Source organism: Pteronotus mesoamericanus, unplaced genomic scaffold, assembly GCF_021234165.1.
Source record: "Pteronotus mesoamericanus isolate MK-2021 breed Mesoamerican mustached bat unplaced genomic scaffold, CSHL_Meso_final contig_1108, whole genome shotgun sequence".
In the NCBI taxonomy this organism is placed as follows: Eukaryota; Metazoa; Chordata; class Mammalia; order Chiroptera; family Mormoopidae; genus Pteronotus; species Pteronotus mesoamericanus.
The window spans coordinates 386,274-490,401 of NW_026555016.1; the positions used below are offsets into that span (position 1 = coordinate 386,274).

The 104,128-nt window shown below is 37.7% G+C and overlaps 1 protein-coding gene and 2 pseudogenes across 7 annotated transcripts; 2 read left to right on the forward strand and 1 right to left on the reverse strand.

Annotated features, from left to right (window-relative positions):
• Window positions 1–337: 337 nt before the first annotated feature.
• LOC129071767 (maspardin-like) lies at window positions 338–2,046 on the reverse strand (annotated as a pseudogene).
• A 5,845-nt stretch (window positions 2,047–7,891) lies between these two features.
• On the forward strand, window positions 7,892–100,600 carry RPRD2 (regulation of nuclear pre-mRNA domain containing 2). 7 transcript variants are annotated; one of them, XM_054575324.1, is made up of 12 exons: window positions 7,896–8,693; window positions 51,450–51,579; window positions 70,813–70,913; window positions 71,777–71,854; window positions 73,134–73,186; window positions 73,731–73,857; window positions 75,155–75,330; window positions 88,045–88,327; window positions 89,515–89,775; window positions 91,050–91,250; window positions 94,485–95,669; window positions 95,810–96,018. In XM_054575324.1, the coding sequence occupies exons 1-12, from the start codon at window positions 8,489–8,491 to the stop codon at window positions 95,896–95,898; spliced, it is 2,889 nt and encodes a 962-aa protein (XP_054431299.1). In that variant the 5' UTR covers window positions 7,896–8,488; the 3' UTR covers window positions 95,899–96,018. The 7 variants fall into 7 exon arrangements, with proteins under 7 accessions (XP_054431278.1, XP_054431271.1, XP_054431288.1 ...); XM_054575338.1 differs by having other exon boundaries at window positions 7,899–8,693; window positions 94,485–94,907; XM_054575303.1 differs by having other exon boundaries at window positions 7,892–8,693; window positions 89,518–89,775; window positions 94,485–100,600.
• On the forward strand, window positions 62,170–63,093 carry LOC129071666 (sodium/potassium-transporting ATPase subunit beta-3-like; annotated as a pseudogene).
• Window positions 100,601–104,128: the final 3,528 nt, after the last annotated feature.

Below are 104,128 nucleotides of genomic sequence, written 5' to 3' on the forward strand. Positions count from 1 at the left end.
TTAATGTGTCTGATATCTCAAACTCAAGATGCCCATCACTGAAATCCTGATTCCTACTCTTTTCTCACAAGGCTACTCCTCTCCCTCTTTCCTCTCCTGGTCCATCTGAGAAAATGGCCATTCCATGCTTCTGGTTCATACCTTCTTTCTCTCTCTCTCAAGTTCATTTGATTCTTTATTGGTCCTGTGGATCTTAAAGCTGCCCCTCAACTTAGGATCTCCCTGAGCTGTACAGAAAGACCTGCCACCTATAGGAACCAGGAAGGTGACACAGAGGTAGGTGGCCCCTGTCCCAACATACACACACCACCCTTTGGGGCTTATGTTCTACCAGTGAGATTTCTAGGGGTACAAACCTGTATGCTCACAGTTGATGTCTCATCATTCTCCAGTTGAATAGCATGAACCTCAAATCATTTGCAGTGTTCTTAGATTCCAGTATTTCCTTGGAAGGTCTTCTGTTTCTCTCCAGTGGGTCTCAGCCTGCCCTCTCTCTAGGGCCTGGGACTTCTCCTCCAGCCTCTGCCTGTCCACTAGCCTTCTGTACAGGTTTTAAGGACTCCCTTCTTGCCTGCACCTGTCCCCCACCTTCTTCTGTAGAACCCAGGGTGCCCTGGGCTTCTTGTCTTGATGGGCTTTTAGCTAACAGGGATTGCCACCCAACATCTTGTGACTCCAGTGACTCTTTGAGCTTTGAGTGCCCAGAAGCCTCTCCTGGGAAGTTCCTGGAAGTTGCTGAGCTCTGCAGGGGTCATAAGCCCATCTCCGTTCACATTCTAGGTCTCCAGTGCCTTGTCCACTATGAGGATCACCAGGTTGGTAGTGGGAAGGTCAAAGGGCCAAAGCTGCTGTCAACATAGATAACAGCTCCAGGCCATCCAGCTGTGCATTCTGGTCATAGTCATGGAGGGCAAGGAGGTACAGGAGAACCTGCTCCTGGCTTATGTGCTTCAGCTCCTCTTCCATCCTTTCTGGTCCCTTTAGGTAGCTCTGCAAAAGTCAGAGTTGCTCCTGGACAGGCTGGAATGGGTTGGGCAGGGGTTGCAGCTGCACTTCAAATATCAGCCTCATGGTTCCACCCTTGGGAGCAGCCTGGCCCAGGGCAGCAGCAGCAGCAGCAACACTAACATTCTCATCATCAAAAGCAAAATCCTTCCTGCAACTGGGACAGGTAACACCTTTCCTGTGGCAGCATGGTGAGGCTCAACAGGTCCATGGCCAAGTATTTGGCTTCATGGAATTGCAGCAAATGGATCTGTACATAAAGATTCACTCACCTCTGCACTTCTGCACGATTATGGGGAATTTCCCAGTTTTAAGGTGAGCCCTCTGGACATTAGGATACAGTTTGTATGTTTCTTCTTTAGCTTCATTTGAAAGTGTACTCTGGTCAAATACACCCATAGTGGTTACAGGGATGTCCCGAGTTTTATGAGGTTCCACATAAGAATTTTGACAATTCAGGGTAGGTCTTGAAGCCAGGTCACTCTGACCCAAATTTTCCAGCCTGTCCATCATGAAATCAATGGCATCAGTCATCACAGGATCCACTGGGTCAGATGAAAAGTTTCCAAGAACAATTTTTTTTTTTAGCATAAATGATGGCATCATCCAAAAGCTGTTTGCAGTCTAAGTTTGATTAAAGATAGAGATATCACTGAAGCAATCGTAGATGATGAGGGAATGGACTCTGGGAGATTTGCGAGCATTTCTGGGCCAAAAAGCCTCCCAAAGAAGCCCCCAAAAGATGAATTTTATTCCATTGTAATGGTCCAAAATTTTATGAACCCATCACAGAATTCAAGATGGCCCCAATAAACTGGATATTGCAAAGCTATAAATAGGTAACCCTATACAGTCAAAGTCTGGTGGAAAAATAAATTTGCAGTCCTACTCACTGGGGGAAGAGCTATGAGGAAACACCTTATATTTCTGAGACTTGCATCATAGAGTGACCATATCTCACTATCTTCATTCATGATAATCTTTTTTGGGAACCGTACTTCTAAACCAGTTATAATCAGGAAAGACTTTAATTTCTCCCATCATAAGCTGAAAGGAAGGTTAACCCTGCCGTGGGTGACCCACCACCCCTTTCTCTTCTCCCAAAGGCAGCTCTTCCCTCCCTCACAGGAGCAGGCAGGCTAGGGAGTGCGGCTTGGGCGGTGGCTGGGTTCTAGTGGGGGCCAGCAGCCAGGGTGCTCAGGACTGGCAGGTGCAAAAGACAGTGGAGGTATGCTAAAACTTTTAAAATATTAATTTTTCAATTGCTTCAGTTTTGCTTGAAATGTTTTTTAAATTAAATATATTGGGATGACATTGGTTAGCAACATTACGTAAGTTTCAAGTGTACAATTCCATAATACATCATCAGTATATTGTGTTGTGTGCCCACCACCACATATTTGACCCTCTTTACTCCCTTCAACCTCCCTCCACCCTTCCTTCCCACCACACTGTTGTGTTTTTGGTTTTTTGTTTATTTTTTGCTTTCTGCTTTATATTCCACATGAATGAAATCATATAGTTCTTGTTCTTTTCCATCTTTTTCCCCTTAGCATGATACTCTCAGGATCCATTCATGTCACAAATGGCAGTATTTCATCCTTTCTTACAGCTGAATAGTATTCCATTGTATATACGTACTACATCTTCTTTACCCAATTATCCATCAAAGGACACTTAGCTTGTTTCCATGTTTTGGCACCATGAATAATGCTGCAATGAACACAGGGGTACATATATCTTTACAAATAAAAGTTTTCAAATGTTTTGGGTAGATACCCAGAAAAAGGATCTCTGGGTCATGTGGTAGCTCTATTCTTAATTTTTTGAGGAAACTCCATATTGTTTTCTACAGTGGCTGTACAAATTTACATTCCCACCAGCATCGTATACATGTAAGGGTTGGTTTTCCTCCACATCTTAGCCAACACTTGTTATTTCTTGTCTTACTGATAATAATCATTCCAGTGTGAGGTGGTATCTCATTGTGGTTTTAATTTGCATTTGCCTTGTAGGTAATAAAGTTGAGCATCTTTTCATATACCTGTTGGCCATCTGTATGTGTTCTTGAGAAAAGTGTCTACCCATTTTTAAATTGGATTATTCGTTTGTATTTTATTGTAGAAATGTAACAGTGTAGAATATTTTTAAATGATTATATTGCTATTATTACATGTTTGTGTAAATTAATAATTTGCATATGTGATTTATTATTACAATTTATATCAGTAAATTACTTTCAACTTTACTCAGGAAATATATTTAGAAAGTTAAGTTAAATATTAGTAGCTTTAACATTTTAAAATATTTTGTTAATTTTAGTATTAAAAAAAGATTTCATTTATATTTTTAGAGAGAGGGGAAGGGAGGGAGAAAGAGAGGGAGAGAAACACCCCTCAGCTGCCTCCCACATGTACCCCCAACAGTGACCAAACACACAACCCAGGCAGGATGACTCCCAACCAACTGAATCACACTAGTCAGAGTGACTGATTGATTTTTAGAGAGAGAAACACTGACTTGCTTTTCCACTTACTTATGAATTAATTGGTTGATTCCTCTATGTGCCCCAAGTGGGGATTGAAACCACAATCAAAGTATGTGCCCCGACCAAGAACTGAACCTGAAACCTTTCCTTTGGTGTACGGGATGACACTTCAACCAACTGCACCACCCAGCCAGGGCACATTTTTAATTTTTAACTTAAAGATTTTAGTTATTTTTAACTCTGCATTGAATAAAAAGAGCAGGCTTCATCCTTACTCTTGTGTAAAGGATAGACATACATATAGTACATAAACATATACACAGTATATTGGTGGCATTAAAATTTCATGGGGACTGAGAGGATTACAAAAAATATCTAAAAAGAATCTTTAGGGCCAATAATAAGGGAAAAAAGTTTTTGAGAAACATTATTCTAGGTTAAAAACCTTGGTGTCATACTTGACTCATTTGTTTTTCTTATACTCTCCTTAAATCCATTAGCAATCCTTTTGGCTCTACCTTCAAAATATATCCAGGATGTGACACAGCTTCTCATTATCTTTTTTCTCACCGCTGTGGTGCAAACCGCCATCATTCCCTTGTCTGGATTACTCCAATAGCCTCCTTAACCGGTGGCTCTGAAGTCAAATTCTTAACTTTTTCTTTTCTCTTTTTTTCTTCTTTCTTTCTCTTCTCCTTCCCCTTCCCTTTTCCCTTCTTCTTCTCCAATACAAAAGTTTATTTAACGAAAGTTCTATATGAAAATGTACATGACTTGATTTTTATGTTGTAGTATAACAAGTGCTGAGGAGAGGGGACATGTGGAAGCGCTTGATTTCTCTGCTGAACACACTCATACTTGTCCCAATGCTTCTAACATAATACTATTTCCTCGTATTACCACCATTCCAATATTGTTTTCTTGCCCACTAGTTGTCATCTCTACACATTCATCTATCACAAGATTCATAAAGGGATCAAATCTTCTTGTCCATAAAGTTCTTTAACTTGGGAGGATGAGCTTTTCTCACATTGTCTACTCAGGAAGCTCAAACATACCTCCAAACAGCACAGTCTATTTCCAACATAGCAACCAATGTGATCTTTTAAAAAGATCGTCATGTAATTCTTCTGCTTAAAACTCCTGTGTTTAAGCCCTGGCTGGGTAGCTCAGTTGTTAGAGAGTCATGCTAATACTCCAAGGTTGTGGGTTCTATCTCCGGTCAGGGTACGTACAAGTCAACCAACAAATGCATTAATAAGCGGAAAAACAAATCGATGTCTCTCTCTCTCTCCCCCCTCCTCTCTCTCTAAAATCAATAAATTTAAAAACAAAACAAAAAAATTCCTTTGCTTAAAAGGGCTCCTCATCTCAGAGTTAAAAGCTAAAGTACTGTCCCCAAGAGCAAGGGATATAAAAGAATAAACAAATGGGTCTACATCAAATTAAAAAGGTTCTGCACAGCTAAAGAAAACACCAGTAAGATGAAGAGGGAACCAACTGTATGGGAAAATATACTGGCCAATAATACCTCAGACAAGGGTTTGATCTCCAAAATAAATAAAGAACTCCACACCAGGAAAACAAACAATCCAGTTAAAATATGGGCAAAGGACACTTCTGAACAGACACTTCTCTAAGGAGGACATACACAGGGCCCAGACACATATGAAAGGATGCTCAGCCTCACTAGCCATCAGAGAGATGCAAATTAAAACCACAATGAGATACCACTTCACACCACTCAGAATGGCCATCATAAACAAATCAACAAACAAGTGCTGGCAAGGTTGTGGAGAAAAGGGAACCCTAGTACACTGTTGGTGGGAATGCAGACTGGTGCAGCTGCTGTGGAAAACAGCATGGAATTTCCTCAAAAAACTATAAATGGAACTGCCTTTGACCTGGTGATTCCGCTGCTGGGACTATACCTGTAGAATCTTGAAACACCAGTTCAAAAGAACCAATGCACCCCAATGTTTATAGAAGCATTATTTACAACAGCCAAGTGCTGGAAACAACGTAAATGCCCATCACTAAAGGAGTGCATCAAAAAACTGTGGTACATTTACACAATGGAATACTATACAGCAGAAAGAAAGAAGTAACTCCTACCCTTTGCAACAGCATGGATGGAAGTGGAGAGTATTATGCTAAGTGAAATAAGCAAGGAGGTGAAATACAAATACTATATGATTTCACCTTATGTGGAACTTAATCAACAAAACAAACAAACAAATGAGCAAAATAGAACCAGAGACATGGAAATAAAGAACAAACTGACCGTGATCAGAAGGGAGGGAGGAGGGCATAACGGGGGAAAGAAGGGGAAGGGTCAAGTCAAGGAACATGTATATAAAGGACCCATGGACAAGGACAAGGGGTGGGGGCTAAATGTGGGAGAGGGGGGCTGGACAGGGCAGGAGAGAGCAATGGGGGAAAAATGGGGACAACTATAATTAAACAATAAAAAATTTTTTTAAAAAAGCTAAAGTACTACTTACAGTGGCCTGTAAGACCCTACATGAACTCTTTCCCTTCACCTCTTAGACGTCTACTGCTTATCCCCTCTTTTACTCTTTTCCAGCCACACTAGCCTCCTTGTTCTTTCTCTAATATGTCAAAACATTCCTATTTTTAGGGCCTCTGCACTTGCTGTTCCTTCTGCCAGCATGTTCTTCCCCCTTCCCCATGTCTGCTTGGTTATTCTTTTCTCAACATTCAGATTGACAATGCGAAAATTCTGAGATATCCTAAATTAAATTACAGAAGGCCAAGGGTCGGGGCGGGAAGGAAAAGACAAAAAGAGGTTAATCAGTTAATATTTGCAGTGTAAAACCAACAAAAGACTGCTCACACTTGGTGTATTTTGGAATTATTAAATTAACTTCCAGGTGGCTATTTCCAGATTATGTAAAAAGGGAGAATGGCCAGGTGCTCTTGAACCTCAGGAGCCTCCACTTCTTGTTTACACATGAGCTTTACAGATTCTGTTGTGGACTCTGCTGCACCTATCCCAGCTTCGCCTTTTCTCATCCCTTTAGTCTATAGCTCAAGTAAATTCTTTCAGAAGGATTTACTTCTTACTCCCCCTATCTGATGTATTTTCAAAAATGCTTGCAAAACTCAAGGTCCTTGGACATGTCTTTCTTACGTAGTCATGTTGGTGGTGGTTTAAACTCTGCCTCAAGACTAGTCTTCTTTTTTGTAGTAATGGCCTAATAAACGCTTTTTTAAAAAGACTTTCAGCCATGGAAGTTAAAAATTTTTAAGAGCCAAGTATCATTTTCTTCCAAAGATCTTTCTGATTTACCAAACCACCTCTCCTATGCTTATACAGGATCACCCATACGATACCCGCTACCTCCCTTACCCTTTCATACTTCTTTACATAACTTACTACTACACCCTGGTATATGCTTGCTTATGATCTGCTAACACTGAGCCACAGAGTGAAGAAGGACTTTTGTCTGTTTTGTTGTTACTCTCCAACATCTAGAACGGTTCATTCAACATGTTCAACATCTTTTTGTTGAATGAATGAATACTAGATACGAGCTAGAAAAAAGTTTCCCTGCCTCAAGGAACGTGAGTCTACTGGGGAGACATAAAATAATTAAAATATAATAATTGCACGTGTTCAGTGGGTCACGGAAGCCTCCAAATCTGTTCAGAGGTTTTGCATCACAGACGTGATAGAATGGTTAATCTACGTTGTATAATGTATTATGCAATGTGAGATTGTCATTAACTGGTGAAGGTGCGATATTTTGCCTTTTAACCTTTCCCCGTGTCGAAAATTTTACGAGGAAATTTTTGTTTCACCTCATTTACTTTCTCCACCTATAACTCAAATAGTCACGTAGCTATGAATGGTATGGTCCAAGGGAACTATAAAACACTGCTTGGTCTAGGAGTCTGCGTAGTGAATGGCTAGCTGGCGCATGCGCATCAGCGAAGACACGGCAAGATGGCTGCTAGCCACTTTGTCGTGCGTCGATTCCCCAAGGAATTAGTGCCGTGGCGGCTGCAGTCCCCAGAAAGTGACAGTGGCCGCTGACTGGTGGGCGTTTCCTGGCCCTGTTCTGTGAGCCGGGAATCCTCAAGAGTGAGACTTCGCTAGGAAGCAAAGAGGGGGGCGGAGCGGTGAAGCCCCCTCCCCCAACCTCTCCTTAGTTTGACCAACTCCCTACTCCTCCTTCCCTCCCCGTTTTTCCTCCCAGCCCGCTATTCGCGGATGTGCTGCGCACGCGCAGAAATCATCAAAGCGCCTCCTTGGCCCTAGAGGCTTGCGGGTTCCTGCGCGCGCTTCTCGTTCTTCTTCGTTGATTGGTCAGATTGCCCCGCCATCACGGCCTCCCTCTGCTTTCTAGGCTAAGAAGGAAGCGGGGGGGGCGGGGTTAAGCAGCGCGTGCGCGATACTGTTGCTGTCCCTTTGCTGCTATTGCGTTGCAAAAAAAAATCCTGACTAGGTAGCCTTAGGCCTTTTCTGTGGTAGAGGATCTAAAGGCGAGAAAGATTTCTGCAAGTGAAGGGGCAGTCGGGTAGTATTAAATTTAAGATATTAACGCCCGCCCTAATAGGAGTTTGGTGATAGAAGTGGGGGAAGGGCCTTAGCGTAGAGCCGAAGAATATAAAACCATTGGTTTGGGGATCAGGCATTTTAAAAGGCTTTACTGGACCTGTTTTCTGCGAAATTCTTCTCTGATTACTGACTGGTTTAAACACAACCCCCTGAACAATTCTGATAAACCTTCGAATCCCGCAGCACCCCACTTGCAGCGTGTGGGAGCCACCAGCGTGCTCAGCAGCTGACCCGCCCGTCCTACCTTCAGAAGAGCCTAGCGCGTGCACCATCCCCTCCCCCTGACCTCCCTCCCCACCTACGGCTTTCACGCACTCGCAGTGATTGTTTTGCTCGCTCCCGCCTCCGTCGCCGTCGCCGCCGCCGCCGCCGCCGCCAGAGGAGCAGCAGCGCTAGTGCAAACCGGGAAGATGGCGGCCGGCGGCGGCGGAGGCAGCAGTAAGGCCTCCTCCTCGTCGGCCTCTTCGTCAGGGGCTCTGGAGTCCTCTTTGGATCGAAAATTCCAGTCGGTAACCAACACCATGGAATCTATTCAAGGCCTGTCGTCTTGGTGTATAGAGAACAAGAAACACCATACTACTATCGTCTACCATTGGATGAAGTGGCTCCGGAGATGTGAGTGTTGGGGGTGCTTAGGGGAAGGGAAGCCTGGGGAAATGTAAGGAAATAATCCCCGAATCGCTTGGGGTTTTCCCATGGAGCCACTGCATTTGGTTGGGGCTGTTCATTCACATTAAAGCTTTGACCTGAGCGTTCCCAAACCCAGACTCCATTCCTAGCCAGTCTTTTCCTAAATTGCAGGAGGTTTAGCATTTCGTGGATATTTTAGCCACTGACTTGGTGTGACCTTGGGCCGTTGGCCGCATATCTGTAGATTCTTACATTATATCATTTCAGAGCCTTGTAAGGTTTTGTTGACTTACTGAACCTTTACGGAAATTGTCGCGTCCGTTTGTTTCTTAGATAGGCCTTGACGTGTTAAGGATTTCTGGTTTTCCTGAAGACAGACAAGCTCTGGTTTTAGAAGTAGTAAATTAGTCTATTTCGCTGGAATATATTGGACCACTCTATTTTCTAATGATCTAAACTTGTGATGTGTAATAAGAAGGGCTTTATCTGGATGAATGTTGAGTAACATAAGCTCCATTTAGAGCCGAGGCGACTTACCTGCGGGGTTTTCCCTGTACCTGTGTTTGCTGCAATGAAATACAGACTTCTTGATACTGACCGGAAGCAACTGTAATCAGTATCATCAATACTTTAAAAATCACTTGAAAATACCGTTTTAAGGAATTTTTGGTTTCATAGGCAATAAAACAGGAAACCAAGGAATGTGCTTTTTTTCTGCAGCTCTTTTTAGCAGAAGAAAACAGCATCCGAATATTTATTGACCAAAATGATGCCAGTTTGTAAGTTGAAGTGTCACCTAGTGAGGGGTGGGGGGTTGGAGAAATATGGTTTTTGAGTATATGTAGTACCCTTTTCCTCCTAGTTACTACTGTTTTGTCTTTATTGGGGAGTTTTTTCTTCTGCCTTACTACAGAAAAGAGGTCTAGTAAACTGTCAGGAAGCATAGATTGTTTGTAGAAGATTTCATATCTTTAGGAGGAAGTGTGGAAAAGTCACTGTTGCTGCCTCCTATTAATCCTAAATCCATCTATATTGGAACTTTAGGTCTTTGTTGCTTCCTGTCCATAGCTTGTCACCACTTCTTATTTTTATTCCATTTCTGCCATTGCTTTTGTAGTATTTTGACTTGTGTTTACCTTTTAGGGAACGGATGGATAGAACTTGCAAAATCATAGGCCCCATCTTCAAATCATTTGTATATATAAGGTTATTGTTGGGAAAGATGTTTTGTGGCTCTTTGAATGATATTTGCTGAAAGGGTTGTAGAACCAAGACAGGATTACCTATATCTACCAATAGCAGATCAAAGTTATTTTTTTCCCAAGAAGTAAAATTATTCCAGTAGAACATACAAAATCAAATATAAAAATCATCAACACGTTAAGTATCTGCTATGTGCCCAGCCCTTGTCATTTGCAGTATATCTATTTTATTATATCTTAAAATAACTCAAGATATAGATTTTTTTAGTCATTGATTTACAGTCAGGGACACTAAGGCTTAGAAACGTTAAGTTTCTTAAGTTTACACAGTAAAATGGTGGAGTTAGGTTTTGACTCTACCTTATCAGTTGGCCATGGCCACATTTAACTTTGTAAAATGTTTTCAAGATTATTTTTAATGTACTTGGCACACCAGTGGTAGCAGGCAGTGCTCATGTGAGCCTGAGGACATATTTTTCTTCCTGTTTTAAAGCATTTATACTAAATTGTGCAAATATTTTACATTTTCTACCTTTGGGCTCTGGTGCTTTAACTGTATGGTTACATCATTTGCAAGAATAACTTGGTTCTCATGTCTGCCTTGTGGGATTACAAATGACAATTACAGTAATGAAATAAACTGGAGCCTGGATTTTTCTGCCTCTGCTGTTGGTATTGTGTCTGAATTTATTTCCTTTGTTAATATCTTAAAGAGAGGGAAAAAATTATTGCTCTAGGAAGACAGTACTTCATTTGAAGTGCATGATGTATAGTTTATTTAGTGACGTGCTTTTGGCTTTGTAAAAACCTGATTTTTACCCCTTTGGTCTAGTGCAGCTTAACTTTCTAAAATGCTTCGGGGTAATTTGTAGTAGTTTTGTATTTAAGTTGACCTTTGAACAATGTGGGGGTTAGGGATACCAACTCCTGAGCACTATCCCAAACTTTTGCTGTTGACTGGAAGCCTTATAACTATCCCAAACTTTTGCTGTTGACTGGAAGCCTTACTGGTTACATAAATAGTTGATTAACATATTTTTTTGTGTTGTATATATTACATACTGTATTCTTACAATAAAGTAAGCTAGGCAAAAAGATGTTATTAAGAAAATCATAAGGAAAAGAAAATACATTTATAGTATTTATTGAAAAAATCCACATATAAGTGGACCCTCGCAGTTCATAACCATGTTAGTAACTTTAGTAACATTAGTAACTTTAAGGTACTAATTTGTTCAAGGGTCAGCTGTACATTTAGTAAACACCATCTATCTTGTAAGTAAAGACTTTTGAGAGAGATTCAGTAGAGTGGTAAAGGGCACAATAAAAATAGTTTATGCATTTGGTCTCATTTTCCATTTAATTTTATTTCTTTACAGTTAGAATTATTTTAGTTTGAGTTTGGTTTCTAAGTCAGCTTTAGGCAAACTTGTGAGGTTGATGTTTCTGGCATTTGCAGCCTTTCTGTCCATTTTCCTGATGGCCACTTTTGCTTCTCTCTCTTTTCTGGCACCCATTATTTAGTAATTTTTATTTAGACCTCAGTGTGAATTTAAGTAAATATGTTAGCTCTTCCAGAGTTATTTTATTCTTTACCTTCATAATGTGTAATAGACTTTTGTTCACTTTTTAAAGGCAATAATTTAGAGAAGACAAGTAGGCTTCTTGAAGATGTATTCAAGTGGGCGGGTCATACTGACTTTATTCAGGCTTCTCTTAATTTGTTTGGCTGAAGCATTCATTACCATCATTTTTTAAAGCGCTCTTTCTGTAGCATAAACAGATGCCATTCCTGTACTTTAAAATCCTCTAGTTGGCATCCCATTGCAACAGGGTGAAGATCTAAACAAGTTCCTCCTACACTGCTATTTCTCAGACTTCTAGTTCTGTCTCCTCATCATTTAGATCCAAGCTCAAATATTATCTCCTTGAAAGGCCTTTCCTAATGACCTTATTTCAAGTGGTCTTTTCCATTGCTTTGTATCACATCATTTTCAGTATATGAAATTACCTTATTTTTTGTTCCCATGTTTATTGTCTTTCTATTCCCACTAGGTGACAGGGCTATATGTCTTCTTTACTATTGTATCCTCAAGCATCTAGAACAGTGATTGACACACAGTAAGCAATCAGTAAATACTTGCCAACATAATTTAGTGAAATAGTTAATCAAGAACTTTAATTGTTTTAGTATCTATCAGAGGGAAATGTGTATAAGTTAGTGAAAAAAATAATAGGTATGGTTGTCAGCAGGCTCAAGATATGGCTCGTAGAGGGACCTGATGTGCAGTTTGACCAGAATATCATTTCTATACTTCATTCGTCCCTCCCATTTTTAATGTAAAATGGGAATCAGTATGGAAAACTAGAACTACATCAGATCTTAATTCCATCACTAATACCTGGGTGACTCTGTGCAAAGTACTTAAAATGGAAGCATCAATTTTTGATTTGTAAGTAGAGATAGTTATTTCTCATAGGATAGTTTAGATTTAAGAAGACAGTGCATGCATTCTAGCGTAAGTCCTTGTGTATAGAAAACATTCAGATTATTTCATGTTGGTAATGATTATGCAGAAAAAGATAATCTTAAGATCCTGGGTATTCAGAGTAAGTACAGCAGAACTTTGTTTTGGGTACAGTGGTGGAAATTATATTCCCAGTCAGGGCAGATGAATTGGATCTGCCTCTCTGTAGTGAATTACTAGCAAGTGCTCTGAGGAACTCGTAGAACAAACTGGAAAATAGCTGTGTTCATGATGTCTCTCTGTTGTCTTGAATGATTGATCTATTTTATAGGAGGTGTTATGAGAATTTAAGTGAGTATTGGAAGAAAAGGGGATATAGGGAAGTAGAATCATTAGTAGAACAGAATATCTGTTAAGATTTCCCTTGAGCTATTTTTGGTACAAACTTTAAATATGCTCAAGATTCAGAAAGTATGATATTCCCCCCCTTCTGCTCACCGCGCTTCACTAATTATCAATTCCATGGTCAATCACTTTTGTTCTATCTCTTCCTCCCCATTTGAAGCAAATTTCAGTACAACGTGGTATTTTTTTCCATAAGAGAGACTGTTCTATAAATATGGACTAGCATAAAAACCTCTTTGTGTATAGGATTAATGTATTGCAGTGGATTTGTAAAGTGCAGTTCCTCATTGGCTTTGGTTTCTTAATTTGGGTCTTGGGATCCTTAGCTGGACCATGAAGATGGTGTAAACAAAAAGTTTAACTTCCATTGTGGAAAGAAAAGCCTTTTTAAAAGAAAGGGTTTGTCCTTGCTGGTTTGGTTCAGTTGGTTGGAGCATCATCCTGTACACCAAAAAGTTGGGGGTTTGATTCCTGGTCAGGGCACATACCTAGGCTGTGGTTCGATCTATGGTAGGAGTATGTACAGAAGGCACCCAGTCGATGTTTCTCTCTCACGTTGATGTTTCTCTTTCTCCCTTCCTTTCTCTAAAATTAATAAAACACTTAAAAAAATTTTTAAAGATAAATAAGGATTTGTTAGGCCATTGCTAGCCAAAAAGAGGACAGGTCTTGGGGCATGGAGTCTAAAATGCCAGCGACATGTCCCTCTCTCAGGAGTTTGCAAGGGTTTTCATATATCAAAAAGGGGGAAGAAAGGTGTAAGCCATTTGAAAGAATTTACATAAGCTATAGGCAAAGGGATAGAAGGTGCGGGATGGGGTGGGGGGTATGTGTATATGTGTAGCAGCTCTGGGATTAAAGGCAAAGCAAAAAATAATGTCCCCTTTGTGGATTGGCTGTGGGCAGTGGAAGCTTCTGGAGTTTGAAGGGTAATCTGCGGAAATAGCCACCTGGAAATTAATCCAAAATTCCAACAAACATAGAAGGAGTTTGAGCAGTCTTTTGTTAGTTGGCCTGCAGTTGTGTCTCTTTCACTCTCTGGCCAATAATGTAATTTAGAACATCTCAATTTTATTCCTTGTCATTTTTAGCTGGACCATGAAGATGATAATAATTTTATGGCTAATATACATACAGCAAGTGCTTAGTATGTGTCAGGTGCTGTTTCAAGCATTGTGTAGACATTAATTCATTCAGTCCTCACAGCTCTTTCAGTCCTCCTCACAAATGGGGATTATTAATATCCCCATTTTACAGATGAAAAAACACTCACAGAGAGGTTGAGTAATTTGCCCATAGTTACAGAGCTAGTAAGTGGTGGAGCCAGGATTCAATCGAGGCATCCTTGATTTACAGCGTTCACTGAGCCATTGTTCTAGACAACCTGTCTAGTCATAAAATATTTTCTACAATGTAGAAGACCTTTGATAACCTGCTTATTTATTCAAGATTAGGCCACATATGTTAACTAGAATGTTGAGATTTTAAATCTTAGTGTTTTTTTGGTGTATGTTTTTGTTTCTGTGGCAAAACTGATTATCTTCTGTGGATTTGAAGCTCTGATAGGCATTTATTATGTCTTCAGTTAAAAAATGGAAAAACTAGTCAAACATGTTATTAATGCTGTCTATTAGAGAGATATCTCTGAATGTGAGGTATATTTAGGTTAAATAATAAATACTTTTTTTGTGGCAAAAATTTTGGGGTACAGCAATGGTCAATGGGGAGTGCAATCTGTTACATTTGATATTCCACAAATCTGAGGGTCTAGGACCATTTTCTGCAGCTTTAGCCTCTGAAGTGTAGCTATTCCTTTTAACTATCTTCTTCATAATCCATCTTTTGTCAGAGATATGTAGGCTAGACATGTAGAGTGTGACAGTACTGCCACAGACATAATGATTTTTAATCGCATATCATATGGATACAAATGAGTAATACAGGTGGACTAGAGATGGATTCTGAGTTACAAGATGAATTTTGCTTATAAGCCCCTAGTTTACATTCAGTTCTTTTAGCAAATATTTATTGAATACCTACTGTGTGAGGCACTGCGGATATAGCAGGTGAACAAAATGGAGAAAATGTTCTGTGCTCACAGAGCTTAAACTCTAGTAAGGGAGACAGCAGATAAGTAAAATATTAAATATATTAGGAGGTAAGAATATTAGAAGTGCTGTAGAGAAACATAAAACATGTAAGGGGGCTAGAGAGCATTACGGGTGTTTTAAATTGGGTGATAAGAAAAAGCCTCACTGAGAAGGTGACATTTGAGCAAGAAAGTGAGGTATTAAGCAATATAGATATGAAAGTGTGAGAGAAGAATGTTCTATGACAAAGAGAACAGAAAAATACAAAGATCTTGAGGTTAGAGTGTGCCTGGTAAGCTTAAGGAACAAGAAAGCTTTCCTGGCTGGAAAGGAGTAGTTAAAATGAGGCTTAGCAGATGAACTCAGAGATTAGACTTTTATAGACAATGAAAGGACAAGGATGTTGGCTTTTATCCTGAATGAGATAGGAGCCATTTGAGTACAGGAGTGATGTGAACTGATTTGTGTTTTTAAAAGGTCATTCTGGTTGCTACAGAAGCACGTATACCAGTTAGGTGGCTATTGTAGTAATCCTAGGATCAGATGCTGGTGGTTTAGAGGAGGTTGTGGCCCATGGAAGTGCTAAGTAATTTAATTCTAGATCTCTTTTGAATGTAGATCCTACTGGATTTCTAGATGGATTAAATATGGGGCACGAGAGGAGAATAATACAGAATGACTTTTTCTTGTCTGAGTGATTAGGAAGAGTTGACAATTACTGGTATGGGGAATGCTGTTTAAGTGGAACAGGTTTGGGGAGGAAGATCAGAAATTTAGTTTCGAATATATTAGATTTGGGTTGTCTACATTTAAAATAATCTTTATTGAGATATAATTTACAAATACAAACTTTGTTCATTTAAAGTGTACAAGTCAGTTGTTTTAGTATATTCACAGAGTTGTGCATCAGTCACCAGGGTATTAGTTTAGTGTGTCTTTGGAGCCACCAGGCTGGACGAGATCTATAGTCATGTACCACTTAATGGGGATACCTTCTGAGAAATGCATTGTTACGTGATTTTTGTCATTGTTTGAGTGTCATAGGGTGCACTTACACAAACGTAGATGGTATACTTACTACCCACCTAGGCTAAATGATAGAACTTCTTGCTCCTGGGTTACAAACCTGTACAGCATGTTACTGTACTGAATACTGTAGGTCACTGTAACTCAGAGGTAAGTATTTGTATATCTAAACATAGAAAAGATACAGTAAAAATATGGTATAAAAATTGTATACCTGTATAGGGCACTTAGCATGAATGGAGCTTCTAGGACCTAAAGTTGCTCTGGGTGAGTGCGTCAGTGAGTGAGTGGTAAGTGAATGTGAAGACCTGGGACATTACTGTACATGATTGTGGATTTTATAAACACTGAGCACTTAGGCTGCACTAAATTTATAAAACAACACAAGATTAAATTAAGCACAAGAGAAAATGTTGCAATCAGGAGACGCAGTAAACACCAGATGTATGAGGCTGCTGCCGGTGTAACATGGCACACTGTTTTACAGCAAACTTCTCTTTAATGGGTAGAAAGAGTACACTCTAATGATAAAAAGTATAGTAAATACATAAACCAGTACCAAATTTGTTTATTATCATTTTCAAGTATTACATATTGTACATAATTGTATGTGCTATACTTTTATACAATACAACTGGCAATGCAAGAGGTTTGTTTACACTAGCATCACCACAAAGGAGGAATGAGGAATATGTAGCACTACCATATTGTGATGGATATCTCACTAGGTGATGGGAAATTTTCAGCTCCATTAAAATCTTATGAGACCAACTGTGTGTGCAGGCTGTCGTTGACTGAAATGTCACTATGTGGCACATGACCGCACTAGGGATTAAGTGTAGACAAAGAAGTGTAGTAATAAGAGTAGATGGAGAAGAGGTCAAGAGAAGGCTCTGGGGCATAATATTTCATTTCATTTCATTTATTTACTTTTAATATTATCCTTACCTAAGGACATGCTTACCAATTTGAGAGAGGAGAAAAACATCGATGTGAGAGAAGCATCAATTGACAGCCTCATACGAGCCCTGTCCTGGGACAGGACCCGCAACCCAGGCATGTGCGTGACTGGGGATCCAACCTTCAACCTTTTGATTTATGGGCAGATGCTCCAACCAACTGAGCCACACCGGCCAGGGCACATTTTGGTATCTTAGCTACATCTTTCTGCTTACTTGGTGTGATGTGTTCTTGGCTTAGATTCTTTTTGAGGTTCGAGGTAAACTTTATCTCAGCTCCCCAAAGAAGTAATAAATCTATTTTGATCTCTTTCATATTTCTACTCTTGGTTTAGGCTTAATGGCAATTCTGGATTAGTTATGCATTAGCTCTGTTATAATTCCCAGTTGCATAATCGGTCCTCCTCTCCCTTTCCTGTGGATACTTCCTGAATCACATTTTTAAAAAAGTTCATTCCATTGTCCTGGGTTCATAGAGATGCAGGTAATAATTTCCATATTTCCTGACTATTTAAAAACATGGGACTACCTTAATTATAGCTTATAATTATTGCAATGATATATACTAAGTGAACCTTTTTACCAGCATTAGGAGACTTCAGAAGCTGTTGTTATGTTCTTCATGTAGCTGCTTTGTCTCTCAAATGCAGAAGGGTGGTACTATATGTAAGACCGTAGGTGGATTTGTAGCGAATGAGCTGAGAGACCCTAGTAAAATTTCTCAAGAACTTAGTGCCATTGTACAAACCAGCTTGACTGAGTTTATCATTTGTTTGTCAAGGAAACAAAAAATAGTTGCTGTTTTGTTTAATTGTAGGACATTGGAGAAATGCACATCTTGTAGCGACAGTAGAACTGAGTTCCTCCTTTTGGAAAAAGGCAAAAATTTCATCTGTGCTTTGGAACATAAAGTTTCTCTGGCTAAGATAAAGACAGTTTAAAAAATACCTCATTCTTCTTGTTCTTTTCTTACAGAGAAACATTAAAATAAAGGCCCTTTGATGAAAGAAATGAAACGTTTAGTATGCTGATTTTAAATTTGGGCTGTGGTCTCTACCTTTCTGTCATCTCCCTTCCATCTTCCATTTGACTCTTTAGTCAATAGTTTCACTTGGCCTTACTGGATGGTCCTTTGGTACCCACTAGCAGAGGGAGAGAATTTCTTTATTACCCTTTAGTAAAAGTTGCAGTGTTCGAGGGGAAAAGACCTTTTTTAAGATTTTATTTATTTATTTTTAGAGAGAAGGGAGGGGCGGGAGAAAGAGAGGGAAAGAAACATCAATGTGTGATTGCTTCTCCCGTGCCCCTTACTGGGGACCTTGCCTGCAACCCAGGCACGTGCCCTAGAGTGGGAATCGAACTGGTGACCCTTTGGTTCTCAGGCCGGCACTCAGTCCACTGAGCCACACCAGCCAGGGTGAAGAGATCTTTTAATGTTGGGAATTACAATAGTCCATGTTGAATTTTAAGAAAACAAGAATGGGTATGGTGCTGATTTTTGTTTCCTTACCGTTATTACAGTTTTAAAACTGTAGCGTAAGGCAGTATTTTAAATTGATGATCTCTTGTGTCCAGGGTTCAGTCACTATTACCTAGTTACTAAATGTTGCTTCATGTGATTCATCTTTTTCAGTACTCAATACAAAGTCTTAACATGGAGCAAGCATTCAGTATTTCTGAATTGTGGGCCCGGGAAGGGTAGCTCAGTTGGTTGGAGCATCATCCTGATGCGCCGTGGCTGTGGATTTGCCCTTCAGTGGATGCACATATAAGAATCAACCAATGAATGTGTGGGTGGGTGGAACAAACAGGTGGATGTTTTACTCTCTAAAAAAATCAGTCAATAAAAAGTAAAACATGTTTGCAATTAAAAAAAAAAACCGGTTCTGGAGGTATGATAATATCAGGGTTTTCTTTCTAATCCTCACCTGAGGATATGTTTATTGATTTTGTGGGGGGAGATGGGGAGAGAAGCATCCATCAGTTGCCTCCCCTATACTCCCCGACCGGAGATCGGGCCCATAACCTTTTGGTGTACGGGACTGTGCTCCAACTCACCGAGCCTCCCAGCCAGGGTGATAATGTGAGTTTTTATATTCTGTAACAGTTTAAAAGAGGTACCACTTTTTTGGTTGGAGTGAAAGTATTATTCACTGAGCATATTTACTATATATTATATATATATTACCTATAAACCTGACATTAACTCTTCAAGATGTGAGTTATCCCAACTTAAAAATTTTATGCCTTGGCCATTGTGGCTCAGTTGGTTGGGCATCCTGCCACAAAGTGAAGGGTCGCAGGTTGGGTTCCTGGTGTGGGGCACATACCTAGGTTGCCTTTCATGGGCAGGGGGTACACGTGGGAGGTAGCTGATTGATGTTTCTCTCTCTCTCATCAATGTTTGTCTCCCTCTCTCCCTCTCTTTAAAAAGAAAGAAATAAAATCTTTGAAAGAATTTATACGCTGGAGCTCAGGGAAGTTAATTGATTATTTTGAGAAAATTGTCAGAACATTTATAACATAGGAAAAGGAAAACATACCTGGTTTCAGAGTGGCTAACCGTAGCTTGATTTTTTTTTTTTTTTAAATGTAGGCAGATAGAATGAGTGAGAGAAAGAAAAGAAATACAATAGGGTCAAAGCCTGAGTTGCTTCCAAAGTACTTTGTTGTTATTTAATTATATACTTTATTAAATTTCCAGTTGTTAAAGTAGTTAATTTCACAAGCATATCACTAATAGATTTAGTAATAAATACCTAATATTTATTGAGTTCTTTTGTGATCTCATTTAATGTAAAAATTCTTGAGGTTTTTATAACTTAGTCTGTTAGTGATGAATATGTAAAATTAACTACACTGGTTATAGGCAAAATAATAAAAAATATGATGAATAATAATAAGTGAAGTTCTTGAAGGCACAAGTGAGGTACATTATTCAAGGTGCACAGATAGTAAATAGTAGAGCAAGGGTTCAAATCAAAGCCGTCTTTACTCCAGAATCGACATTATATCATAGTGCTAGACTGCTTTCCACTTCTTTCAAAGTTTATTGGTATTTTGTAGTGTTCTCTAGGTAATGTGATGTATATAGTATAATGGTGCTCAAGTAGCCTTGTGCCTATTTTTTTTCCAGCTTAACTGAGATATAAATGACATATATATATCATTATGTAACTTTAAGGTACTAATTTGATACATATATAATATGGCAACATGATTACCACAGTAAGGTTATTTAATACCTCTTTCACCTCATATAATTTTTTTTCTGTGAGAACATTTCAAGATCTATTCTCAGGAACTTTGAAGTATGTAGTACCATATTTTAACTATGGTCACCATGCTGTACATTAGATCCCCAGAACTTGTTCATCTTGTAACTGGAAGTTTGTGTCCTTTGATCAGTGTATCTCCCCAGTTCCTGGCCCCTGACAACCACCATTATACTCTTTGTTTCTATGAGTTTGTGTGCCTGTGTATTTTGATGATTTCACTGAACTGCAGAGTTGAAAACAATTCATTAATTCATATACAACAATAAATTGAATATAGAAGTAGATATGATAACCCAGTTGTCTTCTATTAAGCCAGATGTTAGATTTTCAAAAATGTAAAATAGTGCTATTCTTCTCAGTACATTTGTTTCACAAAATGTAGTTATTTTCTAATAAAAATGTATATAACTTAACTGTAATGGTTTTATTATTGTCATTTTTAATGAATTAATAGATATTTTAAAATTCATTTTAATTTCTAAAGCAGTAAATAGCACAGATATAACCCATATAAACGAAAGCTCTTTGGGGTCTTCAATAATTATTCATAGTTGTAAAGGGATACTGGAATCAAAAGGTTTGAGAACCACTGCTTACTAATATAAAATAACCTTTATCAAGTTGCTACAAGGTACATATATATACATTGTCTGTTTTCTTAATACTGCATATTGTCCCTCGATTTTCAGACTTTGTTTCATCAGTCATTTATTTTTTAACTGGTGAGTTCCTAAGTTTGCCAACTTTTTATTACGCCAAATAAGGACAGAAAAATACACTGCTATTTATATTATCACTATCTTGTTATAAACTACCACTTTATATGAAAAATTTGCCTTGATGTCCTTGTCTTTCAAGTCTTAGCTCAAATATCATGATTTTAGAGGCTGAGCCCTCTAAATCATGTTTAGAGTCAAGCTCATGACAACAGGGAATTAGTTTTGTTCACCACTACATCCTTAGCACCTTCAAGAGAGTGTAGAACACAGAAAGTGCTTAACGAATGAATCTTTCTTAAGTCTGACCTCAGACCACACTTGGAGAATTGCTGCTGTCAAGATTATACAGCTTTCTTCGATTTACTTATGTAGGCCTGTCTACTTAAGTTTTAAATTCTTCCAGTTAATCTTGCATACTCTAGGTGAAATTTTAAGGTTAATAATCCAAAAGAATGAACCTGGACTTTTTTTTAGTGCCTCTGTTAATACTGTTGAGTGTCCAGAGAATACATTAATTAGAGAACAGTGTATCGATTTTGATTATTTTCTGCTCATCTTGCAGTTCCAGAATTTTATAGAATTTAAGAATTTTTCATGTTTTTACAGTTATCATGCTAATAAGAAAATGCATCTCCAAGAAGGGATTTCAAAGATACAGCAATAGCTTCAATATTGCTGGATTTCGAAAATAAATAACCTATCAAAGACAAGGGTTTCTAAAAATTGGAGTAATAAAGTAAAAGTTATATTTTTATTTAAATTTTTAAACTTTAAAGTTTTTTTAAGAAGAAAATTTCATATCAAGAACACATTTCAGAAGACCCATTTTATTTTGTTTAAAAGACTTAAAACCTGATCATAAAAAAATGAGAGCTTTTGAAATCTCTTATCGGTCAACTAGGTTAAGAATTCATTTTTACCTTCTTAGGTATCTCAGATTGCAGTGTGTAGTACCTATGTGTAAACTGACAAATGTGGATAAGATACAGAGAAAATAAAACACAGCAGTGAACAAAAATAACAGAATGACTTTGTACAACTGTAGCTCCCCAAAACTAGTTGGTTTAGGATTTCACTGCCAAAGTTTAGGAACTTCCAAATTAGAGTTAAACATCCTTTCATGCTGCTGGACTTGAGTACCTTTAATAAAATGCTTCTTGAATTTCCAAGAGGGGTGGGAGATAGATACTCAGCATTTCCCAAACTTGACTATGGAATTCCTTTCTTTTCTAGCTATCGCAAGTGATTAGTGTTTCATGGAACACACTTTGGGAAGCTTTCAAGTTTTTCTAGGAAACCCCCAGTTAAAGAAGAGAGAGATTCAATTTATGTCTGTGTGTAGTAAGAAAGGCTTAGTGGAGCAAACAGTTGTCCCAAAAGATGTGAGGTAGGTGAAAGAAGGCATCACAAATACAAAGATGTCCAGGAATCAGAAGCAGCCCTGGCTTGTAGCTCGGTTCGTTAGAGGGTCGTCCCAATACATCAAGGTTGTGGTTCAGTCCTGGTCAGGGCATGGATGAGAATCAACCAGTGAATGCTTAAATAAGTGAAACAACAGATTGGTGTTTCTCTCTCTCTCTCTCTCTCTCTCTCTCTCTCTCTCTCCCCCTCTCCCCCTCCCTCCTTCTCTCTCTCTCTCTCTCTCACTCAAATCAATAAGTAAAAAATTTGAAGCAGGGTGTGACAGGCAGATGTACACTAGCCAAGAGAAGATGGAAAAGACAAAGGGAAGGAATAAGAGGCAGATTTTTAAGACACGAAGGGGGAGAGTTTGTTAAAAAGGAAGTAACTACGTATAGACATAAAAGCTACACTCAGTAGTGATTATAACACTGGACCAAAATTATTTTCATAACACTAGTGTTGTAATTTTGGCTTTTATTCGAAAGCTTTTGGAATTCAAACACCAAAATCAAATCAGTGAGGTCAGATACTAAATATTTTTTAAAAATTTAAAAATTATCATATTCTTGAACATTAAGTAAAAATATGAATTTGTAAAAACAAATATTAAACATAGATTATCATTCTAATAAATCATCAACTGCTCCTGACTTTGCTGCTTCCTTCCACTATGGTGTGTTTGCCTAAGGCACCCTTATTAATTGCCATGAATGGTGTGCAGCTGTGTGGGTTGGATGTCAAAGTTTATCTAACTCCTCTCATCAGTGCCTTCAGAACCATGTTTGTTGAGTAGTTCAAAATTGCTGAAGTTTCTTTCGCTCTATTTTTCTTGGCCAACTTGAGCTAGATTGCCCTAATGGAGGTCTAAATCCTTTTCCTACCCAAGGAGAAGTCCTTTGTTAAGGGGGTTTGTTCCCTTAGGTGCACCCTGGATGTAGGAGGTAAGAAGGATACAGGGGAATGAGTCAGGGGAGTTTTCTGAGCTGTGTTGCAAATAGTAGTAAATAGAATAAGATGTTTGTGGTGAAAGTTAAGAGGGATGGGGGTGGGTGAGTAAGTAGGGAAGAAAGATGAACAAAGTTGCATTTGATGCCAACAAGAGTACTGTATTTTGGTCTTTAAAATAATACAGTAAACTGCAATGCCTGAAACTGATAATGTGGTTATTAAAAATAAATAGCATAGTTGGGGGAAATGTTGGGAGGCCATTAAAATAACCTAACCAAATGACAAAGATTTTTAGAAAGTAGAATTTGGTAGAACTTTCCGACCAGTTGGATGTTGGGGATGAAGTTAAAGGGAAGGTTGGAAAATGGATTCCATGGATTCTGTCTTGGGTGACAGGAAATAGAGAAGGAAGAGATAGATGATGAAAGCAGGTTTGAACATACAGAGTTGGAGTGTCTAGAGGGCATTTGAGAAGAGTTGTTTAGTGGATAGTTAGCCTTATACATAGTGTCTAAAATCCTAAAATTGGCTAACATCTATAGACAGTTATGTACCTGATGCTATCCTAGGAATTTTATATGTATTGTGTAATCTCGACAATAGCCTTTGAATAGGTTATTATTATTATTATCCCTTTGTATTAGAGGAGGAAAGCAGCATTTTGAAAAGGTCGTGCACTTGGAAATAGTGACTGGGCTTTGAAACTAGGTCTGACTGACTTAAGAAATGTTTATAATCACTGTGTTGTATTGGGAAGGGAGCTTTGGACTAGAGATGTAGACTCAGGAACTGTTAAGTGGTAGGAAATGAATGAGACTTCAAGGAACAGTGATGTGAAAAGAGTATAGGGCCAGTGAAAGGACCTGGCAAACACCAAGAGTTTTCAAGGGTCAGCAGAAGGAAAGGAGTTCTAGGTAGACGAGAGGATCAGAGTAAAGTGATTCCTCAGAAACTAAGAGAAGAGAAAGTTTGCCAGAGGAGTTTCAGTGGAGCATGGTTCGGGGAGGGAGGTCCTGCGTAAGGGTGAATGGACAGCTTCTGTATTTGGTGATGTGACAGATGAGATATTTTGCAGAATCCTTCCACTAAAAATACAACTAAATCCTATGGCAGTTGCAGCAAACATAACTTTCAATAATAAATTTAAAATAGCTTTAGATTTACTGGAAATTTGCAGAAATAGTATAGAGAGTTTTCATATACCCTGCACCCAGTTTCCCCTGTTGTTAACATCTTAAATTAATTAGTACATTTGTTAAAACAAGTGAACTAATATTGACACATAATTATTAACTAGAGTTTACACTTTATTTGTGGATTTCCTTAGTTTTTGCCTAGTCATCATGTTTCTTTAGACTCCTTTAGGCTAATGGTTTGAGGCATACTGTGTTCCCAAGTATATTGTAGAATGTCCCTTAATATGGGTTTGTCTGATTTTTTTTCATGATTAGCTGGGTTATAGTTTCCTGAAACCCAGTAAACTATAGTTTCCCTACAGTTTACTTGTTTTCCTCAAAAGAAGTGCCAGTCGTATCAAGGGCAACACTGTCAGCATGACTTATCACTGATGATGCTAATGTTGATCACCTCGATTAAGCAGTGTTTGTCAGGTTTCTTCACTATAAAGTTACTCTTTTTTTCACCCTTTATCATACTGTACACTTTGGAATGAGGTCACTGTGCCCAGTTCACATTTAAGGAGTGGGAAGTTATGTTCACCTCCTAGAGGGGGCAGTATCTATGTAAATTATTTGAAATTATTCTGTACAAAAGGTTACAAGCATATTTGATTTTACTTATTGATTTTAGTGGGCAGGGGGTGGGGAGAGATTGAGATTGGTACATTGACTTAACTGTTTCACCCATCCATGTGTTAATTGGTTGCTTCATGTATGTGCCCTGACTGGGGATGGAACCCATAACCTTGGCATATCAAGATTATGTTCCAACCAGCTGAGCTACTCAGCCAGGGCTACAAGCATATATTTAATGCATTGCTAGGTATGCTAAAAAGTAAAGGAGCTCGTTAAGGGTATATTCTGTATGAAAATGAAGAGGGAGCAATGAGCTGTGAGCAAATAGAAAAGGCAAGGTTGTCCAAAGGCAAGTACCCATATTAGCACTGAAGGGAGACTAAGGCTTTGGCCCACAGCCACATCTGAGAAGGATGTTAAATTGGACCAAGGTCACTACTACCTCTGACTTTGCCAGAACAAATACACATACATTTTGAGAGAAAGCTTTTTCTGGTTCAGCTCTCTGAATTCCCACTGATAAAATTCAACAAAGTATAAGCTCACAATAAAAGAGAATTACCAAACACAAGGAAATAAGCTACCAAGAGTGAGATTTGGTAGAAACAAAACCCTAAAGACTTAAACTATTGGAATAAGATACAAAATATAAAACGGTTGTGTATGAACTGTTTAATAAAAGATGGAAATTGAAATATAGCAAGAAAGGAAAGACCTTCAGACATGGTTATGTATTAGAGTTTTGTGAAAGAACCACGTGAAATGTTTGAAATGAATAATGTAATTGTTGAAATTAAAAGCTCAATGGATGGATTAATTAAATGAAAGATAGATCTAAATTAGTTTCTCAGAATGTAAGATGAGAGATAAGTAGATGGGAATGACATAATAGTGAATCTAACATATGTGTGATTGATGTCCCAGAAGGAGAGAACAGACAGCAGGCAATATTTGAAAGAATATTCAAATTGGTTGAGAAATTTGAAGAATTAATTAAAGACATGAATGTACAGGAAACAGAATGTACATGAAGGACATTAAGAATTTCACAATTTTCTTTCTTTTTGTAAGATTTTATTTATTTTTAGAGAAAGGAAAGGAGAGAAACATTGTTGTGCAAAACATTGATCGGTTGCCTATCACACATTCCCAACTAGGGACCTGCCCTGCAACCCAGGTACTGTGCCCTGACCAGGAATTTAACTGGCGACATTTTGGTTTGCGGGATGGTGCCCAGCCCACTGAAGCAAACCTAGTCAGGGCAGAGGTTAAAAATTAAAAAAACAAAACAAAACAAAAAAAACAACTCTACCTATACACTTTGTAGTTAAACCGAAAAGTACCAAAGTCAAAGAAAAGCCCTTAAAAGCCAAGGAGAACAGATAGGTAGCTTGCAAAGTACTAACAATTAGACTGAAAGCAACAATGACAGCTAAAATACATTGGAATAAAATTTTCAAAGTGCAGCCCTGGCTGGTGTGGCTCAGTGGATTGGAAAGCAAAGGGTCGCTGGTTCAATTCCCAGTCAGGGCACATGCCTGGGCTGCGGACCAGGTCCCCAGTAGGGGGCGTGCAAGAGGCAACCATACATTGACGTTTCCTGTTCTCTTCCCCTTCCCCTCCATACAAATATATAAATAAAATCATTAAAGAATTTTTTTCAAAGTGCAGAGGGAAAACAACTATCAATCTAGAATTGCATAACTGGCAGAGCTATTTAAGACTGAGGATAAAAATGAAGACATTTCCAGGAAGACAAAAGCTGGAAAGCAGCATATCTTTACTTTATGACTTTCTAAAGGATATATACTTAAGGAAGAAGGAAAATGATTACCGGAGGAAAGCCTGAGAGATAAAATGCTCTGCTGAGCAAATGAATTGGTATTGAAGAGAGTAAATCTAAATGAACATTATCTGTATAAAATAATGTTTAATTTGTGGAATTTTTTAAAAAAAGTTATAACTGAACATATTGTAGGTCGAGAAAAGATTGATTTGAAATAAAAGTATTCTAAGATCCTTGATTTTTTTTCCCCCCCAAGATAGAGGAGATGTTTAAGATATTTTTAAACTTTAGATTTTGGTGTGTGTGTAGTAAAATTTCAAGAGTAGCTAGTAAATGAATAGACATAGAATATGTAACTTCTAGGTACTAGAATGAGGGACATAATTAAAAACCAGAAACTTTCCAAAGAGGCATGGAATAAGAATATAGAAACATGGCTTATAGACAAAGCAGGACAAATATAAAACAAGTCTAAATATATCTATCACAATTAAATGCAAGTATAATAATCCTACCAGTTAAAAGAGATAGATGATCAGTTTCAATTTTTTAAAAAGATTTCATTTATTTTCAGAGAGAGGGGAAGGGCGGGAGGTAGAGAGGGGGAGAAACTCTGATGTGTGAGAGAAACATTGATTAGTTGCTTCTCACATGCCCCCAATTGGGGTACCTGGCCTTCAACCCAGGCGTGTGCCCTGACCAGGAATTAAACCAGCAACCTTTTGGTTTGCAGGCTGGCACTCAGCCCACTGAGCCACACCAGCCGGTGTTGAATAACAGATAAATGAGACTAAGACAAAAAACATTTTTAGGGATAAAGAGGTCCTTAAAATGACAAAAAAGTTAAGTGCAATGCAATAGGAAAATGTAACTGTTCTAAATTTGTATGTACCTAATAAAATAGCATCAGTGTATAAAGCATACATTTGTATACTGAAAGGAGAGTTTATCTGGTCCATTATTCTAGTGGAAAAGTTAAAGCATAACTCAATTATTGATAGTTGAAGCAGATACAAAATTTTTAAAATATGGAAAATTCATTATTACTCCATATTTGATATAGTGGATTCATATAGAGAGAACCCTGTGCTCTAAAATGAGAAAATACGCATTTCTTTTGAACAGAGAAGGAATATTTAAACCAATTAATGATGTAAACTGGCCCCTAATGCAAGATTAATATGATTTCCAGTGCTATGTAGCATACAGATTCAAGTTCCTTAGCGTAGTACTATTAACTTGGAAGTTAACAAAAACAAAAACTCCCATTCTGTTTAGAAATTAAAATATACATTTTTGAATAACTCATGGGTCAAAGAAGAAATCATAATGGAAAATTTAAAATTCATAGAACAGTAATAAGAATACTGCATGTCAAAGCTCATATCTCATTTTATTGTATACTATGTGTGTGCCATTTGGGATCCATCAGCAAATGCATTAAGATTATTGACCAGTGGAGTCATCATTTGATAGTGAAAGAGGCAGACAATAACAATGAAAGAGTAAATCATGTAGTATGATAGAAAATGGTCTTACGGCAAATAAAGTAAAAATAGGGCAGGGTAATGGGCCTTAGAATTGAAGGTGAAGATAGGGGGACAGGTTGTAGTTTAAAGAAGGGTTCTCTCTGGAGCACACCCATGCCTTTCTTCCCTCTTAGGTGTGCACTTTTACTTTTCTTTCCCCAACTATAAGGGTCCCTATGAGACTTGCAACCAGGGGAGCAGCAGGCAGTGGCGGCTCATCCCAGGCTCACCCCCTGAACCTGTCTCCAAAGCCCCCTTCTCTGACTCTCCAGTGAGCTGACAGCAGCCCTGCCTTGGCTCACTCCTGTCATTGTGACTTTTACTTCTCAGTGAGTCCACTCAGCCCAAGCCCAGCGTGGCTCACTTCTTATGATGTTTCTAGAGCCAAAGCAGAGTACCGTCTACACTCTCTCCTGATTCTTCTACCATAAGCCTTTCCTTTATTTCACTGTCCTCAGCTTTAATAAATGTACTCTCAAATTTAAAAAAAAAAAAAAAAAAGATGTACTTAAGATAGGCTTCATTGAGAGAGTGACAGTTGAGTAAAATCCTGAAGACACTGAATTAGCCAGATAAATATCTGGAGAAAGAGGATTCTAGATAAAGGACACAGTTAGAATTAAAACCCTAAAGTATGAGTATATATAGTGTGTTCAAGAGATAATGTTCCAGCATGCTATGGCTGAAACGGAGTGGATGAAGGTAGAAGTAGATGAGATCAGAGTGATATGGGACAGTCTTTGGCTTTTACTTGGAGTGAAAGCAGTAGCCATTGGAGGGTTTTGAGCAAAGGATCTTCCACTGCCATAGTAAGAATACACTATAAGGAAGAAAGGACAGAAGTAGAGAGACTCGTCATAGTAGTAATGTTACAGTCCAGATGAGAGATGATGGTGGCTTAGACTGGACTGACAGGAATAAAGGTGATGAGAACTAAATGACTTCTGGGTGCATTTTGAAGTTAGAGCAGATTGCTGGCAGACTAATGACAGTATGAAAAAAAAGAGAGGAATTAAAGATCACTACTTGGTTTGTGTCCTGAGTGATGGAAGAATGGAGTTGTCGTTAACTAAGTGATGAATGTTTTAAGTGGACAAGATTTGGGGGAGATCAAGAGTTTAGATTTTAGCATGTTGATTTTGAGATGTCTTTTAGATAGTACTTAAGTGGAGATTAAGTGGGTGTTGAGTTAAGGGAGGAAGCCGGGACTGGGATGCAGTAAAGCTGTGCCTAAGGGAAATGTAGAACCTAAAATGCAAGAGGCTGAAAACTAATGGGCTAATAAGCATCTCTTATTAAAAAAAAAAAAAAAGAAAAAAAGAAAAAAAAACCACAATACAATAAGCCCAAGGAAAATAGAAGAAAAGAGGGGATAAAAATAAGAGTAAAGAGTAAGTAAAAAATAATAATCAACAAAGACAAAAACTTCAAAAAGCCTAGTAAAAAATAAACCTAGAGAGGAAGCATAAATTAGACAATATTAGGAAGGGGAAAGGAAGGCATACTTAACAGATAAAATAGAAAATTAAAAATTATGTGAACAATTTTATGTCAATAAATTTGAAAATTCAGATGAAATGGACAAATTCCTTTGAAAAACTAGTCGTGGTCCAAGAAGAATTAGAAAATTTAAATAGTTCTGTAAATACCAGATTGAATTTGTGGTTTATAAAATTCTTCCTGTGAAGAAAAACATCAGGGCCATGGAACAAAGATCTTGGGCCAGAGAGTAAAGAAGGTACTCAAAGATGAGTGAGATTATATCAAAAGGAGACAAAAGTTAACTCAAAAGGGATTTTACTGACAATATGTGGGACAGTTTGCACATTATAAAGAAGAATGAATGAAAGAAAGAAATGAAAGAAAGAAAGTCCATAATGATACTCATTAAAACAGAAAGAGAACAGGGAGGGGCAAAAAGGGAAACTCTTCTTTATAGAAGAATGTCAACTAATAAGTTGTATACTTTCTTTTGTATATTCAATATAAATGACTAAAATTCTTTTTAAAAAAATCATGAATGGTAGAGAAGGAAGTGAGAAGATACTGACCATTGTAGTAGACAGTTCCAAATATTTGAATGAAAAGGGAAGGTAAGAAATGAGAAGGTAGCTGCAGTGGATTATGTAGTTAAGGGAGGGTTCTTTTCAAATAAGAGTCACTTCAGTATATTAGGGAGCCATGAATTAGTTTGTTTTTTAAACTACTGTATTATTAAAGTACATGATAAATAAAGCTTAAATAATACATATGTTATAAAATGAAGAAAAGTAAAAGTTACCCTCCATCTTCTTTCTCTGTATGCAGTCTCATTATTCACAATTTCTCATGTACATTCACGTCATTATACAACCATCACTGCTGTCCATCTCCAGAACCTTTGTGGTCTTCCTAAACTGAAGGTCTGTACCCACTAAATAATAACTCCCATTTTCTACCATCCCTCAGTCCCTAGCAACTACCATTCTACTTTCTGTCCTTATGAATTTGACTATTCTAGATATCTCATGTAAGTGGAGTCATATAGTACTGTCCTTTGTGACTGGCTTATTTCACTTAGCATAATGTCTTTTCAAGGTTCATCCATATTATGGCATGTGTCAGAATTTCTGCCTTTTTTAAGACGGAATAATATTGCTTTGTATTGTATAAGATGCTTATGTGTATAATCACATTTTGTTTGCTCAGTGTATTGTTAAATGAGAACTGCCTGTCCTGATTGGTGTGGTTCACTGGGTTGGGTGTCATCCCACAAACTGAAAGTTGGCATGTTTGATTCCCAGTCAGGACACATGCTTGGGTTATGGGCCAGGCCCCAGTTAGGAGCATGCAGGAGGCAACCAATTGATGTTTCTCTCACATACGGATGTTGATCTCCCTTTCTCCCATCCTTCCCCTCTCTCTAAAAATAAATAAGTAATATCTTTTAAAGAAAAATGTGGTGGGGGGGAAGGCAGAGACAAATGTATTTGGAAAAATAATTAATTAAAGACAAAAGGACTACCTATAGACAGAGAGATTTTTTAAAAAGTACAAATACATGTTTAACTTTACATTAATAATGTTGAAAGCCTTGAGAAAATTGAGATAATCTCCATGAGAATATTTATTGTAATGGCTCGAGAAATAGAAAAGCTGAAAAAGGGCTCAGACCCAGCTGGTTTCTTAGCCACACTTGCGTGATCATGTGTATGCATGTGTACTTCCATACAAAATGGAAAATCAACTTGTCAAATTCCTTCATATATTATTCTGTTAGGATTTTGATTGGAATAATACTGAAACTAGTGATTAATTTGGAAGAACTGATTGATATTATGATAGTCTTCTATTTATGGTATCTCACTCTTTGTATTTAAAAGTTCTTTATCAGGTTATGTGATTCCTTTTAACTCTTAATAATGAAATTGTTTGCTAACAATGTACACTTAAATGAACACTGAATTTTATCAAGTTATTCTGTGAATACAGTGAATGATACTTATAGATTTTCTAAAGTAAAGTCACCCTTGCATTCTTGAAATAAATGAAATACAGTTTATTACTACTGTTGCCTGCATTTTTTTTTCTTTAATCTGCAGATCATGGGTCCATATAATCTCAAAAAAGGAATTTTTCCAGCACAGTTACAACAAGTCTAATTATTCATTGTAAAGAGCAGACTAAGCAGATGAAGTATTTAAGTATGCATTTATTTTTTCAATCTGTTTTTTGTATTTTTTCCATTGCCATTTAGTACCTGTAAACCCCCTTCCCCCAGCAGCCACCACACTGCTGTCCATGTCCATGAGTCCCTTTCCCTTTTTTATTCAACCCCTCCACCCTCTAACCTCCCCTCCCCGCTTAGCTGTCATCCTGCTCTCCATCTAGGAATGTCTGTTTTCCTTGTTCAGTTTGTTCATTGCATTTCACATATGAGTGAAATCATACAGTATTTGTCTTTCTCTGACTGGCTTATTTCACTTAACATAATGGTCTCCAGGCCAATCCATACTGTTGGAAAGGGTAAAATTTTTCTTCTTTTTTAATTCTGAGTAGTATTCCATTGTGTAAATGTCCCATAGTGCATTTATTTTGGTAGCTCACAGTGAGTCAAGGTCAAAGAAGATCCATTGAACTAGTAGTTTCTAGAAATGGACCAATAAGTTTAAGAAAATAAAAAACTTAAGAGTGCTGAAATGTGATTGTTTATATTGCCAGTAAAGATATTAAACTTGTTACTATCAGTTCATAAAGATACCTTAATTATTAGAAAACTAGGAAGAAGATAATAAAGAATAATCCCTTAATGTGGATCCATTTTTACTTTAGAAAGGATAAGCTGTGTTTTTATTTGTCTCATTTTTCTGCAAACCAGTGGAAATTTCCTCACAGGCCTCTGCTAGAATTTGGGAACTGCTATACCAGGCCATACTATACTGTTTCTTGGAGGTTTTTCTTTACTTATTAGATAGATTGAGAAGAAAGTCAGAGTACAGTATCCAGCTGTGACAACTGATTGGCTGACATTATGTATAAAGTTTTATGGAAACTAATTCTCCTAAGTTTTTTGTAAATGTATAATTTTACAACTCCTGGTCTCAGGTATGCTGTGTTGGTGGTGGTGGTGGTGGTGTCATTGATGTTGAAATGTCAAATGATAACATGGTTAATATATTGTTTTCTTACAAGTTATCCTTTCCTACTGTCTACAGAATCTCTCTTCCTTATCTATTAGAGAAGTATAAGAAACGTAGATTATCATGATATAAGTTTAAGCATTTAATTACCAAGGCAAGTTTGTTTTAAAAAATTGATATATTCTAAATGTTCAGTGGAAATGTTTTGGGAATTAATTTGTTTGAATTAGCCACACTTATATTTCCCTTCATTGATGTTATTAAATAATGAACAGTTATCTTGTGCCAATACTTATTGAAGATGATAAAGTATAATCTGCTTTTATTGGCCTTAAGTTAGACCAAGGCAGACAGCAGTCAACAAAACGCTTATTAGAAAGCTAGTTCATAGTTGGCACCATGGAAGATAGAAAAGAAGTAAAACTTACAATTCTGTCTTTATAGAGTTTACAATCTAGACAAGGAGAACCTAATGTGAAACACTGCATGGTATTAAATATAAGAGCAATATGAGTTCAGAGCGAAGAAAAATGGAAGTGGTTTCAAGAGCTTTCATTTGACTTGGGTTTTGAGATGAGAATTCAAAAAAATGGAGGGAGTGGAGTAAGGTGATTGTAGATGGAAGGAATAATATGAACAGTTTTTTAAATCCGTGAGCAGACAACTCAGCTTTGTGTTACTCATGAACAGAGTTTTGGTTATAATCAACTTTTAAGAACATTTTGCTAATTAAATGATAGGTGCATAGTTATTACTCTGTATAGTTAAATAACTCATGTAAATCCCTGTACTTAGCATTAATTACTGTAGGCCAACCATTTCTGAGGACAGCTCAAAAGAAACAGTTGGCTTGCAGCTCTAAGAGTTCTTTGAAGACTGGGGTTCCCAAGTGATTGGGCCTCTGATTTTGGGGGGACAGCTCAGCTGTTTCACAGGCCTCCTAGATGTTAGAAACCAGAACAGGCAAAGGAGTCCTGGGATTGGAGTAGCTAGGAACTGTAAAGACTTTTTTCTCCCAGTTTTCAGAGTCCAGAGTTAAAGAGGAAGAAACTATTGTCACACATACCTTAATTTAGATTAGTTTAAATAGATGGCATTCTCTCCTCATACTCACCTGGACATATACTAACTTGGAAGGAAAACTAGGAGAAAACTGTCAATGAAGTATTTGATTTGCTTTGTAACAGGTACTGCAAATAGATACTTAATATATATTATTCCTTCCAAAAGCCTTTTGAGTGATTATATTTGTTTTAATATATGGAAATTAAGGCTTGGTGACATATACTTTTAGCCAAGGTCGTAACCCAATTAGTTATTGTGGTAGAATTTGAGTTGATGTTGGTCTGGGTCCAATTTCCATTTTCTTTCTGCTGTACCATCCTCAGAAAGGAATCAGAATTCTGACATATGGATTTGAGACAGGACTATTCTTAGCACCTTAGGGGTACAGATGATTTATTTGATATTCCTCTTTTCACCAGCATTTTTATATTAGTGAAATAAGGTCAAACTTGAAAGACTAAATGTTACAAAAGAGCCATGGTGGGAGGTTAAGACTCTGTAATTCAGACTTAGAGAAGATGGACTTGGTTAACAAGGAACGGAAGTAAAAGATTCCTTCCTCTCATCTTACATCAGGGGTGTCCAAGATTTTGTCATATCTGGGCCACACTGGAAGAAGGGTTGTCTTGGAGCACACATTAAATACACAAACACTAATGAAAATTGATGAGCAAATAAAAGGTCCATGCATAATTTTTGTAATGTCTGCCACCACAGATAAACAAAAAAGTCCTCACGTAATAACCCTAATTATGCAACAGCCCTTTCAATAATCTTTTTTTAGTATACTTAATGATTATGCTATTACAGTTGTACTATTTTTTCTCCCCTTATCCCCCTCTACCCCACCTTCCACCAGCATTTCCCCCCTCTTAGTTCATGTCCATGGGTCATATATGTAAGTTCTTTGACTTCTCCATTTCCTGTAGTATTCTTAACCTCCCCTTGTCTATTTTGTACCTGCCAATAATGCTTCTTATTCCCTGTACTTTTTCCCCCATTCTCCCCCTCACCCTTCCCACTGATAACCCTCCATGTGATCTCCATTTCTGTGATTCTCTTCCTGTTCTAGTTGTTTGCTTAGTTTGTTTTTGTTTTTGTTTTTTAGGTTCAGTTGATAGTTGTGAGTTTGTTGTCATTTTACTGTTCATAGTTTTGATCATCTTCTTTTTCTTAGATAAATCCCTTTAACATTTCATATAATAAGGGCTTGGTGATGATGAACTTTAACTTTTCATTTATCTGGGAAGCACTTTATCTGCCCTTCCATTCTAAATGGTAGCTTTACTGGATACAGTAATCTTGGATGTAGATCCTGGTCTTTCATAACTTTGAATACTTCTTGCCAGTCCCTTCTTGCCTGCGAGTTTTCTTTTGAGAAATCAGCTGATAGTCTTACTGGAATGCCTTTGTAGGTTACTGTCTTCTTTTCTCTTGCTGCTTTTAAGATTCTCTCCTTATCTTTAATCTTGGGTAATTTAATTCTGATGTGCCTTGGTGTGTGCTCCCTTGGGTCCCACTTCTTTGGGACTTTCTGAGTTTCCTGGACCTCCTGGGAGTCTGTTTCCTTGGCCACATTGGGGAAGTTCTCCTTCATTGTTTTTTCAAATAAGTTTTCAATTTCTTGCTCTTCCTCTTCTCCTTCTGGCACCCCTATGATTCAGATGTTGGAACATTTAAAGTTATCCTAGAGGTTCCTAAGCCTCTTCTCAATTTTTCTTTTTACTTTTTTAAAAAAGATTTTATTTATTTTTAGAGAAGGGAAGGGAGGGATAATGGGAGGGAGAGAAACAGCAGTGTGTGGTTGCATTTTGCATGCCCCCTGCTGGGGACCTGGTCTGCAACCCAGGCATGTGCCCTGTACTGGGAATCGAACCAGCGACCCTTTGGTTCACAGGCTGGCACTCAACCCACTGAGCCACATCATCTAGGGCCTCTCCTCGGTTTCTGAATTCTTGTTTCTTCATTCTGTTCTGGTTGAATGTTTATTTCTTCCTTCTGTTCCAAATTGTTAATTTGAATCCTGGTTTCCTTCCCTTCACTCTTGGTTTCCTGTATATTTTTCTTTAATTTCACTTTTTATAACTTTCCCTTCTTCCTTTATTTTGCATCTGTACTCAATCATTTCTGTGAGCATCCTGATTACCAGTATTTTGAACTCTGCATCTAATAGGTTGGCTATCTCCTCTGTCACTTGGCTCTTTTTCAGGAGTTTTAATCTGTTCTTTCATTTGGGCCATATTTCTTTGTCTCAGTGCACCTGTTGCATTGTAAGGGGCAGAGCATTAGGTATTCTCCAGGGCTGGGCAACCTACTTCTCTGCATTGTGGCACCGTATCTGTGTGAGGACAGGGTCAGGGAGGGAACAGTGCCTCTTGCTCAGCTCTTGCCCTGCTTTCAGTCACTTCCCCACCTACCCACAAGTGAACTGGGCTCTTCTGGTGATGATTCCCAGGTGGGTGGGTGTGTGTATGTGCTAGGACTCCATGGGTCCCTCCAACAGACTCTCCTGTGATACTGGGAATTTGTCCTGCTGCCTCAACTGCCACAGATTTTTACAGCCAGAGGTTTTGAGGCTTTGTTTCCCCTGCTGGAACCCTGGGTTGTATGGTCTGTCTTGGTCTATCTTGTTCCCCAGTTGTTCCTCCTGGTTTATCCACACGCAAATGTGGGGCCACCTGGTCTGCCAGCTACCACCTTGGTGCGTGTCCTCCCCTCCCCAGCTGCCCATCTCTGCGCCTTGTGCTAGTCTGGTTGAATGTTTCTTCTTTAACTCTTTGGTTGTCGGACTTCCATACTGCCAGTTTGATTTTCTGGCAGTTCTGGTTCTTTTTGTTTTTAAATTGGTTGTTGTCCTCCTTTTGGTTGTGTGAGGAAGCGAATTATATCTACCTATGCCTCCATCTTGGACAAAAGTCTCTATGTTAACTTCCTTTTGATAATCTTTTAAAATCGTTGAGGAGGTCCCAAGTTTGTGATCACTAATATAGAAAATGTATATATCTTAAGTAATAAAACATCATTGATTTAAAAAAATTTTATTATAAAAATAAAAGAAAAGAGGGCAACATAAAACTAGTGGGATGTTTGACATTATATTTGAGAAACTAGTGCATCAGTATCTGGTTTGATACAAGTAGCTGCAATTCTCAGTGAGTTTTCAAGGTGCTCATCAGATGTTTTGGTTCTAATTTTACTCTTAATGTGTTTCATTCATGAAAACAGTTGCTCGCAAATGTAGGTGCTGCCGAACAACGACATGAGTATGGTTCGATTGTGCATGCATGCATACAAATAATGAGAGTGTATGTATGTTTATTTTACATGACATTGTGATACATAATCACACACAAAAAAATCTCATTGTGTTTTAAGTAACTTTATGATTTTGTGTTGGGACATATTTATAACCATCCTGAGCCACATGTGACCTATGGGCTGCAGGTTGAACACCTCTGTCTTAGATCATTGCTCGGTATTATCTAGGGGACCCAAAATATTTATGAGTAAACCTAATAGAGAGGAGCAGGCAATTTGGAGCATGGGCATGATTTTGTTTTATTTATTTAGTTAATTATCTTTTTAACAGGAGAAAATGTTAAAATTTATTATGGATGTACATGTTAGGGTGCCATAAGAATATGAGACGCAAAGATGCATTGGACAGTTGAGATTTACTGTGCCATTTTGGACAAAGGAGAAGAGACAGAGTTCGGGGATTCGAAAGGAAAAGTAAGCATTTCACATATAAACAGTGTCAATGTAAAAACATCCAAACCTGTAGAAAATTTTTATAAGAATTTATTTTCACCAGACTGATGACATTCTGGGAAGCAAGGTCTCAGATGCTCCCTGGATGAAAGTGATTTTAGAAGGAAGGCTTTGGTTAGTATTTATTTATCCAGTAGAAGATATGGATTGTATACCTGCTAAGTAGTTGATTTGCATTGAGGCCACTGTGGTCAAGGAGTTTGTGGTCTGGTGGAGAGAGACTTGTAAATGAAAGTTTTCAACTCTGAGTGAACAGTACAGTATCTGTGTATATGTTGTTAGCAGTATTGAGGATGGACATAAAATGTAGCAGCATAGGGGTATTTTCTTTTTAATTTTTATGTTATTTTGGATAAGTAAATACTTGCCCAAGCCAAATTTCAAAAAGTATACAAATATTAAAAGTAAACTCCTCTGTCATGACTGTCCTTGTCTCTCATGATCTTTTGGTTTCCTTCCGTAGAAGCATCACTGCCAGCCATTTCTTGTACATATTCCCAGAATTATTCCTTTATGAATATAAAGGATGTGCTTGTTTGTAGTTTTGTATACATATAGCATGCTAGACCAATTATATCTTATGTGTTTCACTTTATATCTTGGAGATAAATCTAAATGAGATATAGAATGTCCTTGTGTTTTTTTAATAGTTAAGTATTATTCAGTGGGGTGGAGGTAACATAATTTATTTAGCCAAGTCCCTATTAATGGACTTTTAGTATATTTCCAGACTTTTGTTGGAAATAGTGTTGCAAAGAATATCTTTATAGTCTTTGTAGACAGGGGCAAGTGTATCTGTGGGATAAATTCCCAGCAGTCCTGAGACTGCATTGAAGAGTGGTGAAACTAGAGGCAGAGATCACTTATTAGGTTTGTGATAGTAATGCTGAGAAACTGAAGTGAGGAGGTAGCAAAGAGTGGAAGGAGAGAGAACGAATAGTAAACTGTGCATTTGATCAGTTCTAATATGCACATTGTTTTTCACATTGACATGTTTGAAATCTGCATTTTACAGTTGATGATTTCATTCAACTAATTGGAAGTACTTTTAAAATTTCTTGGTGGCACGTAAAATGGTGCATGTTATAAACAGTGGTTTCTTTAAAAAAAATTTTTTTTTATTCATTGATTTGAGAGAGAAATATCCATTTGTTGTTTTACTTATTTATGCATTCATTGGTTGATTCTTGTATGTGTCCTGACCAGGAATTGAACCGTAACCTTGGTGTATACGGAATGACACTATGATCAACTGAGCTACCTGGCCAAAAAAGGTTTTCTTTTTTTTTTTTAATTGTATTCTTTTCCATTGCTACTTAGTCTCCTTAAACCTCCCTGCTTCCTCCTACCTCCCGCAATCACCACACTGTTGTCCATGTCCATGAGTCCTTTTTCCTTTTTGCTCAATTCCTCTCCCCCACCCTCCCTCCCCGCCTTAGCTGTCATCCTGCTCTCTATGATTCTGTCTCTGTTTTGCTTGTTAGCAATGAAGGAACATTTACACAGTGGAATACTACTCAGCCGTAAAAAAGAAAATTTTACCCTTTGTGACAGTGTGGATGGACCTGGAGAACATTATGCTAAGTGGAATAAGCCAGTCAGAGAAAGACAACTACCATATGATTTTACGCACATGTAGAATGTAATGAACAAACTGAACTAACAATGGTTTCTTAAATTCAGAAAAATACAGTAATTAATAAAGGAGGTGGGATTCACAAGATGTAGAAAATAGAGGGAAGCAAGAGTCAAGGTTGACATACTTTTTTCTTCACTTTTAGTATGGAGGCCATTTTTCTCTTCTGTATGTATTTCATATTTGATTAATGGTTACATTAGTTTTATGAATTGAACAAACCAACTCCACTATTGGTGGATATTTATATTCTAAGTTTCTTTGACTCTTTACGGATCATTAATAACACTGAACATTTTTCTGCTTAAAATTAGGGAATATTTAGATTTAGTAGATTTCTAGATAATTGTATATAACAATACTTAACCAATGTTCTGAGTGGCACATTATTTAAAGAACTGAGTTGATGCCTTATGAATGTTAGGAGACAATTTTGAAATTTTTAGATTAGATATGGCTCTTTTGATGTATGTGGAAGTCATTTTATTCATGACTCATGTTCTAAAATCAGTACTTAAGGCAAAAGATTAGCCTTAAAACTTCATTAATTACAATATTCATGCTTTTTTGATAAACATTCTTGTACAGACATATATATGTATATGTATGATGCATACTGTAATTGGTAGTATATAATTCCATAGAGTAAATCATTCAGAAATTAAAACAATTGAATGTTGTGAAGCTTGGAACACCAGCAAATTTAGGAAGATTCAAACTTGCTAGTTCTTCTGTTTCTTTTCATCTTTGTGAATACAGTCTATTTCTTCCATGTCTTCATTAGTCAGTATTTCTCTATGGTCTCCAATTTCTTTCTGAAATCCAGTTGCCTTTTTCCCTAAACATTTGTTTAACTTTGTTGTTTTTGTTCTTAATCTCTTGTTCAATACTTATGGATGAATTCTTGTAAGCTAAATGTAAATCTGACTTGACTTCCATTAACCTGTAGCTCTTGAGATCTCTAATTTCTGTGTTGGGATATTCTTTGTAATTCATTTCATGGAGCGTGTGATATTAACATGAGACTTTTGGTTATTGGGAGTGACAGAGTGCCAGGGTTCTCAAAACTGTGGCATCACATCACTGAGTTAGTACATTGTTTCCCAGTCTCAACAAGAACACCTCAAGAGGGAGTTTCAGGTATATTTTAAGTTTGTTGATTAATCTTTTCCCAGATGAACTTAATTGTAAATCTGAGCCCCCAAGCAAAATATTAAGGTATTCATTTTTTAAAAAATAGTAAACAAAATGAGCACCTTGACTTCTGTATAGTACAGCACTGTTCAGTAGTTTAAGGTCATAAAAAGAAAAAGTAAGTTGTATTTTAGTTCTAAAAGAAGCCTTAGAAACTACTTGAATATCTTTAGCTTAGGTTCACCAGGGTCTTAGAGCAGTGCTACACGTAGGTGACCTCATGTCCTGATGTGATGAACACACCGTTCACTCTCACAGCGTCCCCGTTTGGATGCTATATTATCTTCCTCACATTGTGATGGAGCAGTGTGGTTCTCAGGTTTTCTCTGTAGTTACAAGAGTGTTCTTTCTAACACTTTGATGTAGTAGATAATTATTTCAGTAATTATTTTTGTTAACCCTCAACAAAGCAACTAAATTTTAAGGAAGTTGGAAGATTTAGTAAAGAGAAGACATGGATTTTTTTTTTAAGATTTTATTTATTTTTAGAGAGAAGGGAAGGGAGGGGGAAAGAGAGGGAGAAAAACATCAATGTGTGATTCCCTTTCCCATGCCCCTTACTGTGGACCTAGCCCACAACCCAGGCATGTGCCCTAACTGGAAATTGAACTGGCAACCCTTTGGCTCACAGGCTGGCACTCAATCTACTGAGCCATACCAGCCAGGGCAAGAGAAGATACGGATTCTTTGGGAACAGGTGTAATTTTCTTTTCTAAATATTTTTGTGACATTACCATTATTTGTATAAATGTCCTCACAAATATTTATTTAATTATGGGATATTAAAGCCAGAGGATATATTCTAGATAATGTATTATAAGTCAGTTATTTTATATACTTTAATATAAAAATCATAACTAGTATAGAAAATTTAGAAAATAATCCTCCAGTTTTATTTATGGTATATGTACATTTCCTCTCCTATGTTTTTCACTAACTCTAATGCAAGCATCCTCCTGTTATTTACAGACACTTATCAACCACATAATACAGATGTACCTTTACTTCACTATTTCCCTATTGTTATTCTTTAGGATATTCTAGTTTTTGCATAATTATAAATAACATTTTGGGGGCCTTTTCTTCCTTTTGTTTTTCCTTTCAACATCTTCATTTTACAAATGAAGTCAGACTGAAGATAATGAAAATTACTCTTCTTGAGGGTTACAACTCAGCTCTCTTGACTGTCATGCTCTGCCCTTTCCATTGTACCATAAGCTTGTTTTCTATGATTGAAAGACCACTCAAGTTGAAACACTTTCTGTGGTGTATTAGCTGCCTTAACCTATCTTTGGAACAAGGCAGGGCAAACATAAAATGTTAATAATAATTCAAGTTAAAAATGGCCCTGGCTGGTGTGGCTCAGTGGATTGAGTGCCGGCCTGTGAACCAGCGGGTTGCGGGCCGGGTCCCCCGTGGGGGTTGCTGCACAAGAGGCAACCACACATTGATATTCCTCTCCCTCTCTTTCTCCCTCCTTTCCCTCTCTCTAAAAATAATAAATGGAATCTTTAAAAAAATTATATTACCCTTCTGCCGCCAGGTTAACAGTTTTATTTTGAAGTTACTTAAGCTTAAATCAGTAGAACTTCTTTTCCTATTGTCTGTCTCTTTCCCCTTCCTCATAATGAGAAAAACAGGGTTTTAAGTACTTAGTTTCTAAATTGTTGAAGAGTTGCTGTTGTGAGAGTACTGGTTTTACATCTAGATTAACTTCTGCAGCAGCCCCTAGAAAACCTAACTGTACCTCAGGTAAAGTCTGTAGTCTCTTTCTATTCTGTATAATTACACAGAAACCAGCTGCTCTATGGGATTATTAACCAAACAGAATAGAAAACTATTCATTATTCTTCATTCCTTTTCTTATTTTTTATATTTTCCTTTTTTTTTCCTAATTTATCATTCAAAAAATAGCTGTATGTTCGAATGGTCCTAGGTGCTGAGAATTCAGCCATAAACAAAACTGACAAAAATCCTTCCTCTCTTGATGCTTATATTCTCATAGGGGAAGACAGGCAAAAAAAAAAAAAAGATGAGTAAATTCTATAGTATATTGGGAAATTACGTATTATGTGGGACAATAAAATAAGGAAGGGTGATAGGTTTCCTGGTCAAGGAGGTACAGGAAGTCACTGAGAAAATGACATGTAGGTAGATTTTGAAAGGCGATGAGAGAGTAAACCATGAGATTATATGGGAAAAAAATGTTCCAAGCAGAGACAGCAGGTAAGTTAAAGGACCTGCAGGTGGGGAGTATACCTGGTGTGTGTGTTGTAGATCTTGCAGCAGCAGGGTGGCCAGAATGGCTGGAGTGGAATAAATGGTGACCAGAACAGGGGATCGGAAAGATAACGGGGCCCAGATTGTGTAGGATTTATAAAGACTTTGATCTTTACTCTGAGTAAGGAGGGGAGCCATTATTGGAGGGATTTAAGCAATGGAGTAATACCATATTTCTGTTTTAAAAGGATCACTCTTCTTAGTTGAGATTAGAGTGAAGTGGGGCAAACAGAGGTAGAAACAGGGACTTGGTTCGGAGGTTACTACAGTAATTCTAGCAAAAGGTGATTATGACTCAGACCTTATGACTTATCAAGGAGGCATTGGTAAGTAATAGTTGGAGCCCGTGTGTTTATTCATTTTTTATTTGTATATATATTTTTTTTAATTTTCAGCTGAGATGTTTTTTAATTGATTTTGGAGAGAGAGAAACATCAACGTGAGAGAGAAACATTGATCATTTGCCTCCTGTCTGCTCCCCAACTGGGGATCAAATCCACCAAACTTTTGGTGTATGGGACGATGCCTCCATCCAACTGAGCCACCAAAACTGGACTGGAGTCTGTGTGTTTAAAAATTTTTGTCAATTCTTTAGTAATTTCAAATTTAAAGTTGCAATATATTACAAAGACCTCCTGTGAACCTTTCATCCAGATTCTCCAGTAATTAATGTTTTACTGTATTTGCTTTACCACATTGTTCTCTCCATATACACACGTATACATCCATGTGCATATACATGTACTATTTTTCTGAACTATTTGAGAGAGTGATGCAGACAACAATGCCATATTTAATACTTCAGTGTCTATTCCCTATGCAGATATTCTCCTTACATAATTGTATTAATAAGCTTGGGATGCCATAAGGAAATGCCACAAGCTGTGTGTTTATGTCTTAAACAACAGAAATTTATTTTCTCACAGTTCTGGAGGATGGATATCCCAAGATCAAGGCCTGACAGCGTTCAGTTTCTGGTGAAAGTTCTCCTTCTTGGTTATAGATGGCTGCCTCCTCACTGTGCCCTCACATGGTGAGATTGAAGGTTGCCAGATCTCTTTTGTCTCGTCTTACAAAGACAAAGATACTCTTATCTTCTTAGGAGGCCTTATTGTTATGACCTCATTAATTACCTCCTTATAGGCCCTGTTTGCAAATATAGTCACATTGGGGGCTAGGACTTTAGCATATACATTTTGGGGAGACATAATTTAATAAATCGCAACAATTGTAAGATCTGTACAACTACCAAAATCAGGAAATGAACAGTGACATAACACTACCATAAAATCATAGACCCTCGTTGAATTTTGCCAGTTATCCTGATAATGATCTTCAAAGGTCCAGGTCATGTATTAGTTGTCATGTCTTTTTAGTTTTCTTCAGTCTGAAACAGTGCTTCACTCTTTCCTTATCTTTCCTGACCTTGACATTTTTTAAGAATATAGACCATAAATTTGTGTTTTTCTGATGTTTCCTTATTAGATTCAGGTTATCCAGTTGGGGGCAAAAATACCACAGAATTGATGCTGTGTTCTTAATGCGTTGTATTTGGAGGAACATGATGGCAGTCTGCACCATTAATAGTTACATTAACTTTTATCTGTTGGTTAAGATGGTGTTTGCCAGGTTTCTCCACTATAAAGTGAGTATTTTGTGGGGGAGTAATTTGAGCCTTATAAATATTCCGTTCCACAATATACTGTTTCTCACTAGCTTTAACATCCATTGATGATAGTTGCTTGAGTCAGTTTTTACTGTGATGGTTGCCACATGCTGATTTTTTAAATTACATCTTTCCTTACAGATTTATTAATTGACATTTGATTACAAGACAGGGCTTTTCCACTTATTTAATTATTTATTTACTTATATCAGTATGTATTCATGGATTGCTATTTTATTCTGTTGGTTATAATTATGTATTATTTTTTGACACCCATTTCATAGGTTTGGCCATTAGAGGAACCCCTTGAAGGTATTGCTTGTGTCCTTTTGACATTATTCTTTGAGCACTCTTTAACTTTATAGTACATGTTCCAAGTTCCTTACTTTTTTTCCTGGCATGGAATCAACCATTTCTCCAAGAAGCCCTGGTTCCTCTCAGAAACCAAGATCTAGATATTAGGTACTGGGACGTTGTTACTTCTAGGTCTTTTCTTTTTTAAACAATTTTTAAAAGTTTTTATTTATTTACTTTTAGAGGGCATGGAATAGAGGGAGAAAGAGAGAGAGAAACATCAATGTGAGAGATACACATCAATCAGTTGCCTTACCCCCAACTGGGGACCCAGCCTGTAACCCAGGTGTGTGCCCTGACCAGGAATTGAATCAGTTACCTTTCTCTTCACAGGTGGGGGCTCAATCCACTGAACCACGCCAGTCAGGGCTCCTTCTAGGTCTTTTCGATTGAGAGATTTAGAAAATAGTCATATGTACACACAGGAATGCCCTTAAGAGCACACACATATTCACTTACTGTGTGTTTTCTATATAAAACTATGAGTTTATACTAAGACTTTCAATTATAGGCCAACACCATCAGGTTTATTCTAGTCCCTCCCCCTTTCTATATTTGTAATTTCCTAAGTCTATGTATATTTCAAAGGTACTACTAATGAGATCTGCATTGTGAGTTTGGTTATGGAATGTGAAAGGAGCCAAGAATGACTCAAGGTTTTTGGTTGGAAAAAAGCCATTTACTGAGATGGAAAAGATTGTAGGAGAAGACAGCCTGGAGGAAGACATAGTCAGGTCACATGGTGAGTCTTAGCTGTGTGTTAGACATCCAAGAGTAAATATTGGGTTGGCAGTTGTTTACTTAAGTCTGTAGTTCAAAGAAGAGTTCCAGGCTGAAATACAAGTTACTTTAAGACAACCAGATTACATTTCTTTAATAACCTATTATTGTGGAAACAGCACATATGTGTTGTAGAAAGTTAGGATACAGGCAAACAAAATGGAAAAAATAGAGATCTGTACTGTTAAAACTTAATTCCATATCCTTTTCGATTTCTTCTACAGATTTTTTTCTAACATGCGATCATTCTATAATTACCTCTTTTTCAGTTGATGATTTCATCTACACCTAGACCACAGATTTCTTTAATTGATCCAGAAATGTCATTTACAGCTGGTTAGTCCAAACTTATATCCAGTTCTCAAACTAATTACATCAGATTGCTGTGTCCCTGGACCTCTTAATCTCTTCAGTATATTGTATGCCATTGATTTGTTGATGAGGCTGGATGAGTTGTTCTGCAGAGTATCTTCTGAATTTGTCTAGTTCCTTCCTAGCAATGTTTTTAGCTCTTTTATTATTTCTAACAATAAAATCATTTGTTGCTTTTTCTAAAATACCCTTCTGTATAAAAAGCTTTTTATGGCTTCTCATTTGCCCCAGAAAAAAGGCTAAAACTTTTTAGCTCATTACTTAAGTTCCACCAGAATTTGTCATCTTTGCTTACTCTCCCACTCTTCTAGTGGTTAAGAATGTAGACTTGAACCAAACAGTATTTAAATCCCAGCTTTACCACTTACTAGCTGTGACTTTGGACAGTTCACTTTATTCTGTCTCTTTAATAGAGATAACAGTACCAGTCTCGAAGGCATGTTGTAAAGACATCAGTTAATATTTGTATCATCTTTAGAACAGTGCCTAGCCATGGAAGGTGATAAGTCTTTGTTAAATAATTAAAAATCCTAGCCTAAATTTCTCCTTTATCCAAAACAAAAGACACTTGTTATACAGACCTGCTCAGCACCTTTGCTCATGACTTGTTCTCACTGGAGCGCCCTTCCCTTTCCTTTCTGGTTGTGAAAACTTAACTTCATCAAACATTTAACTAATATTGATTGAGCACCTATCAGACATTGAGGGCATGGCAGTAAACAAGACAGAAAAGACTCCCAGCCTTCAGGGAGTTTGTACTCTAATGGAGGGTGCGGACAAATGCACTGCAGTGTGGTTCAATGTTGACAGGTTAAGTTCAGGGTTCACTAAAGGCACAGTCTTGTGGAGTCAGGGGAAGCTTCAGGGGAGATGTAAGCTGAGACTTGAAGGAAAAAAAGGAATTAGCCTACTAAAACGGATGACAGTTAAAGGGAAGGGAGTGGGGTTTGGAGGTGAGAACAGTGTTCACCAAACTGGAGTCTTAACGGACAGAGTGGCTAAAGTTGAGGCTAAACAAGTAAGCAAGAACTAGGGCATAGAGGGTTTGGAAAACATTCAGGATAGCCTTCCTCAAATTCCACTGCCTGTAGGCATCTTCCTAGACTACCTCAGCCAACCTCTGTGATTCCTCCTGAATTTCTTAGTGCACTGGCTAGAGCAGAGATTTTGCATTGGGGAAAAATAGCAATAAAACAGTTGGGTGGTTTGTTTTGGGAAGTAACAGTGAGATGGAGGATCAGAATCTGATGTGAATAAAATTTGAAATTTTGGACTTTTCCCTGTGGATGAGTAGAAAACATTTAAGATTATTCAGAGTGGGTTATCATAGAAGAGGAAAATTCTGAGACAGAGAGAGAGGGAGAGGTTTCTGGGAACTGAAATTCATTAAAGGTGGGACTTTTATTTTGAAGAGGAAGAAATGAGACTGGAATAGAAGGCAAGGTCCAGATCATAAATGGAGTCTAAGGTGTTTGGGCATTTTCCAGTAAGACATTGGAAATCATCGACAGATTTGATATGAGAAATAACTGGACAATGTTTGCATATTAGAAGATGAATTTGGCAACAGTGTAGAGAAGAAATTTTAGGGGGCCAAATCTAGAGGCAAGATAACCAGTTAGGAGGCTATTGAAGTGGTAGTCCAGGTCCAAGGTAGTGAACCCAACAGAGAGCTATAGTGAAAAGAGAAGGAGAAGAGAGATAAATTTGATAGCTATTATTGGAGACATAATTGGCTAGACTTGGAGATTTATCAAATGGAGGTGACCAGTAGGAGGAAGGAGGGGTCCAAAAAGATAGATTGTTAAAATTTTGGCTAAATACAAGAGCAGTAATAGATGTGCTAATATCCTACTAATCTCCTCTTGTAATAAACACAAGAGGAGGAACATTATTAGTAAAGTATTGAAAAATCAAGCGGAAGGTGCCTCTGAGATTTAGCATTGACTGGTAAAGAGAAATCCGAGCTTGATATGTATGGATATAGGAGTCTTGGTTACGTAGGTGGTAGCACCGAAAGGCATGGAAGCGGATGATTGTGCTGATAGCATTCCATTTTCTATGCCCTAAGCACTGTCCTTAATGCTTTACATGCACTGTTTTATTTAATTCTTGTATCAACAAGTGGAGTCATCATTTTACAAAAAAAAAAAGAAAGTAACATATAAAAGAGTTAAGTAATGCATAAGACCCCAAAGCTAGTAAATGACAGCCAAGAATGGAACTATTTGAGTTAAAATGTGAAGACTTAAAACACCATGCTGTGCGTGAACAGAGAAGAGTGCTCAGGGGAGAATGCTGGAGAACGTTGACATTTAAAGCAGGAGAGTCACGGGCAGAGCTGCCTGACTCTACATGCCCGCATGTGTAGGTGCGGAGGAGCCAGAGAGAGGAAGAAAACCAGGAGGATGGTATGACAGCAACTGAAGGAGGAATTACTGTAACATGATTCTGTGTGCCAAAAACAACAAACAAATAACATTTTTAAAAATCTCACTTGGCTTTTAGTAAGTTGGAATTTATTGGTAACTTGGGTAATTGCTGTTGGAGTGGAGTGATGGTAATATAAATGAGATAACATAATTCATAAAAGCTTTTTACACAGAGAATTACATTTTTTAAGTACAGAAAAAAGGTAACTTCTGTAATTAAGGAGTTAAAAAGAGTTAAAGTGGAGATAGTGAGTACATAAAAACTTTCAGATTCCTGATTCTGAAAGACCTTAACTGATTCAGCTTAAGTTGATCTGGATGGTTTAAATGTGGATACATTTTTTAAAATGTTTTTGAATTGCTAACAGCAGGTTTTGAAATTTACCATCAGAAAACAGTACCCTGATTCAGAATTTACCAAAAAAAAAAAAAATTATATATATTTTTAAAACAATTGCATTATTTGAAAAGGCAAAGGAAAATCTGTTTCTATAAATGCTAAAAGGTCAATAGATTGCCTATATCCCAAGGTTGTTTTCATTTCCCATTGCTGTAAAACCATCTTGAAACACTAAACGCTAAACATAGCCTGTGTATGACAGCAGAGAAACTTTTAGAGGAAGAATAAATTGCTGAATTCAAGCATGGACTATAGTTTCTTGACATGGAGTGGAAGCAGATGTGCCCGACTTAATATGTCATTATTAAATTCACTTCCAACTGGTGTTTTCTTCTCCTTTTCAGGGAGGGAGGGGTCTTGGTACAAAACTCCCTTTCTGTTAATCAAGCAGCCCTGTTTCTGTCTATGTCAGGAAGAGTTCCTTGTAGTTCATACATTCATTATGAAGAAAGGTTTAAGCAGTAGACCTAAGTTCTGGATTTTGTCTCTGCTACACCTGTTTTTTTAAGCAAGACTGTTAAGTAAGGTGGACCACCCCCTCAAAAGCTGTAGGATGTAATGGTCTCTTGTGTCTTTAACATCCTTTATTACCACTTATTAAAGCAGACTGTAAACTTGCAAAAGGCAAGTAGTTGACATGGATCAAGAATCTATTACTGGGTGGACACAGGGCTGGGCACATTGCACACATCATGGCTAATTTTTGTAAGGGCGATGCAAGATGGGAGTTTTTCCTGATGTGCTCGAGCTGAGGAATTGCAGCTCAGGGCAGTTCAGGAACTTGAGTGACGTCACAGTTTGATCGCTCTGAACAGTGAAGCATGGGGGCTCTCCACTATCCACGGAAACTTGGAGACCATCTAATATACTCCCAGAGTTTCCAGTAGAAGAGCCGTAGTGAGGGAAGGTGAGGGGCTGTCCAATGTCGCACAGCCTGGCCAGGACAGTAACTGAGGTCTCCTGGATGGGGTGGGGGGTGACACCTCTCTGTGGTTTCACCTCTTCACAAGCAGATAGATAGTCTATCCTCTTAGAATCCCCACATTGTCTAGTGTCATGTTTAGCACAGAAGAGGAGCTCCATAATTATTTGCTGTGAGAGACAACTGGAATTGTTCCTGTGTGTTCTGTAAAAGCAGGGGCTGCTGCTGCTGCTCTGAATCCCCAGAACCTTTAAAGTCCAACCCAAAATCCTAAGACCTTTAAGTCACATCCTCTATTTTCTTTGAACCAGAAAAACAGACAAAGCTGTTTTCATATGCTTTCACATGTCCTAGAGAACAGACCGTTTCCAGGGAAGTATGTTACATCTTGGATACATCTTTTGAGAGAACATAGTTCCCATCTGATGATTTATGCTCTCTCTGTGAAATAACATGTTTTATCTCCTGAGAGTGAAAAAGAATGTGGTAATATAGGGGCTTGATAAGAATGGCAGAAATTTGAAATAGCTCTTACAGCAAATGGAAGAAGCTGCTGGCTGACTAAGGACATGTGAAGGCATAGCTAAAGGAAATTGAATGTTTGTGGTTTCAGTCCTGGTGATAGCATTTTTCTTCAGCAGAACACAAGATCAGAAATAAAGTTGTAGTAAACGCATTCAGTAGGATTGATCCAGATGGATCCAGATTTAACGTTGTCGAGTGCATATGCTAGAAAGGCTAAATTTGGGGGGAGAAGGAAAAGATCATCAAAGTTTAGATAAAAGAGTGATTTCAATAATGGATCGAAGACTCTGGAATGGATGGAGAAAAAATTGAGTACTGGAAGAGCCTGCAGAGAAAATTAAGAACTGAGATGTTGATGAAATTGAAGAACAAATATAATGAGAGTGAGAGAGGGTTGTGATCAGAAATGGAGATTTTGAAATGTACAAAGGAGTGGTTCTAGGAGGTCGCAGAATTTGAAATCAAGAAACTGGGAGACTAGAAAACGATGGATCACTCATCCATTTGGATATTAAAATTGTCCAGGATAACAGCGAAATTTGGGGTGGCGTTGCTCAAGGTTCCATGTAATAAATTGATTAGACCTTGTCATGGCCTTTAAAAAAAGCTGACAGGTATGTTTATGGGATCAAATTACTTCCCAGGACATTCACTTAGTGATGAAAGTAGCAGCAGAACCTCTTTTCCAGTAGATACATCTGAGTGGTGTATGGACTGGTTGATGAAGAGTCCATCTGTAATAATAATGTAGAGGAGGTTAAGGAATTTACCTGAGGCCACATTCTGACTGGGTTCTAAAACCCTGCTGTTTTTGCAACAAGTTGAGCTGCTTCAACTCAGTTTTTAATTTTCCCAAATGTTTGGGAGAACAATTTTGTTTTCTTTTCAGCTTCTCCAGAATTAATGAGTTTTTTTAGTGCCAAGCATCTATAAAGTGAAGTAGAAATCTATTTGAGGAGTACTCTGAACTAAAACCTAACCCAAAGCAGTCAAGGTTTTTAGGCACTAGTTTAATAAGTTGATCCTATTCATTTTTCTCTCCATCCATCCATCCATTTATCTGATAGCAGGTACACAGTTTGAGAACATTTGGAATAAATTGAACTAAGTGTAAATTGACTCATTTGGTTTTATTTATTGTCTTTTGTCACTTCTAGCTGCCTATCCCCACCGTTTGAATCTCTTTTACCTTGCCAATGATGTCATACAGAACTGTAAAAGGAAAAACGCAATCATATTCCGTGAATCATTTGCTGATGTACTTCCTGAAGCAGCAGCTCTAGTGAAGTAAGTAAATCCTTACTATTCTTTGGGATCTAAGCTTAGAAAATTTAGAATTTTGTGTTCTGTTTTTATTCATTGGTAAGAACTGTAATAGTTGTACATGTTTAAAGATCCAAGAAAATTTTGCCCAAATTGTTCATGGTAACCTTCCTGCTAATATACACATTTTTTCTTTTAAAAATTCTTTTTTTTAAATAAAGATTTTATTTTTAGACGGAAGAGAGGGAGAAAGAGTAGGAGAGAAACGTCAGCGTGTGCTTGCCTCTAGCACATCCTCTACTGAGGACATGACCCACAACCCATGCATGTGCCCTCACTGGGGATTGAACCAGTGACCCTTTGGCTTGCAGTGACCCTTTGGGGATTGGGTGTGACCCATTCCACTGAGCCACACTAGCCAGGGCTCTTTTAAAAAATCTTTGTTCCCCTTTGGAAAGGTTGTTATTTACTGTCTGCTTCTTCTTGCCTAGTTTACCATATATATCTCCTGGTCACACTCTCCAGCTGTCCTTCTTTCCAGCTGCTTCTTCTGTTTGTATTGGGGTGGTTTTGGGTTGTTGTTTTTTTACATATTTGCATACTTTTTAAAGAGTCTTGGTGATATCTTGTCCCCTCCAGGAAATCTATGTAATTATAGAGAAGTGGAAACGTTTATTTGCACCTGCATATTGATTTATTCCATTCTTAGTAAAATTCTGTCCAGAATTTTCCAAAGTGCTGGAACACATAATCTGATTTTATTTTTGCCCTGTTTTAGTTGTTTTCCTTGTGTTTCATCCATATTTGTAAGTTGTTTGGTGCAAGAGACATACACACAGAGGATAAATAATTATATGGAACAATTAAAATAGCTAAATATTTCTCCAGATTATATACTAGCATAATATATTTGTATAAATATATGAATATGCTGTATCTTTGCTCCAGTTATTGGTATTAACCCCATCAGAACTGAATGATCCTTGTTCCTTCCTTTGGATTGTTAACTTGAGATGCCTACTTTGGGATTACAAAAGATCAAAATACGGTCCTAATTGAATGTACTAAATAATAAAGATTTGTACACATGTCAGAAGTACATAAAATAACAATAATAGCACCTAACATTTATTGAACACTTGAAATTGACCAGATATTCTACAGAGTGCTATGTGTGCCTTAAGTCATTGAATCCTGAGAACAGCTTTGTAAGGTATTGATAGCTGCTGCTATTATTCCCATTTTAAGGAGGAGGAAACTGGTTTAGAGAGATTAAGTAGCTTGCCTAAGCTCTCACAGCTTTTCAAGTGGGGCTGTAGAATTCCCACCCAAGCCTGTCTAGACCCCAAAGCCCATGTTCTTTGCCACTTAATCATTGGTCTGTGTTACCTCTTTACATATATAAACCCTGTAATTTTGGGTAAGAAAAGCAGTATGCTGGATGGTCTCCACTTAGAATTTCTGCTGTAAATGTCACTGTAGTCTTTTTAAAACTTAACCTAGTGTTTCCTAGACCTAGATTCCATGACCTAATTCAAGATTGTCAGCTTTGATTTTATCATGTAAAGATATTTTTTTAAAAAACAACTACTTTGTATTACCATTTTACAGTAAAAGAAGGGAAAGACATAATCTCAAAGTATAGTCTTTTAAATCAAAATTTAAGTTCTGAAAATGTTCTTAACTCAGTGAAAAGAGTTTTCAGAAACCTGAAGTAAATATCAGACTTAATCGTAAAACGATAAACACATTCCAAGACAGATGCCTTCTATTAATACTGATCACCATTTTGTTGGTTAGTCCATTGATTTCTAAATAAATAAGAGCATATTTAAAAGAGACAGGTTGTCATTATTTGCATATAATATGATTATCTACTTCAGGGGTAGGCAACCTTTTTCTTTAAAGGACCAGGTAGTAAGTATTCAAGGCTTTGCAGGTCATAGGATCTCTGTCCCACTTACTCAGCTTTGCCATTCTTACACGAAGGAAGTCGTAGACAGGCACAAATAAATGGGGGTGGCTGTGTTCCAATAAAACTTTCATTTACAGAAATGGGCAGCATGCCAGATTTGGCCCAAGGTTGGTAGTTTGCCAACCCCTGGCCTGCCTAGAATCAACTGATAAGAGAGTTCAATTAAATAGCCAGATTCAAATTCAACAAAGGAAAGTAGTATCTTTCCTATATATGCTAGCAGTAACCAATTTAAAAAAATATAAGTTCCAGGCAGGTAACATAGATGAGTGAAGTGGGTTGAATGTGAAGAAAAACCCCATCAAAAAGGGGCAGCAGCTAGTCAGCTCTGGCCTATGGCCATAAAGAAATATGAGCCCAGTGTTAACATATGTTGCAAGACCTTTCAAGGACTCTCACTTGTTAAGCTAGGTCAAAATCTGGATTTTTATACAAAGTCTCCCAATTTTTAAATGTGTGAAGTGAAATCACATTAAAAAAATATTGTTAGCCAAAAAATACACATCTGATGATTAAATTTGAGCCATGGGCAGCCTATTAGAGAGAGACCTCTGTAATGAGGCATTATTTTATTCCTTTAATCCCTTTAAAGAGTTACTTGGTTTCATTTGTTTAAAAGTTGCTATGGGGTGGACTCACTGTCATACGTTAAGAGAGATGGCGGAAGGGGAAACTAATTCTTTCAGATGGGCTGGGGAACTTTTTCTTTCCACATAGTTACCTAATTATTCCAGTTCCTTCCCTCACTGGTTTGAAATTCCATGGGCTGAGAAGCTGGATGTGCTAGTTATTATTGTAATGAAAATATACATTTGAGAGGGAGGAGCATAAATGAAGATGAAGCGGCCCAATGATACTTACTTGTCATTTGTGTCCTAGAGATTCTAGCTAAGGTACAAAAATGCCAATTCATCTGCATGTATACATCATTGTAAGAACTGAGTAGCTGAAATTTCAATTTGAAGCACAGGGAAACTGTCTTTATGAATGTCCACACTTGGAAAACTGTGGACTATTCTTCCACTTCAGTAAGTTTTTTCAGTTTTTCACCAATAAGTTTAATACATACACGTGCCCATGTTATATATAGATTGTAGAAGAATTTCTGTAACTGAAGGTTTGCTTGTATTGCATTAGAAATGTGTGAGAGAGGGCGTAGCTTTGATATTGATGGAACTTTCGTAAGGCCTGTTGTTATCCCAGGTTTTCATAAACAACAGTCATTTTTGGTTTTAAATTCTCTTCATTAATTGAACTAAAAAGTGAGTTTATGCTAGTTGTTATCAGAGCTTAATGGTTTTTTCTTTGGGTTTTTGTTGTTGTTGTTGTTTTTTACTCTGGTGATACAGAGATGTATGTATGACTTTTGTTCTGATAAGATGTCATGACAGATTGGGGGGGTGAGCTTGGTACTCTGAAATATACCCAACTTAAGGGTTTCTCATGTAGTTGTTGGTTTGTGAAGAAAGTCTTGAAACCATTTGGAGCTTGAATTTTGGCAGTTTTCTCACCTTACTAAACTCTCAGACTTGTCTTTTTGCCGTGTTTACACACTTTCTCTTGGAGACTTAATCTACTCATAGATTTGACTGTTATTCATGTCCTAAAAACTACAGGTACTATATCTGTATCTCTAGATTTTGGACTATGTCTTCAACTACTTCTGGGAATTACTGCTTTGTTGTTACATGATGATATTCAGCTCAAAATGTCTAAAGCAATATGCCTTATGTATCTATAAAGCCCTACTCCTATAATTTGTGTAAAAATATATTATAAATTGAAATTATCATACAATGTTATTTGAAACTCATAGTAACCAACTTTGCAGGTCAGCAGATTAGATATTATTATTCCTTGTTACAAAAAGAGAACACTGAAGCCCAGAACAGTTAAGAAATTGCCCAAAGTAAAATGACAACTTAGTAAAAGAACTGAGACTAGAACTGAGATTTTTCCAACTCTTAGTCCTCTATTATTTCTATTCTGCCACCTAGTCCTCCTAAACTTAACTTACAGTTTTGTTTTGTTTTTAATTTTATAATGGTTCCTTAGTAATTTTAAATTCTTAGCCCTTTATTTTTTAGTCACTTACAGAGGCTGATTTCTTCTGCCATCTCTTCCTCCTTCACTCTCTGCCTTTAAATTTCCTATTATCTCTATTTAATATATTTGTATTATTATAACAGCCTTCTAACTAGTTTCTCAGTTTCTGATATACTTTTCATTCGCTTTAGGCTACATAGACATTGATGTCCGGAGATACGATGGTTTAAAGTCATAGGCTCTGGAACCACGGTACATGGGTTTGAATTCTGATTTTGCCACCTCCCAGCTCTGTAACTTAGGCAATTTAAATTAGCCTCAGTTTTCTTTCCTATATAATATAGCCAGTGATAGTCTCTACCCCACAGAATGTGGGAACTGAGAGTTAAGAGTACATTTAAAAAGCTTAGAACAATGATTGGCATATAATAAACACTTAATAAATGTTAGCTGCTGCTGTCATGATAAAGATGATGATTACTCCTATTATTAACAAATTAATGTTACCAAATTACTACTCTGATCATGCTATAAAATGTATTTTTTTATTACTTAATGATTTAACAAATTCCTTTCATTATTTCTTTGAGTCTCAAACTAATACAGTTAGGGGCAAAGATTATTATCTTCATTTTACAGATGAGGATACTGATAATAAAATAACTGACATAGAATTACTTCAAGATAGATAATAAACATTAAAAAATAAGAAAGAATGAGATCATGTCTCTCAGTAGCCTTTCCTGAGTTTTTGTTTCTGTTTTAAACCTTGCAGTACCTTTATCCATGCTCCTTAGGAAGGTGTTTAAAGCCCTCTACAATAAAATCTCAACTTTCCTTTCTATCTTGGTCACCAGCTCTCCTGTGTACCAATAGTGAACCCTTGCTCTAGCCTGACACTCATACTGTATGTTTAAATATAAGTGCTTGTGAATTTTTCTTCTTCTTTTTTAGGAAACAGTAGAGCTTCATAGTTAAGAATACAAGCTTTGGAATTGGGTTGCTTAATCAGGTTCAAATCCTGTATCTACCACTTGTTAGACTAGTTATTTAATTTCTCTGTGCTCCAGTTTTTTCACCTGTAAAGTGATAATACAGCTTGTATCTTAGGGTTGCTGTGGGATTAAACAAGCTAATATATGTGAAGCACTTAATAAAAGTGTCAAGAACATCAAAGAGCTCTAAAAATTAATGAGCTAAGTATCTATCTCATGAAGTTTAAAAAAGAGCAAGATAAGCCAAAAAGGAAAGGAGGGTTGTAATAAAAGCAGAAACTAATGAAATTTTTAAAAAGAAACATGCAAGGAGGTACTTAGAATAGTTATATTCATAGAGAAAGAAGAATGATGGTTGCCAAAGGCTGGGGATGGGGTGGAATGGAGAGTTACTGTTTAATGGGTATAAAGTTTCAGTTTTGCAAGATGAAAAGTGTCTTGGAGATGAATGGTGTTGATGGTTGCACAACAGTACGAATGTACTTAATACCACTGAACTCTTCAATTAAAAATGGTTAAGATGGTAAATTTTGTTATATATATATATTTTATCACAATAAAAAGAAAATGGAGGGGGGGGGCACAATAACCACAAGACCAAACAAACATACAGTAGAAGGGTTCAACAAAGGAAACATTGATTCTTTGATAAAATAATAAAATCAGTAAGCTTTTGATAAGATTGATCAAGAAAAGAGAAGGAAGGCGTCAGTAAACAGTATTAGGAATGTATAAGGTGGATATGATTATAGTTATTGCAGATTTTAAGAAGAGTGTAATATGAACATCTTTATGCCAATAAGTTTGAAAATTTCTACAAAATGGTTAAGTTCCTCAAAAAATACAAGTAACTACAATGGCTTGAGAAAGAATTAAGGAATTTCTAATCCTGTAACCATTGAATAAATTCTAATCAGTAGGCAGAAATCTTTCCACAAGAACCACCCCCATTTTTTTGTAATGGGTTTGCCACCAGAACACTGGTGTCATGAAAATTGCCATTAAAGTTAAGCCAGAATGGTAAAGGAAAAGACTCATGAACATTGTCATCATTGGACACAAGTCCACCACTGCTGGCCGTCTGATCTACAAATGTGATGGGATTGACCAAAACCATAGAAAAATTTGAGGAGGGAGTTGAGATGGCAAAGGGCTACTTCACGTATGCCTGGATCTTGGAAAAGCCAAAAGCTGAATGTGAAGGCATGGTGTCACCATTGATGTCCTTCTGGGGAAACTTGGACCATCAGCGATGCCCAAAGACATAGAAATTCTATCAAAAAGGATGATCATAGGCACATTTCAAGCTAACTGTGCTGTATTAGTTGTTTCTGCGGGTGTTGGTGAATTTGAAGAAGCTGTCTCCAAGCATGGGCAGACCTATCAGCATGCCCTTCCGGCTTACACACAGGATGTGAAACAGCTATTTGTTTGTATTAATAAAATCGCCTCAATTGAGCCACTGTTGAGCAAGAAGAGATTCAAGGCAACCATTAAGGAACTCAGCACCTACATTAAGGAGCTTGACTACAAACCTGGCACAGTGGCATTTGTGCCGATTTCTGGTTGGAATGGTGACAATATGCTAGAACCAAGTGCAAACATGCCTTCATTCAAGGCATAGAAAGTCACCTGTGAAGATGGCAGTGCCAGTGGAACCAAGCTGCTTGCTGCTGTGGATTGCATTCTGTTACCACCTTATCTAATTGACAAGCCTTTGTGTCTGCCACTCTAGGATGTCTGCAGTACCAGACTGTTCCTCTTGGCTGAGTAGAGGCTGGTGTTCTCAAACCCAGCATGGTGGTCACTTTTGCTTTGGTCACTGTTAGAGCTAAAGTAATATCTGTTGAAAGGCACTGAAGCTTTAAGTGAAGCTCTTCCTGGTGACAGCTAGGTTTCAGTGTCAAGGATGTGTCTATCAAAAATGTTTATAAAAGCTCAGGTGATTATCCTGAACCATCCAGACCTCAGGTGATTATTGAACCACCCAGTAATCAGTGCTGGCTATCCACCTGTACTGGATGGCACACAGCTCATATTGCTTGCAGGGTTGCTGAGCAGAAGGAGAAGAGTGATCACCATTCTGATAAGAAGCTGGAAGATGGCCCCAGACTCTTAAAATCATTACCATTGTTCCCAGCAAAGCCCATATTTGTTGACAGTTTCTCTGGGATTTTTGTTGTTGTTTTGCTGCCCATTACATGAGACAGGCCATTGCTGTGGATGACATCAAAGCAGTGGACAAGAAAGCTGTTGGAGCTGGCAAGGTTACCAAAGCTGCCCAGAAATCCCAGAAGGCTAAATGAATTATTATTCCTAATACCTGCCACCTCAGTCTTAATCAGTGGTGGAAGAACTCTCTCAGAGCTATTTGTGTCTATTGACTGTTTAAGTTTAATAGTAAAAAAACTGGTTAATGCCTCTAAAAAAAGTCTATTAAAATTATTACATACATGATAATAAAAGCTGAAGGACAATACAAAAAAAAAAAGGAGTGGATATTGATAGTAGTGTATCATAAAACTTTCAGAAGGAAAGGAAGATGTTTTGTGGGCCATTTGTGTGAGGCAGTTTTAAGTTTTTTTGTTTTCAAAATTAGTACTTTTTAATGGAAACAACTTGACCAAAACTCTGTCACAGAATTTTGAGACCCATTAAAAAAAGTTTAGTGAGAAAATAAGACTGTCCCTGACCTAGATCCCTCACCAGCAAGTTCACCAGATATTGAAGAAAGGAATAATGCAAGCCTATATGCACTTGTTCAGAGAAAAAGAGAATGCTCCTCAACTCATCTTAATGAGACTAGCATAATCGACACCAACATTAGACTAGAAAAATATGGGAAAATTATAGGCTAATCTTATTGATGAACATAGATACAAAAACAACCTGAAACTAGCAGAACCAAAGAGTATATTACATCATTATTAGGTAGGCTTTATCCCAGGAATGGACGCATGGCTTAATATTGGAAAATTAATTCACTGTGCTTAAAAATTAAGAGAAAATTTGAATGATCTCAAAAGGTGCAGAAAGAGTAAAAAATTCATTTATCATGAAACAAGCCAGGAACAGAAAGGAACTTCTTTAGTCCAGTAAACGTATCTTCCAGAAATAAAAACCTACAGCAAACATGCTAATAAGAGGAACCAAACAAGGATGATGCCCAGTAGCAACATTTCTGTTTAACTTTGTAATGGGGTTCCTACCCAGAGCAGTGAGCCCTCCCATGCACCCCCCCTCAAAAGAAAAGAAAGAAAAGGTATAAATGAAAGGATTGAAAAGGGAAAAACCCAAAATTGCAATTAATTGCAGGTAATATGATTGCATACATGGAAAATGAAAAAGTATTATAGGTAAATTATTAAGAGAGTTGCCCTGACCAGGTGGCTCAGTTGGTTGGAGCGTGATCATATATGCCAAAAAGGTTGTGGATTTGAATCCCAGTCAGGATACAGGAGGCAACAGATAGATGTCTGTCTGTCTCTCTCTCTGTCTCTCTCTCTGTCTCTCTGTCTCTCTCTCTGTCTCTCTCTGTTTCTCTTTCCCTCCCTCATCCCTCCTCCTCCTCTCTCTAAAAACCAGTAAACAAAAAAGTTTGGTGAGGTTCTTGGACTCAAATCAATGTAGTAACATTAATTTAACTGTATACTAGAAACAAAGTAAGAAAATGAAAAACATTTTAATTCTTTATACTGGAAAAAAATACAGTTGATTCTTGTTATTCACAGTAATTATGTTATATAAAGTTGCCGTGAATGCCAAATTAGTGAATACTGAATCATTGCTCCTGGGGGAAATTGGGGTTCCTACCAACCCCTGATTACATTTTCATCCACCAGTCAATATATAACTTTGCTTTATGTGTGTTTCAGTAAAAAGGTACCTTATTATAGATACATATTTTAATATATTGTTGATTCATAACATTGACCTCATAGCAGCACTGTAATGTCTGAACAAAGCTTAATACAAGTATTTTCTTAGTAAGGCACATCACAGCGTTCTTGTGCTTAAAAATTCTAAGCAGAACTTCAGCAATAAGCTTGGATGCCATTATAAACAGCACATTTATCAACAAAAGCACAAAAATGCAGAGAAATGTGGCACTAAATAAACTATGGAAAGGACACATGTTTCCAGTATGATAGCTGAAACAAGAGAGCAGAGCATCATCACCTTATTTGACCTCATCTGGGAACAAGCACATTGGCCAACTCAAAATTTTCACTACTTTGTACTTGTTCAAAAGCATAAGTATTGCTTTTGGGGTTACAAATAAATTTTATCAAGCAGGTGAATTTGCAAATATGGAATCAGATTAATGAATATCAACTACAAGCATATCTAGAAATAAATCTTAAAAGATGAGTAATATCTCACCCTGACTGGTGTGGCTCGCTTGAGTGTCATGCCAAAAAGCGAAGGGTCGCTGGTCCTTGGTGGTCGCATATGCCTGGGTTACAGTTTCCATCCCCAGTCAGGAAGAATGCAAGAGGCAGCCAATTGATGTTTCTCTACCTCTCTTTCTCCCTCCTTCCCCCTCTCTAAAAATAAATAAATAAATAAAATATTTTTTTAAAAAGATACGTAATATCTCTGGAGAAAATTGTAAAACTTAATTGAGAAACACTGTAGAAAACGTAGATATTTGTGGATAGGGAAGACTATTTAACAATGTCAGTTCTTCTCAAATTTATTTTATAAATCCAATGCAATCTTAATTAAGATCTCAGTAAGCTTGCTTTTCCTCCTATTTTACAAAGTGACTCTGAATTTTATATAGAAGTGCAGAGAGCTCGCTCCTCCCTGTCCTCCTAAAGAGAGAGCAGAGAAACTCTTGAAAAATGACCAGTGGGAAGACTGACTTTACCAGATTTCAGGACTTACTATTAACGGAGTGTAGTATTGTCTCAGGTAGCCAAAGAAACCAGTGGAGCATAATGCGAAGTCTAGGAACAGACCAATGTATGTGAATACTTGATCTGTATATGAAATTATAGATAGTGGAAAAAGAAGAGCTTTTTCATAAATATTGCTGGGATAATTGTTTATACAGAAAAAATTAAATTTCACTTATGCCATGCACAAAAATTAATTCATTTTGGAATTAATTACCTAACCATAAAAGAATGATAAATCTTTTTGAAGACAGCATAGAGTATCTCATGACTTGACTTCATAAAATTAATTCAGCCACATTAAAACAAAGACCTTGCCCTGGCCTGTGTCAGTTGATTAAGTGCTCGTCTGTGAACTGAGAGGTTGCTGGTTCGATTCCCAGTCAGGGCACATGTCTGGGTCAGCCAGGTCCCTGGATGGGGGCATGCAAGAAGCAACCAATTGATAAATCTCTCGCACACTGATGTTTCTGGCTTTCTCCCTCCTTTCTCCTGTCTCTAAAAAAAATAATAAGTAAAAAATCTTAAAATTAAAGAAAACAAAAGACAATTTATCAAAGGACGCATAAAGAGTGAAAAAACAAGGCAGTTGGCTTGAGTGCCTGGCAGTGAATGGGTGTCCTTGGCTGTCCCACCTTCTGCTGTGATCACTTTGGTTGCAGGGCTATGTCACTTGAGCTCCTCCCAACCTCCGCCTTCCCCTCCCTTTGCCATGGGGTGTATACACCATGACAAAGAAAGACAAGAAGTCCTTCGCCCAGAGCCTGGCTGAGTGGAAGCTGTTAGACAACTCTACCAGCAGAGTGTTGCTGGGACACACTGCCAAGGGCTGGGGTTTGATCTCACTCTTCTACCAACACTTTTATGGGTTCCTGGCTGCACTCTTCACATTGACAATGGGGACTATGCCTCAGATTCAGAATGTTAAAGTTCCAAAATATCGTGACCAGATTTCTAGTCCAGGACTTAACGGATTTTCTAAAACCAGTGTTGGCACTGGAATATTAATTCTTCAGAATGTCTCATCTAGAGTCCTATAAAGGGTACATTGAAGACCTTAAGAAGTTTCTAAAGCTATATGATGTGGAAGAACAGAAGAATCTCATGGTCTGTCCTGATGGAGTACTTTTTGAACGGTCCAATTTACTTTGCATGCCAGTTTCCTGTTACCTTACTTCAGGCTTGCTGTGGAGTAGATAATCCTGACTTTGGCTACTCCACTGGACACCATTGTATTCTTCTGAAAATGAACAGAATAATTGGATTATAACCTTAAGGAGAACTAAGGATAGAATGCTTTAGTATTCATAAGGGTGAAAACAACCTTATCAGCTTTTCCATTGTAATTATAGGCTTAAAATATTTTCCGTATTACTGGAAAAAATTGCACATGAGGTGTCTACAGCCATTAGTTGCTGTCCAGCTCAGCTTTCGTGCTAGCTGTACACCAAAAGAAGTAACAGCCAAATGCAAGATCATTGGATCACCCAACCTGAAAAACCATGATGATTGTGACAGGCTTTTAGGACAAGTGTTTAAAATTACAGTAGTAGTAGGAGTTAGGATCTCTCCACAGAATAAATGCTGTGTTTGTCTTCATTTTTGTACCTGCTGGACCTGACATTCTGGAATCATGAGACCACCTTATAGAAAGGTGGAGTGGTACATGACACAAGGTAACATCACACATGCTTCCAGATCATAGTGTTCAGTATCCTCTGAAGTAACTGCCTGTTGCTTCTGCTGCCTTCTGGTACCATTTTACTGTCACCCGGTAGGGACTGGGAACACCTGGTTCTAAACATGACATGTGGAATGGAGGTCTTTTCCTCTTATGTGGTTTACTGCCAACTGTCTAAAGCTTAATGTGCTGTGCTATGTAAATATTTTATAGATTTAACACTTGTTAGCTGTAATTTTGATACCAGCAAAATTTCAGGGATAAAAAGGTAAAAAAAAAATGTTGAGAAGTTCTGTATGTGAAGAAGAACAAAAGAAAAATAGATTCAGAAGGTTGTCTTGGGAAAAAAAATGAAAACCAAGCCACAGAGTTCATATTTGCAGTTCAGTCAACAATGGGATCATAAAGAATTACAAAATAAGAAAAAGCCAAAAAAGTTTAGTTGGCACTTCTCATACTAGAAATTGTTTAAATATTTTAATCATTTTTAAAACAATAAATGCAAATAACAAACATGTAAAGAGTGATGTTTTGCATTCTTGCAGATTTCTAATATCTGGCTTAATAGCAAAATAGCAAAATTTTCTTAGATGCTTCTGTATTCAGTCTGTTGTGATACATATCATAATAGCCTTAGAACTGCTGAGATATCTCATTACTTATAACATAAGTCAAGTTCCAGTCAGGAGAGGGAAACCACACACCAGTAATTTACACAGTGAAAATGTAATGTAAAGAATTGTTAAGCAGGTAAAAGGTAGCCACCTACTAAAAAGAATAAAAGGACTCTGAGGTGTGATGGGACTACACCTGGACCTGAGGGACAAGTGAGTAAGGATTACCCCTCTGCTCCCAGCGGAGACTCTTACTTGAGAAAAGAGTGAATTGCTACATGCACATGCCACTGTAGTTGCTAAGAAACAGGGTGGAGAAATGCAAGAGCAACCTTCTGCTGTGCTAAAACTCTGCCAAGATGCCTGTGCACTTGCCAGTCCACTTCAGAATGGAGCACGGAAAGAATCTGTATAGCCAATTCCAGCCTCTCGGTGTCCATCTAGGGCCCTCTATTGGCAGAGACTAACAATGAGCCAAGAGGAAACAGTTTGCATTATGGCTCCAGTATCAACCAAAAAGAGTGGTTTAGAGCAGAGGCAATAAATTAATAACTGGCACACATACCTACCAGGTAGGGCATAAAATCTTAAAGTTCACCAGTACCAAAATTAGCAAGATTGTAGCACAACAGGAGCTCTCATATACTCTTGGTTTGAGGGTTCATTGGTATAAAACAACCTCTTTTTAAAAAGTTTATTATGTATACCCTATGATCTTGCAATTCCACCCCTAGTCTTTTATAAAACCTTGAGGAACTTTTATGTATGTACAGCAAGATCAGTGAAAGAGAATTTTTATAGCAACACTATTTGTGGTAGTAAAAATTTGGAAACAGCCCAGGTATATATTGCAAATGAATTACGTTGGTGTATTAAACAAAGCTTTAAAATGTTAGAAGAAAATATGAAAATTTAAGCAAGTGACACACTAGGGAAGATAATTGTTAAAAGCAAATAAAAAAGATAAGTTATAAAATGTGGATTATTTTAGGAGATATAGAGAGCAAGTTTTTAGGGATAAAATCTGTCTCCACTCTAATTTCTGAGTTCTTTAAAGTATTGACTGCCTACTCTTTGAGTTGATCCTTTTTTTAATCTTCCATTCAGTCAGCAAATAATTTATTGGGTTGACCAAAAAGTCTATTTAGTTTTTTCTGTAAGATAAGAGACAGATTTTTCATTTTCACTAATAACTATTAATTTGGATACTTTGAGTGTGTTCGCTCTCTCCCATGTGGTATAACATTGATTGTTCTCAATTAATGTTGATTCGATCACCATCAACTTCAACTGGTCTCTCCGTCTGTGGAGCATCGTCCAGCGAGAAATCTCCAGCATGAAACTTCGCAAACCACTTTTGACACATTCCATCAGCCATACCCTCTTCTCCATACGCTGCACAAATCCTTTTTTTGCATTTTGGTTGCGGTTTTACCTTTCTTGAAATAATAAAGCATAATATGCCAATAGTGTTGGATATTTTCTTCCATCTTCAATATTAAAATGGCTACACAAAAATTCACCATTTTTGCACTGGCTAGTGTGGTTCAGTGAATTGAGCGCTGGCCTGTGAACCAAAAGGTCTCCAGTTCAATTCCTAGTCAGGGCACATGTTTGGGTCACAGGCCAGGTCCCCAGTAGGTGGTACATGAGAGGCAACTACACGTTGATGTTTCTCTCCTTCTCTTTCTCCCTTCCCCTCTCTAAAAATAAATGAAATCTAAAAAAAAAAAATTCCAAATACAGTTAGTGTCCAAATCATGTATGCAATAAAAGCTCAAGTTGCCTAAGCAATTGTAGTCTAAAAGTTACCTAGACAGGACACTTTGCATTACTAAGAAAAAAAAAAAAAAATTCACCAATTTTGGTAAGTTTTTTTTTTTAATTCACACTGATAGGACAGTTATCACAATACAGTGTAACAGAATTGTTTCAAATGAAGTTAAAGACAACTAAGCACTACTAGAGCCCTCCTACAGAAAAACCAAATGAACTTTTTGTCTAACCCAATACTAAGAACCTGCAAGATACAGCACATTATTCGGATGACGTTCCAGAAACAAGATAGTGATAAAGAAAAGATATCTCCCTGAATGAAGCACAAGATTATACTGTTTCATTCTGTTTATTTCCATTGTGATAGCTGGGCACCTCCTCTTGTACTCCCCATCAGCTTTATGCTTTGAAGGAATTTGCTGATATCCTGCTGTTTTAAACCTCAGGGCAGGGGTTGCTGTTGAACGTCTTAGTGGTACTGCAAGGTCAGCCAATTTTTGTTAACTTACAAGTTAAACAATAAAGTTTATAAGTAATTCTTTTATGTCATATGTAGTAATGATTGTACTATATACAAGAGATTTAGGTTGTGTTCAGGAATGGCCGAAATAGAGGTCTAGAATAGCAAGGTAAGTAAAACTGCTATTCTGGATTTTGTTTTGGTTTTGTTTTATCTGAGGGGAAGTCCAAAATACAAGAGATAGTTGAATTGTAGAAGTCTGAGAGCTCTGTGTTTGTACAGATAAAGAATAAATCTAGCTAAGAATTTTAGAGCTAACAAATTATATACTAAAAATCATTTTACAAATAAGGAAACCTGACTACCAAAAAAACTTCCCAGGAAAGCCAGAAGTGAAACCTCTAAGTTCCTCACTTAGTATTATTTTCATTATATTATATCCTAGTCTTACTTGTATGTTTTCTTTACAGTTGCTGGTTTTCTTCAGCATATTTTACTTAAGAACTTTGGTGTATAGCTATTGGGACTTCATAACAAATACTTTGGTTTGAAAATAACAAAATCCAGTTATCATTCACTTAGTATTAAGCCAGCACCTTGTAGGTGTCAAAGGAATGCCAATGAATAAATTACAATCTCTGCCATGAATAAGTTCTTAGTCTATTTGAAAAACATGACTTCTGGCTCAACGACCAACCATTTATTCCAAAAGGTTCTTTTAAATAACACAGTTACATTCTTTTTAAAACAGCTGAACCAGCAACAGTAGACATGTTAGAATGTCAGAGCTGACAGTAACCAATATGCCTGTGTCAGTAGTATCATGTAATGTGAGCAGTTAGACTGGAGAGAGAATAAAGTAGTCATAAGCTCTCCCTGGCTTCCAGTTTAGATTTTCTCTCAAGGAACACATTTCCTGCTTAGACCACCAGGAATCCCATATATTAAGATCAACAAATATGTGCGCATGGAGATCATGAAACACACTCACCATAAGGGAGAATCCAGCAGATTTAAACCGCCTCTACCCCCAACAATGAGCTTCAGATACTAGAATCATCAGACAGACTATCTAAAACAACTATGTAAAAAATGTTAAAGAAAGATTAGCCCTGGCTGGTGTGGCTCAGTGGATTGTGTGCTGGCCTGTGAACCAAATGGTCGCTGGTTGGATTCCAAGTCAGGGCACATGCCTGCAGGTCCCGGGTTGAGGGCGAACAAGAGGCAACCACACATTGATGTTTCTTTCCCTCTCTTTCTCTCTCCCTTCCCCTTTCTCTAAAAAATAAGTAAATAAAATCTTTTTTAAAAAATGGTAAAGAAAGATTAAATGAAATGAAATGAACTGTGGACAGATTTGGAAAAGAGCAGATAGGAATCCCAGAAAGGAAAAAGAGATTAAGCTAGAAAGTGGTTTTGAAGAAATTAGAATTGCAGCAATAGAAAGAAGGAGGTGGGCAAGTGAACATTAGAATGAGGAGCCTCCTTAACATCAAATTAGAATCCTGGAGGAGAGAACTTCTGAGTTCTTTTGAAGAGAGAATTGCTGAGAACTCTAGAATTGATGAAAAACATGAACCGGTAGATGTAGGAAGCACAACATAAAACAAGTAGAATAAATAAAAAGAAATCCAAACCTGGTCATTGTAATGAAATTGTAAAACAAAAAGTTTTCAAAAGCAGCCAAAGAGTTCACACCTACTAGGATAACTGTAATTTCAAAACAAAACCAGAAAATAACAAGTGTTAGAAAGGATGGGGGAAATTTCTACATTTCTGGTAAACTTAATCAGTTTTACTCTGGGATCTTAGCAATAAAAGGGATGATGAGTCATACTGGCTATAAAATATATGAAATATCTAAGAGTGGCCTTAACAGAAGATAGATACATGAAACCTTATTAATAAATAGTATTTGAGACTATTAAACAAATTCATAAATATTAATACTTTGGTGCAATAAAGAATCTTGTATAAATAATTCATAGGTGTTAATAGACAATGCTTTCTGAATTATTTCAAATTAAAAATGCCAAATTTTTCCTCTTTTAGAACTTAACATTACTCCAGATTTACTCCGGAAAAATAGACAAGTGATAATATAACTAAGAAATGTTTTGAAATACTGAAATATAATTATAGTGAGGGAAGGTAAGCTACTGTTTTGAAGATAATATAGTATAGTATAAAATAGGGTCAATGGTACAGAATTTGCAGCCAAGAAAAGGTAATTAATTACATGCTAGAGGAAGCACAATAAATCAGCGTAGAAAAGAGAAATTATGACAATGGAGCAATTAATAGGAAATCTACTTAGAACTTGACTTTACATCCTATATCCCAATAGATTTTAAGTAAATTATGCATCTGAATGTTAAGAAAATAAGTTATAATTTTAAATATCTCTGTTGGGACATTTTTTAAACATTCAGGGAAATTTGATTATAGAATAAATGTAGATGATACTAAAAAATTATTGTTAATTTCATTAAGCATGGTAGTAGCACTATAATTATATAACAAAATTTTAGGATTTTTTGAGTAGGGGTAAAATGACATGATAGCTGAAATTTGCTCTAAAATAATACTTCAGCCATGGCTGCTATGGCTCAGTTGGTTGGAGCATCTTTCCGTACACCAAAAGGTTGTGGATTCAATTCCCTGTCAGGGTACATATGAGTGCCTAGGTTGCAGGTCGATTCCTGGTCTGGGAGCCTACGAGAGGCAGCCAATTAATGTTTCTCTCCTATTGACGTTGCCTCCCAACCCCTAATCTCTTTCTAAAAACTGAAAAAAAATATCCTTGCGTAAGAATGAATTAATTAAATACTTCAACAGAGAAGAACAGTGGATGGAGAAAATGTGGTGAATCTTGATAATTTTTCGAATCCAGGCAATTCTACTTTTCAGTTTATTTTAAATTTTTAATAGTATGACTTTTAAAAGAGGGGAAATGGTTAAATTGAGATTACAAATATAAATTGAAATGAGACACCAACCATTGTTCAGAAGTGTGGTGAGCAGTATACTCAGATGGGTGGTAGGAGTATAAATTGGTACAACACCCCTTAGAAAATATTCCACATTGTTAAGGAGGAAGAGAAACTTGGACCACAAGATACTCTTTGCACCATTAATTGTAGTAACAAATCTAGAAACAACCTAATATCCAATAGTAGACAGGTGGTAAACTTTGGAATAGTCACATAACAGGTCATTGTGCAGTCATGAAAAGTAATGTTTACAAAGATTAGAACATTGGGAACAGCTTGTTTGGTTAAGTGAAAAGAATATAATACAATTGTATATATGTGTTCACACATATATAAGTATATATAATAAATATATATAATTGATTTCAAATACAATACTAGCATCCATGGGGGGGAATCTAGAAGATAATAATGCTGAAATTGGTATGCATTTGGTGAAAATGAGCAGTTTTTCTTTACACTTTTCATAATTTCTTCAGTGTTATATACATAGGTTTATCTATAGTATAGTATATGTATACTATATAGGATATATATAATATTTATAATATAAAATATTCTTAGATTACGGTGTTTATAATATATGAAATTTGTAACTACTGTATATAGTATTGTGTACTATATACATACACTGTGCTGTAAGTACAATAAATACTGCTATAAAAATACTGTGTATACTACTGTATGTGTGTATGTATGTTTTATAATGAGAAAGGGTGTCAGCATAAAAAATAAGGAGTCTTCATTCTTAATAAATCTCTATAAAATATAATTTTGTAGAAGTTTAATACAATTCTACTTCCTGTGCATGCTGTTAGGCAAAGAGAAAAGAAGTCCTCTGTAAACATATGGTGTGGGTGGTATGGATTCATGATCGAAGGGGGCCATAAAGTTCACATAGCTCAGTGTTTTTGTCATCAAAATCCCTGTGGGGTTGGCAGTTTTGCTTGGGAAGAAGTTAATGTTTTTGTTTTTTTGTTTTTTCATTTTGTCTTTTGACATACCTGCTGAGAATGTTAGAATGTTCTCAGTTCTCTAATGGATCTGATGGAGTGAAATTTCTTTCCCTGTTACTTCATACCTTAGTCCTTATTTTGCCTTCTGGGATCACATAAAACCAGTTTGATTCCTTTCCTTTACAGTAGTGAATAACCTCCCTGCATTGTTTACCATTTGTTCTACAGTTCCAAATTAGATACGATTTTCATTTTTCCTTCTGGTAATTATTTGTCAATCACTTTTGTTTTAACAGTTTTGTCTTGCTAAAGTAAGATGACTAGCCTGAAACAGAAGCCTGTCTGTGAAGCAGAGTAAAGTCATACTTCTTACCTCCACCATTCTAGATATGTGATAAGTGGTAGCTTTTTGGAAAACATGTTACAGAATGTGATTGATTCATAATATTTTCAGCAAAACCTTTAAGAAAAAACAAACTGTATAGCATTGCTAAGCCTTGTCTTATTCTATACTTGCGCAGTTGATTTTTTGGACCAGGTTCTTCATTATTAATTTTATCTTATTAGATTCAGTCTGTCTTTTTGTATCCCAGTGTGTCAGTGAGCACACTAAGTAGCCATCTCAATTTCATATCCATCAAAAAGTTTAGTGTGTTGTTTATAGCCTTATCTGTGTCACTGATAGAAAGTGTTGAATAAGAGCACTTAAGATTTTACTCCTAGGAACTGTGGGGGAAAATGTTTAAAAATAAACACTAGAAGACATTTGGAAAATAATTTTGTTGACAACTTTATTTTCAGATTTATAGTTTGAGATATATTAACATTGTTCCCTATCTCATTTTTTTCTTTCTCCTCAGGGATCCATCTGTCTCTAAGTCTGTAGAACGAATCTTTAAAATCTGGGAAGATAGAAATGTATACCCAGAAGAAATGATTATGGCATTAAGAGAAGCTTTGAGTAAGTGTCTTTTCTCTCCTGAAAGAAAATTTGAGTTACTGTTCAGTCTTTAAAATTATATCTATTTTATAGATCTGGTCCTGTTGCTGAATAATGAAAAATAAAGTTTTGGATGTAGCCTTATTTGTTTAAAATTAAATACTTATAAAAATTTGAATTAAAATTTCAGTAGAATTGGTTTTGGAAGGGTTGAATTTTGTTTTTACTGACTAAAGAAAGTCAAGCCTATTAAATGACGATGGCCATCTGATTATTTCCTTCTTTTACTTTACATTGAGTGTTTGAACTGTTCACTTTTTGTGCTGAATAACTACTGCCTTGTCCTCTTACTGTTGGAGAATTTTTGGACAGGGTTTCAGTTTTCACTAAGTATTTGATATTAAGCATATATTGGCATTCTTTAGTCTCTGCTTTGGTTTCGATTTATGGTAAGTTGTGTGCCTTTTTTTTTATAGAAGTTATTTAGTTCCTGTGTATTAGATTCATGTAATTAAGTCATGGAATAGAAGCTGGTAATATCTGATAACATGACCATTATTGGACTAGAAATTAGCTTTAAAAATAACATCTTCTAAGAAGCTGTTAAATTCTTCATTTGAATGTGTTAACTGATATTGTTAAGCTTCCTACCCAATTCTCAAAATCAGTGATTTCATTGACTATAGAAATCATGTTTGTTTGGCAGCTTCTTAGAGATCTGGCAGGTGTTTTATTATTTTTTTTATAAAAATGAAAGAAAAGGAAAGAAAGAAACAACACGCAGTCTCGGATTGCCTTTTTTCATGCTACAACTTTGACACTGAAGTGGACAGACAGAACAGCTTCCCATAATGCCAGATTGCAAAAACTGAAATGTTTTCCAGGTACCACTTTCAAAACTCAGAAGCAGCTGAAAGAAAATCTGAACAAACAACCGAATAAGCAGTGGAAGAAATCACAAAGTAAGGAACAAAATCTCAACTAATATAAAATTAACTCCTCTTTTTGGAGCAGAAGAAAATGTAGACCATTTGACATCGTACTTCGCATAAACCATGGGCAAGCCTTTGTTTTCCAGGCCTGGGAGGCTCCCAGTGACATACTAAACAAGCCACCATGGAGTTACTTCTTAAAAAAACAAAACAAAAACAAAAAACTACTTTTAAACAAAGAAAATGCAGGAAGAGGGTTTAAATGAGTGAAGATTCAAGAGTAGTTGGGGGATTAAAAGAAGAAAATAAATACTTGATAGTGCCCAGGCTAACTCTCAGGTTCAAAGATAAATGAAGTTAGAGGCAGCTGTCATTAAACAACAGAGCTGAAGAGGAGACTAGGCATTAAGAAGCATTTCTGTGGGAGCCATGAAATCCTCCAGATTTGGGTATACAGTCTACCAGATTAGACATGGGCCTCAGATCCTGGCCAGAAGCTCATTCTCTAACAGGAGCTCCTGCTGTGTTTATCATGTTTACCCAGCATGAGACCAAGGGAGTGGAATACTGCATGTGATAGGCTGCTGTGGGCCAAACTAAGGAATATTGAGAAAGACCTGAAGGTGTGGAGGGAACAAGGTAAAAGACAGTGAGAATTAGGAGGTGAATCAAGACACTTGGGATGGTTTTGCTTCAGCAAGCATTTGATGTTCATCATGATTAAGTGAGTCCTCTGACATCTTTTTGGGCATAAGTTGCATGCTTAGGAACAACAGGAGTCATCATTTCAGCCAAAATTCCACCACAGTGATAATGTACTTAGAACTTTCCTTGGCTGGTTTTGCTGTGAACTGAGTCAGCAGAAAAAGAAATCCAGAGCTAAATACATAGGAATAGAGTTGATGTTTGTAAGTCATTTTCTTCAGCCAGTGCTCAGGATTAATTGGATGTCCTGCTCCTGGACACTTAATTTGAAGTATTGAGATCCTCTGATACTCAGTCAGACTAGCAAGAAAGGTATTTCATGTATCTCAGTATCTCCAAATCAATAATTCTAGGACTTTATGACTTAAAGGGCCTATTGGAGGTAAGTAGGTCAGTCCTATCTAAACAACATGTTTTTATATTGACCATGCTTGGGAGTGTTTAAATTTGATACTCCACTATTTATTCTAGAAATTATGATTTAAATGTGCATGTTTGACATATCTTCAAAAGTATACCCTTAAATATAGAACTAAACATTTTTCTGAATATTAATTAATTTTTCTGTCTGTATTCTTAATGACCTTTTGTTTAATTCCAACAGCATCCACGAATCCAAAAGCTGCTCTCAAGTCTAAGATAGTTGCCGAATTTCGAGTAAGTTACAGAATATGTTGTACATACCAAAGCATTATTCACCCTTTTTGTGTTATAGTTTCCTGTATGGTCCATAAGATTTATTTTTATTCAGTTACATATCAGTTATATTTTATATTTTAAGTTGTAAAGGAATCCAGATTGGGATCAGATTACTTGGAGTTTTATCTGTTTCCCTATTGGAAGAAATAACCTTCCTACAGAAAATCTATTACAGGCTTAGCTCTGTACTGAATCCTCCAACTAAATTAGAATTTGCATAGAGTTGACATAATAAGACTGTTTATCTAATTAAAATTTTAAAAATACATGGACCTTTGTTTCATTCTTAACCCTGTATTCATAAATCAGCTTTGACTAAGAGAAAGGATCTTTTAAAGTATATGGCCAAAAAAATGTCTTGACATGAGAATTGATACCAATATCCCTGAATATGAGTAAACGTGAAAGATTTTCCCCCCTTTGGGTTTTATTAGGTTTTAATGGGGAAAGATAAATAAGTCTGTGATCTTGTAAGTGAAATTTGACTCTGCTCTGTGTTCAGTCTCAAGCCCTCATTGAAGAGTTGCTGCTGTATAAGCGCTCAGAAGATCAGATAGAATTGAAGGAAAAGCAGCTGTCAACTATGCGGGTGGATGTGTGTAGCACAGAAACTCTCAAATGCTTAAAAGGTAATATGTACATCCTTTTATCTAGAATAACTCAGATTTTCCTTCCAGATCCATCATTTTCAGGTGGTGAGCCTGGCTTCTCCCATAAGGAGAACCTTGTGTTGTAGAGAGAGCAGTTGTGCCAGCTCTGGTTTCTAGTGATTTTATGCATATGCATTTCATAAGTAAATTTCTGTCCTTCACATTGTACACATTAAACTTACATAAGTATTACATGTCAATTGCATCTCAAGAAAGCTGGAGAAAAAATAAGTTCAAAAAGCCTAAAGAAATAAATTCTGCCATTTTCCCCATATCTAGAGCTTTCTTACGTAGTATTAGGTTATATAGAAACAGATGTATTTCACATGGGAGATTAACTGGTTTGGTGTGCTCTTTCATAAGATCATTGTGATGCCTTGTAAAATCTGGTTAGTTGCTCTTCTTTCCTTACATTGTGAATTATAAGTAATAATAAAAATTTATTAGAATATAAATCTCATGTTCTTTGTTCACTGCTACATCTAGTGCCTAGAGCAATGCCTGGTACATTAATAGCATTTGATAAATATTTTTGAAATAATGAGTAAATGGCTACTAGATATTCATTTTGGCATCTGCTTTAAATTTAACATGTTATGGAATTTAATCCTCACAACAAGCGTATTAAAAACCTCCATTTTGTACATGGGAAATCTAAGGCTTCATAAGGAGATGAGTAGCTTGCCCAAGTTACACAGCTAAGAGACAAAGCCAAAATTTGTATTCATTTCTAAATACATATTCCAGCAGTCATGGGAAAGTATACTTAGGAGAATAAGTGACAGTTTATGATCACATCACTGTTGTTGCAAAGATAAGTAAGGGTGTGTACTCTTTTGATATGAAGTTATCAGGGATCTTCAGATAGAAAAGAATTTTAGCGCAATTCACAGAGAGGCACTTTACTTTTGTGAACCTTAGTTTTACGTTAATAGTCTAAGTGAACAGAATCAAGCCTTATTCTATTATTCCCAAGTAGTAGCATGGCACCAAATTTGTAAAGAAAAGCAATCAGTGAACTTTCTTTTAGTTGCACGTTCTTTTGTTTACTGTAATCACAGATGCCTTCATGATGCACTCTTGGTTTTAACTCTAGCAGATCTTTTTTTGTGATTTGGAGAAGCTTTTTTAAGGTTAAATTATGAGACTAAGAATATTGCACACTAAGGCAGCAAGAACAGGTTCACAGGTCATCTGGAGTAGGATTTTTTCAAAGATTAAATTGTTTACTTTTTCTTTTTTTATCCTGAAATGAATACTCCCTCTGTTATTTTAGATAAGACTGGTGGGAAGAAGTTCTCCAAAGAATTTGAAGAGGCAAGCGCCAAACTGGAGGAATTTGTGAATGGATTAGATAAGCAAGTGAAAAATGGGCCCTCACTAACGGAAGCACTGGAAAATGCTGGAATTTTCTATGAAGCACAGTACAAAGAAGTAAAAGTGGTGGCCAATGTAAGTAGTAATTAAAGCTATCATATTGATTGCCTGCTGCATGTCAGTGACTGTTTTATATGTGTTGTCTAACTCTGTGAGGATAAGCATTATCATCTCTAGTTCACAGATGAGGTTACTTTTGAAGAGGGTTAGTAACCTTGTACATGTATCATAGCTAGCAACTAGTAGAGTCTAAATTAAGACCTGGGTCTTTCTGATGTTAAAGCTCACTCATATCTAATTTATGCATTATGTCTCCAGATTTGAAAGAGAATATGCCAAGATACTGTTACAGGATATAAAATTAGGCTGAAATATATGTAGAAAACTAGATGGAAACATTCTGTTACTAAATTTCATGTAAATTGACTGAATTAAGGACCCTCTTTGTCCCAGCCTCCTTTGGAACGGGAGTTGATAATTGGACATTTGATAGTTTCTGAAACAGTCCTTTTGTACTTAATTTTTTTTTAAAGTTTTAATCATCATATATGGTCATAAAAGCATATGGAATTATATTGGGTTGGCCAAAAGTTCTTTCTTTCATAAGCTGGCTGTAGTAGTGCTTAGTTGTCTTTAACTTCATTTGAAACAATTTTGTTAGATTGTATTGTAACAGCTATCATATCAGCATGCATTTAAAAAAAGTTATCAAAATTGGAGAATTTTTGTGGAGCCATTTTAATACTGAAGATGGAAGAATGCACCACATTTTTGGCATATTATGTTTTAATATTTCAAGAAAGGTAAAAGCGCAACTGAAATGCAAAAAATGATTTATGCAGTGTATGGAGAAGGTGCTGCGACTGATCAAACATGTCAAAAGTGGTTTATGAAGTTCCACGCTCGATATTTCTCTCTGGGCGATGCTCCACGGTCGGGTAGACCAGTTGAAGTTGATGGCAATCAAATCAAGACATTAATTGAGAACAATTAACGTTATACCATGCAGGATACAGATGACATACTCAAACAAATTAATTAAGTTATTGGTGAAAATGAAAAATGTGTCTTTCATTTTATGGAAAAAACTAAATGGACATTTTTGGCCAAGCCAATAGATTCCATCAGTCTCACTTCCTAGAAACAACTCCTTTTAACTCACTTAGCTATTTTTTTCTGACATTTGCCTCCATATTTGTAAATAATAAGCCCATATTCTTTCTTGGTTTATCCTATATAAGAAATATCTTTAAATTTCTTGATGTGACAAATAAGGATTTAGCTTATATTTACCTGCCTTTCCCTTTCTCCTAATATCATTATATAACTTTTAAATCTGTTGATTACCTTTGTAAATTGAAGTATAGTTGACCCTTAAATACATGGGGATTAAAGGCGTTGACCCCTATTCCCTGTGCAGTGAAAAATTTGCATATAACTTTTGAATCCCCCAAAAACTTAACTACTGTGCAGTCATCCCTCAGTATCCACTGGGGATTGGTTCCAAGACTCCTGGTGGACGCCAAATCTGCAGATGCTCAAGGCTCTTATATTAAGATGACATGGAACAATACATACAGCCAGACTTCCCCCTCTGCAGATTGAAAATTCTGTTTTTTTCCGATCCATGGTTGGTTAAATCTGGATGTGAAATCTGGGGGATACAGAGGACCGATGGACTCGCTGTATATTTATTGGGAAAAAATCCACGTATAAGTGGATCTGTGGAGCTCAGACTTGTGTTGTTTAAGCGTCAGCTATACTGTACTATTTTTTGACCAATAAGTCTAGACTCCCCACTTTGTAAAATGAATTTATTAACATCCTTATCCTTTCTCATTAGTTTTTATCTGTCTCTTCAGTTTCCCAACTTCAGTGAACTATACTTTTATACTGTTGTCGAAGTTGATAATATTTACATTCCATTCTATAATCATAATTGTCTTCCTTGCTTTAAAGTTTGGAAATGAATAAACAAAGCTTTTACATTATAACTATGTAAACATTGTTCCCTGCAAGGTCTTGTGGTAATTATGGTTATAGTAGAGATGTTTGTTTTTTTCCCAGAATTTTTTTCTTTCATTGTTTGCCGCCTTACTGCCTCCTTCCTTCCTCCCCTCTGCCCTCCCACTCCTCCTTTCACATCAGATATTCTGAGTCTGCATTTCCCAGCCAGAACTTCTATTCTGCTCCAGTTTTAAGTCTCTAGATCTCATCCCAGGACTACTCTACTACTATTTGTAGGTAGGCCCTCTATTTCCAGATTCCGTGTCTTTTCTTCATATGCTCTCATTTTGTTGGAGCACCCTCAATTAATTTCCAAAAAAGGAGGTGGGTTGCAAGAAGTTTTCTGAGTCCTTACTTCTTAAAGAGTCTTTATTCTGTTTTCACATATGCTTTGATAGTGACTGGTTGAAAAGCATTTTCCTTCATAGTTTACTAGGCATTTCTCCATTGTCTTTAGTATTTGTTATATCAATTCTTTGCAAGATCCTTTGCAGATGACTTTTTGTTTTTGGGTTTTTTTCTGTCTACAAGCTTTTTGGGAAATTATCCATGGTGTTCTGAATTTTTTACAGTGATGTATCTACATGTTTTTCATTCATTATGGGTTACTTGATATGCTCTTTCAGTCTAAAGGTTGATGTTCTTCAACTCTGGAATAATTTCTCTCTCCATATTCTTTATTTTCTCTTTTAGGAACATTGCTTAACTAGATGTTAGACCTCTTAGATTGATACTTAACGTGTCCTATGTTTTCTCAACTGTGATCTTTTTTGTTCTCCCTTATGGAAGATTTCAACTTTATATTCCAGCCTCATCTTTTATATTTTTATGTTTGAGTCATTTTAAACATCTAAGGATTCTCTTTGTTCCTTTTATTATAGTAACCCTTTCTGATTTTAGGCATACAATAATTAGTGTCTCTGAAGATACTAAAACTTTTTTTTTCTCTTTCTTGAATTGTCTATTTTCTGGTAGTCTTTTGGGGTTTTTTTTTTTTCCCCTCGTCGATGTGTTGATCTTTCTCTTTTATGATTTTGACTTTCCTCAAAACTTGTATCTCTCTCTGTCCATTCATATTTAAGGATGAGGTATGGAAGAAAATTGGCTGAGGGGCTCTCTGTCCATAGGTAGGGATTATCTACTCCTGGGTTTCACTGTTAAAGTCTGTAGGTGAGGAGCTGGCTATAGTCAGGGCAGGAGGAGCTCTAAATGATGGAAGGCTGGAGTTTGGTTTGTTTTTTGCCCGGGTATTTTAACTCTTTAGAGAAGAACTCATGTTTTTTGCCTGGGACATAGTGCCTTGAGTGCCAAGTATGAAAGTTGCAGAGGTGGCGATATTGAGTGTTTGGCATTCACGTTTTTAATTGATTGTCCTGATTTCAACCCCTGCTCTGTCCTGATTTTGGCCCCACTACTCACTCCACCCTTTTATACTCATCATTTTCTGGGTTAAAGTTTCTCAGGGATTCTGTAAGACATATATCGTCTTCCAAATGTAGCTCCCTTTCTGTATACTTCTGACCTCATTTTCTTCTGCTCTGCCTCATCATTTATCATTCTTCCATTCATGTTCTGTCTTCTGAAAATCTGTAGGAACCTTTTTCTCAAGTACATTTCTTGTTGGTTTATACCTTTATATTCCTTTACTTTTCTTTATAGGAGCCTCAGGAGGGAGAAACCATGAATGGGAATGATCAGTTCATCATTTTGACCCAAAAAAAGTTACAATTTTTTGATAGAGACCTATAATTCCTAACCTCTTATTTATAGAATCATAAAATCATTTAGTTCTGCTTTGGAAGTATTAAAAAAAAAATGGCAAGCATTATTAAGCAAGCATTTACTGAGCACATACTCTGTGCCAAGCATTGTGTAATACGGAGAAAAGAAACATTGTTCTCATAGAACTCTTGATCCGATGGAGAAAATACAATGAAACATACAACTGCAATTCTGTGTGATAAATACCATAATAGAGGTAACTATAGGGTTCTGTGAGAACAGACTGAATTGATACTTTATCTAATTTGGGAGTGGAAGAGAGAGAGAAAAACTTTCCCAAAGGAGTTGAACTCTGAAATTGCAGTAACTAAATAAATGAAAGCTCATAATCTCTTATGAACATTGTCAAAATCATGGGAATGTAAGAGGCAAAATTGGTGGACCTGAGAGAAATTTCTGATAACTGGGTCTGCAATGATGAGGTGATAAATAAAACTGGAGAGGTAGTCAGGAACAAATTTCTGAAAGCAATATAAGATAGTTGTAGGATTTTAATTTTTTTATGTTTATAATAAATTTTAATGATAAGGGTTAATTTTATGATGAAATATTTGAAATAGTGATATAAAGAGCAGAGTATGAAATGATAAGTCTACAGATTCACAGCATAAAGAAAAAACATGTGACTTTTGCCCTGGCCAGTGGTTCACTTGGTTAGACTGGTAACCTGTACACTAAAAGGTGATGGGTTCAATCCCCAGTCGGCACATACCTAGGTTGCATGTTCGATCCCTGGTCCATGTGCCTGTGGGAGGTAAGCAGTCAAAGTGTCTCTCTCACATCCATGTTTCTCTCTCTCTCTCTAAGCTCAAAAAACATATTCCTGGTGAGGAAAGGGAGAAAATAGCACATGACTTTTATATATAATGAGATCTGAATATTAGAAAATAATTAACGTTTAAGAAAAATATGGGTAGCGGGTGTATAAAATTTTTTTTTTATTTCACGATGTGTGGTTTTTCAGAACTTTTTTTTTTTTTTTTTTTTTTTTTTAAAGAAAAGATCATAGGCAATTGCCCTTGCTGGGTGGCTCAGTTGGCTGGAGCGTCATCCCATACACCAAAGGGTTGCAAGTTCAATTCCTGGTCAGCGCACATACCTAGGTTTCAGGTTCAATTCCTGGTTGGGGCGCCTGAAAGAGCCAACCAACTGATGTTTTTATTTCTCTTGCCCTCACTCCCCCCACCCCGACCCTGCGCCCCCAAATCAATAAACATTGTCAGGTGAGGATTTTAAAAAAGAGAAAAGATTGTTAGAAAATTTTACCAAACTTACCACTTTTGGGAACTGATAAAATTATTCTCTCCCCCACACTACTGTTTTATGCTTTTTTAAATCAATTTTCTGTATTTCCTACAGAAAAAAATATATTCCCAAATGAATGAAAATCTTTTTCTTTCAGGCTTCAGACAGTAAGAGTTTTTCAAAAAAATCCTAACACCCACTAATTATTAGTTAACTGAAACTTAACCTCTCTGTCAATATCCTCATCTACAAATTAAAAGGTTAACATTTCTGCTTCCCAGGATTATTATGAAAATTATGTAATAAAATGCTCTCTAGCAGTACATCTCCATAAAATGGGTATCTTTTGAATGACTCTTTATGGGAGAGAGCTGACTTTGACTGGAATTAAATTGGTATGGTTTGTGGCTGAGAGGCACTGTAATTGTTCTTGTAGTTAAAACTGGAGTTAACTCTTTAACGGGGAATGTTGTCCACTCCTCTTGGAAGACAAGGTATACCAGTGTCTATCTCATTCTGTGACTTTGGCAACATTAAAAAGAATGAGACAGAAGCAGAATTTTGCTAGTTAGGGAGTCATGATTTATTTAGTAGATCAAGTACCCAAAAAAAGGATTTTAATTTGCTAGTAATGTGATCAGGTTTGCATTTCAGAATCGATAGCAGAATGGAGAATAAAAGAATATTAGAGGCAGGGAGATAAGTTATTTTTCTCTTTGTCTGTAGTGTTCAGTAGTTATACAGTGATGTGCCTAGATGTGATAGATGTGGTCTTCATATTCGTATGGTTTGGGGTTTGTAGAACTATTTAAATCGATGGTATATTAGTTTATTAGGACTGTTATAACAAAGTGTCTCAAACTGCGTGGCTTAAACAATAATTTATTGTCTCATATTTCTGGACCCTAGAAATCCAAAATCAAGGTGTCAGCAGGGTTGATTCTTTCAGGGGCTATGAGGGAAGGTTCTATTCCTGGCTTCTCTCTTTTACTGGTAGATGGCTATTTTCTCCCTATATCTCTTCACATTGTCTTTTCTCTGTGTATGTCTCTGTGTCTAGGTTTTCCCATTGTATAAGGATATCTGTCATATTGGACTAGGTCCCATCCTAATGGCCTCATTTCAATTTGATTACTTCTTTTAAAACTCTGTTTTCCAAATAAGTCCACATCTTGAGGGTACAGGGTTAGGACTTCAACATATGACTTGGAGGCAACACAATTTAACCCATAACAAATGGTTTAATGGCTTTCATAAATTTTAAGAAATTCTTGGCTGTAACCTCTTCACGAATTGCTTCTGTTCCATTCTTCTTTCCTCCTGGAATTCTGTTAAAACACACAACACATATACATATGATCTCATTGGTGTGTTCCAAATTTCTTTTTTATTTTCTATCTGTATTTTCCAGCCTCTTTATCTCTGCTTCCTTCTAGATATTTTCTATTAACTAGTCTTCTAATTCATTAATTCTTTCTTCTAAATCTTATCTATTGTTAAGCCTGTCTATTAATTTTGATTGGTTTATTTTTCGTCTCTAGAATTGTCATTTGATTCTGTTTTAGAAAGAACTCAGTTGTCTGGTAAAATTCTGTTAATCTATTTTCTTCATCTTTGCTGTTCTTTTTTTAGTCTTTTTTAAAGAAAAAAATCTCAAACTTAAAGAAATATCTTAAATACATTATGAAAACCTTTGTTTTCTTGAATCATTTGAAAATAAATTGCTAACACCCCACCCTGAAATATTTTCATGTGTATTTCCTCCCAATTATATTCTTCATAAGCATAACATATAATTATTTAATCAGTAAATTAATTGATACATTGGCACACTATATTACATAATCCTCCGACCCTGTTCAAGTCGAGCAGTTTTTAAAGCAAATGATCTTGTCTGGAATCACAGTTTGCATTTATTGTCTTTCTCTTTATTGTCCTTTGATCTGGGATGGTTCCTCAGTCTTTTCCTTGACTTTCATTGCCTAAACATGTTTGGACATTCTAAGTCGAATATGTTGTACAGTGTCCCCAATTTGGATTTATGTAATGTTTCTTTGTGATCAGATTGAGATTATGTGTCTTTAGGAGGAATATCACAGAAGTGATATGTGTCTCATTTTAACATTTCAGGTAGCATACAAGTTTGTTTGATTGATTTTACTACCTGTAATATTCCCTTTGATATCTTTTATTAATGTGGCATCTTCTATGCTTGTCCTTTAAAAAGTTTTTCTTGGTAATTACTGTGGGTTGAATTGTACCTGCCTCTCAAATTTGTTGACACCCTAACCCCTAGTACATGTGAATGTGACCTTACTTGGAAATAGGGGTTTTGCAGATGTAATTAAGATAAGGTCATCAGAGTGAGCCTTATTCAAGTATAACTGGTGTTCTAACAAAAAGTGGGAAATTAAGGTACAGATGCACAGGGAGAACATCATGTGACAGCTGAGACAGATACTGTAGTGATGCAGCTGCAAGCGAAGGAACTCCAAGGGTTAATGGCCACCACCAGAAGCTAGGAAAAAGCAAGGAAGGATTCAGCCCAGTCTCTCCTGGCCCTGCTGACCTCTTGATTTTGGATTTCTAGCCTCCAGAATTTTGAAACAATAAATTTCTGATGTTTTAAGCCACCCAATTAGTGGTTCTTTATTACCACAACCCTAGGAAACTAGTATAGTAATTAGTAAGCATTTTGTGGGGAGATATTTTGAAACTATGTAAAAATGTTGTTCCTTATCAATTTTCAATTTATTTATTTATATCAGTATGGACTCAGAGTCCTATTTATTTGTTGTTTTAATTTATTATTACCAATACTTATTTGATGCTCAAATTGTCCCAGATTTGGCCAGTGGGAGCTCCTTTTAAGCTGCTTTAATTGCTCTTTTGATGGATCCTTATCTTTGTTTTTAATCCCCACCCAAGGACTTTGTTGCATTGCTTTTAGAGAGAGGTAGAGATAGAGACAAACACCTATGTACCTGGATTGGGGAACTAGCCTGCCACCGAGGCATGTGCCCTGACTGGGAATCGAACCTACAAGCTTTCAGTTGCAGGACAACCCTCCAACCAACTGAACCACACCAGCCTGGGCTGTCCTTACTACTTTTTTAGCATTTCTTTATTTTTTGGAATAAGGTATTAAGGCTTATCTTGCACTTTTTTGCCTGGCCCTAGAATCAGTTATTTCTCCACAGAGCCTGGTTTCCTGGTTTCTTTTAGTGAAAAGTCATATTTAGAAACAAAAATTTGAGTAGTAGGTGCTTACTGTTCGAATAGCACTGTCGCCACATTATTGTCAGTGTACAGTTAGGAAATAGACAGGGTGGGCAAAAGTAAGTTTACATATGTGAGTACGTGAAACACAGTTTATTCTTGTACTTATTTATTTTTGTATTATTTATTTGTATTATTTGTCTTATTAGTATTGTTATTATTTCATATCCTTACTTGTGATTTATCTTTTAGGTAATGATGGCTGGTAATTTAACCTACTTTTGCCCATTCTGTATGTGTATATATGTACTTAACCTATGTACACACACACTGACATCTGTATTTATTTCTGTATTTGTCTCTATATATTGAAAACCATGAGTTCATAGTTATCTCCAATTCCAATCCAACACCGCAAGTTTTCTTCCTTCGCACATTTCTAGTTGCTTTTTCTAACCGTGTAAAAACCTTGCTCCCCTTCTTAACATAATCATTTATTTGGTCAATCCCTGTGTGTATGGTCAGTCTCCCAACACTCCCATCTCTCCCCAGTCACCTCTCTGGGCTTTTTTTTTTTTTTGGCTTAGGCTTCAACATCCCGTGCAGTGCCTTTCTCCCATGTAGACATTTTTCTCACCCTATTTTGGTTCCATTTTCTTACTGTAGGTTGTCACTGCCTCCTTTCAAGCTCCAGCTAATGGATTTGGAGCTGAATTGTTCAAAAAGGGAAGGAGGAGGGATCTTTCTCTGTATCTTTGAACATACAAAACATAGCTGTTGGTTTTTGTCAGGTAATTCCAGTATTGGCTTTATTCATTCTGATTCTGTTTCTAGGGTCTCTGTTTTTCTCTTTTAGGTCATTTGATCTTTTGGCATGCCTGCTGATATTATATTGAATAATGGACATTGTATGTAGAAGAATTTATAGAGTCTCTGGGTGATTGCTCTTTCTCTAGGGAGGATTTACCCTTTCCTTTGCTAGGGAAGATACTGCAAGAACTGATTATATTAATCAAATCCAAAAATGAAGTGATTTAAGGCTAAATTGCAGTTTTGGCAAGGCTTTGTCTTCCTTTCCATTCCATTCCTTTCCTTTCATTCCAGCTTCAAGGATGCAGGTTTTTCCCACTGGGAGCCTGGGGTGGTCACTAAGGCCCCTTCTCCATGGTGTAATTTGAGCTCTAATCCTTGTCTCAGCACCAACAGTCTGCATTAAACTCCTCTTAGCTTTTCAGACGTTTCCTTCTTGGCTTCTTAATGCTCCCTTCAGCAGCCTAGAATTCAACAAATTTTTTGAAGAAAAATACAAGAGCATATTGTTGAACCACTTCTGTCCTTCCTCTTTCATCAGAATGTTGGCCTTTCAAGTCTGTAATTTTTTTCTGTATAGACCAGCAAAACTGTTAAAAGCTCTGCTTTTTTCTTTATGTTTAGCAGTGGCCCTCTGCCTTGTCCTTTTGGCCTGAATTTTTAAATTCATGCCTCCCTTCCCCAAATCAGAACCCTGAGAGAGCAGGTAGCTGCAGAATGTCAGCTTAGGAGTCCTCATAGTTTCCCCTGCTATATAGGATTTGCCACTTAGGTTTTGGTTACCTCAGCACTCTTCAGTACATTTAAACAAATGTGCACATATATACATGCATATAGAAATACGTGTATGTGTACAAGGCCTGACCAGAAAGTATCCAGCCATGTACTATGAAAAATAAAGACATTTATTAAAGAAGATGCAAGACATATTGTACATAGGATGACGCCTCAGTCCCCTTCAAAGTAGGCACCTTGGGACGTCACACAGTTCTCCCAATCACCATCAGCTGCCCCTATTGTATTTTCCTGAATCTCATTGACAGTCTGAAATCTCTTCCCTTTCAAAGGTGATTTAGTGCCAAATCTGGGCTGTAGGGGGGCTGAGTCACCTAGTGATTCGATGCTTTACCAGGAAACTTTGTATAAGACGTGATGCATGAATGGGCATATTGTCATGATAAAGCTGCCCATCACCAGTTGCCCGTAGCAGCTGCCTTCTGAATCATCCATATAGTTTCCACAGAAGAATGTTCAAGCTTAATGCAAAATTTGATGAAGATTTGTTGCTCCATTCACTCAGTCATTTTGAATTTGACAGCCACATAGTACACATGCTCATCAATGGTGTCTACCACCCCCACTAACTAGTACAGTAACGTTGTCATTGTTCACACATATGCATTCCAGTCCACTCTCCTTGGCTGCCAGGTTACATAATGTCACACAAACTCTTCTCATTATATTAACAATAGCTGGACTTTGTCCAGACAGACTTCATATCTGGTTTTTCTAGTTGTTTGTTCTTGCTGGAAGCATTGCATTATTACAAGCTATTCAGTTATATCCAGGAGAAGCTCAGTTCTAACATATTCTTTTCTGTTCCATTCCATTTTTAAAATGTTTTTTGAATGAGCAACCAAAATGATTTTACAATCGAATGGTCCAAGAAACTCAACCAAACCTAAAAAAGACACACAGCTTTAAGGCATTGGCAGTTAAGATAATAAGATCAATAGGATTTAAGTCCAGTGATCAAGATTAATAGCCATAGTGGTACATTAGACAACAATATGGTGGTTACCTGAGGGAAAGGGGGGTGGGAGGAGGTTGAAGAGGGTAAAGGGGGTCAAATATATGATGATGGAAAAACTTCACTTCAGATGGTGAGCATGCAATGCAGTACACAGATGATATATTAAAGAACTATACATTTAAAACTTATATAATCAACCCTGGCCAGGTAGCTCAGTTGGTTAGAGCATCTCCCCCATATGCCAAGGTTGCAGGCTTGATCCCCAATCAGGGCAACAACAAAAATTAATGTTACATATGTTTTCTCTTTCTTTAAATAAGTGTATAAATAAGTGTAACAACAAAAAACATGTACATATGTTTTCTCTTTCTTTAAAAAACAAAAACTTACAAATTTTATTAACCAGTGTCACCCCAATAAATAAAATAATTTTTTTTTAAATTTTGGCACATCATATTGATTGTACCTTTGATGAGATGTGTGATGACAGTGGCACTTTACCTCTGTGGTCTTCCTCCTAAAAACTCATAAGCCCAGTCTAATTATTAGGTAACATCAGAAAAATTTCAGTTGACAGTCTACAAAATACCTATTAAGGTCATCAAAAACAAGGGAAGTCTAACAAACTGTCAAAAAACAAGAGGACCCTAAGGAGACATGACTGTTAAATGTACTACAGCATCCTCCATGAGATCACAGAATAGAAAAATGACATTCCACCCTGACCAGGTAGCTTAGTTGGCTGGAGCATCATCCCAGTACACCAAGGTTGCAGGTTTGTTCATGGCACATAGAAAAATCAACCAGTGAAGGCATAAATAGGTGGAATAACAACTAACTCTCTCTCTCTCTCTCTCTCTCTCTCTCTCTCTGCCCCCCTCTCTCTTCCCTCTCTCAAAAAAAAAAAAGAAAAGAAAAGAAAAAGGACCTTAGATAAAAACTGAGGATACCTGAATGAAGTATGGGCTTTAGTTAATAATAGGTTCATAAATGTGACAAATGTATTATACTAATGTTAGGTGTTAGTAGGGAAAATTGGGTGTGATGTATGGTAACTCTGTATTATCTTCACAGTTATTTTATATGCCTAAAATTGATCTAAAATAGAAGTTTATTTATTTATTTTTTTGTCCTGGCTGGTGTGGTTCAATGGATTGAGCACCAGCCTGTGAACCAAAAGGTCGCTAGTCTGATTCCTGGTCAGGGCACACACTTGGGTCACGGTCCTGGTCCCCAGCTGGGTCATGCAACCAGTCAGTGTTTCTCTCACACATTAATTTTTCTCTCCCCCTCTTTCTCCCTCCCTTTCCCTCTCTCTAAAAATAAATAAAATCTTTAAAATAAAAGTTTATTTTTTAAAAAATCAGCCCGGACTGGTATGGCTTAGTGGACTGAGCTCCAGACTGCAAACCAAGGGTCGCCAGTCCAATTCCCAGTGAGGGCACATTCCTGGGTTGCTGGCTACGTCCCCAGTAGGGGGGCGCTCGAGAGGTAACCACACATTGATGTTTCTCTCCCTTTCTTTCTCCCTCCCTTCCTCTCTCTAAAAGATTAAATTAAAATTAAAATTAAAAAACATCAATAGTATTTTACCTCCCAGGCTCTGCTTTATTTATGGATTTGTCTGTCTTCGTAGTCACTGCTATATTTCTAATATCTGGAAGAGTGATCAGCACATTAAGACTCTTGATATACATATCAATTGACTGTATGGATGGAAGAGAGCAAGGGAGAATGAATTACAGATAACTATTTGAAGGTTTCTGACTCAGGCACCTATGTGGATGGTAATATTCACTTAGAGAAGACAAAGAGGAGAGATTGGAAACTACTTCATGCTTGAGAGATGATGATACTTTTTGTTTTGTTTTGAACCTGTGATATAATTAATAATGAAGAAACCTGATCAAAGCCAAAATGGTAGCTTCTTGGTTCTTTTCTTGGAGCAGTAAACTATTCTTTTTTTCTTTTAGGCATACAAAACTTTCGCTAACCGAGTGAACAATTTAAAGAAAAAGCTAGATCAATTGAAGTCAACCCTTCCTGATCCAGAAGAATCACCTGTCCCTTCCCCAAGTATGGATGCTCCCTCTCCAACAGGTTCTGAGTCTCCTTTTCAGGGAATGGGAGGTGAGGAATCCCAGTCATCAGCCATGGAGAGTGAGAAATCTGCCACACCTGAGCCTGCAACAGATAATCGTGATGTGGAAGACATGGAACTCTCAGATGTGGAAGATGATGGGTCAAAAATCATTGGTATGTCCTTACGTGATTAGTAGACAACTTGTTCTTTATGTTCTGTTTTCCCACTAATGAATCTGTCCCAGGCAGGTACTAAAAGAGAGTTCAGTCCTATAAGGTAGAACACCAAGGTAGCATTGTTGTCTATAAAGCAGTGGTTCAGGACTTGGTAAGCCACATAGGTTAAGAATCATTGCTCAACATCTGTGTTGTTTAATATGGTAGCCACTAGCTACATGTGACATTGAGCATTTGAAATGTGGCTTGTCCAACTTGAGATGTGGCTCTAAGTATAAAAGGGACACACTGGATTCTAGAAATTTAGTACTCAGAATAGAGTGCAAATATCTCATTAATATATTGAGATAAAGAAATGTTATTAAAATTAATTTTACCTTTTTTTAATGTGGCTACTAGAATATTTATACTTATATATGTAGCTTGAATTATATTTCTGTTGAATAGCACTGTTCTAGAAGGAGGAGCACTTACACTAGAATTCTTTATTCTCTGTTACTCTTCACCTTCAAGATTCCAAAGTCACAATTTGTTAACCACACTTTCAAAATTAACCTGGATTGGTGACTTGCTCCTTTGACATCCCAACTTTTATAATTATTAGAGCATTTGACCTGTGTGGAATTTAATGTATTATCTGTACAGTACATAGCCTTCTAGCTATTAAAAGGCATCAAGAGTTAAAATTGCAGTTTCAAATTAGTGGTTAATTGTATCCCCTCCCAACCCCCTCTAGCAGTAGGCCAATTTCAGGAAGCCACAAAAAAAATACAATAACGTATGCACAGAGTTCCTTCTCTTTAGAAAGCTCTCAGGTTAATGAGAAAGGACAATTTATGACATAAATATTATTACCAAAAGACAGAACACAAATGTGTATCCAATAATAACATGCTTCTAGAAATGTACAAATTTAACACACTGATACTAAGAAGATGCAAAGAAATCCTAACAGGCAAGATGAAAGGTGAATTTGGGAAATTCATTTTAATCGGGTGTTGAAGTCAGAAAGAATCAAATGATGAAGAGTGGGGCTTTTAAAAAAAATGAAGTGAATGATTTTCTCTAAAGCATAGTGCTTTTTACTCCCAAATCAGGGAATATTAGGACACACTGTTTCATACTGGAAGCAGAGTCTGGAAAGTAGTAAGATGGAGTAATATTTGTTTTCTTTGTTGAAATAGTAGAGGACAGGAAGGAAAAACCTGTGGAGAAGTCAGCTGTATCCACTTCTGTATCTACAAAGCCAACGGAAAGTGTCTCAAAGGCCTCTTCGTGTACCCCAGTGCCTGTGACCCTGACAGCAGCGCCCCCTCTTCCAAAGCCTGTGAATACTTCTCTTCTGTCCCCTTCTCCAGCATTGGCTTTGCCAAACCTGGCTAATGTGGATCTGGCAAAGATCAGTTCCATCCTTAGCAGCCTGACATCAGTCATGAAAAATACTGGTAAGTAAGCCCAGTAAAGAGGATAAAAGACTGACTTTCATCCTTATAACTGAACCATCTGTAAGCAGGGGGGTGGGGGGGTGTTCTGTTGATTTTTTAAAAATTAAAAGTAGTATTCTAATTAAAAAATAAAAATAAAACCAGAACTTGATCATTATAGGTAAATTAGAAAATAAGTAAAGAGAAAGGAAACAACTTGCATGTAACCTTACACACAAATGTTTTGGGAGATTAAATATTTGTCATAATTTTTCTTTCAGTAATTGAAACATTGCATATACTCTTTTGAAACCAGCTATTTAAAATATTAGCTATATAGGATTCGATTTTTTTATCTAAGCCTTTTTATTATTAGACATCCAGTATGTTCCCAGTTTTTCACTGTTTAAAAGATTACTGTAAGCCCTGGCCAGGTAGCTCAGTTGGTTAGAGCATTGTCCCAGTACACCAGGGTTACAGGTTTGATCTCCAGTCAGAGCACCTACAAGAATCAGCCAATTAATGCATAAATAAGTCGGATGAGAAATTGATGTTTCTTTCTCCCTCTCTTTCCTTCCTCTTCCACTCTTTAAAAATCAATAAATAAAATGTTTTAAATATTTAAAGAAAAGAACACTGTAATGAACAACCTTGCTGCTAAAATATTATGCACAGCCCTTTCTATAAGGGCTGATAAATATATAGGGCTTTTTTTTCTAACGGAAATGAAAATACAAAGTAGAGCACCCCCCTCACACATACTTTTCATCATCTTCAGCGATACAAACACATGGCCTACCCAGTTCTGATTATTTTGAAAAAAATCGCAATTATTTTATTTTGAAGAAAAACCCCATTATTTTACTTCTTCATAAATACTTACATATGTTATTTCTAAAAGTTAGACTCTCAAAAAAACAGCATTTAGGTTTTTTAAGCCTTTTCATGTTGTAACTGAAATGATCTCCAAAAATGTAGTATTTATGTTTCAAGTACTATGTGAAAGTCCCCATTGTGCCTCAGCTTCTCCAAAACTATTTTTTGTTCTAAGCTTTGTCAAATTCATTCTCAAAAAGTTGTTTAATTTGCATTCTTTTGATTAAAGATGTGGTTAAAATATTTTTCACTTGCTTATCATTTTTCTTTGTGTGTGTACAAGCCATGAGATGGACCATTTGTGCATCAGTCACAGAAGAATCTCTATTAAACGTACCAAACTTGTTTGAGTGGAAAGTACCATGGATTTAAAGGTCATCTTGAATTGCATTTTCTTGAGTTAATCTTTCTGCCACCAGGGGTCAGTCCTGCATCAAGACCTTCTCCAGGAACTCCTACAAGTCCTGGCAACCTCTCCAGTGGCCTGAAAACACCTGCACCTGCCACGACAACATCTCACAACCCTTTGGCAAATATCCTCTCGAAGGTGGAGATCACCCCAGAGAGCATTCTGTCTGCTCTTTCCAAAACCCAGACACAGTCAGCCCCTGCATTGCAAGGTAAACTGATGTGTCAGAGGGACTTGAACTATGAATGTTCGCCTCTGGCTTAGTCCTGGATTCCATTTCTGAGCCACCCAAAGCCAGGAAATATATAATACAGTTAATTCATTATTCTCTATCATCTGTGAGCTGACATTCGTAAAATTAATAAAGTATCAAAGATGAAAGAGACCCTACATATCATCTAGTCTCATCCGCTCTTTTTTCAGGTGAGGAAATCAAGGCACAGTGAGGTGATGTGACCTGCTTAAGGTCACACGTCTACCTATTCTGTGGTGAGCCAAGACTAAAAGCCAGATTTCTTGACTGGAGTCCAGTACTCTTTCACCTACATATACCATGACACTACTAGGGGCTGCATTTTCCCAGTTCTTAGTACAGATTAGTATCTATTGAGATTTACCTATATTAATGTTAACGGAAGCTAAAGACAGTAATAAAGACAGTGTCCTAATGGTTTATAAGAAGCCTCTATAGGTATATAGTAAATTTTTTTTGTTTTGTTTACATATAACCTCTGCCTGATTTGAACTTCTCTTCAGCTTTGCTAATTATCTGCTTCACGCCTAAAATCATTTGCTCCTTACATAAAGTTTTCTTGAAACTCACCTACTCTCTGTTCTGAGATCCTCCAGATACCAACACAGCCTCTATAAAGCATGTCAGTATATTTATACAATGAGTTACAAATATCAGAACAGTATCTTTGTTGTGGTTTTACTCTCAACAGTATCAGTAGTTCTCAACCAGGAAGCCTCCAGGGGACACTTGGCAAAGTCTACACTTGATCTTAGCCAAAAGGCCAAGGAGCAATACAATTGGCAATATCTAAAGATGTTTTTGTCTGTCATAACCGGGGTAGGGGTGGAAATGCTACTGTGTCTGATGCATAGAAGTCAGGGTAGCTATGGAACATTCTGCAATGCACAGGGCAGCCCCAACGATACGGAACTATCCAGCCGCAAATGTCAGTAATGCTGAGGTTGAGAAACCCTGCTTTACGTGACGAGCAAACAGTACAGGTATCTTATCATTTTTATTTCCTAAACTGTTCTATAAGTGACTCAGTCAAGCACTGTATCATAATGAACTTTGTATTAAGATATAGAAGAATTTTACATAAAACTAAATACTATTAAAGGATCATTCATAGCTCCCATGTATTGGTACCAGTAATAAAGGATTGATGATAATACTATATAGCACATCTTACACTACTCATGTCGGGGATAATTAGTTTGAGAGATTGGCATGTTTATGATTCTTCACAGTTACAGTAAAAATCTTAAACTCACTTGTTTTCGCTTCCTATATGTAGATATAACACATCTTAAAGAAGCAGTTTCCCCCACCTCCCCACACCCCTAGCACATTGTTACAGCAATATCATGTGGAATTTCTCATCAGGCAAAATTTGAGCAGAACTAAGTGTGTTCTGACAGGATGAGAAATAGGAAGCCCAGATAACAACTTTTGTGGAATTACAGGGTAGCTCATTGCCTCTCATTTCCTTATAGGAAGTGGAATTCTCCTTGACTTCTAAGAGAACTGTGCCCAGCAACTTAAATAGATGTGTTTCTTTAAAGACTATAAAGGAAATCTCATAGAACTCTGTTCTGATTGTGTCATTCACAGTTCTTATTGGGGAAGATTTTCAACACAAAGAATGACTTCAGTGGGCAAAGGGTTGTAGAGTATGGCTTGTAAAGATTGGAGAAAACTAATATTTTATAGCACGAGACTGTTTCACCTATTGCCAGAAATCTGAGTACTATCTTTCTTAACAAGATGGTCTTTTGAAGAATTTATCTCACAGTATCTGAAAGATATGCTAAAATACCTTTTTAAAATCGTATGACATTATCATATGTCACATTCTAGTGCTTTGAGAACCTCTGGTTTTGGTAAGAACAGTGACTGCTAAGAATTAAGCCATACTATTAGAAGGGAGAAAATTATATAGCTAGGGAACTTTTTAGAAGTGAAACATGGATTGAAATAAATATTTCAATTATTCAGATAGTACTGAATATTGGATAACAGTAAAAATCATGCATCATTATTTAGAAGTAGATGGCACCTCAAAATGTTACATTGAGTGAGCCTTAAAATTTTTCAGACCTTAAATCTCTTAGCAAATATGGATTAAAATTTTTAAAAACATCGATTGAAGTACATGTATTACATGAAATGTTTTCTTTCACCAAAACATTCTGAAGGAGCATTTTAGTGTATGTGTAAAAGATAAAAAAGTTGAGGTGCTGTGTACACGTTTCAGTGTATGACCAGAAAGTTGATAAATTTTCCAAAATAAGATTGAATATATAGGACCTGTTACCTTTCTGTCAAGTGTTTTTCTAAGAAATTTTCTATAGGAGCAGTTTGCTTTGGTGGATTTCGTCTTTTGCCCCCAAAAATTCTTTCTCGGGGCTTCTGAGAAAGTTTTGTCTATCATTGAGTAGGGCTGAATCTTTCAGCATCACCTTGATAAACCAGTAATCCTTGAATTTTCCCAGCTATAAGGTGGGTGTTGTGTGTTGTCTTTTGGAAGGACCAGAGTCTTTTATGGTCTAGCTTTGTAAGTCTTTGTAATATATGTTTATATGTTCATTATTGCTATGTTTTACAACCAAAAAAGGATAGCTTAGAACATGGCTTCCCCAAAGGTAACACCAGTCCAGCAAGAGATGCTTCTTGAAAAAAGTGTCCCTGTTCAAAAAAATTTTATCATTTTTATTTCCTAAATAAAATTTAGGAAATTTGTGCAATTTGTGTGTTACCCCCTCTTGAGAATAACATATGTACATTAACTGATTAGAGACAGTTGTGGAGGTTGGGGAGGAAGGGCAGAATTATCTATTTATAAAAACAGTTCCACAGATAACGTGTTTTTTTAAGAATAACTTTGCTTCCTTTCTTTTCTTGCTTTGTTTTGTTTAAACTATGAATGATTCTGACAGTAAAATCTCCCCCTTCCTGTTTTCTTTCATTGTGCCATGTTGGACTTGTTTCATGATTTCAGTGATTTGCTGTCTTTATGTTGACAAATAAGTCCAATGTCTTCTGCAACATTTAGCAATTGCCTGTTTGGTCTGGATTCCCTTTGGCTTCATATTTTAATGTCTGTCTGGTTCCCACTTGAATGAATGAGAATATCCGATTAGCCTAAATTATTTTTATTGTAAGGTAGGGAGTTGTTCTTCCTAACTCCTCTAATCTTTGTTTCTACAGGCCTGTCATCTTTACTTCAAAGTGTCACTGGGAACCCAGTTCCAGCCAGTGAAGCTGCGTCCCAGAGCACTTCAGCTTCCCCTGCCAACACCACCACAGTCTCTAGCATAAAAGGAAGAAATCTGCCCTCCAATACCCAATCTTTTATCCCCAAAACCTTCAACTATTCTCCTAATTCATCAACATCCGAAGTCTCTTCAACTTCGACCAGCAAGGCCCCAATTGGGCAAAGCGCAGGGCTCCCAAGCACTACTTTCAAGCTACCGTCCAACTCTCTGGGGTTTACAGGCACCCACAATGCTAGCTCTGCTGCCCCACCCACTGAAGTTGCCATGTGCCAATCTTCAGAGATCTCCAAGCCGAAGCTGGAGTCCGAGTCCACCTCCCCAAGCCTGGAAATGAAGATCCATAACTTCTTAAAAGGTAATCCTGGTTTCAGTGGCTTAAACTTAAACATCCCAATCCTGAGCAGCTTGGGGTCCAGTGCCCCAGCAGAGAGCCACCCCTCAGACTTCCAGCGTGGCCCTACTAGCACGTCAGCCGACAACATTGATGGAACCCCTGTACGGGATGAACGCGGTGGGACGCCCACCCAAGATGAGATGATGGACAAGCCCACGTCCAGCAGTGTAGATACCGTGTCCCTGCTTTCTAAGATCATTAGCCCTGGTTCTTCAACACCCAGCAGTACAAGATCGCCACCCCCTGGGAGAGAGGAAAGCTACCCCCGGGAGCTCTCCAATTCTGTATCTACATATCGACCCTTTGGCCTGGGCAGTGAATCGCCCTATAAGCAGCCTTCAGATGGAATGGAGAGACCATCTTCTCTGATGGACTCTTCACAGGAAAAGTTCTATCCAGATACTTCTTTCCAGGAAGATGAGGATTACCGAGATTTTGAGTATTCAGGGCCTCCACCCTCTGCCATGATGAACCTAGAGAAGAAACCAGCCAAGTCTATTCTGAAATCCAGCAAGCTTTCTGATACCGCCGAGTACCAGCCAATCCTGTCCAGTTACAGTCACAGGGTCCAAGAATTTGGAGTAAAGTCTGCCTTTCCTCCATCTGTAAGGGCCCTCCTGGACTCTAGTGAGAACTGTGACCTTCTCTCTCCTTCCCCTGGGCTATTTGGTGCCTTCAACATACGAGGGAATGAACCTGGGTCTAACCGGTCACCATCACCGAGTAAGAATGATTCATTTTTCACCCCCGACTCCAACCACAATAGCTTGTCTCAATCTACCACTGGGCATCTCAGTTTGCCACAGAAGCAGTACCCAGACTCTCCTCACTCAGTCCCACATCGTTCCCTTTTCTCTCCGCAGAATACCCTTGCTGCTCCCACGGGCCATCCACCCACATCAGGCGTGGAGAAAGTCCTAGCCTCCACCATTTCCACCACGTCGACGATTGAGTTTAAGAATATGCTTAAAAACGCCTCACGAAAGCCCTCAGATGATAAGCATTTTGGCCAGGCCCCTGGGAAGGGCACTTCCAGCGACGGTGTCAGTCTCTCAAACCTCACTCAGCCCAGTTTGACCGCCACTGACCAGCAGCAACAAGAAGAGCACTACCGCATAGAAACTCGAGTCTCCTCCTCCTGCTTAGACTTACCTGACAGCACCGAAGAAAAAGGGGCCCCGATAGAAACCTTGGGTTATCACAATGCATCCAATAGGAGGATGTCCGGGGAGCCAATACAGACCGTAGAGTCCATCCGAGTGCCTGGGAAGGGAAATAGAGGACATGGGCGTGAGGCTTCAAGGGTGGGTTGGTTTGATCTGAGCACCGCAGGCAGCTCTTTTGACAATGGCCCCTCAAGTGCCTCTGAGTTATCATCCCTTGGGGGTGGGGGCAGCGGAGGCCTCACTGGCTTTAAAGCAGCACCATACAAGGAACGGGCACCCCAATTTCAGGAAAGTGTCGGCAGCTTTCGTTCCAACAGTTTCAACTCAACATTTGAGCATCATCTTCCCCCATCCCCCTTGGAACATGGGACACCCTTCCAGAGAGAGCCAGTGGGGCCATCGTCTGCCCCACCTGCCCCTCCTAAGGATCATGGTGGTATCTTCTCTCGAGATGCACCCACTCATCTACCCTCTGTGGATCTTTCGAACCCCTTCACAAAGGAGGCAGCGTTGGCCCATGCTGCGCCACCCCCTCCTCCTGGAGAGCACAGCGGAGTTCCCTTCCCCACCCCACCCCCTCCACCCCCCGGGGAACATAGCAGCAGTGGTGGGAGTGGTGTCCCCTTTTCTACTCCACCCCCTCCTCCCCCCGTTGACCACTCTGGGGTTGTACCATTCCCAGCCCCACCGCTGGCAGAGCACGGAGTGGCAGGGGCAGTGGCAGTATTCCCCAAGGACCATAGTTCCCTCCTTCAAGGGACCCTGGCTGACCATTTTGGGGTGCTCCCAGGACCCAGGGACCATGGGGGCCCCACCCAACGGGACCTCAACGGCCCTGGCCTTAGCCGTGTGCATGAGAGCCTGAGCCTGCCCTCTCATTCTCTGGAGCACCTGGGCCCAGCCCATGGAGGAGGTGGGGGAGGCAGCAACAGCAGCAGTGGCCTCCCCTTGGGTCCCTCACACAGAGACGCCATCAACCGGAGTGGTATGATTCTGCGGAATCCCCGGCCAGACTTTCGGCCTAGGGAACCTTTTCTCGGCAGAGACCCGTTCCACAGTTTAAAGAGACCCAGGCCACCTTTCGTTAGGGGCCCTCCGTTCTTTGCACCAAAACGCCCATTCTTCCCTCCCAGGTACTGATGGAAACCAAGGGAAAGGCATTTTGAACAGTCTAGAGAGCTTTGGAAGTAGGAGTTCTGTTTGTTGTTTTTGTTTTCCCTCGTGATTTTTTTTTTTTTAAATGACCAAGGGCCTCCCTTCCAAAGTAAGAAGTCGTATATGCTTACATTTCACTCTTCCATCCAGTCCTCCTTCCCACTGCACTCACCTACCTTCCCCAAGTTGTTTGTATTTTAGGGGGCGGGTTGGATGGGGGGGACAGGCAAAGAAACACAACCAAAGCCACTTCCTTTGGCTGGGAGTTTGAGGGATGGGGAGGAAAGCAAATCTTATATTACCCCATCTATTGAAGAGTATTATTACATTTGAAATAAAACTTCCACCATTACAGATAATAGCGTGCAATGTTGGGGTGTTATTTTGGGTTTGGCTTATCAGCAGTCAATGGACGCATTCCTGTCCACTTCTCTCTCCAGCTAAGTTACCTGCTGTAACCAGCTTGGCTCCTTTCCCTGTGTGCTCTATGCCCTGCTGACAGCCAGGAGATGTTGCAAGGGAGGAAATGTGGGAGACCTTGGACCTGTCAAGCTGTTCTGTTTGTTTTTAACGGCATGTTGAAGTTGAGTTTTTTACTTTTCTCCTAAAAATTTTTTTTTTAAAAACCTCTTCCAAAGTACTATCAGGCAGTAACTTTAAGGAGCTATAAACCACATTCTATCCTTGTAAGATGTTTTTATTTTTGGAATGAGAAAGTGGGCTGGGTATAATTTTGAGGTTAAAATAAGGAGTAACTTCAGTGTAGAGAGTTAGAGAAGGGACCCATTAGCAATGAGGTGTGTGTGACCTCCCCATCCTACATAAATGAGAGAATGGAAAACATCGAGAGAATTTCATTCGTCTTGCACCAGGCTCTTGCTTCCTGTTTTTCTTTCTTGACTTTCTCCGCCTTCACTTCCATTGCCAGAAAGAAAGTCACTACAGTTGACTGTTATTACAAAGGTGCAACTGTAATAATATCCCTGTATTCTTTTAATGTAAGTAAAAATGTAAGACATTTTTACCATGGTGCCTCCCTAACGTTATACTTGTTGGTATACTTCAGCAAAGGTTAACTACTAGGGAAAGGGAATTATTTATCTTTATCTTTCCTTTCTTCTTGCCCTTGTCCTGTATTCACCTCATTCTTGGTCTTTCAAAGGAGAAGGTTCAACAACATCTTTATGTTATACCTCTTCAGATGTGTCTTAGTGACAAGTGAGTAGTAATAGACGTTATCTTTACAGAGAAACCAGAGGACCCGATAAGTCCAAATTACCCCACTCTGCAGTGGCAGCCCTTCACGTTACCAAGGCTCAAGCCTTATCCTCACCCCCAACTCCCAATAGGAAGTAACAGATATTTCTGTTCTTAGTCATTTCACATGAGAAAGTTCTGTTCTTCTCCATGAACTGGAAGGCTTCTAATTTGTATTGCTATAGTAAGTACTGAGAAAAAGACAATCACCGTACTTAGTTTATTTCTGATATCTAGGGACACTGAAAAGCAAATGTTGCTTTACATTTTGTATTCAGTGTCTTACTCTAAGGTACACACACTGGAAATCTCCAGCTAAGTGAGTAAAACAATACTATGTTGAGTGTCTTAGAGAATCCTAGTAAGTTTTCATATTTTCTTTCAAGTTAGTATAGAACTAATAGAAAGTGTGAATTGCTTTGGGTTCCTGCAGTGAAATATTTAAGGTGGGCGAGAGAGCAATGTAGTGACAGAAGGTGATGCTTTGTCTCACAATAAATGTGCTTTTCAGATAAAGAGCAGCTTAATCCAGGTGTGTGTCACAGGTTGGGAGTTCTGTGTAATTTATGCCACGTTATTTATTTAGGCTTGCTGTGTGTTCTGCGGTTAGGATGCAGCAGGTCATTCATCTCCCTAATGCATTTCTGTTCCTATACCAGCTTGCTTTCTTTGACCCTCTCAAGCCTCTCTGCTCTGTAGCTCTCCCCACAAAAATGCATGATACCATGACCTTGTATATGGGGTGGGGTATATAGTATAGCGAAGAAACAGTATAGTTACATTGAGTCCTCAGACATTTGTTTAGGGAAAGTATGAGTAGGAGAGGGGGGTGGGGAGGGGGAGGGAGAGTTCTATCTGACTCAACTGAAATAGGGTTTTTTTTCCCCCACAGAAATTAAGTGGGATGTGTTTCATTCTAAAATAAAAGAATGTGAATTCTTTCTGCTGCTCTTGTTTAAGCTAAAAGTAGTGTTTACTTGAAAAGGCTCTCTGACCATTTGGTTTTGTAAGAAAATGTGGGGGTGTTAGGAGAGTGGTTTCCTGAATGCTGGGGCAGAATAATTGTCCTCAAAAGTACGATGGCTAATACATGAAAGGAAGACCTTGTACAGTTTTAAAGATGGACTTTCAAGGGTTGAAATTTTGTGGGCTGCTTTGTTTTTTAAGCCACAAAAAACCCTCGAAGTGTGTGTTTCAGGATGGAAGTGAGGATTTGTATGACTGTCAGCTGTTAACTTTAAGGAAATCTGTCTACAGCAGTAAATGAAGACGACAATGTATATATGTGATATAGTGAAACAAAAGACAATTCTGGTATTCATAACATGAAACAAAGGGGTTTTATTCTTTCTGTGTCTGTGATTTAAAACTCCGTGCCCATGCTCTGACTTTTGTATTTCAACCTGAGTTTAAGAAAAATAAACAAGATATTTTTTAAAAAAAAAAAAAGCATAGCATAGTGTGTCTTGGAAAGGACATGATTCACATGAAAGCAGAATATGCAAAGTTGTTAACTGAGGTCCTTGGTGTTCACTGTAAAATCACAGACAGAGAATTGGCGGTCGTGAATACACTGGTACCACTTAAAGCTGAGCGATACAGCATCAGAAAATAGAGTCTTCAAGTATTTTGTAATAGTTTACTCTTCAGTGAGCTTAAATGAAAAGCTCTCTCTGTTTCCCTCTGCCCCACCCCCCAAATGCTAAGAGTAAGTAGAATTTGGTTTGATTCCAGGGAGGGTAAAATGATTAGAGGGTAGGGCTCAATCCTTTCAGATCCCAAGAATACAATGTTTGTGATATACATGGTACAGCAAACCTATCTAGATAATGTGAATATGCTAAACTTTCTAACTGCAGAATATTCACCACTATCCTGAAATTACTGGTTTATGCAGAATTAAGCCTCAGCTGTTACTGTTTTTGAAGCCGCTGTAAATTACTGCTTCCCCCCCCCCTTTTCCTCCCCTCCCCGCTTTTTTGAATGGGCAGGGGTGCCTGTTAAGATTAAAATTAGATATGTTGGATTGATATTCTCACATGTTCAGTGTGGAAGACAAAGCAAGTACATGCTTTTAGAGGCAACAACAATGAAATCCTTTTGAAGTGTGTATTAATATCAATAAAATAACTAGTTCTAAAGGTTTGACATTTTTCTTTGAGATTTGGGGCTTTAACCAAGGGCCCCTGGCTACTGTGGTGAGTGCAAGGTGGAAATTACTCCAGGAGCTGAAGCTACTGCTTTGTGGTGCAGGCCAGTGGTTGGAAAACCTAAATTCTCTCCAGCAAACACCCTCCGTGACTGTCCAGGCTGAAGGTGAAACCAGCTACAGGATGCAGAAAGCAAGCCTGGATATATCTCTGAAGATATGATTGGATTGGCTTTTGGTCTAAGAGTGTGTGGGAGGGGAGCGGGGGTGGTGGGTGTGCCTGCACGATTCTGAGGCGCGCACACACAGACACCCCAGATCACCCCTCTCCCTTCCTTGTGACCACTTGCACTTCCTCTTCCAGCCATTCCTTCCTTTTTCAAGTCTGTTTGTCCCCAGTACTGTTTTTGTTTTCCAGTTTAATAAAATACGGTTTCCTTTGTTGTGTGGTTGACTCTTCCCCTTTCACATTGATCTTGTCCAGCTGTCCCCTTTGACTTCTGCGCCTGATGTCACTGAAGGCAATCTGAGCCTCTAAGAAATTCATAGCCTTGTGGGTTTTCTATTTGATCCTTTGTGTAATTAAATTTTGGAAAGGCGTAATGGGTGGAGTGAGATCAAAAGATGTTCAGGGAGTGGCTGGTAATGAAGTGGGCTATACTGTCTGGATAATTTGTATGCAAAAAGTTGTACAATTGTGAGCAAAGGAGCATTTTTAAAGCAAGCAATTGGGGGAGGGGGGTTACAGGAATCCTTCTAGGCAATTCTTTGTCCACATCTACCTTTCTTGCTGTATATTGGCGGTCTGTCACACAGAAAGCACACTTAACCCTTCTCTTCCCCATCCCTTTTTCATACCCCAGTGGGCCTTAATGAATGGAATGTTGGCTTTAAGGGGTAGAGAGTCATGGCATGTAGATCAGGCCTGGGTCACTGGCAGGGTAGGGGCTCTAAATAGCCTTGATTACGTGAAGCCACACACGTGTGTCACCAAAAATTCAGAAATGGCAGCGGCCTGAGAACACACCCAGCCAGTAGGGTGTACCGCTGAGCTGGCGGCTGCTGGCTTATGGCTCACTGTTTTCTTCCTTGTCCCTTCTTGGGACCTTGACCTGGCCACCTGATTCTTGTCTCCATCCCAAGGAAGCAATAGATTTCAGACTTCCCCACTGGCCTTTCTGGACATGTTGGAAATGTATCCTTCCCCTGAGATTATTTCTAAGCCCATCTCATATAAGAGGGATGAGTTACCCTCTCATGTACGTAGGCATAGTAATACAAACACCATCTGAATGGATATAGGGTTTGAGGTGTTTCTCATACTTGTTTATGAGTAACTGTAGACAAGTCCAGCCAGCTGCTGTTCACAATTGCTGAGTAATAACTCACTGAGGCTACATAGACAAAGCTACTAGAGGGACATACTTGAGATATTGGCCCTCAAGTAAACATCCTGTTCTCCTTCCCCCATGTAGAAGTAAAGAAAAGCACATAAGCTTCAGAGGAAAAGAGCAAGTGTGATGTAAAACTATCATTATTTCTGACTACCAGGGGAGAACAGGAGAAAGTTTTCATGCTTAGTTAAAAGTTTGAGAACACGGGAAGAAAAGGGCTGAGATCTATTTAGAAGTTGATAATGCAGTTACTTGATGTTCCTTTATTATATTTTTCCTCTCCCTTTGTGCTCACGGTGGCAAAAGTCAAAAGTTGAGAATACAGATGTGGCTGGAGGGACTAGTGAGCAGTGCCAACTGAGAAAACAAATACAGGCTGCAGGTTTTTGTGTTTGACTCGAAGGGGCATTGGCTAAACCAGTCCACCCGGGACCTGTTGGGGTTCATAGCAAATTAGATGTTCCAGCAACTTCCTTTCTCATCACCACTGTAGCCCCTTATTTTTGAGAATTACTCAAGTTCTTTGCTGCATAATTTGTGGAAAAGAGATGAGGACTTGCAACTTCTTAACATTTTTCTTGGAGTATTTCAGTGCAAATGAAGGAAAGGAGATGGGTGGCATCTTGTGCTTCAATTTCGCCCTCCCCTGGCTGGGAACCCTTCGCACCTAGTGGCAAATCATTGCCAGGGGCAATAGAGATCAGGAAAGGATTAATTTGAAATCTTCGCTATTGGGTAGTGGGCCTTCATTGTATATTGCCTCCTATAGATGCATCTAGGACCTTTTTTCAGAGTGCTTTGCTCTTGCCTTTGTTTTTTCTTTCAGTATCGAACCTAAGTTGACATCCCTGCACTGGCTCCTGTGTTTGGGAGACTTCCATGTTTTTTTCCTTGGCCTTGACCTGACAAATCAGGGTCATTTAAAAAGCAAAGTGGGGGTAGAGGTTGCTGTTTCCTTGTTTCTCTTCTACAGACTAGACATGTCTTGGGGAAGGGAAGTCTTGGAGATTTTAGGTGAGCCCAAAGCTGTATTTTCAAAGCCAAGTTCAACTTGTCCCTGGGCTTCTGATAAGAAGCTTCCCCCTCTTTATTTACTCAGCAAATGTGGCTGGACTTTTCCTCTTTGTGGCATTTTAAAACAATGTTAAAGTAAAAAGCTTGGCGCCGTCCTAGGTCTTTATTACTAAAGAAAAAAATTTTTAATAAATCTAACCTCCCCATATCACCTACTGTACCTTTAGCCACCTGGTTGGTTCTGTGAGCCTCAAAAGCATTTGGTAGCAACAATACAAACTTTTCTTTATGTATTTCATCTTTTTCAGTTTCTTCTACCTCCAATATATTTTCTACCTCTTTGATGCGGGAAAATTTTGCATCTAAGAGCTAATATAGATTTGGAGGTATGTGTTGATCTGATGACAAGTGGAAAGAGCACTTTACCTTCAGTGGAGAGCATTCTTACCCATAGTTTAGGATTATAACAACAATACCACCTCAATCAAAGCTTTAACTTTAGGATGCCTATTCTAAAAGAGGAGTAAAGTTGAGAATTTCCCAAAACTTCCTTCAGGGTCTAGAATACTCTTTATCAAGAATTCCCTTTTCCCTAGACTTCTGTGAAATCGTATTATTTCCTTAACACTTCTTTTTCCCTATCCTTAGCCTGCTAGAGAAAATTTGGTAAGATGCTTCTTTTCTTCACTTTTTGTTGGGCCCCTCTCTCTAACCTATATCCAAGGCCTTTTTGGCCCCAGAGACTCCAGTGGTGTGCCTGGGGGGTGAGCAGAGCTGTGCTACCAAACATGGTGTGTTCTGGCTGTTGTGATGTCTGAGAGACAGCAGAGCACAGGACAGTACAGGCTTCGGATTCAGAGGTTGGGGCTTCTCTAAGGGCCTTTGTCCATGTTATAAAGGAAGCCTAAGAAGAGCTGCTACTTGTGATGGTTATTGCAGGAATAGTGAAGGCCGAACTTAGCACATAGGCGTTCAGTGGCATTCTGGGTGTCAGGTAAGAGCAATTTTAGGGATGTTTCCCAGGCAGACTAACATTAAATTCCCTGA

Coding starts and splice junctions, on each gene's coding strand:
- RPRD2 (XM_054575296.1), top strand. CDS start 8,489: ATGGCGGCCGGCGGCGGCGGAGGCAGCAGTAAGGCCTCCTCCTCGTCG. Junction 8,694..51,449: donor GATGAAGTGGCTCCGGAGAT/GTGAGTGTTGGG, acceptor TGTCACTTCTAG/CTGCCTATCCCCACCGTTTG. Junction 71,855..73,133: donor GCAGTGGAAGAAATCACAAA/GTAAGGAACAAA, acceptor TAATTCCAACAG/CATCCACGAATCCAAAAGCT.